Source organism: Microtus oregoni, unplaced genomic scaffold, assembly GCF_018167655.1.
Source record: "Microtus oregoni isolate MIOR12 unplaced genomic scaffold, Mior012 000032F_ref0000030, whole genome shotgun sequence".
NCBI classification, from domain to species: domain Eukaryota; kingdom Metazoa; phylum Chordata; class Mammalia; order Rodentia; family Cricetidae; genus Microtus; species Microtus oregoni.
Genome location: NW_024543091.1, coordinates 24,674,668 through 24,818,846, shown reverse-complemented (window position 1 = coordinate 24,818,846; position 144,179 = coordinate 24,674,668). Strand labels below are relative to the sequence as shown.

Here is a 144,179-nt window from a genome sequence, read left to right as displayed (position 1 = left end):
TGCCTCAGCCTCCCGAATGCTGGGATTAAAGGTGTGCGCCACCACTGCCCGGCTAAAATAAGTAAATCTTGTTGTTTGGTTTTTTTTGTTTTGTTTTGTTTTTCGAGACAGGGTTTCTCTGTGGTTTTGGAGCCTGTCCTGGAACTAGCTCTGTAGACCAGGCTGGTCTCGAACTCACAGAGATCCGCCTGCCTCTGCCTCCCAAGTGCTGGGATTAAAGGCGTGCGCCACCACCGCCTGGCTTAAAATAAGTAAATCTTAAAACAACCGAATAATAACAAAACATACTTGACATTAGTATGAGTCTCTTTTCTTTCTTTCTTTCTTTCTTTCTTTCTTTCTTTCTTTCTGTCTTCCCTCCCTCCCTCCCTCCCTCCCTCTTTCCTTCCTTTCTTTTTTGAGACAGGGTCTTGTGTTGCCTAGGCTGACCTTGAACTCATTATATTAACAAGAATGACTTTGAAATTCTGATTCTCTTCCTTCTCCCACCCAAGGGCTAGGATTACAAGAGTGTGCCACCTACCCTGCCTAGTTTAGGGTTGAAACCCAAAGCTTCCTGTGTGTGGGATACTCTATCCTCAGCCCTAGCATGGATCTCCTAATGGCTCTGGGATCCATTCGCTGCTAGTCCTGAGTCCTGGGAGTGCAGTGAACTCGAGTCTCTGATAGCTGCTGATGGTGCAGGCCTTTAAATGTCTTTAGACAGAGATAGATTCCAGACATCTGCTGCTTGTGCTGGAGCAGCTCCCCAGAGCATCTTTATCAGAGGCTGGTCACACACACACACACACACACACACACACACACACTCTCCCATGATGCATCAGGCTGGCATGCTGATCTCCCAGCTCTTGTAACATTGAATAGAACTGGAAGGCAACACATCATGTCCTTTGGGGGAAGTGATAGCAAAGGATCTTTGCAAGCCAAACGCTTATTGAAAATGGACATTTTATATTTTTTTTTTCTGGAAACTGAAAGAGATTTGGGATTCCTAAATTTACTCAGTGCCATAGCTGGAATAAAGTAGGTACTGCCCAAACTGCAACCCTTTTGGATGGGATGGCAATTGGAGGGGGTGGGATGGAGCTAGAGCTCAAACGGCAGAGTGCTTGCTTTCCTGGCACTCAGGAGCCATGGGTTTCATCCTCAGAAAAGAATAAGCTGGGTGTGGTGGTGCATGCTTATAATCCTAGCATTCGGGAGCTGGAAGCAGCCTGGGCTACTTGAGATCTAGTGTTCCCACCACCACCACCAAAAGCCTGGTGGGATCGCTCAATGGGCAAGGGAGCTTGATACCCCAAATAATAAACCCGAGTTTGATCTCTGGAGCCACACAAAGATGAAAGGGCAGAATACAGTGTGCATAGTTATCCTCTGACCTTGTGCCCATGTTTGCACAACACACACACACACAAACACACACACACACATCTTTAAAAATTGGGGAAGAAAGATATTGTTTTGATTCTCAATATTTAAGCAGTTCAGACCCCGTGACTCATGAAGAAGAGAATGTCAGAGAGTCAACCGCTCTGAATCTGTTGGGAGACGAAGGACTTAAAAGGCAAATCCCCATGCCAACACAGCTGGCGTCCACGCTGCCACTCTCGGAGGGGAGCGGTTTTCCTTGCTGCTTAGCCATGGTGCTGCCCTTCTGTTGGCTTGATCTGGGGGACCCACGTGTGAGGTCATGCCATGGGATTGAAGCCTTGAAATCATGGCATGTGTGGTCAGGCTTAAGGGAAGCATTCATCTGTTGCCCCTCGATACTTCAAAATAACAAGATAAAACCTGTCAGAGGCTTACAAGATAAATATCAGAATAACAAAACAGCAAATGGCTCCAGGAGCCTTATTGACTCTTAGAAGGCTTCTCTTACAACAGTGGTTTGCTCATTTGAAGCAAAGTTAAAATACTTGTTTGATTTAGTTTCAAACTGGTAATGTATTCACACGGACCCCAAATCAAATGCCATAAAAATGGTACAGAATAAAGTTTTCCATTCCCATTATGCACCCTATCCACTCTATTCCCAGTCCCACACTACCCTTCAAGCAATACACGAGCACCAGTTTCTTTTTATCCTTCTAAATTTATTTTAAAATTCAATTTTACAAATACAAATTATCATCATTTTTATTATTAGTTTGAAACAGGGTCTCATGTAGCCCAGGCTGGGCTCAAACTTGCTATGCGTCTGAGGATGACTTTGAACTCATCATCTTACCTCCACTTTGCTAGTGCTTTGGTTACGGGCATCACTGTTTCTCTTTACCATTGGCACAATGGCTGTGCCTTAAGCTACTGCTGTTCCAGCCAGCAACCGTATCTCCGAAGAACCAGGCCTGCTTCTCTGACAGCTGCCCCGTCACTGAGGCCTCAGCCTGGTGGGAATTGTGGTCCCAGCCCCCAGCTCCCAGCCCCTGGCCTTCATTCCCTGGCAATGTCTCTGTTGCTGCCACCTAAGATAGCTTTAACTAAATCTCTATTATTCAATTTATAAGTGAGACTCAAGATTCAAAGGCTAGGGGAAAACCTTCGAGCTCAGAGAGTTTGAGTAGCAACTAGCTAATTTTCTCTCCTTGCCAGAGTCCCTGAAAGATGATGTCCTTCTGCTCTGAACCAACCTCAAACAAACAAACAAACAAACCTCAGTCCCTCCCTGCTACTTCCTGGGCATCTTTCTAGCGCTACCAGATGCCCTCAGCTGTTCTATGATTACTTCCTGTCAACTAGTTACTAGCTCAGCCTCTTTGAGTCAAGGTAAACGCTAACTCAGGGTTCACAGTGTGATCAACTATCCCACTACAATTCACCTTCATTCCCTGTTTATGTGGGGACAGAATCCAGGGGCTTCCTACTTGCCCGGTGTGATGGCTTATATTGATTATTAACTCGATACAATATAGCAGTGGCTTGGAGACCAATTTCTGGGCATGTTTGTGAGTGGTTGTCTAGAGTAGGCTAATCGCAGTGTGAAGACTTGCCTGATCTGTGGGCAGTGTCCTAACCTCTCAATGCTTTGTTTCTTCATCCTCACATACATGAGAGATGTTCTTGTCGCCCTCATTATATGCTAATTAAGAACTAAGTGAACTAATACAGGAAGCGAGGAAGCATCAATGACAGGCCTGGCACCCAGAGATCCCTCTATATGATGTGGAATGTCCTTCTGTATATGTGTTGCTTTTATTGGTTGATGAATAAAGCTGTTTCAGTCAATGGTTTAGCGAGAAAAGCCAGGTGGGAAATCAGAACAGAGATAGAGAGAGAAAGCAAGCAGAGTCAAGAAGACATCATATAGTTGCTGAAGGAGAAAGATGCCAGAAGAGAACCTTACCCGGTAAGCCACAGCCTCATGTGATACATGAATGAATAGAAATGGATTAATTTAAAATGTAAGAGTTAGTTAATAAGAAGCCTGAGCTAATAGGTCAAACAATGTTGTAATTTCTGTAGTTTCTGTGTGATTATTCAGGTCTGGGTGGCGGGGAAATGAAAGAGCAGTCTCTGTCTCCATCTATATGTGACATTGCCGTTATCAGTAGCTTTGGCTCCTGAGCCTAAGAGCATCCACTCTGGAAATCTAGATAGTACCTAAAGTCAATCTGACCTATAGAACGTAGACAGCCTACTGAGTGTTGTGATGGGGGGGGGGGGCTGAGAGATAACTTAGTAAAAATGCTTGCTGCCAGGTCCAATGACTGAATTTGATTCCAAGACTTAGACAGTAGAAGGAGAGAACCAAGTCCTGTTGGCTCCCTGTCCTCTCATCTACACACATGGGCTTGTGTGCCTGAGCAGATAAGCACTCTCTTGTACTCGCTCCAATGCGCACACATACTCACATACTAATGAAGTAAATGTAATAAAAAGAAAAAATCTATATGTAATATCTACACATTGCTTGACAATGCCTTGAACTTGGTAAATGCTATTGACTTTCATAAATTTCCAGATACTATAGATTGTAAAACACGGCATTATTTTATATACTAAGAGTGAAACCCATTCCAATTGAATTATGGCAGGCCTTTGATGATAATCTATCTTCATTTCAACTATATTACGGAGTGAAGAAGCGCATGTCTCTGGCTCAGTGAAGGGAGGGATCTGGGTGCTGGTGATTTCACTCTTGAATTTTCATTGAAAATTACATCTTGAGTCTTGTTTTCCTTTCTATCTTAAATGGCTATCTAGTAATCCACTGTGTGGGTAAGCAGTGAATTATTTAACCAGTCCCCTGTTGCTTTCCAGGCTGTCACTGTTACAAAAGAAGCCATGATGAGTCCTCTGTCGCCATATTGTCTTGCCATCACTGCATCAGTGACATCAGCTAGGATGTCTGGAGGACTCGTTTCCAGATCTGGCACCTTGAGGTCAACAAGTACATGAACTTGAAACTTTTGCAGCTCTGTTAAACCCAAGTTTTAAAATACAAGGTTGCTTCTAACTGTGGATCAAGGATGTTTAAATGTAACCCAGGCTAACCTCAAATTTACCATATAGTCAAGGATGCCCTTGAACATCTGATCTTTCTTTCTCCGCTTACCAGTGATGGGATTACAGGTGAGCCACTGTGGCTTGTTTATGCAGTGTTGGGGACTGAACTCAAGGCTTTGTGTATACCAGACAAGCACTCTACCAACTTAGCCACATCCCCAGCCCGGGAATGTTTAAAAAGAAGTATTTAAAAGGCTGAACCTAATGGAAGAAGAGTAAGTATATGGCAGAGGGACATCTTAGATACTACTGGTGGCTGTGGAAGCTGGAAACAGGCACTTTCCCTATCTCCTCCCTCTCTCCCTCCCTCCCTCCCTGCCTCCCTCCCTCCCTCCCTCCCTCCCTCCTTCCTATCCTTCCTTCCTTCCTTCTGTCCTTCCTTCCGTCCTTCCTTCTTTCTTTCTATCCTTCCTTCCTTTCTTCCTCCCATTCCTTCTCTCTTTTTTCCTTAGTTTTTTTTTTTTTTAAATATAGGTTGTAGTTCTGAAGCCGAGCTGTATAACCCAGGTTAACTCTGAGTTTGCAATCTTCTTGCCTCAGCTTCCCGAGTTCTAAGATTTGATACTTAGAACCACAAAGCTACATAAATAACTTTTTTAAAGACAGAGTCTCACTTTGCAGCTTTGGCTGCAACTGACTACGTGGACCGCCTCCCAAGTGCTGGCTTTTTTTTTTAAATATTTATTTATTATATATACAATATTCTGTCTGTGTGTATGCCTGCAGGCCAGAAGAGGGCACCAGACCTCATTACAGAAGGCTGTGAGCCACCATGTGGTTGCTGGGAATTGAACTCAGGACCTTTGGAAGAGCAGGCAATGCTCTTAACCTCTGAGCCATCTCTCCAGCCCCCCCAAGTGCTGGCTTTTAAAGGCGTGGATCACCAGGTCTGACTCAAACATCAGTGTGAAAGGAGGCTGTAGCACAGCTTGAATCCTTTCCTCCTTGACCCCTCCCTCCCATCTCAGCCAGTCTTGGGAGGGAAGAGGCACTTTTTGGCTGTGAAGCTCTAGACACAGGGCAAAGCTCAGCATTCAACTAAGGGCTCAACACAATGTTATGCCACAGCTTCTGACAGAAAAGGAGTTTACTGATTCAGGGAGCCCTCTTAAAAAGCTGTGAATACCATAACAGGCCGCAGCTGTTCTTGCTGACCAAAGTGTGTCAACCAGGATGTGGGTTTTCTGTATAAAAGGAAGGCAAAGATTGGCTTGGGCTGCATGATTTGGGCAAGTTCCCCTGAAGCACCTGGCCAGCAATACAGACCTTCCATTCCACTTTAAGAGTGTCCTTGGGGTCTCTGGTAGAATTGCCTCACAACAGTAAAATAGCTATTGATATTTTTCTTTGTTGAACCCCTTTTCTGTCGTTTGTTTGAGACAGAGTCACATCACCTAGGCTGCCTAGGACTGGTTACAAAACCCAGATAAGCTGCTGTGGGATAATGCTCTTGTACACTATAAAGATTTGTCACTTGTATTGGTTTAATAAAACACTGATTGGCCAGGAGACAGGCAGAAAGTATAGGTGAAGCAACCAGATAAGACAATTCTGGGAAGAGGAAAGGCAGAGAGTCAGTCACTAGCCAGATGCAGAGGAAGCAAGATGAGAATGCCTCACTGAAAGAAGGTATGAAGCCTTGTGACTAAACATAGATAAAAATTATGAGTTGAGGGGCTGGAGAGATGGCGCAGTGGTTAAGAGCATTGCCTGCTCTTCCAAAGGTCCTGAGTTCATTTCCCAGCAACCACATGGTGGCTCACAACCATCTGTAATGGGGTCTGGTGCCCTCTTCTGGCCTTCGGCATACACACAGATAGACTATTGTATACATAATGAATAATAAATAAAATATTAAAAAAAATTATGAGTTGATTTAAGTTGTAAGAGCTAGTTAATAATAAGCCTGAACTAATAAACCAGTTTATAATTAATATAAGCCTCTGTATATTTCTTTGGGACTGAATGGCTGTGGGACCAGGTGGGACAGAAATTTCCATCAACAAATGGTGCTTAAATGTTTAGCAAGAATTTCCACAAAAAGCTTGAGAAAGCTTTTTAAAAAAAGGATTTTACAGAGAACAGAGTCAAATGTAGCTGCTTGGTAACTGTTTTTACTCCACTAGGCTCTGTTTGCCAGAGGCAGGCAGAGGTGGGGCTCCTTTCAGCGAGACTTCCTGATTCAGTCTTAGAGGCAAAAACCTTGCAGCTCTTTTAAAGAGGCCTTGCTACCAGACACTTAAATGGTGTTTATGAGCAGCTAGCGGCTGCTTCTGCGTGGTTTCATGGACCTAGAAACTCCATAGAATTGTGGCAATAAATGTGGTTCTTGCCTTTACCTCAGTCATGAAGCTAGACTCTCAGAAAGCTAAGGAATGGGGTGGAGACAGCCACCAAAGCCACAGCTTCAACCCTAGCCACGCCATTTAGCAGATTAAACACTCATGTGCTCAGAAAAAGATAGGTTTATACAGTAAGGACAGATTCAGATGGAAAAAAAGAAACTCTAAACAGTTTACAGTATGTTTAAAAATATATGTAGCATTGGGAGAGAACAGAAAAAGAATAAAGTCCTTAAAACAAAAAAGAAATAGAGTAGCTGGGTTTGGGGGCACACACTTTTAAACCCAGCACTTGGGAGGCAGAGGCGTGTGGATCTCTGTGAGTTTGAGGTCAGCCAGGTCTACAGAGTGAGGTCCAGGACGGCCAAAGATACACAGAGAAACCCTACCTCAAAAAAACCACAAAGATTAAAAATAAAAATAAAAGAAACAGAGTAAAAAAAAAAACCTACATAAAGATAGAAAACACCCAGAGAATCTGGATACTGTATATTATTGTGTTGTCTTTGAATTGTTTGACTGCTGAGGAAGGAGTAACAGTCACTAAAAGACATTTGATTATAAGTGTTGCTGGATTAATATAACCTATATATTTTGAAAATCTCTTGACTTCAAAATTTAAGTCAAAAGATGTTATTTTGGAGAAAAGATTTTGCTTTTGTTTCCATGGGAAATGAAAGGCTGTGGATTCATTCTGGGCTAAGGAAAATAAAGTTTGATCAAGGAAGACCCCCTGAAAAATCTCTAATGGGAACAGATGGCCCCAATTATCTAACTTTTCAGAGCCCCTCTGTGGCAGTTTCCTCTGAGTTTTGCATTCAGAACTGCTTCAAGACTGCTGGTTGAGATGATCCGGCCTCACAGAATACTCAGTCAGGACTTTACTATAATTATTAGATCCCCATAAGATTATCAGCATCCTGATCAGCAGGAAGTAGCCTAGAAAACTATGCCCATATTCCCAAAAAATTGACTATGGATGTTTGACTTTGTCTAGAGTTTTGGTTATAAGTTGTTATGGATAACGGTCAGGAAAAAAGCTAAACAAAAGAGATTAGATTCAGTTTTTGTTTTAAAAATAAAAATGGGGAAATGCTGTGGAATAATGCTTTTGTACACTGTAAAGATTTGTCATTCATAGCCAGGCAGTGGTGGCGCACGCCTTTAATCCCCGCACTCAGGAGGCAGAGGCAGGTGGATCTCTGTGAGTTTGAGACCAGCCTGGTCTAAAAAAAAAAAATTGTCATTTATATTGGTTTAATAAAACACTGATTGGCCAGTAACCAGGCAGAAAGTATAGGCAGGGTGACCAGACTAAGAGAATTCTGAGAGGAAGACAGAGACACAGTCACCAGTCAGACACAGAGGAAGCAAGATGCCTCACTGGGAAAAGGTACCAAGTCATGTGGCTAAACATAGACAAGAATTATGGGTTAACTTAAGTTGTAAGATGTAGTTAATAATAAGGCTGAGCTAATTATTTATAAACAGCTTATAATTAATATAAGCCTCTGAATTTTTCCTTGGGACTGAGTAGCTGTGGAACCATGTGGGATAGAAATTTCCAACCACAACAAGTCTTTAATTTGAGATCCTACTTTCAACCTCCCTAGGACTGGGATCATAAGAGTGTCTCAGAACACATGGTTTACACACCATTTACCACAGTTAGAGTGTTCCTTCTCCTTTAGTTTAATAAGAGTTTTTAAACTGTGGGCGGAAGAGATGGCTCAAAATGGTTAGGAGGATTTGCTGCTCTTCCAGACGATCTGAGTTTGGTTGCCAGCCCTATATCCAGCTTCTCACACAGGTCTGTAACTCCACCTTTGGCTTCCATTGGCATGTGAACTATTGTGTATTTACCTAAATGCAGACCTATACACATTTAAAATACTAAAAACAGTCTTTAAAGGAATTTGTTATATTTTGTGAACTGCCTTTTCTCCACATGTTGAAATGGCTCTAGGGATTTCATCCTTTATCCTGTCAAATTAGCCTTGAAATCTAGAAATGAAGTTTGCTTAGTCATGGCATATTATACCTTGGGATTTAAATTTTTGTTTGTTTGTTTTCAAGACAGGGTTTTGCTGTGGGATAATTCTCTTGTACACTGTAAAGATTTGCTACTCGAATTGGCTTAATAAAACACTGATTGGCTGTTGAAGGGAGTGGGGCCCCTTGTTTTATCCCACCTGGCTAGCTTACGCCTGAAATAATCACACAGAAACTATATTCATTTAAACACTGCCCGGCCCATTAGTTCTAGCCTCTTATTGACTAACTCTCACATTTTGATTCAACCCATTTCTAATAATCTGTATGTTGCCACAAGGTTGTGGCTTACCGGGAAAGATTCAGCATGTCTGACCTGGAATCTCCATGACGGCTCTCTCTCTCTGACTCTGCTTTCTTCCTCCTAGTATTCAGTTCTGTCTCCCCTCCTACCTAAGTTCTGCCCTATCACCAGGCCCAAAAGCAGTTATTTTATTAACCAATGAAAGCAACACAAATACAGAAAGAAGGACCTCCTACACCAATTGGCCAGTAGCCAGATAAGAAGTATAGGTGGGCCACCAAACTAAGGATGATGGGAAGGAGAAGGGTGGAGTCAGGAGGTGCCAGCCAGACACAGACAGAGCAGGAGAGGAACATGCCATGCTAATAAAGATACGTGGCAGAACATAAATAAGGAATATGGATTAACTTAAAAATGTAAGAACTAGTTAGTAATAAGCCTAAGCTATCAACTGAGCATTTATAATTCAATAAACCTCTGTATGATAATTTGAGAAGTAGCTGCTGGGTCTTTGGGAACAAGCAGTCAGGACAAGAAATGTCTTGTTTACACAAGACTTCTTTGTGTTGCCATGGCTGACCTGGAACTAGCTCTGTAGAGCAGGATGGCCTCAAATTCACAGGGCTCCTCCTGCTCCTCCCTCCCGAGTGTTGGGATTAAAGGCATGTGCCACTACAGCCTGGCTGATTTAAAATATTTCTTATCAAGGCCAACTTGGTCTACAGAGCTAGTTCTAGGACAGCTAGGACTACACAGAGAAACTCTGTTTTGAAAAAAAAATGAAACAAATTTTTTAAATTAAAATGTAATTACATCATTTCCTTCTTTCCTTTCCTTTCTCCAACTCCTCCTGTGTCCCTACCCCATCTCTCTCTCTCTCTCTCTCTCTCTCTCTCTCCATATATATAGTCTTACAGTCTTTCTGTCTCCTCTTCCAAGATGTTCCCTGAGCCTTAGGTGCTGGCATTGTGTTGTATATGTATCAACTGCAGTTGTTCTCTGTATTTTAACTTTCTTTCTTTTTATTTTGTGATAGGGCCTGATGTGGAGTGTCCTTCTGTATGTGTGTTGCTTTTATTGGTTGATAAATAAAGCTATTTGGGCCAATGGCTTAGCAGAGTAAAGCCAGGTAGGATATCAGAACAGAGATAGATAGAGATAGAGAGAGTAGACAGAGTCAGAGAGACGCCATGTAGCTGCTGAAGGAGCACATGCTGGAACTTTACCCGTTAAGCTACAGTCTGTGGCAATACACAAAATAATAGTAATGGGTTAATTTAAGATGTAAGAGTTAGTTAATAAGAAGCCTGAGCTAATAGGCCAAACAGTGTTGTAATTAGTATAGTTTCTGTGTGATTATTTTGGTCTCGGCCACTGGGAAACTAACAAGCAGTCTCCATTTACAAGGGCCTCCTGTAATTATTTGGACATAACCAAAATCCAAAACTCCTTTATTTTGTTTCTGCTTTTGTTTGGGACAGGGTCTTACTATGCAGCTCTTGCTGGCCTGAAATTTGTGGGTGATCTTCAAGTGCCTGCTTCCTGGGGGATCACACCTGGCAACTCATGAATTTGTTAATACCTTTGTGTGTGTGTTCATGTGTGTACACATCTGTGTGTGCATGTGAAGGCCAGAGGACTACTTCAGGTGTTATTATTCCTCAGGAAATAGCCACCTTGCTGTTTTTTTTTTTTTTAAAGATAATTACTTTATGTTTTAAATTGTATGTGTGATCCTCTGGGAGGTCCAAAGTGGTGCTGGATCCCTGGAGTTGAAGGCAGTGGTGAGCTGCCTAAAGTGATTGTCACTGAATGCTCTCTCTAGCCCCACCATCTTGTGTTTTGACACAAAGTTTCTCTTTGTAGTACAGTTTGCAGATTTGGCCAGACTGAACAGCCAAAGGAATTTTTCTGTTTGCCTCCCCAGCTCTGGGGTTACAAGTACATGCATGCTTCCATGCCTGGTTTTGTTTTGTTTCTTTTTGGTTTTTCAAGACAGGGTTTCTCTGTGTAATGGCCATAGCTGTCCTGGAACTAGCTCTTATAGACCAGGCTGGCCTCAAACTCAGAGAGGTCCCCTACTCCTGCCTCCCGAAGTGCTGGGATTAAACGCGTGGGCCACCATGGCTTGGTTTTTATTTTTGTTTTAACAAGGGTTCTTGGAATGTAACTCAAGCTCTTTCTCATGCCTATGTAACAAGCACTTTGCCAACTAAGTCTCTTGGTATCTTTTCCACACTTAGAACTTTCTCTCAGTTTTGTGTTGATTGAAGCTCTTTCAAACTGATTTACATAGACTATTTTTCTTTTACCATACACCTCTCTCTCTCAAAAAAAAAAAAAAATTTAACCAAATTGGTTGGTGATAGCATCCCTAAGACTTCCCCCTCTTGCAATCTGGTTCTTCTTCCGTGTTGCTGTGGTTCCGCATCAGTGGCAGCCATGTTTCTGGACACGGAGCTGTGCTCCGTCAGCAAGAAGCTGGGGGAGCATCATTCTTACAAGGTCACTTGTAACTCTTGGCTGGCCCTGAAGTGCATGCCCTCAATGGTGCTGCCTGGCTGCGTGGGTGGTGTCAAAGAAAGGACATGAGGGTCGGGACACAATTGCACGAGGTTCGTCTAAAGTGGAGGAAGCCCTGGACCCCATCCCCAGTACTGTGCTAACCGGGAAAAGGGGACACACATGTAATCCCAGCGCTGAGGAGGTGCAGGCAGGAGAATCAAAAGCTCAAGCTTTGAATACATGAAACTGCACCCCTGCCCTCAGGGGGGAAAAAAACTGAAGAAATGAGGCTCCTGGGATCAGACAGAGTATCAGACGCATTTTTTCGCCCGCGTGCTGTGACATAGCTCACTGCATCCCTGTAGGTCTTTGCAATACAGATCGAATTTTCTTCTCTCTTTCAGTCTGGAAACGAAGGCTCAGAAGAGTGAAGTAACTTGTGCAACCCACTGAGGGGGAAGGACTGACATCCTGCTGTGGCAGGCACCGTGCCATCTCTTTCTGTTTCCCTTCTCACCGTACCAGTTCCTCTTTCCTGACCCTTTGAAACCTCCTAAGCTGCCCCAGAGTAACAGCTTGGGGTCCTGTTTCTCCAGCCACCCTAGTGGGGGTGCCGGATATGATTACATCACTGAATAAACGTATGTTTCTGTGACTCGTCCTCTCCCACAGAACAGCAGGAAGCTGAGGCTCTCCATCCCTTACTGGTCCTCCTGTAAGTCTAGAGACACCAGCCATAAGGGCCTCCCGTAAGGCACTCCGTGTTCTCTGAGTGCCCTCCACCAACGCTGGACACCCGGCCTGTTTCCTGATCCACATGGGTCCTCACAACATGCTGTGGGATAGGTCTTTCTTTTGCTCGTCTGTTTTAGAGACAGAGTCTCACCTGTGTCAGGCTAGCTTCAAACTTGTATGTAGCCAAGGATGATCTTCAGCTTCTGATCCTCCTGCCTCCGTCTTCGGGGGCTTAAGTTTCTGAGGGTATACTTCCCTGGTAGGGCTATGGGGTGCTGGGGGTTGAATGTTAGGCAGGTGCTCTGCCAATAGCATTCAAGTGTTCTCTCTTTTCTCTCTTGCTCTCTCTCTCTCTGTCTCTCTCTCTCTGTCTCTCTTTCTGGCTTTTTGAGGTAGGTTTCTCTGTGTAGCCTTGGTTGTCCTGAAATTCACTCTGTAGGCCAGGCTGGCATTAAAGGAATATACCACCATGCTAAGTTTGTACAATGCTGGTGATTGAACCCAGGGCTTAGCAAGCATTACTTCAGCTGGGCTACATTCCCAGCCTCTTATCCTACCCATTTAAAAATAATTATTTATTTATTTACTTACTTATTTATGCTGGGGTTGAACCCAGGGCATGCTAGGCAACATACATTAAAGAATAATTTTATGTGCATGGGTATTTTGCTTGTTTGTTTGTGTGTTTATGCACCCTGCATGCCTGTAGAAGGCATCAGTTCCTTTGGGACTAAAGTTGTAGACGGTTGTGAGCTGCCATGTGGGCACTAGGAATCAAACCCAGGTCCTCTGGAAGAAGAGCCACTGAACCATCTCTTCAGCCCAACACTCATTTAAAAAAAATAATTTATTTTATTTTTATTCCAGGTGCATTGGTGTCTTTTGCCTGCATGTTTGTCTGTGTAAGGGTGTCAGATCCCCTGGAACTGGAGTTACAGACAGCTGTGAGCAGCCATGTGGGTGCTGGGAGTTGAATCTGGGCCCTCTGGAAGAACATCCAGTGTTTTTGAACGCTGAGCTATCTCACCAACCGCTACAACACACATTTTTAAAAATTATTTTTTTCCTGATGAAACAGAGTCTTGCCATGTTTTCCTGGCTGGCCCGAAACTAGTAAGCCCAGGCTGGCCCCCAACCTGCAGAGACCTTCCTGCTTATGCTCCCCTAGTGCTGGGATTGTGGGTGCGTGTCACCCCGCTAGGCTTCTCATCTCACAGTCGTGTGGAGGAAAAAACCAGTTTCAGCTGGGTCCTTAGGAGACTGGAATCAAATCTTCAGCAGCGCTGAGCTCTTGTCCAGAGGCTCTTGGGGAGAACCCACCCACGAACTCACTTGGGGTGCTAGCAGAATCTGGCGGCTTGGGTGTCTGCAGACTGCCTGTCTTGGCATTCTTTGCCTTTGTTCTTTGCCTCTCTACTTCTTTCTCGCCTTTTCATGCCCTCATCCGTGCCAGAGCAGTGAGCTGAATCCCACCCGTGCTCAAACCTCTGACTTCCCCTTACTCATCCCTGAGAAACCAGTTACAGAAACTATCATTCTGGCTTTATACAGTGCTGCAGGTTGAACCCAGGGCTTTGTGCATGTAAGTGAGCACTCTGCTGACTTTGTTATATCCCCAGACTGAACAATGTCTTACTTGCTTTTTATTTACATAATTGTATGTTTGGTATGTTTTACACACACGCACACGCACACACACACATTGGTAAGGGAAGCAGGTGTACCTATGCCACAGTCACCTGTGGAAGTCCGAGGACAACTTTCAAGAATCAGCAGTGGTGACACACACGTTTAATTCCAGCATTCAAAAGACAGAGGCAGGAGGATCTCTGTGAATTTGAGGCCAGCCTGGTCTACAGAGTGAGTTCCAGGCCAGTTGGGGCTACACAGTGAAACTCTATCTCTACCCCCCATCAAAGCAATCAGTTTTCCTTCCACTATTGGCTCCAAGGTTCAAACTCAGATTACCAGGGTTTATTCAGCAAGCGTTTGACCCACTTAAACCATTTCATAGGCCTTGGATTTTTTTTAAAGACAGGGTTTCATGTAGCCCAGGCTGGCCTCCAAACTTACTAGATTTCTGAGAATGGCCTTGAACTCCTGATCCTCCACAGCTGCGTCTAGATTTCTGGGATTATAGACACATACCTCCAAGCCTAGCTACATATTTTTGTATTTCTTTAATGGTAAGAATATTTTTGTTCTGTTTCTTCAGAGTTTGTATCTCATGCCTAATCCACACTCCAGTTCGGAGCCTTTGCAATTCCTGTCTCCTCACGACCTTTCTGCTCTTCTGCGTTTCTGACCGTCCAGGATGCAACAAGATAAGAGGTGGGGAGGCTTCACCTGCTAACAGGTACAGTAGATTGTTATCTCTAAGGGCTCCCAGTGCAGCTGCAGCAGATAAGCATTGCCCAGAGCCTGTAGCAGCCCCAGGCAGTCAGAAAAGGGAAGCCAGAAGCTAATGTTGTCTCTTATCTGGTTGATTCCAAAGTCAGGGCTGAAGTTCAGCCAGAACAGTCAACAGAACTGACCTCAGCCGGAGAGGAACCTAGAGAAAATGTTTACCCTGACAGCAGACAAGAACTGTGGCCCAGACACTTTCAGCTGTCTCCTGGGCTGATCTTAACACAGTGACTCCAGGGGACCATGCAAGTTCCATGCCACAAAGTAGGCAAAGTGTCACATACTCCCACCAGCTCTGAGAATTCCCCAGCTCGGGTTTCTAAAGTTCCCTCTTAGCTGTCCTATGGGCACACCTTCATCTGTACCCCAGAATTGCCCCCACAGTAAACACAGACCATTCTCCTCTAATACCCGCTCATTTGCTGCTGGGTGTGGGGAGTGTTGGTATAGCATTTATTGGCAATTTGAAGATGTGTATTAATATTGGAGAAAAAGGTTAGATTAAATCTTACTACTGTTCTTAAAGAGCGTCCCTGGCTGGAGAGGTGGTTCAGTGGTTAAGGGCACTTGTTGTTCTTCCAGAGGCCTGGGTGGGGGTCCTAGCATATACATGGTGGTTTACAACCATGCTTAACTACAGTTCCAGGTGATGCAGAGCCCTCGTCTGGCCTCTGTGGGAGCCAGGTACATACATGGAACATACATCCAGGCAAAATACTCATACACATGAAATAAACAAATCACAAATCAAAAAGCGCTTCCACAATGTAGAAAGTTTCCACAAGCCTTTTTTAACTAGTAGTTTTTAACTTATCAGTTTATGTGCATGTGTATTTGCTTACACGAGCTTATGTGTACTACATGTGTGTAATGCCCAGGAAGTCAGAAGAGGGGCCTCAGACTCCCTGGATTTAAAGTTACAAGTGGTTGTGAGCAATCGTGTGGGTGCTGGGTCCTCTGTAAGAGCTGCGAGGACCTAAACAACTGGGCCACCCCTCCAGCCTCCAGTGAGTTTATTGTTGTTTTGGTTTTTTTTAATTTAATTCTTTTTTTAAAGATTTATTTATTTATTATGTATATGACATTCCTTCCATATATGCTTACATGCCAGAAGAGGGCACCAGATCTCATTATAGATGGCTGTGAGTCACCATGTGGTTGCTGGGAATTGAACTCAGGACCTCTGGAAGAGCAGACAGGGCTCTTAACCTCTGAGCCATCTCTCCAGCCCCTTGAATTTAATTCTTATTGTTTGGGTGGAAGCCTCACCCCAGCCCCAGGTATCTGTATATCCAAAGAGTCTGGAATGTTCTATCCCAAGCCCCCTCCCTTGGAAGTTGCTTCAGTCCAGACTCTACCCCCAAGAAAGTCCACTAAATGATGAACCCTTTCCAGAAATGCTCAAGACCACTCCCACAGGGTATTTAAACTGTCCCTCCAGAGAACAGACACATTCTTTTTCTGGTCTTCCTTTTCCGTCTCCACTCTGGGGAGCTGGAAAGTCATCCCGGAGCGTTGGTATCCATTAAACCTGATTTTTCTAATTTGGTTTGATCTGGTCTGATTCAGATTATTGCGTTGGTGGAGAGGCTTATGGGGTGCAGAAACTTTTCACTTACTGTATAGCCCAGACTGGCCTCTAACTGCCAATCCTCCTGCCCCCGCCTCTCAGCGCTGAAGCCATGGTGTCTGCCTTTGTGGACTTCAGCTTCAGGTTCCTTCTCTTTTGTTCTTCCTCATCCCAGATTCCTGCTCACTCCTAAGACAGGAGAGACTTTGGCTCTCTGCTGTTTTTCCTCCCAACCCGTCCTCATCCTTACCCATCACAGCATTTTTCCTAAACAAAGAGACTTCCTTCCCTTAAAGGAACTCTGGTGTCAGCTGATAAAGTAGTAACTAATCTCTCCCATCTGCCACAAGATTGCCAAGTTGTAATTGTTGTAATTACTCTTTGGCCTCTGACTTTCCTGGGACTTCTGGCCAATGGTTAGGATGTCATTCCTGGTGGCTTTGTTGAGCAGCCACCGTCTCAGTGGAACTGGCTGGGTAGCTCCAGTTAACACATTTTGTTTTATTATTTGTTTTTTAGTCTCCTGGCTGCACTTGCATTCATGGTAATACACTTGCCTTGGCCTCTCCAATGCTGCAATTTCAGGACCCTTTACTGTTTTGTTGTTGTTTCTGTTGTTGTTTGTCCTTCCTTCCTTCCCTCCCCCTCTCCTCCTTCCTTCCTTTCTCTTTTACTTTCTTTTCTTTTCTCTTCTTCCCTTCCCTTCCCCTCCCTTCCCTTCTCTATTTCCCTCCATCCCTTCCTTCCTTTCTTCTTTTCTTTTGTTTTTGAGACAGGATTTCAAGTAGCCCAAATAGGCCTCAAACTCAATCTGTTTCTGAAGCTGACCTTGAATTCCTAATCTTCCCGCCTCTGCCTCCCAAGTGCTGGGATCAGTATGCTGAGCCACCAAGTCTAGTTATGCAACACTGTAGCCTATTTTATGAAGGAAGAGCTAGAGCCTAAACCTATTCAGTTGGTTCACTTGGAGAGTTTCTAGGAAAATGGAAAATATTCCTTGCTAGTCAAGTGAGTAGCTTTTGAGGGTAAACTTGCCGTCTGTTTCTGTGAGGAGGGTCCAGGGAAAGAGGAGCCATTTGGTAGACAGGTGGTAGGGAACCGCACAAGGAAAAGACAGGGCTGTCAGCAGAGCCTGCTTCTTTTTGTCACAAAGTTTGGAATGTCATTTCCCTAAATTAGTCATCTTGGGCTGCGAGGAAGGGATGGTTTGTTGTGGGGTATTTGCATACTATGGGAAGATGTATTGCTGGGACTGGTGTAATAAAAAGCTAGACAGTCAATAGCTAGGCAGGAGAGATAGTCAGGACTTCTGGGCAGATAGAGGACTATGGGAAGAAGAAAGGCAGAGCTGTCATCCGGGCACTGAGGAAGCAGGATGGGCAGTGCAGAGTAAAGGTAACCGAGCCCCGTAAAAGAACAGATTAAGGGATATGAGTTAATTTAAGTTATAAGAACTAGTTAGGAACAAGCTAAGGCCAAGCTTTCATAATTAATAATATGTCTCTGTGTTGTTATTTGTGAGCTGGGGACCCAAAGGAAAATCTAACTACACTGGCTGGGGGTGACTTTGTACACCCCAGTCCTGGAATCAGTGCCACTGGCTCCCAAGACTTCCTTTCAGACTTCCTTCCCCGTCTTGCTTCTCAACCAGCTCCATTCACAGCTGAGCCTCTTCAAGGCTTAGTTCCTATTAGCAACTATTCCCTCGGAAGTCATCCCTGATGTCGGGCATGGTGTCATTCTCCTGGGAGCCTTGATAGCCATTCCTCCCTGCTTGGCACTACTAGCCTCTTCTAGGTGAGCTTTTGAAGTGTATCTTCACTTACCTCCCGCTTCTGTCTATCTGAAGACACACACTATAAAAAGTGTTCTGATCTCATTTGCTCATGTGGACGCCTGGAAACCTCCCAGGGGTGGACCTGAAGGATGGTTCAGTGGGTGAAAGTGCTTGTGGGGTGAGCCTGAGGACCTGAGTCTGGATCCATAGAAGCCATGTAAGAACTGGTCACAGTGGCAAGTGCCCGTAATCCCTGCAGGACTTTGGCTGGGTTGGGCCTGAATAAGAGAATCCTGGAAGCTTTCCAGACAGCAAGCCTAGATCAAAACTACTGAAGGTTCTCCAGGCCTGAAGACTAGTTTCTAAGCAGCCTGCCAGACTTCCCCTTGTCTTTGACCATCCCAGGCTCACTTGGCGCCAGCGGCTGTCCTTCCCATTTCTCCAAGGCCTCTCTCTCTCTCTCTTTGGGGCATAGTTTTCCTTTGCCCTCTGCAATGTGGCTGCTCTGGTGCCTACTCAATGAACCAAATGTACTTCCTGAAACCATACCTGCATCTCTCACTAAACAAGTGATGTGTCTCAGTGTCTTCTGTTCCCCTCTTGGGATAGGATCTCATGTATCCCAGGTTGGTCTCAAAGCCACTAAGTAGCTGAGGGTGACCTTAATCTGTTGATCCATACATGCCTGCCACATTAACCCTGGCTTTTCAGTCTGATCTCCCTCACCGGTACCTACTTCAAAACAGAAAAAAAAATGCTCTCTTGTTTTGTATTCTCATTTGTCTTAGTTTGAGTTTCTTCTATTGTTATGAAGAGACACCACTACCACAGCAAATCTTTGTTTGTTTTGTTGTTGTTTGCCTTTTTGAGACAGGGTTTTACTGATTAGCTCTAGCTGTGACTAGGCTGACCTCACACTCACAGAGTGCTGAGGTTAAAGGTGTGTGCCACCACTGCTCAGCTTGATCACAGCAAATCTTATATAGGAGAACATTTAATTGGGACTGTCTTACAGTTCAGAGGTTTAGTCCATTGATATCACCATGGGAAGCATGGCGGCATGCATCCAGATCTTCAGGCAGTAGGAAGAGAGAGCAAGTCACTGGGCCTGGCTTGAGCTTCTGAAACCTCAAAACCCACCCTCAGGGACACACTTCCTCCAAGGCTGCACCTTTTTCAGCGAGGCCTTATGTCCTAACCCTTTCAAATAATGCTACTCCCTATATTAAAATGACCTATGGGAGCCATTTTATTCAAACTGCTACATTATTAATTAACACCCCCATGCATTTTATATGGTTGTAATCTCTTTGGCCATTTTAATGATCCAGTTGTGTATGTATGGTGGGAGAAGGTAGTGAATTATTTCTAAAGGTAGCTTTGGAAATGATCACAACTGTTGATTCTATGTTCCTGAGGCACCCTCCTCCCAGTGAAGTCAGCACGCCTCCCCACCTCCCCTGTCCCTCTTTCTTTCTTTACTTCTTTTTTTTTTAAAGACAGGTGAGCATTACCGTCCAGCTTATGCAGTGCTGGGGATTGAACCCAGGCCCTTATGCTGCTGGGGAAGCACTCTACCTGCTGAGCTACACCCCACCAAGCCTGATAATCACATTTTTGGTAGTTGGAAGGCATAGACAGATAAATAGTCAATATTCGACCTTTAGTTCTCTGAACAGATTTCAGAAGTTCATGGCTGACAGCTGGGGATGGGAACAAGCCTGGCCTTAGCACTCACTCAAAGGGGAGAGGCAGCTGTTGGTGGTAGTGTTTCCTTTGCCTTACTACCAGCCCTGGGGGGCCGAGGTAGGCAGATCTCTGAGTTCAAGGCCAGACTGGTCTATAGAATGAGCTCCACGGCCACACAGAGAAACCCTGTCTTGAAAAACAAAACAAACCTATAAAAAGGTGGAGGCCAAAGGGCCAGGAGTTTCATCTTTGACTCTGCAGTGAACTTGAGGCTAGCTGGAGATAGTCTCCTAAGAGAAAAACAAAAGCAAAGGTCACAGCTGGGACAATATGCAATAGACTGGAAGGCAAGGCCATTGACTTGAAGAAAAGGGCCCATTGCCAGGGAAAGGAGGTCATAGGGTTTTATGCTACATGCAGTAGGCTAGGGAGTGGGTGGATGCAGTCAGTGCTCCATTCTCTAAAGGCGAGAGAGGGAAAGGATCAGTGGGCAGAACGGGCTGTGACTATCAAGCAATATACATCAAGAAGACCTGGGGAGGGATTGGAGGATGTCTGCTCTTTCAGAGGACTTGGGTTTAGTTCCCAGTATCCACTTGTGTTGGAGGAGGGCTCGCTTGTTTATCCCGGCTGCCTGGCTAGCTTAGCTCCGAGATAACCACACAGAAACTGTAATTTAAATCACTGCTTGGCCCATTAGCTCTAGTTTCTTATTGGCTAATTCTTACATCTTAATTTAACCCATTTCTATTAATCTGTGTATTGCCACGTGGCAGTAGCTTACCAGGCAAAATGCCCAGCGTCTGTCTCCGGCGGATCCATGGCATCTTTCTGATTCTGTCCCTCTTCCTCCCAGAATTCAGTCCCCCCCCACCACCACCACCTACCTAAGTTCTGCCCTATCAACAGGCCACTGCAGTTTCTTTATTCATTAATGGTAATGACAGCACACAGAGGGGACTCCCACATCACACTTGGTAGCTCACAACTATCTGTAACCCCAGTTCCAGAGGGTCTGACACTATCTTCTGGCCTTCTTGGGCACTGTAGGCTTGAGGTGCATAGCCATGCATCCAGGCAAACACTCACTAAAAAACAATCCAGGTAACCCCAGGACACTTGGGCTCTGACAAAGGAGGCTGAGGATGGAGGATCATGAGTTTAGGACTAGCCTGGGCTACTTAGTAAGATCTTGTCTCAAAAATCCAAGGACTGAGAGTTAGGCCTGGCAGGTGGTGGTAGGAGGATCAAGAGGAGCCCAGGCTATACTGCAAATTCAAGGTCAATCTGGGCTACAGGGGACACTGTCTTAAATAACAGCAAAACCAATCAAAACCCACCTCCTCTGGAAAACAATTGTGAGCTGTAGAAAAAAATGTAGATTTTTGTTTAAAAAATGTGTGTGTGTGCGTGTGTGTGTGTGCGTGTGTGTGTGTGTGCGTGTGTGTGTGTGCATGTGTGTGTGTGTGCGTGTGTGTGTGTGCGTGTGTGTGTGTGTGTGTGTGCGTGCGTGCGTGTGTGTGCGTGTGTGTGTGCGTGTGTGTGTGCGTGTGTGTGCATGTGTGTGTGTGCGTGTGTGTGCGTGTGTGTGTGCGTGTGTGTGTGTGTGCATGTGTGTGTGTGCGTGTGTGTGTGTGTGTGCGTGTGTGTGTGTGTGTGTGTGCGTGTGCCCTTGGTGCTGGAGTTACAGCCAGTTGTGAGCCAGGGGACAGGGGTGCTAGAAGGGAACTGGAATCCTTCCCAAGAGCATTCGCCTCTGAGCCATCTCTTCAGCCTCCTGGGCTCAATCTGTTCACCCTCCCTCGTGTTGAGATATCCCCTGCTATCTTAGTCCTTGCACACATGTTCTGCATATGCACTTAAGTTATATGCCATACTGCATCTCTGTCTGAATTACGCACTTTAGTGCACTCTCTCTGAGACCAACAATGGAGTCTTCCTAATTCGTTAGTTTCAGCATCCAGGAGAGTTTAGGGTGCAGAGGGACATTCGAGGAGGAAGCATCTGACTAAATAAATTATTTTTAATGAGAATTATCCAAAATCCAGAGGGCACAAAAAATGGGAACTTACAATTTTTGCAAATGATTTGTAGGGAAATGTGAATTTCAGGCATCATAAGAAGTCGATGGGAGATGATGTTAGGGAAGGAGACCCATGAGGTATGAGGGAACTTTCTAATCTTATTGCTAGTAGTCCCGGTGTTTCAGTGATAAAAGTTGCCAGCAGGGTTAGAATGTAGCTTGGTTGGTAGGGTGCTTGTCTAGAATACAAGAAGCCCTGGGGTAGCTCTCCAACCCCATAGGTCGGGTGTGGTTGCTCAAGTCAATGAACTCAGCACTAGGAAGGTGGAAGTCAAGGGACCAGGAGTTCGAAGTCGTCTAAATCGTCTTCAGCTACCTTTTGAGTTCAAGGGCACTTTGACCTCCAAGACCCTGCCCCCGTCTCTCAAAAAAAAAAAAAAAAGTACTTGGCAAATATTTTACATCTGATCTGAAAAGCAGAGAGAAGCAGTCTGCATTTTTTCTAAGACTCTCTCCTTCTCCTTTGTGTATCTCTAGGGACATTTTCTAAGCTCCATGCTGTGTCCCCTTTCATAGTAGGGGTCCTCTCATTTCATTTTAGTTCCACTCCCAAGCATTCTCCTAAAGTGTCCCTGTGCCCTCTGTCTCCCTCAATCAAGGTCAATGCCTTAGCTTTCACCCTTATCCAGGCCACTAGCTCCCCCGCCCCCCCGCCCCCGCCCCCCAAGCTGGACTGGTGTTACTGCTGCTTCACTGATGCCCTTTAATCCCCTCCGGTCGACTAGTATCATTTCACTCCCCTCCCTTCCCTTCCTCCGCTTCTCACCGGAGAGGGGTGCAGCCAGATATCTGGCTGGCTCCACCTCATCTCTGGTCCCGGACATTTTTTGTTTTCCAGGGCGGAAGGCAGGAGCTGGGGAGGACAGCTTCTGTTTCTCTCACCAGAAGCTTCCTGGAGATTGCGTACGTTGGAACTGGCGAGCCCCAGGAATGGGCTGGGCGGTGACCCCCGGCTGCCAGGGTCTGCCCTGGACCCCTGTCCCCTCCCACCAGCTCCTTTCAGCCCTCCCCTTCTATTTACCCTTAAACCGCTCGCGGAGTCTCTAGGCAGAAAGGGCCCCTCCCAGTTACTGTCCTTGTGGGAACCTTGCTCAAGGTCACCGAGCAGGTCAGACCCCTGCTGCGACTGGGAAGACAGCCCTAGCCTCCTTCCAGCTCCCAAGCGAGTAGGCGCACAGCCCGCTGTGACAGCAGAATCTGCGGAAGGGGGAGGTGAGCGCCCTCCTCTGGCCGCTCTCTTTACGCCGTCTTCCTGGGTTTAGTAGCCTGCGGATCCCTAGAAAGCCTCCCTCCCTCATGCGTGGTTAGTTCAGATCTGAATGCCTGCTTCGCCGGGAGAATGGGTGGTCTATGCTTGAGTCATTCATTCGGAAGTGAGATGGGAGAGATGGCAGAAGGCACCCAGTTCAGAACAGACTCACAGAAAAGCTGTAATCTGCCACCTGCTGTCTAGGTTCAAGTTTTTAGCAAATTCTTCCTGGTCCTTGACTCTTGCTAGGTGAGCACTATGACCTTGAAACCTAAGCTCTGTACCCTCAGCTCTCAGTCCCCTTTTCTTCCCCATTTAGGCCCCATCGTTTAACCTGTTCACACCAGCGTGTGTGGTGTGGTAGGGTGTGTGTGTGGGGGGGGGGTGCAGTGCTCTAGAAAGTCAATGGCTAACCTTAAGGGATAGAACTGCAGGACAGTGACCTCCTAGGGACTCAGGTGTCAGCGAAGGGGTCAGAATAAAGCTAACACCGTCCTTGTTACTGAATTGAAATAGCAAACTTCAGGTTATTTCAAAATAGAAAACATTCCTCAGAATTGGAATCCCAGCAGGAGCCTGTGTGTGTGTGCGCGCGCGCGAGCGTGTGTGTGTGTGTGTGTGTGTGTGTGTGTGTGTCTTCCTTCCTCTCTCTTCACCACAGGTCCACAGACTCCAGGGCATCTAGTAATTCTTCCTGTGGCCAAGGTTAAGTGTCTGCCATTGCTACGTGCAGCCCCTGCTCTGGCATCTTAGTTCTTCCAAGCTGGAAGGCAGGGCAGGGCTGGGGGTTGTTTTCAGTATGAAATCATTTCCCACAGTGAAGAAGCAGTCAGGTTCCGCACGGGTCCTCTGACAGTCTTGGATGGCTGCCCAGTGCTAGGAGTCTAAAAATGCCTGAACCCATCTTGAGGTCTCAGGAGACTGGCTGGAAGACAGGTTTCAGGGAAGGACAGGAGTTCTAGTCATGCCTAAGAGAGGTACCTTGCCTGTAGAGACATAAAGTCCTATTCAAAGAAGAGAAGGACCTGGAATTTAGCCCAACGCATCCTTACCTGGGGAAAAAACAGGAGCAGCATTTGGTGGGAAGCATGTCAGTGGAGATGGTGCAAAGAGCTGTGAAGGGCCCCCTCCCCTCTCCATCTTTAAGTAATTAAAGCTGTGTGATGGGTTGAGTCATCACTGGCAGAGATACCAGCAAAACAGACTAGGTGTAGAAGACACCATGACAGAAGACATTTTTTTAAAAAGACAGGGTCTCATGTAACTCAGGCTGGCCTCAAACTCACTATATAGTAAAAAATGTTTTCAAACTTTTGGACCTCATGCCTTTACCTCCCAAGTGCTGAGAATACAGGGATATGCTATTGTGCCTGATTTATGCAGTGATGGGGACCAAACTCAGGGTTTTCAGCATTCTAAGAAAGTGCTCCACTGAGCTACAGCCCCAGCACAGCATGGGAACCAATGGGAAGCTAATTATACAACAAACAGAGTTTGGAAAAATGGGCCGCTGAGGCGGAGGAGGCACAGGTGATACTGACCTTAGCTAGTTTACTATTATAAGCAATGATTAAAGAGTTCTGCTGTGCTCAGAATGGGTGGGCTGGAGGAGCAAACAGATCATCCTGTTCACTCACTTACATGTTCCCCTGGGCCCAGGCAGGGTAGTCTCAGCCGGGTGACAGCTCTGTCTTCCTTCCCTGACATCTGATGAGAAGGAGATTATGTGGCCCATTCTCTGAATGGACTCAGGGTTCCTTAAAATCTAGGCTTGGAGAATTGATCTAGAAGCAGAAACTCCAGGAGTATCTTTGCTCAAACTCATGTTTGGCAATGTCGCCTTTGGCCCTTCCAGGAGACCCTACTGCTTCTCCTTTCCCTGGCGAGCTTGTTTGTATCACTTGTGCCAGGCAATGGGTAGTCTTGGGAATTTGTCCATCCTCTCAGCAGCTGGCATCGTGGAAACCCCAGGTGTTCCATCAGGAAGTGACCCTGGGAATTGCTCCCACTCCTTATTGTACCGATAGGGAAAATACAGCCCAGTGCAGAAAAGTGGTGTGCAGGATTTTCCACAATGGGGCCAGAATGAGAACTAAACCCTCACCTGCTCAGTGTCCTGTGCACAGTTCCCCTACACTCCTCCGATGCTCCCCACTTAAGCTTGTGCTAGTTCCTCTGGCTCCAAGTTACTTGTGGCATCCCCTTGGCAAACTGATACCCCTCATCTCAGAGAGACAGGCTTGGTGAGGGAGTACTTATGTCCACCATCTCTGATCTCATGATGGACCCCAGCATCCTCCTAGAGCAGACTCCACTTAGCTCCTCTGTCTGTCTGTAGATCCAGAAAATCCCCACCTTTTGGCTTTCCTACAACAATGGCTCAGTGACCTTGGGCACATCACTGTTCCACCAGCACAGTAAGAGAACCTAAGGAGTCAAACACATGGACCAATATCTTGCGCTGTGAAGTGTCATTCCAATGTGAGACACCAGTTTCCCCAGCCCCCAACACAGGATTTGAAGCTGAGCAGACAGGGTCTTATATAGCCCAGACTGGCCTTGAATTCCCTTTGTAGCTAAGGTTACCTTTGAACCTCTGATCTTCCTCCACCTCCCAGGGGCTAGGATTACACATATGTGCTACTGTCCCCAGTTTATGTAGTATGACCACATCCAGGGCTTTGTGTATTTTGGGTAAACACCCTACCAACTGAACTACTCCCTAGAGTAGACCTCTTCTCAGATAGGGTCTTGCTGTGTATCTCAGTTTGGGATGGAACTCTTGATAATCCTCCTGCCTCAGCCTTTGAGTGGTAGAATCATAGGTATGAGACCCTATATAGAAAATACCTTTTGAGTAACTGTAGGAAGTAGTTCATTAAAAATTGTAATATTTGTGTGTGTGTGTGTGTGTGTGTGTGTGTGTGCAAGTGCACAGGAGTGCCATGTCAAATGTGTGGTGGTCAGAGGACAATTATAGGGAGTCAGTTCTCTCCTCCTACCAACTCAGGTTGTCAGGTTTGGTGGCAGGTCCCTTTTCCTGTTGAGCCACCTCACCAACCCCAGAACAGTAGTTTTGAATTGGGGTGATTCCGATATTCACAGAGGTACTAAGTGGAGATTGCTATGACATCTAATGTGTTAGGTCAGGGACACTGACCAGCACTCATACAGTGTACAGGGCAGGCCCTACAGCAAAGCACCGTTGGGCCCACAATAACAAAAGTGCCAGATGAACAGAATATGGTGGAATAGCTGTATAGAACGTGGCGGGAGAGCAATACAGATGTAGAGATGTGGCGGGAGAGCTGTACAGGTAGCTGTCATTTCAGAAAGACAAAGGAGCCGTGAGTGTGTGGCTAGCCATAGGGACAATGTGGTGACCAAAGTAGGATCTCCCTGGGGTTAAATGACATGGCCATGCCTTAGCTTAATAAGTGAAAACATTTTATTTCAATTCTATCCTTGGGAGGCAGCATAAATAATCACAGAAGACCACAAAGGTCGATGGAAAGAAAGTTCCAGAAGTGTGGAGGAGGTGATGAGAGCAGGAAGACTAGCTGTGGTAGTGTGAGAGGAGAAGCTACTTCAGCAGGCTGGGAGCAGGAAACATCATTGGTTGAAGAGGAGAGGCCCCAAGACTGGGGAATCTCATTTCCCAGCTCCCCAGCAGGGCCTCTGTGGTTGGGAAGTTTTGCAGGGTGGCCACAGAAAGGGCAGGCAAGGAGTGTCTTGTGTGTAGCAGACCCCCGGCAACGACAGAGATACCCACATCTCCTCTGCCCAGACGGCAGTGACTGCCATAGTGCTTTTGAGTTCCGTGTGGTAGGCGGAGAATGGGAAGAGAGAGTAAAGCAAGCCTGTAGCAGACCAAAGGAGATGTAGCATCTCAGAGCTGTGCACCCGAGGGCCACGTCCCCGTTTCCGTCACTGTAAAGTAGGGCAGATGCTATGTGTGAGATCTATGTGTCAAAAATATGGGAGACTTAAAAGTGCTGTGTGGATGGAGTGGCTGTGGTCATCCTGCGTGTGTAAGGCTGAAAGTGGGAAGGGGAAGGCAGCAGGAGACACAGGCAGAACATCCCTGGAAGCTACCAGACCCTTGCTCTGCATGCCCTAGGGCCAAGCTCTGCCCTTCTCAGCCTCAACTTCCAGGAAGAGGCCTCATCTCAGATGGAGCCCCCTGAGGGTGATGAGGGCAAAGAGTTCAGGTCAGGAGAACCCAGGGGCACTGAGTGTGAGGGGCCTCAACCGGGCAGTATGGCATGTTGGCACTACTGGTGTTGGGCAGACAGTAGATAGAAGTGGCTTCCAGGCCTCATTCTGGGGGAGTCCACAAAGGGATTGGCGTCTTAATACACTGGGAAAGGCCCTGGCCAGGGGGTCTGGATGCCAAGGGTACTTTGTCTGCTGCTGCCCCTTTGGATGATTTCTTAAGTTGAAACCTGATTGCAACCCTCAGTTCCGTCATTTGACAAATGGGGACACGAATCCCTACCCTGCCTGGATCACAAAGTCAATGGAAAAGGGGTGTAAGAGCTTTGAAGAGAACCACGGGGGAAGGCGAGGGGTCATTATGGCCTTGGAGAGTGTCCTCTTCGTTCCCTGAAGACAAGCGGGTGGGGGAGAGTTCAGAAAGAAAAGGGCAGGCTGCCAGGTGCTCGCCACTGGGTGAGATGAACTTGGCTTGCAGGGCAGCTGGGAGCAGAATGAGGCGGGAGGTGGGTAGAGCACTCTACCCTCAACCCAGACCTCACTGTGCTTCAGAAGTGACGCTGGGACCGGGAGCAACTAATCCCTGTGTAGACAGGTCCTGGGAGCCCCTCTGCAGGGGACAGATTCAAGTTCTAAATCAGGTTGTAATCCTGCTCTCTCCATCCCTTGGAGGGCATCCTGCAGGGAGCCAAGGGGAAGCCTGGCTCATGGGGTTGCAGGGAAAGGGGCTGCCAGTCAGGGGTGGGCTCTCCAGGAGAGGCAGAGGGACTGGTTAATGAAGTCAGGAGGTCAAAGGTCAGCTTCCAGTTCTTGAGGTGGTAGATGGGGGTCTACCGACTGGTCCCCAGCTCCAGTTCAGGCCCTGTCTCTGGGCTCCATAGATAAGGGGCAGTTTAGGGACCAGTAGAAACAACGGAGAGATTGGCTTGGAAAACAGCCCGCGGAGGGGCTAACAGTTCTTGGGGTTGTTGCGCAGGTTTTTCAGTTCCAGCTGGAGCTGACGGAGCCGTATGTCCTTCTGTGTCAGCTCTTCCTTCAGCCTCCGGATCTCATCCTGCTGCCTGAAGAACATCCTGAGGAGCTGGGGTGCAGCAAGGGGTGCAGGGAGAAAGCTGGTACGGAGGACTCTGGAGGACCAGGGCTCTCAGACATACCACCCCACCCAGGCATGCCCTGTCTCTTCACCTTCCCCATGCCTCCTGCCACCCTGGGACAGCCAATCATGCTCCCTGCAATTATTCTCCAGGCTCACCCCTCCAGGGCTCCTAGCTACCCGTGAGGAGAGAACAGAAAGCCTGCTGGCCAAGCAGACCTGCCCGAGAGAGGCCAGTTCCTAGCATCCCAAGCTTTCCCCTTCTTAGGTCTGAACCTACAGCCTTTGTTTGAGATAGGGTTTCATGTGTAGCCCAATCTGTCATATAACTGAGGCTGGCTTTGAACACCTGATTCTCCTGCCTCTACTTCTTTTCTTTCTTCTCTCTTTTCCCTCCCTCCCTTCTCGCCTTCGTTTTCTCCTTTCTTGTAGTTCAAGTTGGCTACATCGGAATTTGCTACGAGGTAGAGGATGGCTTGAATGCCATCTGCTTCTGCTTCTGTCTCCCGAGAATGAGTGCTGGGGAACAGAGAGAGGTATATACCACCCTGCCAAGCTCCTAATGACTTTTTTGTTTGTTTTGTTCTTCAAGACAGAGAACCTGTGAATGTTCCCATCCTCAGGTCCATCCAGATGGACATCTCTGTAGCTGGATGTCACTCCACTTAATCCCCTCCAGCCCTTCCTCTCCACCCTCAGGCCTGAGACAGAGTTCCAACCCTCGCTATTTCTCACCTGGGCTATTTCAACAACCCACATCTCTACACTCAAAAGGCAGAGTACTTTAAAAATGTGTAAAAGACTGAATATTAAATATAAACAAAACTAGGAAACAGTACCAGAAACTCCATAGTGCCTACATTCACCCCTGCTCCGATTCTCCCACCACTACCCTGTGCTGCCCTCCTCCTGGCTATTTTGAAAAGAATCCTGTTTATCACAAGATTTCATCCATTCTAGAAATATTCTACATCTACATAACCCCACATTTATTTCTCTTCCTTCCCCCTCCTTCTCCCAGGTCTCTAGCTCAGGCTATTCTATCTCAAAAGGGCAGGGATTACAGGTGTCTATCACCATGCCCAATTTATATGGTCCCGGGTATCGAACCCAGGTCCTTGAGCATGCTAGACAAGGATTTTACCCACTGAGCCACATCCCCAGCCCACATACACACATTTCATGCCAGTGATCAAGTTGCCTGTGAAGTTCTCTTTTAAGGCGATTCCTGAGGTCGAGTGCAGTCTGATCTTTATTAATGATGGCAAGAGCCTACGTTTGTGGACCAGCAGCCTAGTCTAAGATGGCACTGTGTTATTCTTCCCCCTTTGAGATTGAACTAGACCTAAGAGCTTGTGTTTGCTAACTGGGTATGACAGGAACAATGATGTGTCTTCTCCAGATTAGATTTACAGAACTATTTTGGCTCCATCTTGGGCTCCTCTCGTGCTCAATTGGAAGCTGGCTGCCAAGGTTAAAGCTAGCACGTGAAATCCATTTGGCGTAGACAGGACTGAGGCCCTCAGTGTGACAGCAGCCATGTGAGTGAGTATCCAAGCAGGTCCTTCCTTACCTAGGGCCTGGGATGTTATTGCAGCCCTAGCTGACATAACGGCAGCTTCCTGAGAGACTTGAACCACAGGAACCCATAGACTCCATGAGCTGACAAACCTTTGTGAGGTGTTGTGCTTTAAGTGAGTGTTGAATGCACCCCAGAGGCTCATGTGTTTCATACTTGGTTTCCAATGGGTGGTGCTATTTGGGGAAGTTGTGGAGCCTTTAAGGAGGCAATGTCTCCCCAGATGAAGTAGGTCACTAGGGTGACAGCAGAGGTTTTATAACTGCTGAACTTTCTGTTCACTCTCTGCTTCCTGACTGTGGAGGTGATGTGACCAGATGTCTCCTACTAATGCTGCCATGATTTCCCTTACCATAATGGACCGTATCCCCTTGAACTGTAAGCCCAAATAAACCCTTTCTGCTGGCTCCTTCAGGTATTTTGGTCACAACAATGAGACAAGTAGCTAATACATGGGGTGAAGTTAATATTCTCTGGGGGAATTTATCACACAGAAATACAGACCTAGCACAGCTGGCCTCTTTGAGCACTTAGCATGAGCTGCAAAGACTATTGGGTATTCATGCCCTGTCTCTTAAATGTCACAGCAGTTGGAAAAGTCAGGAAACTCACTCTGTCCCAGCCAGGAAATGGCAGAGCCAGTATCCACACACAGATGGGCTCATTCAGCCAATCACTCTTCCAGCTGCAGCAGGCCAAGGGCCTGGCACAGAGTAGGCAATTTGTAGCCTCCAGCTGAGCTGAGCTGAGCTGTGTTGGCATGTGGGCCTGGCCGTACAAACTGAATAGGGATAATTTCAGAGGACATGGTCAAGAATGGCTCCACTCTAGCTCTCCCAGAATGGGCCTGCACCCCATCTAGGTGGTACAAAAAAACCTTTTAAAGACATTCAGCCTCTTCCACTGAGGCAGGAAGCGTGACAGACCATCAAACAAGAAGGCTAGTGGGCTCTGATGATGAGGCCTGGCTGGATCCTGTTCGTTGGTAATTTATAATCCCCACGGCAACACCTGACAGTAAGGCTCCGTGGTGGATTCATGAGGAGATGCTCAACCCCTGTGTCAGTGAATCTGAGGTTGGAGGGGGCAGATCTTTCTGACTTCCCAGCCTCTAGTCATTGAGGTCAGAGGCAAAGGAAGCCAACCACATGCTACTTCCAGAATTTGTCACTGAAAGAAAAATGTCCCAGAATAGAGCTGGCCTCTAAGCCTGAAGCTCATAGTAGTTCCATAAAGGTCTGGCTCTTCCCGAGCCATGGGAGAGACCCTACACCTTACCTCATTCTCTGTCCTGGGTGGGACATTTTCTAACAGATCTATGCCGTTCACGACAACAGTCTTCTTTTCTCGGATGGGGGCTTTAAACACCACTTTTGAAGACTTCTTATAGCCTTCCTTCAAAGACATCAGCACAGGATCTAGAAAGGCAAAGGAGACAATGTCAACTAACAGGGAGCGCCGTAGAGTAAGGGGTCCTCATTGCAGCAAGCTGGCTGTGTGGGAAGGAAGCGACATCTGGACAGGGGATCATGCAGAGGAAGCAGGGTGAACTAGGGACAGGCAGAGCCTGTAGCCTCTTGGGCCCTTCTGTGGCGCCTGCCTGCTGAGGTACCTCGGTTGATGCCTCCCAGCCATTCATCTGGGGTTAGAGCCGGCTCCGTGCCTGGTGTCATGGGATAAATGTCTTCTTGGTAGGAATCTGACTGCATGAAGGAGGGAGAAGAGAAGGATCTCTGGGGACTGCTGAGCCAGCCTTGGCCATCCAGCCAGGCACATTCCTGCATTGTCATTGCCCTCCCCGTGCCTCCCTTCTAGAACTGTCCCCTTTCATGCAAATCAACCATCCCCCACCCGAGAGTATTCTCCACCCTCTGCCCCAGGTGGAGCCTGAATATTCTAGTCCATGACACCTTTCATCTGGCTCTTTCTTGGCTTCTGGTTTGTACAGTCCAGCACGGGGCCCTTTGCAGCCCAGCCCCACTCACCCTCCGGGGCACAATCATAGAGATAGGTTCAATCAGGCCCTTGAGTGTCACCAGCTTGTAGAAGCGGAACACTTCACAGGCGGACACATCCAACCCATGCTTGGGCATGACACCTACGAAGAGAGGCATGGCTTTATGGGGACTCTCTCTGTCCCCGCTCACTGCCTAATGTTCTTATTTGGGGGCAAAATCCATCCAGAGGACCGAGGGGTGACCATGATGTCTTGAGTCAGTCTCTGACTTTAGATGGTCACTTCCTTGAGGCGGGAGGGCAGAGGCAAAGCCACGTATTTCAGGCTGGCCTCAAACGCAGCATGTAAAGTTATAGCACGGCTGCAGGGCCCAGCACCTTCTGGGATGAACCGTCCTTCCCTAAACTCTGAGTCTCAGTCTGTGGAGAAGAAAATGGAGGGCAAAGCCCATCCCCCACTCATTCAGAGGCTTCAATACAGCCCAAGAGAGGACTTCCGTTGTTTATCTTCTAGAACCAACAGTACGTGTGAGTCTTGTCTGTGTGTCACTAGCCATGATGTCCCTAGTAGAATGGCTTCTCCAAGGACGCAGGGTACTAAGAGCTCAGCCAGTGGTTCCACAAACTGAGTTGGAAGTGGGACTCTGTCTTTTTCCACACAGAAGTCCTCAGAGGAATCGCTAACTCTGAACTTTTGGTTGTTTGAGCAGAAACGGCCCCGTGTGGTGAGGCCACTGGAGAATGAAGCACAAAGACATCTGCCTGGCAGCATGCCAAGCGCAGGCAGGTACCTGTGTCTCTCTCGTACTGTGAATGTGAGTGAGGGCTCTTGGTGTTTCCCACTGGAATGGACGCTACTCTTCCAAAGAGAATTATAGCATGCCCTCCCTTCCACCTAGCTCTCCTCCTCTCTTTTTCTTCACTGCGACAGAGTCTCACTTCACAGCCCCCGGTCTGACCTTGAACTCACAATCTTCCATTCCCCTCTTTGGGAGCTGGAATCTTAGGGTAATGGTGGAACTTTTGTCTGCTCTGCTGGGCCAGACCAGGGCTGTAGCTTGGGGCTGGAGTCCTGGCTTCAGAGCCGATAGTCAACCATGAACCATGTAAGACCCACTCTGGAGTGAGTCTCTTTATCTACAGAGAGCTGGGGAAGAAGACCCAGCGGCCATGCCCTGCACGCTGCTGCTGGACAGAGATGGCCAAGTAGTGCCATGAGTGATGGGCCTGGTTCTAGGGACAGCTGCGGGCTGAAATAGCACCTGTGGGTCCCATTCCCACCTGCCCATTGAGTGTGGCTTTGGAGTCTGACTACTGTGTCAAGGGAGTGAGGCACATGCCAACGCCATCTAGTCCGCAGAATGCTGAGATCCTAGGGATCTCGGGATCCTTACCTAGGCCTTTCTGTGGGGCTGGGGAGCGGAACTCCATGAGGTAGCTCAGGTAGGGCTTCTCCGTGCTGATCTCATAGTACCGGATGTTGCCATCCCCCTGAGGGTAGCAGAGAGGGAGTGAGGATGGAGGGCAGGGTCCAGCAAACCCAGCCCCAGGGGGCTATAGAAGAGAGCTGCTCTTGGGCCTCAGAAGTGGCCAGGAGACCAAGGAGACCTGTAGTTTAGACCTTGGTAGCTCTACTGGAGGCAGGGGTGGAGATGGGATGGTGTACAGGTAATATATGTGTATCACAATTGTGTGCTCACAGTGTGTGTCTGTGGTGTGTGAGATCTGGATGATATGTGTGCAGTGTGTTTGTGTGTGAGCCGTGTGCAGCATGGTATGTTTGTACAGTGTGTATATGCTGTAATGTATATGGTGTGATGTGGCATGTGTGTGATATGGCAAGTATGTAGGGTATGGTATGTGTATATGTATGGTGTGGTGTGTGGTTTGTATGCATTGTGGTATGTATGTATAGTCTGACATGTATGTATGTAGAGTCGTGTGACGTGCTGTGTAACATATATTGTGGTATGTATGTATAGTGCAGTCAGTCTGTATGGAATGTATGTGGTATGTACACTATATGTGCAGTGTGGTGTGTGGTGTGATGTATGTGGTGTAGTTGGTTTTTATCATGTATGCAGAGCCTTTCCATATTCAAAGATCTCTTGATGGATGTTTCTTCTTCTGCCATTCATCACTGTCTACACGTCAGGGTTAGATCTTTATTCCTCCGCCCCAGCTTGTCCTGTAAGGAGTTCTCAGTGACTGATGCTGAACAAGCGGGGTGCAGCTGGAAGTGGTGACAGCCAGGGGCTGGGCTCTCGTGGGTAGCCACAAGGTTAAGTCGGTTTTCTGAGGGGCAGAGCAAGAGTGGAGATCTAACAGGGACTGGAGTCTCCCTCTAATTGGCCGTCCTCCCTCACCCCACTACCTTTCCAGCCAGGTAGAGCATGTGGGTGTCCGCATCATAGAATGGGAATAGGAGGCCTGAGAGCCCATCAATCTCTTCCTCAATCATTGGCATGGACAGATCCTCCTGCAGGGAGGGGGTAGGGGTCAGTCCGCATTTAGGAGAGCACACCCCTCCCACTTCCCATACAGCCACCAGAGCTACCGCCCCTTCTCTGAAGACTCCCCAGGACGCTGGATTGACGGGGGTTGGAAGAAAGGCTGCAAGTATCTCGCAGGTGGGCCAGGCATGGTCTGGAAGCCTTTCTGGTCCCAGGATCCATCTTCTGAGGTCTCTGTCTGATCCTTGCTGGTGATGCCGTCAGAGGCTGTGCCAGCAGGGACCTGGCTTTCCCAGGAAGTGCCTCCTTTAACCCAAACCCAGATGGCTGCTCCTGCTTCTCACCGCATGGCCTTCTAGGCCATTCTCGTTTCTACCTGTCTGAGCCATGGGCAGCTCTCCTCAGAACACAGCCAGCATGAAACCGGATGGACCTGAGGAATGGCTTTCTGTCCTCTGTGTTAGCTGAGAACAGAAAATGGGCCTGTCTTCAAGCCACACAAGGGGGTTGGCATTCACTTCGGTCATCACTGCTGACCTCCAGGCCTGGTTGCTGGCCCATTATACCAGCTTTGGTGGGGCGAGGGGAGGTGAGTGAGAGGACAGGGAAGAAGACTGCAGAAGGGTGGCCACCACCCTACAAATCCAGGAGACCAGGCAGGCCTGCTGGAGGGTGGCACAGATACATGCCAATGGGCATGGAGCTGGGGCAGTGCAGCCAAGCCGAGCTCCTGCTGATTTGTAAAAACGACTCAGTGGCTTGGGGACCCTAAGGGCCCCAGATGTACGCCATGTCCAGGTGGGTTTGTGAGTACCATCTAAGCTCCACCTGAGGCAGCCCTGTCCTGGCCATTCTCCGCACAGAATAGGCCGATGTTAAGACCTCTGGAAGCAGCGCTTCTTGGTCCCTCCTCCACACAAGCCTTGTTCCAGCCCTTTTCTTTTCTAGTGTATTTTTCTTCCACCTGCATGGAGGCCCCAGGCACCCAGACCACAGACCTCACTCTGCTCTTGCCCCATCTGGAAATCAGAGGTCCCAGAAGCTCAGATCTAGGCTGCCTGCCTCTCCTTGCCCTCCTGCTGGCATCCCTGTGGCTGACCTGGTCCCAGAGGGCGATCTGTCTCGTGTTCCACCTGGAGACCCCTGTTGTGAGGAGCCGCTTCATGTTGCCCAGGAACACTACCCGATTCACTCTGTGGTTTTTGCAGTTTGCCTCCTGGTGGGGACAGAGACAATAGGTGAGCCAGGACCCTCAACACGTGGTTCTGTACAGAGTTGAAAGGAATGACAGTACCCCAAGAACCCCCTGGAATCAGGAAGCAAGAGCCCTGCATTACCCAGAGCAGCGGAAATAGGAAAGGCTAGGTTAACGTTTTAATCCACACATTTCCTGGAAAGAATCATTCCCCATCTTCCTGCCTCTGTCTTCAAGTTCTGGGATCCCAGGCATGGACCACACATACAGTTTCAGACAGTGCTGGGATCAAAGCCAGGGCTTTGTGCACAGTAGGCACAAACCTATCAACCTCTTCTTCTTAACCAAGCACTTCCTATCCCCTGTCCTGCCCATCCATATTTTCCATCCTCCAGAGCTGTATGGTTGCCATGTGGTAAGAGCTCAAGAAACCACCCTTGGTAATTCCCAAATAGCACTCAGACCTCTTAATCTGAAACTCGGGGACTGACCTCACCACCAGGCTCCCCATGTGGACCCATCTGTGGAGCTGGAGTCGTGTGTCACTTGCCCCAGGATCATCCTGCGCAGGTGGCTGGGTGGTGAATTCAAAGTCCCCTCCCTCTTTACCCATGATGGGACTTGGTTAACCCCTGGGACTCTGGGACTGAAGGTTTACTGCAGGAGGCTGAAGAACCCCATTTAGAGGAGATGTCACTATGACAGGAAAGAGTCTTCTAGTCCTCTGGTTCCTTCCTGCCCAGAACAAGTCAGCATTCCTACAGGCTGAAAATGACCCTAAGCCAACAAGCTGAGCCGCAGGTGTGGGAGAGGAGTGCAAACGGGGCCCCGGCACAACCCCCTTTGCCTCTACAGCCTCTTAACACCTCCTTCATGTCAACAAAATGCTCTACCTGCAGCACGCGGCCAGAGCGGGGTTCAATCACACGAAGCTTCTTGTCCTTGCACGTGGTGGTGAGCAGGCTGCCATCTGTGTTGAAGGACATGCAGAGGATCACGTCTGTGTGGCAGTCAATCATTTTCACTGGCTCGCCTATGTCCAGGTTCCAGATGAGGACCTGTGAAGGCAGACACGCAGGAGGTAAAGTTAGCAGCTGCCATGGCCCTGGGTGCCTGTCCTCCATCCACACCAACAGACCTGGCAGGAGCTGTCTGCACAAGGCCTGGGCTATGGTGGGATACAGGCACACTGTCAAGGGCTCTGTATAGAGAGGCAGATGCATCTCAACTACACTCCAATGTTTATGATCATCACCCTGACAGGATCTGAAGATTGTCTAGAAGACAATGCTCTGGGCGTATCTGTGAGGTGTTTTTGGACCGGATTAGCTGATGTGGGAAGATCTACCTCGTGTGGACAGTACTGCTCTGTGGGCTGCAGTTGAATGAAAAGGAGAAAGCCCGCTAAGCACGAGCATTCCTCTCTGCTTCCTGACCACAGATGCTGTGTGACCAGCTACCTCATGCTCCTGCCATCATGGAAGAATAAACCCTCCAACTGTGAGCCAAAACAATGTCTTCCTGAAATGGTTTCTTGTTAGGTATTTGGTCACAACAGACAGAAAAGTAACCAACATATATCCACTGAGCTTCCCCAACAGGTCCCAGTACCAGTCTTGACTTGGTTCCTTCAAGAAACAAAGAGAGACATCCCAGGACTGGGCCCAGATGGCAGGCATGATAGGGTTTGGGGCTGCAACATGCCCTGTACCCCTGCAGCTTGGGTTGCTTACTTTTCCTACCAGGATGTATGGCCATCTCTTGGTTAGGAAGTTACCAGGCAAAGGATATGGGCATTCTCTTCTAGTCCACAAAACTCCAGAGAAGACAGGAAAAAAGATGCCTTAAGGCCCCAGGTTCCCCAGGAAAAAAAGTGTGCACAAGAGATGCTCAGTCTCACACAGAGTGAATAAGCGACTGGATGAATGACTGAGCAAATGGACCACGCCAGTCAACAAGCTTAGGCTATGATCCATTCCCTCTGCCCCCCGCCCCCAGCTCTAGCCGGGCTGCCCCACACCCGGGCCCCACACCTTGTAGTCATAGCCAGCGCTGAAGAGAATGTTGTTGGTCGTGGGGTGCCACTCAACCAGCCCCACACGCCGGCTGTGCCCATGGAGCTCCAAGAGTGCCTCAGTCATGTTCCGCTTCAGCCCGCCCTCAGGGATCTCCCAGATCCGCACCTGCAGAAGACAGTCTGGGCATTGGTTGAATGAGCAGGGGCAGGGAGTGCCACAGAGGGCCCTGTTCCTAGGTGGTGCTGAGGGAAGTGCCTGCTGGCTTAGAGTGGTAGACAGAGACCTTGAGGGAGGCCATAGTACTAGAGGCAGCAAAGAGCATCCCTAGTTGACCTCATCTTTGACCTCAGGTGTTCTCAGACAATAAACTTTGTCTTCACTTTTTTTTTTCTTTTCGAATCTAATGTAGCTCAGGCTGGTCTCACTATGTAGCTCAAAATGACCTGAAACTTCTGATCCTGCTACTACCTCCAGAGTACTGAGATTACAGGAGCATGCTACCATGCCTACTTTTACCATATCTATTTTATGGGCTGCTGGAGGTTGAACTCAGGGTTTCATGCATGCCAGACAAATACTCTACCAACTGAGCCACATCTCCAGTCCCGGACAGCATGCTGTTCTCCTCCTGCCAAGCTCAGACTGTCACAGCAGTTTTTCAGCAAATACCAAGTTAAAAATCTGCCTTTGTTCCTCCCCACCCAGAAACCTCCTAAGAAAATCTGCCTCTCCTTCTTATGCCCCAGCATCTCTGTGTGTCCCCTACTCTGTCCCTGACCCTGGATGGACATCTGGGCAGAGGGAGGCTCTGGTCTATGCTAGGAGACAATGGACTCAAGGGCAGAGTATTGGTCTAGAGGTGGGGCCTGAGCCTGGATGATGGAGCTGCTGTTTGCGTCTTGTGGATGCGAAGAAGCTGAAAAGGATGGTCTGTGGAGAGAAGGATGGCCAAGACTGGTCCAGGTGGAGAGCTACAGAGAAGAACACACACAGTTCCAGAGAGGGGCACTGAGCCACAGACAGACCTTGGTTGCTGATACTCACTCCAGTGGACTTCGGTGGCTCTGTCCAAACATGCTTCTCAATTTTTGCTATTATTTTTATATCCCAGCTGCAGTTTCCCCTTCCTCCTCTCCTCCCAGTCCCTTCCCCACACCATCCTCTGTTTCCATCTCCAATCTACTCCTCCTCCATTTCTGTTTAGGAAAGGGCAGGTCTCCCACGAGTATCAACAAAACATGGCATATCAAGTTGCAGTAAGACTAAGTCCCTCCCCATGTATTAAGGCTGGACAAGGCAATCCAGTATGAGGACAAACATTTTATTTTAAAAATATTCATTTTAAATTGTCTACCTGTCTGTCTTTCCTCTCTTTCTCTATGTCTGTGTATGTATATCTGTGTCAGCGTAAGTACGTGCACTTGACTGCAGTGCTCAAGAAGGCCAAAAGAGGGCGTTGGATCACCTGGAGCTGAACTTGTAGCACCTGATATGGGTACTAGGAACCAAACTTGGATCCTCTGGAAGAGAAGTAGGCACACTTAATTAACCATTGAGTCATTTCTCCAGTCCCTTGTGATACTCTGTGATCTAGTGAGTTGGTTTGAATGAGAATGTCCCCCATGGCTCTGTGAACCCTCCATCTCCAGCGGTGATGCCATTGGGGGAAGCTTAGGAGGTGTGGCCTTGTTGGGGGGGGGACGTATGTTATTAGAGGAGGGTTTTGAGTGTCTAAAGACTCTTCTTTCAGTTGACTCTTTGCTTCATGCTTGTGGTCAAGGACATGAGCCCTCAGCTTCCTGCTGCCGCCACCATGCCTCCTCACTATGATGGACTCTGGGTCCTCTGGACTCCTAAGCCCAAATAAACTCTTCTCTAAGTTGTCTTGGTTGTGGTGCTTTCTCAGAGCAACAGAAAAGTAACTAATAGACCTAGGAAGGCATGCAGATATTCCCTGTGACATCTTCTAGACAGAACACAGTGACTAACATTAGTGTAATAATGTTATGTCAATATGTCATGTCAACCACTTATTATAACCCCGGAGCCTAGACCATCACAGAAAGCATTTTAAAGGGAACCACAGGCAGACCTCAGTCCCAGGAGCAAGGCTGGAATTGAGGCTCTTGACGGGAACTCCTTTGTCAAGTTTCCTGAGCTCCTTCAGACTGTGGAAACAAGCCCCCCCTTAAAGCACCTAGAACTCATCTATCAAGTTGGTAAGAAAGCAAGCTTTCCCAGGGAGGACTTGAGGCCACCGTCCTCAGTTCTGAGAATAAGGTTCCCCATGGGCACCCCTTGGTGGCTCTTCATAAATCCAGTGCCTACCACCACCTGCCAGTGTGCAGGAGCGACTGAAGAGGAACTTGCCATCATGACCGACTGTCTTCCGACAGGCCTGTATAAAGACTTTGCAATGGGGACTAGTTTGGAAATAATGGGGACAGTGGAGTCAGGGTGATGACCAGGAAGGCACACATTCCTTTGCTCCCCAAAATGTATTACAAGAAGGCGACTCTGGGGTTGAGAAGACTAATGCTTGGAAGACATGTGTAACACACAGACACACACACACACACACACACACACTTTCTTCCTTAGTCCCCAAAGGCTATTATTATTCATACTATATTCATACTACATAGTCATCAACTTATTTTTTTCATGTGACTTCAGGTAGTGTTTTTGTATACACAGACATACCATATATATACACATACATGTATCAGCATATATATCATATACATTTATATGTGTTTGTGTGTGTTTAATGTGAATACATATGTATATACATGTTCTTTTGTGTATGTTCATGTGTATTGAGGTTGAAAGTTGACCCATGGCCTCTAGCTAGGGTCCAACCCCACTCACTAGCTGGGTGACACTGGATGAGCCATTAACCCTTCAGAGGTTCTGACTCTTAGTCTAGAAAATAAAGAGAGTCAGGTGCCTTGCAGGGGCTTGTGGGTTCAGAGTCATGTGAACTGATCTGTTAGTGTGGCAGCTGGGCTGTGCCCAGGGAATGTAAGGGAGGTGGGACCCCAGCTCCAGCCCCTGGGAAGGATTTAAGCCAGAGAGAGAGAGAAAGAGAGAGAGAGAGAGAGAGAGAGAGAGAGAGAGAGAGAGAGAGAGAGGGCGCGCTACAGGTGGATGCCAGTGATTGTTAAATGTAGGATCCCAAGCAGGGTTTGGGGGACCAGGGAGAATCAATACCCCAATGAGAGGTGTCAAATTTTATCTGATACCTGGCGATTCTCTCCCTGAGCCCAGCTTTCTCACCTATGGGGAGACAGGCGTGGGAAGCTGTGCTCACACCTCTACACATTACGCTGAGTTAGTTGATCTCCCAGACTTCTCCGACACCACTGAGTGAATGCCTGGGGGAAGGAACCACTCAGCTTGACCCACAGCAAAAAGTTGGCACCGGATACTCTGAAAAGCTCAAGAGGAGCTGCTGGACAGAGTGGGCTTAAAACCCCCAGAAGGGAACTCTAGTCCCTTAGAATGCATGGAATTTGCTGGAAACAAAGTGCATCTGGGACACAGGAGGAACACTGTGGTTCTGCTGAGAGGGTGTGCTGAGAGCTTACTTCAATAAAACAGGAAACAAGAGTCTGCCAAACAGGATTTGGGGAAGGAAGGGGTGGAGAGAAGTGTGGAGAGTGCTTCTCCAGCAAGCCAGCTGTGCCCGACTGTCCCCTTCCAGTCCAGACCCAGAATCTAGTCACACTCAGTCACATTTAATCCATTAGCCAAGGTGTAGGGGGGTGGCTTCCAGGAGCACAGACATGCGCAGACAACTGAGTGCAAGATGGTGCACTACGGACAGTAGAGGAAGCCTCAAAACAAGTGTGTGCATGGATGGACAGGGCAGCTAGCTAACAAAGCTGGGCCGTGAGCTCGCACAAGCTCCCTGCAATTTCAGGCTCTGACCTCAGCCACGGTGTCTATGGCCAGATTTCTTAGATCTTATGAACACCTTTTCCCAGCTAAAGGGTAGCTCTACCTGCTTCTCATGACGTTTCTCACCCACACAATGGCCAGGAAAACTGAAGAAAAACTGAATGTGTACCCTTCCCCCAGGAAGATGACTACTGGGTAATTTTATGTCGGCTTGACACAAGCTAGGCTCATTTTGGAAGAGGGCACTGCTGCTGAGAAAACACCTCCATCTGATCGGCCCGTGGTGCATTTTCTTGATTGATGTTTGATGTGAGAGGGCCCGCCGTGGGTGGCACCTCCTCTGGCCTGGTGGTCTTGGGTGCTATAAGAAGGCAGGCTGAGCAAGCCTTGGAGAACAGCAGCACTACTCCACGGCATCTGAGTCAGTCCCTGCCTCCAGGTTCCTGCCCTGAGTTCCTGTCCTGACTGCCGTGGATGATGGAGTGTGATGTGGAAGTGCAATAGAAATAAATCCTTTCCTCCCCAAATTTCCTGCAGTAACGGTGTTTTACTACAGCAAGAAAAACCCTAACTAAGCCAATGACCATGGGCTGATAATGCATACTTAAGTAATGCTTATATAAAATTAAAAATCATAGGCAACTACCCTATGGTTTATTTTTATTTTATGTGTTTTGGTGTGTCTGCTTGCATAGATGTCTGTATGAGGGTGTAGACTCCCTGGAACTGGAGTTACAAACAGGTGTGAGCTGCTATGTAGGTGCTGAGAGTTGAACCTGGGACCTCTGGAAGACTAGCCAGTGCTCCTAACCCCTGAGTCATCTCTCCAGTCCCCTATAGACAACTTCTCTATAGATCAAACTTTAGATGTGACTCTTTTTTCTTTTCTTTCTTTTATTTTTTAAGCTTTATTTATTTATTAATTATGTATTCAATGTTCTGCCTGAATATATGCCTACTGGTCAGAAGAGGGTATCAGATCTCATTAAGGATGGTTGTGAGCCACCATGTGGTTGGTAGGAATTGAACTCAGGACCTTTGGAAGAACAGTCAGTGCTCTTAAATGCTGAGCCATCTCTCCAGCCCTCCTTTTTATTTTTTAAAATAATTACATTATATGTATGTATATATATGCACGAATATATATCTGTACGTATGTGTCTGTGGATACAGATGCATGTAGAGACAGAAGAGAGTGTTGGATCCCTGGAACTGGAATTACAGGCAATTGTGAGCCACCTGACAAGGGTGCAGAGTGCAAGAGCAACAGCACTCTTAGTCACTGGGCCATCTCTCCAATGCTGTTGCTGCTACTCCTCCTCCTCCTTCTCCTCCTCCTCCTCCTTCTTCCTCCTCCTTCTTCTTCTTCCTCCTCCTTCTTCTTCCTCCTCCTCCTTCTTCTTCCTCTCTCTCTCTCTCTTTCTCTCATTTTTGAATCGGTGTTTTGAGACAGGGTCTCATATGGCCCAGGCTTCCCTTGAACTCACCATGTACCTGGGAATGACCTTGAACTCTGTTCTCCTTCTCAATGCTGGGATTATAGGTATAATCTGCTATTCCTGCCTTTTTATTGTCAAAACTAAGGCACAATACCCACACCAGCCTAGCCTACAGGGTCTGTCTTTGGCCTCTGCATCTTTTGTCCCTGCAGTGTCTAGGTCTTGAGAAAAGTGAAGACATGTAGCCACGGCCTCCTATAACAATAGCACCTCTCTCCTGAAGGCCTGCCCGAGGCTGTTCCACAGTTAACTTTGATTTTTAAAAGTAGGGGTACACTCTCAAATAACAACTAAAATTATGCACAAGCACAGAAACCAGGAACAAGGTGGTTTATATCACTGCCAAGTGTCACGGGCTGATGGCATTATGTGTTGTGTTTTTATTTTTAAAGTTGATTTTGTTTCCTATGTGTGTGTGTACATGTGTGTGTGTGTGTGTGTGTGTGTGTGTGTGTGGTTTTTAGTGGACCCTAAGAATTCGCACTCAGGTCCTCATGCTTGCACAGTTAGGGTTACTGCCCAGTGACACATCTCCTAGTTACCCTCATCTATCTGTCTGTCTGTCCATCCGTCTGTCTGTCCATCCATCCACCCATCCATCCATCCATCCATCCATCCATCTATCTTGTTTATCGAGACAGAATTTCTCTGTGTAACAGTCATGGCTGTCCTGGAACTTACTTTGTAGACCAGGCTGGCCTCAAACTCATAGAGATCTGCCTACCTTTGCCTCCCAAGTGTTGGGCTTAAAGACCATGCTGGGTTTTGTACTTGCTCTTCTTCACAGGAAAGGCAGTACAGCAAGTCTGTCGACATCAGCATCAACACACACTGTCCTGTGGCGTTATGGCGGTTACAGAGCCACCAGGCCACAGCAAGTTCCTGCAGGCACGTCAGCTGCATTGTCCATGCTTAGTGGATATGCCACTATGTACTCTCTTTTTTGGGGGTACAGAGACCACCCACTTACAGCCAGCTCCATTGTGCAGGCCACTCTCCCTGCCTCCCCAGGAGGAGGATCGTTGCCTGGCACAGAATGGGCACCCAGAATATATTTTCCTTCCTTCCTCCCTTGTATGCAGGGAATTGAATGCAGGGCCTTGAGTCTGCTAGGCAAGTGCTCTACCACTGAGCCCCTCAGATAGGGCATTAGCTTTGGGTTGTAGACAGCAGATTCAATGGAGGAGCTTGAATAGAAGGTAAAAGAAAGATGCTGAGCTTGGCCCACCAGCAAGAGGGACCTCGCTCACTGTCCCTGTTTTCCCTTGGCAATCTTCTCCCCACTCCATGAACACAATCTCTCTCTCTCTCTCTCTCTCTCTCCCTCCCTCCCTCCCTCCCTCCCTCCCTCCCTCCTTCCCTCTCATACTCTACCATCTCCCTCTGAGTAGGGGGCTACCCTGTGAAGGTCTGGGAGCTTGAGCCTTAGAAAGAAAGCTGCTCTTCCCTGCCTGCCAGCCAGCTGCCCTCCCTAGCTGCAGCAGAAGCTATAAAAAGTACAGCCCTTCAACAATAGGTGACATCACCCAGCAGGCTGGTGAAAAAAAAAAAAAACACTGGATTCTCTGCCAGATGCCAGGCAGAGTTATGGTCCCTTCCCTCCCCCAGGATGAGGCCTCTGGGGAAGAAGCTTGGGCAGGCTCTCTGAATCCTGCAGGGATGGAGGCGGATAGACTACAAAAGACTCTCAAGCCTTGGAGGAGGGGAATTGATCCCTAGGGACACAGCAATCTTGTCTGTGCTGAAGATGTCCCTGGGGCAAAGGATGGGGAGGAGCTGCTGGAGTCTCCCTGTCTCCCTTCAGCATCCTCTGAATGTTTTGGGACCAGAGAACAATGGGCTCAGTGAGGGATGGGCGCATACTTCCAGGGAAAAGGGCCAGCCAGACCGCAGCAAAGGCTTCTTTCCGGGGTGGGGCTACTGTGCCTGGCATACCTGTGGTCCTCCAGACCCACCTCTGCACAGTAAGATGCCCATCAGGCTGGAATGGGTTGTCGGAGGAAGTCCAGGAGATCTGAGAGCGGGAAGGCCTGTCAGAGACTCCTCAACTTCTGGTTTCAGGCCCAAGGGGAGAAGGTTCTCTCTCATGAGTGTTCAATGCCCAGCACGGGCCACAGAGAGAGGACATAAAGATGGCGTGTGCCATGGCTCCAGACTGTCAGCCTGGCATGGTTCTGAGCTCAGTTTCCTCTCCTGTGGAAACAGAGCCTTGGCGAGGTAGCAGGGCAGGAGTCTGGGGAGCTGCTCGAGCTCAGACTCCCCATGTAGCCTTGGCTTCAGAGTTCAGTTCTCCAGGAGCAGGTGAGCTTCACCCTAGGGTCCGTGGCTCGAAGGCTAAGGTCCTAAGCACTGGACAGGTGTGGGAAGAAACCTGAGGGCTAAGGTGGGGCTCTGAGCCTGGCTTCTGGAGCAGCTTGTCTGGCAGCTGCAAAGCTTAGTTCCTCCCTGATGTCAGCCTTAATCTCCTGTCTAGATCAGCAGCCTGGGGTGGGGGGAGGGGGGGCGCAGGGGGCTCTTCCCATTCTCTGCAGTGCCTAGCTTGCCTTTTCTCTCCCCTCCTTCTACCTTAGGGCCTCTCTCTCTCTCTCTCTCTCTCTCTCTCTCTCTCTGTGTGTGTGTGTGTGTCTGCCGTCTGTCTGTCTGTCTGTCTGTCTGTCTGTCTGCCTGTCCCTTTTCCATGCTCATCCATGCTGTATGCAACCTCCATCCAGATGGTCGGAGTCTCATGTCCTCCAAAAATGTGGCTGTGGCCCCCTCAGGTTCCTCCCCGTACCCGTGGATCCCAGAGGATGCTCAGATGGCCTGGGAAGCTCAGGTGTCTCATCCTGCCTTCATGCCTTGTCTATCCTAATCCTCACTTTGCAGCCTTCTCTCCTGCTCATTCCCCTAGTGACATCACCCACAGTTCCAGCCATGCCAGAGGACTCCCTTTTCTTAGACATATGTGTTCTTTCTTCAGGCTTTGGCCTGGGCCAGGGCTCTTCCTGGGGTTACTTTAACCCTTTCTCTTCAGGTGAAAGTGTAATCATACTGGCAGGAATGAAGATACCCTAAAGAAACTTGTACCCTCCTCTTTATTATTAGATTGTTGAGACAATGGCTCCCAATAAATTGGAATTCCCACAGGAATCTCATGCTGAGAGAGACAAAAGACTGAATCCTGCTACCAGCCAGAGGCAAAGCTTATCACAAGGAAAGAGATTTCATACAGTCTGGAAAGCTTGTTGGCTATCTTGAAGAGACTGGAGCCCATCACTGATGGGTCAGTGACTGGAAAGACCGTACCCCACCAGGAGTGCCTACTGAATAAATAATTCACCAAATAAATCTCATTTCTCTGTGTTTCACTATTACTTTGTTGAATTAGCCTATTGTGGATGGGTGGCCCAGGCTCTCGCCCTAACAAACAAATCCTGAGTCTTCCAAGTCCACCCCTCCCAAGTCCTCTCTTTCTGTATCTGGGTCATCATGAGTCCCTCTCTCTTTTTTGTGCTCACAGTTTGTGTGACTCCAGAGTAGCTCTGACTCGTCTCTACTATGTCTTCTATCTAGCTGGTGGGCCCTGCCTCCTTGCTGGGCTGTTTGCAGAGCAGGACCGAGACGGTGGCGTCTGTGAGGTGCCAGGCACAGGACTAGGCATGGGTTTCCTCACACCCCTTCACCGATGCTGACAAGAGTACTGTGATTATTGCCTCTGACCTGAGCAAGTCAAGGCCCAGAGAGGTGAAGCCATATGCCCTTAGGCACCCTGCTAAGCAGTGGTCCTGAGGTCTCCTCCCAAGGCCACCAGATTCTGCTATTGAGTTCTCTTTGAACCTCAGGTGCCCATCAGGCCCAGTTTGTCAATCAGTGGGTACCAACTGTTTGGTCCCCAGCTCAGGGATGAGCCTTGAGTTGATCTGGCCACACATCGTGGATGTCTTATGCATTGGCTACATTCAGGATGAAGCTGCAGTGGATGGAAGAGAAGGCTGAGCTAGCAGCATCTATCTATCTATCTATCTATCTATCTATCTATCTATCTATCTATCTATCTATCATCCAACCATATACCCATCCATTCTACCATCTCTGCCAGTCCATGATCCAGATTCCAACTATCCATCCATGTGTGTATCCTATGCACATCTATCCATGCATACATTTATGTACAAGTTCTTCCATTGGTGCATTTAACTGCTCATCCAATCCACGGCAGGTATTGTTTTTAGATATGAGGTCCTGTGTTAGACGCCAGGGAAGCAGAGCCAAACAGGTCATATTCTCTTCCCTCTGGAGTTCACAGTCCAGCCTGGGAAGACAGGGACACAGCTCTGAAGCTGTTTTCAGTTTCAGTACCCTGGACCCATGGCCTGTCCTCAGACTATGCCAGTGCACACTAGGTAGCCCCAGTGGCCTGGCTGAAAAGTAGAGTCAGTCACCTTCACTTGGGAACAAAGGGACTCCTGTACCAGCGTGGCTAACACTTTGAATCCTTTTCTGTTCCACTGCCCCTCTGAGACAGCCCACACCTGAGATAGAGAGGGTACAAAGCTGTGTTGATGCCAAAGTCTCTGGATTTCTCAGCCCCCTTCCCACCTCCATCTCTGGGGACAAAACTCATGCTTGCACAACAAACACTTGACCACCTGGAGCAGGGTCTCCAGCTCCTCCTCTTCCCTCCCATTGGTGTGGCCACCTGCTCTCCACCCATCCCTCTCCTCCTCTCTCCACCCATCCCTCTCCTCCTCTCTCCTCCTCTCTCCACCCATCCCTCTCCTCCTCTCTCCTCCTCTCTCTACCCATCCCTCTCCTCCTCTCTCCACCCATCCCTCTCCTCCTCTCTCCTCCTCTCTCCACCCATCCCTCTCCTCCTCTCTCCTCCTCTCTCCACCCATCCCTCTCCTCCTCTCTCCACCCATCCCTCTCCTCCTCTCTCCACCCATCCCTCTCCTCCTCTCTCCACCCATCCCTCTCCTCCTCTCTCCACCCATCCCTCTCCTCCTCTCTCCTCCTCTCTCCACCCATCCCTCTCCTCCTCTCTCCTCCTCTCTCCACCCATCCCTCTCCTCCTCTCTCCACCCATCCCTCTCTTCCTCTGTCCACCCATCCCTCTCCTCTTCTCTCCTCCTCTCTCCACCCATCCCGTCTCAAGGGGTAGGGTGTAGAAAGCTGGAATTCTATGCCCTTAGGACAACCCTCCCAGCACTGTCCTTGAAGCCACAGCTCCAGAGGACAAAGGAGCCCTCTTCCCTTTGCCTCACCCCTCCCTTCTCCTCTGCACTTCCCTCTCACTCCTGCCCTGCATCATAGAGCACAGGGAGAGGCTGAATCGCACCTCATTTTTGGGTTCTAATTCTCACCTACAAAGCAGCACTTCCACACACAGTCAGCCACTGAAGCACGGGTGTGCCCAGCAAAGATCCTCTCCCTCGGCCCCTCCCTGACCCCTGTCCTCCCTATCCTGGGACTGGCTGAAGGAGGGACAGGGCTGAGAGGAGAAAGAGGGTAATGTATGGACAGAGGTTCTGGGGGGGGGAAGGAGTAGGGAGGTGTGGGCTCAAGGTCATTCCTGGGGACCGTCCATTGATCAGCTCACCGAAGTGTCCTCGGAGCAGGAGGCGATGATGTTGTCAATGAAGGGGTTCCATTTAATGTCCAGCACATTGCCTTGATGCCCGCACACCTTGGGGTAGTTTGGCTCGATTCTGCCTGTCTGAAAGGGAGAGAGAAAAAAAGCATCAGTTTTGTGCCCCTATTCAAAGTGGCTCAGAAAGGAAAGATCTTTGCCAGGGCTCTGGGGTGGACTCCTGTGCTGGGGTGGACTCCTCTGTTGGGGTGGACTCCTTGCTGGGGTGGGACCCTTACTGGGGTGGGTTCCCCTACTGGGGTGGGCTCCTTGCTGGGGTGGGCTCCTATACTGGGGTGGGTTCCTCTGCTGGGGTGGGCTCCTTGCTGGGGTGGGCTCCTATACTGAGGTGGGTTCCTCTGCTGGGGTGGGCTCCTTGCTGGGGTGGGACCCTTACTGGGGTGGGCTCCTTGCTGGGGTGGGCTCCTATACTGGGGTGGGTTCCTCTGCTGGGGTGGGCTCCTATACTGGGGTGGGTTCCTCTGCTGGGGTGGGGTCCCTTACTGTGGTGGCTCCTGTACTGGGATGGGCTCCCATACTGGAGTGGGTTCCCTTGCTGGGGTGTGCTCCTATACTGGGGTGGGCTCTCTTACTGAGGTGGGTTCCTCTGCTAGGGTGGCCCCCTTACTGAGGTGTGCTCCTCTACTGGGGTGGGCTCCTCTGCTGGGGTGGCCCCCCTACTGGGATGGGTTCCTTCACTGGGGAGGCCCCTCAGCCCCTTTACTCCCAGTGTCCTGATGGAAAGTCATAGGCTGTTTTGACCTCTGTGACCCAGCCAGCTGCTGGTTTCTCGCAGCAGGCTAGAGCCACAGCCAGGGCCTTGAACATTCCTAAGCTCTGATAAAGGTGACAAGGCTATTTCCCCAAATAGGGAGGTAAGAAACCCTGCCTCCTCTATTCCCCAGCCCAAATTCCTTAAACCCTCACGTAAACTCCACCCAGCCCCTTCACTGCAGTGGGGGGGGGGGGGGCACTCCAAGGTCAGCTACAGCCCTCAGGAAGTCAACCTGAACCCTGACATTTGCAGTGTTTCTTTTCTTAGAATCTTGGGTGTCTGGGGACACCTTGGGGATGCTCTCTTGTGAGAATTATGCTATGTTTTCAGAGTATGTATTGCGTGTGTGTGTGTGTGTGTGTGTGTGTGTGTGTGTATGGGTGTGTGTGTGTGTGTGTATGTGTGTAGGCTGGAAGTCAGAGGCTAACCTCTGGGGTTCTTCAGAAGCCATCCACCTGATTTTTAGACACAGGATCTCTCACTGTGACATGGAGCACACAAATGAACTAGACTGGCCGGCCAGCCAGCGCCAGGGATCCTGTGATATCGTTTTCCCCAATCACTGGGGTTGTAAGCATGTGCTATCGGGCCCCCATCTTTGATGTGGGCTCTGGGGATTAAACTCAGATTCCCATGCTCGCACAGGGGACCACTTTTTACCGAACTGAGCCATCTCAGTAGCCCCATTAATGTTATCTTTTGTTTAATATGGGTGTCTGTATACCACATGTGAACCCTCTGAGGCCAGAAGAGTGCGCCAGATCCCCGAGACCTAGGTTTAGAGACAGCTGTGAACCACCATATAGGTTCTGGGAGTCAAACCCGAGTTCTTTGGAAGAGCAGCCAGTGCTCTTAACCACTGAGCCGTCCCTCCAATGACATTTTTTTGTTTTATTGAGGCAAGTTCTCGCTCTTAACAGAACTCAGTCTGTAGTCCCAGCTGGCCAGAATTCCTGGCTCTCCTTCTAACAGCCTTTCAAGGGCTGGGATTACAGGCATGCACCACCATATCCGGCTTGTTAGGTGGGGTTGGGACCCCAGTGCTTTATGCGATTCAGGCAAACGCTCTACCAACCAATCCACAGCCGCAGCCCTAGACTATATTTTTTTGTTACAAGACTTAAGCGGAGGCTGAGCCCTCTGTGACTCCAGGGTCTACTAAGGCGGTGTCTTTAACTCTAGCAGCAAACCTCTGAATTAGAGGGGAAGAAATGAAGGCCCAGAGAGGCTAATTAAGGCTCCCAGATCAAGCAGCTGAAACTGAGGCTGGGATTTCCAAACAGTATGATTCCGCAGGGCACGCCCTTTGAACCCTGTCGCTCTTAGCCAGTGCCCCCTCCCAGTGCCCCTCAGCGTGGCAGCCAGCCTTGCTAGCGCCCCACTCTCTCCCACAGCCACGCCTTCGTCTCATCTCACAGCTGCACGTGAGTGTCTGCTGAGCAAAGCTGTCTGCAGCAAGCTGCTGGCACCCAGCCCAGTCCAGGCCACTCTGAGAGGCACCAGGGCTGGCAGTCAGTCAATAGCTGGCCATCAGGAGCACCGATCTAGGAGCCCATGGGGATGCATTGGCAGTGGAGAGGCAGGTCTGCCACGTTCCCGGACCCTGCGAGAAGAGACAGACGGGAGCTGTGCTCTAGGAATGGAACGACTTTGCTTATTTTTAAAATATGTGTGTGTGTGTGTGTGTGTGTGTGTGTGTGTGTGTTTGGGTGTGCACCCCAGAAGGTGTGTGGAGATCAGAGGACAGCTCTGTAGATTTTTACCTTGACATGAATTCTGGGGCTAGAGCCAGACTTGTGCTGTGCGCAAGCACCTTTCCCTGAGACATTTTTCCGTTTTGTAAGACTTATTTGTCTTAAAGCCCAGGCTGGTTTTGAACTCGATACTCATGGTTAACCTTGGACTTCTGTTCCTTGTGCTTCCAGCTCCTGAGTGCTAGGACTGCAGGTGTGCACCACCACGTGCGGAGACAGAAGCGGAACCTAGGGCTTTGTGCCAGGACTAGGCAAATGCCCTACCAACTGAGCCACATCCTCAATCCCAAAGACTCTTTGGGCAGATGTAATAGACGTGAAAAGCCTCGTGAACAGAGTGAAACAGTTAAGATGTGATGAATTTTTAATACTCTGTGCTTTGGCTTTTATTATAATTTACTTAATTGTAAGTTAATGTAATTTAATTTTTAATAAAGGCCATACTTAACAATCGGCTTTAAAAAATTTCTAGAAACTTAGCCGTAGGCTCTGGCAAGATGACAGACACTGACACAACGCTCCTCCTCCTCCTAAGACTTCTGCATGGTTGCTACGTTGACATAAAGATGAAATAACAAGTCAAATGCCTTGCCAGACATTCCAAAATTACATACATATACATATAAATACACATCTATATAATCATACATATGATACTATGTATGTATATCAGTGACAGGAGGATCTGAATTTAAGGCTAGACTGGGCTAGACAGACTGCCTCATAAATAAATAAATGAATACACAAACAAATAAATAAAGTAGCTAATCCATTCCCCTTAGGGGCTGTGAATAAAGTAGACCCTCATCTGTCTGTCTCCAAACCCGGCTGCAAGCTGCTATCTGATCCCGGCTTCTAATACTTAATGCCAGCCCCCACTAACACTCACTCTGACACTAGTGTGGAGAGATACTATTAATATATATTAGTATAATCAAATCTGGGGCTAGAGAGATAGCTTAGCTGGGACAGTGCTTGTAGACCTGAGGACCTGAGCCTGCATCTGTGGCACCAGGTAAAAGCCGGCTACAGTGGCATTCATCTATAAACTTGGGGTACAGAGACAGGCAGATCCCTGGGGTTTGCTGGACAGCTAGTCATCCTGAATTGGCAAGCTCCAGGTTCAGTGAGGGATCTCCTCTCAAAAACTCAAGGTGAAGAAGGGCTGAGGAAGCCATTCAATACTGACCTCTGGCCTATACACACACAACACATATACAACACACGCACAACACAGACACACAACACACACGTATGCACACAGACACGCACACCACACTAACACATATACATAAACACAGACACACACAGACATATACACACACCACACAGACATACACACACAAAAACACACACACAGACACATGCACACACAGACAGACACACAGACAGAACACACACCACACAGACACATATAAATACACACAGACACATACACACACAGACACACACACACACTCAAAGGAGAGAGTGACTAGCCCAGTCTCTGTAGGGTCTGTGAACAGAGCGCCCTCTCACCTGTCAGTCTTCAAAGCGGCTCCTAGCTGCTGTCCAGTGCCGGCTTCTCATACTTAATACATGCTTCCCACCAATACTGCTGCTGACTCTAACACAGACTGATGTTATTAATATATCTTACCAAACACTATCAGATTCAAACCTCATGACAGTTCCGTTTTACAGCCGAGAAAACAAGTTTGGATTCCTTTGGAGTGTGCTCAGGGCCTTCCACTGTGACACATCGGAATTACTTGCAGGCTTGTATTTGCTGTGGCCTGTGGGCTGCCAGTATCCCAGAAGAGCTATGAATGGGTCCCAACTGTATTTGTAGATACAATGTTATATTGTAGTGTCAAAAAGTTGGACAGCCTTGATAGACGGTCAGTGCTGTTCCTATGGTAGGCTCCTTGGGGGTTGGAGTGTAAGGTCCCTGAGCCTCTGAGGGCTTTAACTTCCACAGAGTCAGGCAGGGACTTAGCATAGGATGGATGGGAGGGGATCATGGGAAGGAAGGAATATAGATGAGGATTAAGTTACATGGGAATCCATTCTACCTGTCAATATTCCAAGATTGGGCAGTGGCTTTTCTGGAGACCCCTGGGCAATATCATTCCAATACTTTTATTTTGCTAAATTTTTAAAGTACATTTATTTATTTATTTATTTATTTATTTATTTATTTATTTATTTATTTAGTGTGTGAGGAAGGGCACACATATGCACACACGTACATGTACGAGAGTAAGCACGTTGTGGTGTCCATGTGGAGGCCATGGGAAAACGTTCGGGAGCCAGTTCTCTCTTTCCATTACATCGGTCCTGGATCAAACTGAGGACCCAGGCTTGGTGGCAAGTGCCTCTTCCCACTGACCCAACCATCTCACTGGTTCTATGGTTTATTTTCCAGACCGCATCTCATGCAACCTAAAAGGTCAGCCTCTAACTCATTTTGTAGCCAATGCTGAACTTATCTTCCTGCCTCCAAATCCTGAGTTCTGGGGCTCCAGGCATGAGCCACTACGTCCAGTTTCTGTGGTACTAGGGCTGGAGATGGGCTTTGTGTTTGTAGGATAACACTGAACCACAGTGTCCCAAACTCTCTGTCGCACTTCTAACAGGCTCGTGGCCTTTGGGTAACGGGTCCACATTGAGAATTTACTCCAGGGGAGCACACGCAGACATCCTGGCTGAGTTAGTTCTCCCCTGCAGAGAGGAGTCGAAGCATGTCAGTTTAACAGCACTGTATTTGAGGAACCCTTATCAACACGAATTGCTAAAGATCTAACATTTAGTAATTTAGAATTGTGTTCTACACACGAAATGATCATCATTACTAGAAACCACACAATCTGTAAGAAAACATACATTCATCGTGAGTATTCCTAACTAGTTGAATATTATAACAACTTCTGATTCTTTTATAATTGTGCTGGCTAGGTATTTGGTTTTTTTTTTCCAACTTGATATAAGCCAGAGTCATCTGAGAGGAGGGAGCCTCAACTGAGAAAATGCCTCCATAAGATGAGGCTGTAGGCAAGCCTGTAGGGCATTTTCTTAATTAGTGACTGATGTTGGTGATGCTACCCTAGTCTGGTGGTTCTATAAGGAAACAGGCCCAGTAAGTCATAGGAAGCAAGCCAGTAAGCAGCACCCCTCTGTGGCTTCTGCACGCATCAGCTCCTGCCTCTAGGTTCCTGCCCTGCTTGAGTTCCTGCCCTCACTGCTTTTGGTGATGGACTGTTATATGGGACTGGGCGAGAAATAAACGCCTTTCTCCCCAAGTTGGTTTTGGTCATGGTGCTTCACAACAGCAATAATAACCCCAAATAAGACAAAGACAAACATTTAATTTTAAAACTCTTTAAAAAGATTTATTTTTAAGCTGGTTGGTGGCAGTGCATGACTTTAATCCCAGCACTTGGGAGACAGAGGTAGGCAGATCTCTGTGAGTTCAAGGCCAGCTTGGTCTACACAGATCGAGTTCCAGGACAGCCAAGGGATACACAGAGAAACCCTGTCTTGAAAAACAAAACAATTACTTTTATTTATGTGCCTCTGGCTGTCCGTGTGTCTGCCACATGTGTGTGCTCACTTGCAAAGGCCAGAAGAGGGTCTTGGATCCTCTGCAGCAGAAGGAATAGATGGTGAGCCACCTAGCTGGGCTCTGGGGGCCGAACTGGGTGGATCCTCGGGAAGAGAAGTTACCTCTTTTAGCCACTGAGCCATTTTTCTAGCCCCTACCTTAAAATTAAAATCTTCAAAGTAAAGATATTGTTTTCCATTTTGGTGAAAGATATGGGTATGTTAGGTAAATGCTATCTTGTTGAGATGAGGTACACCCTTGACTCTAATATTTAACATTTAAATTTAAGTAATAAAGATAGATTTTTTTTCAAATTTAAAACATTTTTTATGTGGTGTCGGGGATTGAATTCAGGACCTGATGTATGCCAAGCAAGCTAAAGAACATCCCTAGCTCCATGGATATTGTATTAAAAAATAAACAGCTAGGGCTGAAAGGTAGCTCAGAGGCTCTTCCAGAGGACATTTGTTTGGTTTCCAGCACCCACATGGCAGCTCACAACAACCTGTAGCTCTGGTTCCAGCAAATCAGATGCTTGTTTCTTTTTTTTCTTAATTTATTTGTGTGTGGGGACTACTTATGTCTCATGGCTCACATGTAGAGGACACAGGTCAACTTGTGGGAGAAGTCAGTTGTCTCCTTCTACCATGTGGGGCCTGGAGATGGAACTTAGGTCATTAGGCTTGGTTGTAGGTAGTTACCTGCTGAACCATTTCGCCAGACCCCTGGTTTAACCATCATTATCATCATCATCATCACTATTATTATTATTATTATTATTATTATTAGTAGTAGTAGTAGTAGTAATATATAATGTGAATGTGTGGTGGTCAGAGGACACCTCTGGAGCCAGTTCTCTCCTTCCACTGTTATGTGGACCCTGGGGATTGAACTCAGGTCAAGGTCGCTGTTACCTCATAGGCACCTCTGCTGCTATGGCTGGAGGTGCGGCATCAGCGAAAGGTACCAAACAGACGAACAAACGTCAGTAGAACTTCCATCCTTCTCCCTTCTCACCTTGTGCCCCCCTTGTGCTTCTGACCCCTTTCTACACTTTAGAATCACCTGGAAGTTTCCAAAATCCTCACACCCCAGCTCCAGAGCTTAGCATGTGCTATCCTTATGTCTAAGAGGGAGGCTGTGTCTTTTCAAAGGTTTCCATTATTGCCATGGGTGGCCATGTTTGGGAACCACTACTGTGATGCCCTGTGTTCTTTTGCGAGCCCAGATTCCTCACACAGGAATGCATCTGAGACTTTGCTACAGATAGACAGGGCCGATGCTGCAGGCAGCCTTCTCCATGGGGGAGGAGTGGGGTAGGGGATGAGGTAGGAGGTGGTGGCATGCAACCCGAAAGCATAATGGAACATCAGCATACCTGAAACTCAATACCACACATGGACAGACCAAAGCCATGTTGGTGATGGGCCACACAAGGAAGGACCCTGTGAGTCCTAAGGCTCATTTGAGTGACGTCTGTAGGCACTGCTTTTCCCAAGGCCTTGGATGGACTGTTGGTATTCTTCCTTCTCCTCTGGAGGGAGGCTAGTATTAATGAGGCTGTTATCACCTAGGGGCCGCCATCCATTTCCCTAAAGCCTGCAGGAAAGGTCAGGTGTCCTATGCCTTAGGCCCTGCGCTCTTTGGCGTCTTTGCCCCAATTTGGGTTCCTATGTCCTCCACACATCTCATCTCTATGAATTTCACCTAGACAAGGTGATTTGAGAGGTGAGGACACTTGTCCCTAGCCCACCTGACAGTGACAGAGCAGGGATGAGTTTGTACAGGTTGAGAGCAGTAAGCAACACTGTGGAATGAAAGGGCACGTCATGTTCCCTCACACAGATCCTTCATCCAAGGAGCCGGTTACAGGTCCACCCCAGTTGGCCCAGCATTAGCTCCCAAGGACATATCCTCTTCTCCTGGCTCCAGGGAGGAGAGGTACTGGGGACCCCTCTGTCCTTGGTTCTGGGAAGTGACTGCTCATAGTCCTCAGAGTGGACATGCGGGTCCTCGAGACTGGAAGGCGCTGAGTAGCGGTGTGTGTATGAATGTGTGGTGGGAGGAGGCTGGCTCTCGGGGCTGGGGATTCCTGCCTCTGCAAGTCTCAGAGCACGTGCTTGTCTTCGCTGTGTGCTGGTTACCGGCCTCTTTTCATGAACCCTGTGCTAAAACCCAAAGATATAGGAACTCCCTTCACCGCCGAGCCTGGTAGACCTGTGGAGAAGAGGAAAGCATGCTTTTGGGGACAACCTGGCAGGGTGTCTGAGTCCCTTCCCCTGGCTGTTCTCTGCCTCTCAGGTGAGGAAGGCAAAGAGCCAGAGTGTGCTACAGGGGACTGTGTTGCTGAGAGAAGGGTTTGTGTAGAGGGCGGGGAGCAGGGAGACTGAGGACAGCAAGATCTAAAGAGGGAAGCAGGGGGATACCTAAGCTGCAGGACGCCCTATACCTGCAGATGTCTGGATCTGCTTTGAAGAGCTGAAAATATTGAGAAAGACCAGAGCAGAGAGAAAAGCCTGGCTCAGACGGCTGAGGGTCTTGGGCCCTGCGAAGCACTCTGGGCTTTACAAGCAGTGGGTGCCATGGGTCATCCTAAGCAGGAGGAATGCTCTGGTGGAGGGCCCAGAAGCATTCCGTGTTACCAGTGTTCTTGGAGAGCCCAGGGATCTAAGAAAGAGCAGGGGACATAAACCCCACGAGCCTTGCCTGACATCAACACCTTCACATCCTGTGCCGTTGAGGTTCCCTCCCCATCCCTTCAACTAGCCATTTCCAGGATGTTCTTCTCCAGGAGTAGGCAGACAGGCAGCTAAGGTCTGCAGCAGCCAGCCTACCTGGAGGCCCCTCTACACACCTGGCGGAGCTGAGCTAATCCCCAGGAAGGGTCCTCTGTACCTGGTTCTCCAGCAGGACACATGGGCAGCTGAGGCCTGTGGGCACACCTCTCAGTTGACAGATGAGAGAAACCAGAGGCTCAGAGCCAACAAAGCACCTTATTCAAGGTTATACAACACCACAGAGCGGGCCGCACTGTTACCAGACCCCTCCTGGGACTTGCTCTCAGGGGAATAAGCTGTCTATGAAGAGCCTCGTGCCCTGAGCTGATGAAACCATACTCTTCTGGCATTCAATGCCTTATGTGTGATGGGGGTGGGAAGGCAGGGGAGGAAGGCAAGATGCCAGCATTCTAACCCCAGCACCAAGTCTCTACCATGAAGTGGTCTGTGGCACACAGAGCACTGTAGCTGTTGGGAATATTTAAGAAGTAGCTGCAAACATCTGGAAGCCTTTGTATTGCTTGAGCTGCAGTGAGGAGAAAGGTACTTTTTGGTTTAGGCAAGAGACAGAGAAGGATACCGGGGCTCCAGCCCTGGGCTGTCATCACCAGCTGTAGATTCATGCTTCACAGGAGGGCATGGAAGCTGGAGACAGGGTTCAGACCACCATGGTGTGAGCTCAGCGACTTCTTGATTCTTGTCCTGAACAGACTGTCATCTGGGAAGAGGGAACCTCGACTGAGAAAATGCCTTCTCCAGACTGGCCTATGGGGCATTTTCTTAATTAGTGACCGATCTGGGAGGGCCCAGAACTGCGGGTGGTGCCACTCTTGGGCAAGTGGTTCTGGGTGAATAAGAATGCAGGCTGAGTAAGCTAGGGGAAGCAGGCCAATAAGCAGCATTCCTCCATGGCCTCTGCTTCAGTTCCTGCCCTGCCTTCCCTCAGTGACCTGACCTGAGGGTTGTAAGATGAAATAACCCTTTCCTTTCCAAGCTGCTCTTGGACATGGTGGTTCTATCACATCAACAGAAACTCGAAAAGAGGCACAGGCCTTAGTCATCCTGGCTTTTGCCTGGACACCATGCCTGCTCCAGAGGAAGCCTTGTCGGGGGAGAGGCCGAGACAGAGATGCTGCACAGATGGCCCCAGACAGGAGAACCAGAGGTCACACCCTAGATAAGTCTTAGGTGAGGTCTGCTATCCATGGTACAGAGGTATCTCAGAGCGCATCTTAGAGGGCCTACCAGGCCTGTGTTATTGCCTGTCTAGAGATCTCTCCTTCCACAGCTCATCAGAGCCAGGAAAAGCAGAGAAGAGGCATTGGTGGCCGGAAGCCCTTCCTGTCACCCCCATCAGCTCTTCTAGTGTAGTTGTTGGGTAGCCCCCAAGCCACGGTCACAGTTTGGACAACAGCAGGACCCTTCATCTCACCCCTGTGGCTCCATGGCTGTTATTACTGCTTGAATTTTTGCCTTTTCGGTCTCAGAGTGAAAAGTGAAAGTTTAGAGAAAGGGCAGTTGGACTGGGTGAAACTGCCACCCTGGTCCTCCTGCCCCCTGGCAGGCACTCCTAGTCATGGAATCCTGTCCAAACCTAATATTCAGAGAGTCATGGGCAGGAGACCTAAGTGGGTGTATGAGATGGAGTTTCAGTCAGCCTGGCGACATGGGGTCCAGAGAGCTCTGATGGCCGTTAGCTTCTGAGCCATCACTAAGTCCCACAGAGGCCTATTCCTCCCCAGAGCCTTGATGAGTTAATCCCCACCAAGGCTGAACATCAGCCTTTCCTTCCTTCCTCCCTTCCTTCCTTCCTTCCTTCCTTCCTTCCTTCCTTCCTTCCTGGGCCACCCCATCCTCAAGAGAACTTTAGTTGACATATGTGTGTGTGCATGCATATGAATATTTTATTTATAGGCATATAATATATAAATATATAAATATTTTATTTAGTGAGCATAGGGTGCACATGTAGACATCAAAAGACAACTTTCAGGAGTCGTTTTTTTTTTTTCCTTCCATCAAGTTTGCTCCAGGGCTCGAACTCAGGTCTTCAGACTTGGCAGCAAGCTCTCATTCACCCTCTTCAGCACTCCCACTGGCTTCTAAACTAGGCTGCATGGATCCCATGTGGGTCCTGCTGTAATTATGACTTTCCCCATGCACTGTACCCAGCAACATCTGTGGACTACATGGCCACCTGTATGACACGTGGGGAGCCAGGAATCTCCCACTTCCTGATTTAGAGGATACTTTCATTCTTCAGCTGCGTTAACCCCTGCCCCAAGCGCCGGTGGCCACCTTGGGGGTTCTGTACAGGTGTGCACCACCACACCCAGTGTTTATGTGGTGCTGGGCATTGATCCCAGGGCTTTGTGCTTGCAAAGCAGTTTTTCTATCGGCCGAGCTATGTCTCCATCTCCCAAACAAGTTTTGGCTCTCCAGGCAAATCTCTGGAGCTCTGGAATCTGGCCTCTGCAGCTTTCCTGGTGCCCCAGGGCCTCTGCTTTTGCTGAGGCCTGAGCTGCCGCTGCACTGTCTGAAGAAAGGCTGGGTGCTGGGTGACTTCTGAGGTTGTCATTCTCAGCTATGATCTCTGTTGAGGCTTACAGGGTTCAGGGTACCTTGAGGGGCTCCTGGGAGTAAGGGGAGCTGTGCCTTCAGAAAAGGTAAGGAAGGCAAGATATGCAATACAGTCCAGGGAGAGAGGATTTGATGACAGACAGAAGTCCTGCCAAGTCACGGCCCTGCCGATACAGATATATAAAGCATCCTGGGCCACCTCCATGCCTACTGACTGTGGGTCTCAGGGCAGGAGCAATTGAAACCCATCTCCAGGGTTCCTCTGTATCGACCTCCTCAGAGCCAGCCGCAGGCACTGGGGTGATAGATTGCAACCCTGTCTCTGATGGGTGGAGTATAGCCAGTAACAGCAGAGTCAGCTAGAAGCAGGCAGACTGGAGGCAGCCGCACTGCAGGGCTCCTGGATGATGGCTATCCCAGCTACTGGAGCTAGCCCTTACCCTCCTACCTCACAACTGCCTTTAGTCCGTGTCCTGGGGACTGCAGGCGAAGGTGGAAAGGGAGCAGAGGAAGAGGAGGAGGGAGGGGGTGGGAGGGGGGAGCACTGGTTCAGCTCCATGCTAGATGCTGAGACTAGCAGCTGTGCTCAGCCTGTGAGTCTGGACGACCCTCGGCATGCTCACACACGTATGCACCAAGCAAATTGGACCAGAGCGAGCCTCCAATTAAAGCTGAGCCAATCATATCTCTTGATCTCTTGTCTCCTACTTGCTCACCCATACACACCGCTGACTGGATCAGGATGAATATTTAATTTAAACAGAGCCAATCAGGTTCCCTTCACCCTATTCAAAGTTTTAACCCCTCCCACACCCTTGTGCTTGTCCCTAATTATTTCTCCTCCTAGCCTTATTTCTCTTCTCTTGGGCTCTGTGAGTGCCTTACTTTATTATATGTCCCCCTCCCCCGCAACCCATTCAAATGTAGGCCCCAGAAAGGCTGAACTTTTTCTTCCCTTTCCTTCTTTCTTTCTTTCTTTCTTTCTTCCCTCCACCCTATTTTTGTCACTGCAGGGTCCCCAGCACTTTCCGTGGAGCCTTGTACACAATACCAACCGGTATTCCCAGAGCATCTAATAAGTGTTAGGACTCTCTGAGCCTTAATCCGTTACTATCCCTATTTTATTTATTTAACTTTATTTTATTTCTATTTTTGTGTGTGTGTGTGTGTGTGTGTGTGTGTGTGTGTGTGTGAGAGAGAGAGAGAGAGAGAGAGAGAGAGAGAGAAAGAGAGAGAGAGAGAAAGAGAGATCAGTGTCATTAGTGCAGGTGTGCACAGAGGCCAGAGAGGACATCAGATTCCTGGAGCTGGAGTCACAGGCCACTGGGAGTCACCTCCTGTTGGTGTTGGAAATTAACTCCACCCCCTGCAGCAGCTCCGCACTGTGAAGTGCCAAGCTGTTTCTCTAGCCTTTATCTGTTTTATATGTGACTGGTCCAAGGTGACAGGAGAGAGGCAGAATTCAAAGTGAGATGTTTGGGGGCTAGAATTCTGCACTAGCCATCTTGCATTTAAGGTTTACAAACATGCTTGCATAAACACATCTTATTGAAGTCTTATACCCTTGGGGGAGGAGCCATCTCCCTAACTTTAGGGATAGGAGACCTAAGACTCCAAAGGGTGACAGGACCTGCTCAAGGCCACCCTGTAAGTAAATGACTGAGCTAAAACTAGAACCCATGACTTCACTTCCTCTCAGTCCCCAGTCCTTCCTGATCTCAGGATACCCAGTACTGTCGGGGAGGAGCTTGAGGAAGTGAAGGCGATCTGGTGGCCTCCCCAAGGAAGGTGGAGGGGGCACAGGTTTGTTCAAGTCACAAAGGTCCAAGATTGGCTGACAATCTAGGAGGAGTGACTAGAAGGGGCCTTCGGAGCACATTGCAGGGGGAGGGCTACAAATTCCCCAGGCCCTGCTGGATTAGCAGCATTCCGTCAGGATGGCTGCCTTCTCTACAGAACCTTCTGCTCTATTTCCCAATTACAGCACGGCTCAGAGAGTTGAGAGTCGCGGCACTCCACCCCCGGGGCAGGCTAGAATAAATGGGAGGGGCGAGATCGCCTCTGTTCCTAACCCTGCTGCTTTGTAAACGGGACTCCCTTCGGCTGAGAGCAGATTCGTTTCTTTTAGCGCATTCTTTAGTGCTCTGCCTTGCTGCTCCACACTTAGTGGTTGCTAAGGCGGCACAATGGGAGGAGCCATCTTGAGTGACAGCGCCTACGTGCCAGAGTGCACGTGTAGAGGTCAGAGGTCTTCACCTTCCTTGTTATTTGGGACCGGGGTGGAAAGGGTGGGGGTGAGATGCGGGGGATCTTTTTTATTGGTTTGTTTGTTGTTTTTTGAGACAAAGTCTTACTGTGTATGTACATTAGGTTCGGTTTCTATTGCTGTGATGAAGCACCATGACGAAGGCAGCTTAAAAAAAGCATTTAATTGGGCTTATAGCTTCAGAATTAGAATCCATGGGGGTGGAGCCAAGTCTGATGGCTGGAACAGTTGAGAGAGCCCATGTCTTCTGAAAGCAGGGTTCAGAGAAAATGAACACGGAATGGCAAAGGCCAAGAGTCCTTTAAAGCCTGAAGCCTGCCCTCAGCGACATCCTTCCTCTGGCAAAACCGCATCTCCTAATCCTCCCGAAACAACCACCAACTGGAGACCAAATGATTTAAATGTTCAAGACTTTTTTGGGTCATCTTATTCCACCACCACGATGCTACATAACTTGGGCTGGCCTGGAACTCACGCAGACATGCTTGCTTTAAGAGTGTATGCCACAATATCTAGTGCTCTTGTTTGCTAAGACCTATTTTTATGTATGTGTCTGTGGGCCTGTGGAGGCCAGAAGAGGGTGTCAGATGCCCAGGAGTTGGAGATAAGAGTGGCTGTGGTTTGCCCGACCTGGGCGTCAGGAACCAAAATCGGGTCCTTCACAGAAGCAGCAAGTAGTGCTCTTAACCATTGGGCCAACTGCCCATCTTTCCCACTGAGGCATCTTTCCAGCCCCTTCTTGTTCTTCAGTGTGAAAGTCAAGCTCGCCCACCTGCAGGTGTCCAGGCTAGCCCACCTGCAGGTGTCTAGGGATTCTCCTGCCTGCTATAGGGGCACTGGGATTACAGATATGCTGTCACCTCTAGTTTTACATGGATGCTGTGGAACCAAACTCGGATCCTTATAGTTATACAGCAAGTAATTCATCTCTTGAGCTATCTCCTCAGCCCCTCTCTCCCAGGCTGGTCTAGAACATGAGATTCTCCTATCTCTGCCTTCTACATGCTGCTATTACTCCCCAGGTTGGTACTAACAGGACTGATAGCCTGCAGCATCTGGCCACAGGAGAGGCGAGGTAGCCCCCCGATTGACAGAGGCACACATTCAACACCTAGAGGCAAGTACTGGTGTTATTCGCCCATTACAGGTGACACATAGGAGTCCTTACCAGGGAGGGGCACAGTTCTAACAAGGATGTTGTACTATTGCAACTTCACCAGCAGAGGGCGACAGCTGCACGGCTCTAGGTTTCAGACAGGCGGCCGCTCAACCTTTTCCAAAACAGAGGCTCAAAAGATGATTTTTCAGAGTGGGGTCTTTCCTTCTACTTTGTGAGTCCCAAGGATCAAACTCAGGCTTGTCAGACTTGGTGGCAGGGAGGCAGCCTTTACCTGCTGAACAATCTTGGTGGCTCTAAACGAAGTCTTTATTACCTGGAAACTGTGAGGGATTTCTCCAGTGAGCCCAAACCTGCCCTAAGAATGCTCTCTCCAGGAAACTCGGGTTTCTTCTTCAAGTTCAGAGGCACACATCACAGCTAACCCAGAGGGAGCCTCGCACGCTGCTCTTCAAGAAACTAGGGCTAGGGTCAAGTCAGTCACAGACATGGAGTCACCTTGTTGGTGGCTGGTGGCCCAGCGTGTGTTTATGCAAAGTACTGCCTTTCTCTCAGAGGGGATAGCGCTGTGTCTCCCCTCTTCAATAGACCCACCATACTCCTGCCTCCTACATATTTCTGAATCTGCCTGGGCCAGAGTGGGTGCATGTGGTTCCCATTAGGAACTTGACCGTTTTCAGGGAAGCAAAGAGGCCTCCGTCACACTGAGGTGTGACATAGCTCTTTTGCACTCATGAAGCCCTGGGTGTGGTGACATATGCTTATAACCCCAGCTCTAGGAAGGTGAGGCAAGAGGATTAGATGTTTAAGGTCACCTTTGGCTGTAGAGGAGTTCAAGGCCACTACTCTCAACAGGTAAGACCGGAGAGACAAAGGGCATGGGTCCACGAAGGAACAGGCAGACCCACCTCAAGACCTGAGAGATGTATTATTTATTACATGGTTTTAATTGTTTAACTCAAACAAGAAGCCGACTTGGACTTGAAACCCTCCAGTGACTTCTCATAGCTCCTAAAAGAAAACCCAAAGCCAACTCTAACCGCTGCCTGCCCCATGCACTGCGCATGCTCACCCTTGGGGCTCCAATTCTATGGCACTTTCTCAGTTCCTGCGTCGGTTCTTGTCTCTCTTGCTTGTGCTGCTGCAGGCCCAGCACCTTTGCATCACAAGTATCTGGAGGCCTCCCTGATCCACTTGCCTCCTAGCCCCTCCCCGCCTCCTGTTTCTACCGTCTCATTATGGTTAGAAACAGTCATAGCGTATGTTTTCTTCCTTGTTTATCTCTTGACTGACTTGCCAAGACCCAGAAGGTTCTCTGATCTCTTGGAGTTCCCTGGCCTCTCCCCACCGCCAGACCTGTGTCTGCAGATGGACACTGGGAGTGGCAGATGGCCCAGGCCACCTCTCAGGTGGGAGCACACTGAGTGCCAGGTACTATGTACACTAGCTGGCTCACGTTTCCCATTCTATTCTGGCCTTGTCACTTTCTGGCTGGGTGACTTTGGATAAGTGGCCCAAGTCTCAGTGTCTGGGTTTTCTCACCTGTGAAATAGGAGCCCTTGTGAGGGTCACTGTGGATATCTGGGGAGAGTCATCCAGACTTCACCAGCCCCGAGCCCGTGAGAATCCTCAACAGGTGCATGCTGGTCATCCCCCAAAGCGCTGCAAGGTAGGATTTAGTGGCTTCTGGTTTGTAAATAAGAAGACAAGCTAGCCACTCCTGGTGGTGTATGTTCGTACCCTGGCACTCGGAGGCAGAGGCAGGAAAACCAGTACACTTAAAGTCAGGCAGGGTACACAGTGAGACCCAGTCTCTGACAGACAGAAGAGGAGAGGCGGGATTGAAGAGAGGGCTCAGTCAGTAATGTGCTTGCTATCCAAGCATTATGACCTGAATTCAATCCCCCAGAACCCATAAAAAATCCAGGCAGAATCTATCTGTAATCCTAGCTCTTGGAGATGGAGACAGGTGGATCCCCAGAGCCTAATGTCCAGCCAGTTTACCTGAACTGGGAAGCCCTATATTCATTTAGTAAATAAGGGGGGCATACTAGATGTCCATTTATGGCACACACACACACACACACACACACACACTTAGACACACATGCATGCACACATGCACATACACATAGACATATACACACTTGCACACACACGCACACACATGTACATATACACACATGTACACACATACAAGGGAAGCTAAGGCTGATGTGGGAGTGTCATATATCAATCTGTTGATTTCATTGGTTAAGCAATAAAGAAACTGCTTGGCCCTGATAGGTTAAAACATAGGTGGGAGGAGTAAACAGAACAGAATGCTGGGAGGAAGAGGAAGTGAGCTCAGAGAGACGCCATGCTCCCCTCTTCCGGACAGACGCGATGAAGCTCCGACCCAGGATGGAAGTAGTCTAGAATCTTTCCCAGTAAGACTGATGCTACATAGATTATTAGAAATGGGTTAAGAGGCTGAAACTAATGGGCCAAGCAGTGTTTAAAAGAATACAGTGTCCGTGTAATTATTTTGGAGTATAAGCTAGCCAGGCGGCCGGGGTGCTGGGGACGCAGCCCCGCCACTCCTATTACAACATAAGGCTTTGGTTCTAACTGGGCCAGGAAGTGGCTGAGTCAGCATTCTAAGATTCCCCCCCCCCCCCACCAATGTCCTTTATGGCCACACATGCTATTTACTGCTCTGTCGCCCCTCCCTCCCATTCTGACAGCTTCTTCTTTCTGCACAGCCCCAAACCAGCTCCTGTGTTCTTTTACCAACTGTCTCTAGTGCATGTTCCCATGCCATAGATGAGGCACAATGAGGCTGAGAGGGAGCAAGGAAGCAAGCCCAGTGCAAACCTGGCTTCCAGACTTCATGTTGCCAACCCCCAAAGAGGCTGTTTGTCCGTGAGGAGCGCTTGTGTGTGGAGTGGGATCTGCAGGAAACTCCACCCTGCTCCCAAAGCTTGCTGATCTCCTCACTGACCTGGGGTCTGAAGCCTAAACCCCTACCACCAGGCAGACCTAGACCATAGCCAGGAGTCCTGAGCACACTAAGCCACTAAAGGTCTCCTTCTACAGGACTCTGCCTGGGATCCCCAGCCCAGCCTGGCTAGTGGGGAGGAAGGATGGCCTGGTGTAGTGCCAGCCCCAAAGAATTAGAACCTTTGGCTCAGTGGGACTGAGCATAGCAGGACAAGGGTGGGGGTAGGCGGAGCTCGACATTCCTGACATGAAGGGGACACAATGAGAAGAATCAAGTGTTAGAAATAATTCTTAAGAGAAGCCTCTCCAGGTCTAGTAAGGTGAGCATCCAAACTGCCTAGGCTCCCACAAAGCCAGTACGTGCAGTAGGATCAAAAACCCATTGCCATTGTTCTTGAGTTCTCAGTAGTCCTCATTGTCCGCTGTGTTCAGCGAGTCCGGTTTTATCCCATGCTTTTTCAGACTTGGGCCAGCTGGCCTTGGTGAGTTCCCGATAGAACATCCCCATTGTCTCAGTGTGTGGGTGTACCCCTCGCAGTCCTGAGTTCCTTGCTCATGCTCTCTCTCCTTCTGCTCCTGATTTGGACCTTGAGATTTCTGTCCGGTGCTCCAATGTGGGTCTCTGTCTCTGTCTCCTGGATGGAGGTGGGTGGTCCTTGGACTTCCCACAGGGCAGGGAACCCTGATCGCTCTTTGGGCTGACGAGGGAAGGGGACTTGACTGGGGGAGGAGGGAAATGGGAGGCGGCGGCGGGGAAGAGACAGAAATCTTTAATAAATAAATAAATTTAAAAAAAAAGAGAGAAGCCTCTCCACCTATGCGAATAATTTCAATCAGACCAGATTAGACCAAATCAAAGATACCCACAGTTAATAAACGCAGTGCTCCCGGGTGGTCGGGAGCATGGCGAGGGAGAGACCATGTAAAACCCGCGACCACGTGTTTCTTTTTCTGTAGAGAGCCTAAATAGCCTGTGGGAGTGGTCCTGACCCTCCCTGGGGAGGGGTCAGTGTTTGGCGGGCTTTCCTGGAGGTTTGGTCAAAAGTGAGACCCCAGCCCTCTAACACCCCACATCTAAGGAGTCTGTGATGATTGGAAGCATCACCCCAGTTCCTTGGCCAATGGAGCAGAACGCTCCATTCAAGCCCCCTCCCACAATTGCCTGCATAGCCAAAAATGCTGTCTCATTTTTGCTCATTTATCCCTGTCAGGTCTGTCTAATGGCATCTGATAATTTAAGGTACTGCTAACTTATAACTTCATCCATGACATTTAATGAAATTTCCTGCATATACAAATACACCTGTTTGCAAATACAGCCAGGTGTGCCTCTTTAACAGCCTTCATAGTTCAGCATTATTAGGTTTCAGGTGTATCCTAAAAGCAATAGCCTTTTGCTATGACACCAAGATATAAATCTGTTCCAGTTCTCTTACAGATACTACACAGGTTCCTGGAAAAGTTCTACTGCTGTATCAAAAATCAGGTCTGGTAAAAACTAACAGTCTCCAGAGCCCATTTTAACCCCAGCCCGTTTCAAGCATATTTTACAGGTCGCTCCTGCTGCCTGGGCCAAGACCAACTTACAAAGCTGTCTTCAGACAATGCCAACATCTACAGCAGCTCCTGGGACTTCACCATTGGTACCATCTCTCCTGGATCAAGGACACCTGCCAACTAGAATCTGGTCTTATCGGCTATTGTGTCCCATCCCATGGCTAGCCCCATGTCATAGGGCCAATAATAACGATATTTTTTTCTCCTAGCCACCTGCCTTCTCATCTCCCTCAAAGAGCAGCTGCTCCAGGATGACAGCAAACCACATGCCGCTCCAGCCACACCTCTCTCTGAGCGTGAGCGCACCAACTCCCAGCTCTCCCCTCTCCCACATCACCCCATGCCTGCAGGAAGTAGCCAGACTTGAGCTGATGTCTCTATATTCAAGAACTCTGGGATGTTTGATGGAAAAGGAAACCCCAGCCCTCTATGTCCAAGGAGTCTGGGATGAGTGATTGAAAGTGTCACCCCAACCTCTCACAGTCATCCTTGGGGCACCAATGGAGTACTAAAGGAGCAAACTTTAGCAAATCCATTTCAAGCCCCCTCCCCCTGGGAGTTGCCTTCATCCAGACTCCACCTCTGGGAAAGGCCATCAAATGCTAACCCCTCCCCAGGGAGGGTCAGGACCACTCCCACAGGCTAGTTAGGCTATTTAGGCTCAGGCAGGAAAAAGGAACGTGTGGTCGCAGGTTTTACATGGTCTAACCCTCTCCCCCATCCTGCCATGCTCCCAATCACCCTGGAGCGCTGCATTTATTAAACATGGGCATCTTTGATTTGGTCTGATCTGGTCTGATTGAAATTATTTTGCATCGGCGGAGAGGCTCCTCTTACAATTATACCTAACAGCAAGTTGGCCTGGAAAAGGCAGGGGAGGACATGGAAGTGGGGGAAGCCCAGGAGAGCTCAGTCTCTGGGCTGGAGTCCAGGACAAGAGAGGCAGGAGGTGAAGCCAAGAGGGGCTTGGTTTGGAAGTAGGGAGCCTTGGGGACTTCAAAATAATGAGTGACCCTGGACCAGAAATTGTTGTCTGAGGTTTTCTGTCCTGCCTAGTTCCCACAGTGGTTAGGTCCCAAAGAAATCACACAGAAGTCTACATTAGATATAAACTGATTGGCCCATTAGCTCAGGCCTCCCATCAACTCCTATAACTTACCCATTATTCTCGTATATGTTAGCCACATGGCTCAGTACCTTCCTAGGCGGGGTAGGTCACATCTTGCCTCTTCGGTGTCTGGACAGGACTGGGGAGGAATGGGCTTCCTCCTTCCCAGAATTCTCCTCTTCTCATTGACCTGCCTCTCTACTTCCTGTTTGGTTATTCTGCTTATACTTCCTGCCTGGCTACTGGCCAATCAGCATTTATTTAAAATGTAATTGACAGATACAGAATTGTCCCACACCAAGAAAGGGGCTGTTTGTATGGGCTATGCTGGGGACAGGGAGCCAAGCAAGACTCCCCCAACAAGGGCAGTGTTTGCCCAAGCAGAGACCCATCATCTTCCTCTGGGGAGCAATGAGAGTCATCAGTTTAGCTACAGTGATGCTGTAGTTTCTGGCAGCATGGCCACCAAACCCACATCCTGACTAAAATGCATGTGTGTTTTTATCCATTCATCCACCCATTCATCTACCCTTCTATCTACATACCTATCTATCAATCATCTTCCCTGTCTATCCAGTCATCCATCCATCTACCTACTTATACTGTGTGCATATGTGTGTATGTGGGTGTATTTAGTGGATGTGCGTGTGTGTGTGTGTTATATGTGCACATGCATGTGATGATGCACACATGGAGGCCAGAAGAGGATGTCGGGCATCTTCCTCTATCACTCTCCATTTATCCCCATGAAACAGGGTCTCTAACTGAACCTGGATCTAGGTTGGCAGACAGCAAGGCCTAGCAATCCCGTCTCCAGCCCTCAAAGTGCAAGTGCCAGGGTTATAGGTGACCATGCTATTCCTGGCTTTTTTATGCAGGTGCTGGTGATTCGAACCCAGGTCCCAATGCTTGCACCCCAAACCTTTTACCCATAGAGCCATCTCCCCAGCACTGTGCTTTCTTTACTAACTTTTCTGAGTAATTTTACGCAGGATAATTGCAGTGGTCTATCAGGTATGTCCAAACTGGAGCCCCAGGGAGCCAAGGATGACTCTGAATGCAGACAAAACATTATGAAGGTATCTTTTGTGATTTAATTTTTATGCAACTCAACTGGGCAACTCTGTGCACTTTTTTAGATGACCACATTGAGTCTCAGTGTCAAGAGGTGGGAACAACTGTGAGGCCCTTGTCCATCACAGGGCTGCCATCCTCCAACACCAGCACCCTCCCTCCATGCCCGCACCCTCCCTTTCCTCACAAGCCATCAGGAGTTCACTCAGGGAAGCTAGATGGACCTTCTCAGGCCACTCCCCTGCCGTTGGGATTCTGCCAAGAGAATCCACTGGGGAGGAACTGAGGAAGGGACATGAACGAAGCAAAGGAAGTTCCCACCAGTTGCCAGGAGAGAGCTGATCTTCTGGAATATCCTCCTGCCTCTTCCCCTCCCTTCCCCCTCAAGCTGTGCAGAAGCTTAGAACACTTCAGGGAGGGGGACGGCTGTTTCATCTCCTGTCACCCCATCTTGTCCTAAATCCAGGCTCTCTTCTACTTCTGATACCATAGCCTGATGACTCACAGTGGGCCAGGTCTCGTGGCAACCACAGGAAATGTCCTCAAGGAAATGCTCTGTCTTGAAGACTCTCCCTCTGGGAAGGGGTCAAGGTTCATCCATGTAGGGGATGGAGAGAACTGGCTCCCACACGCTGACCTCTGACCTCTTCATGCATACAGCGACACACACACACACACACACACACACACACACACACACACACAGTCACACAAACTCATGCAAGTAAATAAACACGTGTAATAATAATTATTGAAAAAAAAGACTCTGCCTCACTTTGAACACATGGCTGTCTAGCACTGCCAAGCATAGAAAGTTGTTCATGGTCGAATTTAGGTGGTGCTTACTATAAAATCACTCAGATATTGCAGTGTGTGCGTGAAATGTCAATGGTAAAATGTTGGGATGCAAATCAATTTTTCTCACTCCAAACTGCCTAAAGGGTAGATAAAGTATTGTGATCAAAGTTGGGAACAGGTTATCACCCATATTGCAAGACTTTGCTGGAAGTGCCGGCCAGTGCAATTAGAAAAGAAAAAAGATAATGAAAGTTATGAGAAGAAGCAGAGCTGCCCCTACCTGCAAATGCCTGTATCCCTTGAAAACTTGAAGGAAACCACAGAAAATCATTATAAACAATTGGTATATCCGGTGACATGATAACATTAGTGCATTTCCACCCATGGCTTTCAAAGATGCAGTCATCAGTGAGTAGATATATCAATGAAAGACAGCAACATGGCAAATGCAGGGAACAAGGAATGTGTAAGACTTACATGGGGCTAAGAGTATGAGGACCTAAGTTCAAATCCCCAGAACCCATAAAGAAGGCCAGATGTGGCCACATGCAAGTTCCAGATTTACTGAGAGACCCTATCTCAAGAGAATAAAAGGAGCCAGGCAGTGGTGGTGCATGCCTTGAATCCCAGCACTTGGGAGGCAGAGGCAGGTGGGTCTCTGTGAGTTCCAGGCCAACCTGCTTCAGGACAGCGAGGACTACATAGAGAGACCCTGCCTCAATATATATAATCTTTCTTTGCTTACTACAGTAGTGTTAGAAATACATTGCTCTCTGTGTACTTCCTGGGAGAAAGCACATAAACCTGGCACTATCAACACAACAGTAAAGATCCAGTCTCAGGCTAGAGAGATGTCTCAGCTGTTAAAAGTCCTTGCTCTTACAGAGGACCTGGGTTCAATTCCCAGCACTCACATGGCAGCTTACAACTGTCTCAAGTCCCAAAGTATCCAGAGCCTTCTTTTGACCTCCGCAGGCACCAGGCACATCTGTGGTGCACAGACACACATGCAATAAGTAAATCTAAAATGAGAAGAAAGATCTAGTTTCCACATCCATCTCTATACCTGCAGAAAGAGCATGCCCACAATTACTCTCTGCCATGCCATGATGGCAAAGACTGGCAAATGGTCTAATCACCCATCAGTATGCCAGTGTGGCTGCCACATGATATACATGTAGGCAAGGGAGTCTCCCACTCAGAAGAAAACAGAAGGGGAAGCTATTGCTATTTGGTGAAGTCCAAGGTATACAATCTAGAAAGAAGGCAAGATGCAGAGAGGACAAGATGTCTGCAGGAGCTCCTTCACACCAGGCAGCCACATATCCCAATAAACCCAGCGCAAGCTGTACATGTGATAGGCTCTGCTGCATGCTACACTTCAGTCTCTTTGGTGGTCACATGGTGCAGGCTGCTGCAGCTGTTGACCTGCTTCACCAGGGAGTGCTGTGTGCAACTGTGAACAAAATTCCAAGCATGAACTAGAATTCACATTGAGCACGTGAGTTAAAAAAAACTTACCCCCGCCCCCCAACTTATTTGTTTATTTTGAGTGGTGTGGGCATCCATGCCATAGTATGAGGGCAGAGGACAGCTCCCAGGAATCACATTTCTCTCCTTCTACCATCCGGGTTCCAGGGGTTGAATTCAAGTTGTCAGGTTTGGGAGAAAAGCCCCTTTACCTTCCGAGCCTTCTTGTCAGCCCATACATGAAAAAGCTTGAGTTGAGTTTCTATAAGAAGGAAACTCTACATGTGTCTGTGACCTTGTCTCTCTCTCTCTCTCTCTCTCTCTCTCTCTCTCTCTCTCTCTCTCGTGTGTGTGTGTGTGTGTGTGTGTGTGTGTGTGTGTGTGTGTAAATCTTGGGGAAGACACTAATCATGCCGGTTGTCCCCATGAAGGTCTTGAGTAGCTTCGCTTTTGAGGTTTCAGCTGCATGAAGGATCAGTGTCTGGAGACCAGGGCTTGTATGTGAGCAGACAGGGTTCCGGGCGGTGGAACTCCTGAAAGTGGATCCTCGTGGGGAAGGCAGTGCAAAGAGAGGGAAGATCCAGAGCGGGCACAAGAAGTGCCTGCAGCCGAGACTGCAGACTTGAGTTAGGATCCTGATACCCACACAATGGAAGGAGAGAACCAATTCCTGCGAGTCTGACCAAGTGGGCTAACCGGACCTGGTACTGTGGGTCCTTTCCTCTCTTGTATGAGACCTGGATGAGAAAGGGCAGGAGATAGAGCTAACATGCAGGAGCCAGCAGACTGGCACTCCCCTCCTCCAGGCTGGAGTCTAGCCCTGGCTTGGTCCACACCCCCACTGCCCCAAGGGAAGGCAGGAAGGAGGCCCAGATGGCAGGCGTGGCCCAGGCCCCCAGCCAGACTCACCCAGCTGTCGCTTTGGAGAGGCCCCTAACCAGCCCTCCTCCACTCCCTTGAACAATTGGGAACCAGCCAGCCTGGCCCCAGCTGTTCTTACTCAGCGGTCCAGGGTGCCCACACACCCACACTTCTGGGCTTTGTCTCTCTCAGGAGGAGGAACACAGATTCCTGGATGTCAGAGACTGCAAGACCTTGGAGGACAATCACTCAACAGCTCACTCTTCAGATGAGGGGTCCTGAAGCCCGGAAGGGACAAAGGACTTGCCCAAGGCTCCAAAGAACCTGACAGAGGAGGCAAGCTTCCTGACTACCACTCAAGCTTTGGATCTTGGGACATTGCCAGGATATGGGGCCCTTGCCCGCCATGCTGCCTTTCCACAAGACTTCATCTAGGCAGTTCTGCTTGTCCTTGGGTTATTGAGTGATGTCCTATCTGAGATTCTGTTTCGGGAGCCTTTAACCCAGGTGGGTCCACACACTCCTCACTGAGGCCCTTGAGATTTCTGAGGAAAACTGAAGTTATATTTTCTTAAACCTGGCCCTTAAATCTCACAATTCTTCGTTTATAAATATAAGGAACAAGCCCCCATGGGATTGGCAGGCCCAGTAATCCAGTAATACTTTCTTTAATAGACAGCATGAGATGGCCAGGTCATAGTCTGCTATGGCCTCAAAATACTGCTTATGCTACCTACTATTATCCTTCCTTCCTTCCTTCCTTCCTTCCCTCCCTCCCTCCCTCCCTCCCTCCTTCCCTCCCTCCCTTCCTTCTTCTTGTTAGCAGAGGCAGGGATTGGACTCACAAACACTAAGCAAACACTTTACTACTGAGCTATGCCCCTGCCTCTTTTTTTTTTTAAGATTTATTTATTATGTTCTGCCTGCATGTTTGCCAGAAGAGGACACCAGATCTCACTATAGATGGTTGTAAGCCAACATGTGGTTGCTGGGAAATTGAACTTAGGACCTCTGGAAGAGCAGGTAGTGAGTGCTCTTAACCTGAGCTATCTCTCCAGCCCCCAGTTTGAAGCAGTACAGGGCTGGTACACACGTAACAGCTGTTGTAATGGAACCTGTTTCTTCTCTTTATCTGATTTATGCCCTTATCAAGTTTGCTCTATGGAGGGATCTATAACTTTTTTAGAATGCCCGAGGGTCTATGCCTGATTCCCACTGGACGAGGATGGCACCTCATACGGCAGGTCCCTGGAATGCTCATGTCACCTGGGTGCCTCTCTTAGTAAAGGTCAGGAGACATGAGTGAGTTCATAAAGCATTAGGACTTGAGTTCAAGCCCCATTGCCCACATGATCCCACGTGATCACTAGGTGTGGTGCTGTGATCCTATGATCCCAGGGCTGGAGAGGCATAAATAGGAGACTCCTTGTGTCTTGCGACCTAGACAGTTGAGCCTGAGCATCAGCGTAAGATTCAATGAGAGATCCTGTCTCAAAAAACAACAACGACGACAACAAAGGATGGAAAGCAGTCGAGTAAGATGCCTGATATCAACCTCTGACATACATGTGTGGGTGTACTCACGTGAGCGTCAGTGCAACCTCTACCAAGTTTCTCACCCTCTCAGGCCCCTTGCTGTTTCCACACGTAGATTGCAGTTTTAAACACACCCTCCTCCCCCGTGCTCCCATCTTCCTCCTCCTGTGTTCACCTGAAGACTTACTTGGAAATTTAGGCACAGGTTGCTTAGCAACTAAAATCAAGGTCTTTGATGAGTACAACTTGGGTAAGGGTGGGGGGGGGGGAGAGAGGAAGCAGAAACCCTCTGGGAGCTGATGCCGCAAGAGCCAGCATTTATTCTGAGACTGTGGACGCAGTGACCCATTCTTCTCCCCCACAAGTCAAGACAACTTTAAAAGCCCTGGGATCGAAATGGGGGCAGGGATGAGGAGGGACATCCAGAAATGGAAAGTGCCCCAGGGCTAGCCCAGGCCCCAGGGGTTTTCAGGGGGAGGCACACAGGCAGCCATTGTTCACTGACAGAGAAGGAACAGTGTTTTGCTGAGGCCTCTGGATCCCACTGGACCCTGAGAAGATGTTTCGTCCCCTCCTCTCCCTACTCTTGCACATCCTAAGTTGCTTTTGTTCCTCTCTGGGAGGCGGAACTGAAACCGCAGAGGCTCAGGTGGAGGGGAGCTGTGTGTGCATGCACGTTCTCGGTCCCCCTCGCCCAGGGGCCTTGGGAATGGATACCCCACATGGCCCATTTCACTGCCATCTGGAATTTTATCAGCAGCTCCTTTGGGGCTCTTGACCTTGTCCCAGTGGAAGAAGCTGTTGTCATCTCTGACACCTTCGTTCTAAGATCTCTTGAGAAGTGACCAAGGGGAGCATTCCTGGGAAGGGGCCAGAGGGTGTCCAGGCACACCACGCACATTTGGTCACAACCCATCTCTTAGGGGTCAGAATTTTTCCCAGCTGTGAGGGCCCTAGACAGATGACCATCAGGTCCCCCTCTGACTTTTGTATCTGCCTCAACCTAGGATTGAGACTCTGAGGTGCACGGGGAGGACCCTCACCGTGGCATCAGGCCAGCTCAGAACACAGAATTTCCAACTCAGGTCAGTTTCAGGGAGGGTTGGTCTCCATCTGCACCAGCTAGGCTCTGAGGGGCCCTGGCCCCACCCCTTTTCCTCCCACCCACCTGGAGTTTATCTTACAATACAACTGAAGCTCTGGTCTGACAACTGCGCATCCAGAAGCTGTGGTAAAATTAAAGCTAGCACTTCTGTGCCTTATCCCACGTATGCAGGCAGGGGTACCAGTAGGCCCCCCAGAGTCTTCATCTCCGGCACCCAGCTACAGCAGCCGTGACCCTGAGGCCGTCATACCCTCCCTGCAATTCCCCTTTAGACTTGTGTGTGTGCTTCTCCTCTGGACAGGTGAGCGCTCACAGACAGGGGTCCTAGGGAACTGTCTCAGGAAGACAGGCCTCCCCTTTGCTGGCTGCAGGCTTTAGAGGCCATTGCTGGAGAGAGGTGGGGGGCAGTCAGCAGGAGCCCTTTACATCACTGTAGCTCCTGGCCACTGAGTGCATGCTGTGTGGCAGACTACGTGCCAGGCATCTTATGTAACACCGTATTCAGTCATCACAACACCCCGAGAGACAAGGACTGTTAGAGTTTCACACACAGGGAAACTGAGGTAAAGCGGCTAGGGTTGTACAACTAGAGGTTGGGACTATGATCCCCAAATGCCTCAGAAAGTGGGGTGGGGGAGCAGATCAGACTAACAAGGGGAGTTGTGGTGCAGACCTGAGGCCTGGGCAGAGGGAGCACCCATTCACAGCCTGATTCAGTACAGCAGGTTCACCGCCCAGGAAACCCAGTGCTATCGTTTCTAGATGCTGGCTTTGTGGGGAATGGAAGCCCCTATTGGACCAGGGGCCAGCTCTGCAGACTGGACTCCCCTGAAAATCCACCAGCTGTGTTGCATCCCTGGCTTAGAGACCCCCAAATCCAGAGAGTACCATATCTCATAACTTTGAAAGAAAATGAATTGGAGACATTTCCATTTCCAAGCAAGGGCTTATCTTCTTCACCCCCCCCCCACTTTTTTTTTTCCAAAAATAAGCATATATTCTTCCAAAAAAGGAAAAACCACAAAGCAAGACTGTCAATCTCAGGTCTCAGACAAATGGAATGAAGTTGGGACTTCTGGTACATTCTCTTTCTCTCTCCCCCTCCCCCCCAAAACTCCCCTTTCCCAAAGTCATCTACTGTACTCAGTCTGTCACAGGCTTTGAGATGCAAATTGCACCAAGTGGAAGGCGGTTTGCAGAACAAAGATGACTGAGGAAAGATGGGAAAAATAGATTTGGAAAAGCTCTCTGAATTCCCTAGGAGAAGGGGGAGGGGGGGAGAGGGATGTCTAAGTGGGAAGGAGTTCAGAGCTGATTTCAGGGGAGGGTGGAGCAGCAGGAAGGCTGATCTCACTGTAGTCCTCTAGGCTGGGCATCCCAGCATGCTATGAGCTGTGAAGCTGCCTGGCTCAGTGATTTTTGGACCGAACTCCATAGTATAGGCTGCTGCTAGGTCAGCAGGCTCCTGTAAGGGAAGAAAGGGACCATGCATCTAGGACAAGTCTCGGGTCAGCCCAAGGTGCCAGGTGTGAACCCATCCAGAGCTGGTCTCTTGCCACTGTGCAAACTAGACATACCCTCACCACCAAGGCAGCCAACGAGACTGTGAACTCATGAGGATAAGGGCTTGGTCTTGTTTACTTCCATCCCTGGTGTGGGAATTAGTTTTTTCTTTGTTTTTGGCAGGGTCTTATTATGTAGACTTGGCTGGTCTGGAGCTCACTTCGTAGACCAGGTTGGCCCCAGATTCACAGAGATCTGCCTGCCTTAACTCCTGGGATTAAAATCCCACGCTACCATCCCCTGGGCAGGAGCTGTGACTGAAAGAGAGTGGGTGCTGCATCAACATTTGTTGGTGGTTCTTAGATGGAGGGATGAATGAGTGTGTCGAAAGATGGGTGGGTGGATAGATGGGTGGGTGGATAGATGGGTGGATGGGTGGGTGGATGGGTGGGTGGATGGGTGGGTGGATGAATGGATAGATGGTATAACCATATGGTGAATGGAGAAGCAGGTAAGTACTCTAGGAGGGGAGACATAGACTATCTGTAGCTAGGTTTTGGGCTGGCAAAGGTCTCACAAGAGTTGGCATTTGAGATGGGTCTTGAGAGGGAGCAGCTGTCTTTGTCTGCTGTCCAGCAACACTGGCGAGGACAAGTTTGAATAGAGCAGTGTTTGTTAGGAGGGGACAGAAGGTGAGAGCTACAGAGAATTCTATAGAACATGGAGTCCATCCTGATCAGTTTGTGGATAGAAAACCCAGGGCGTCAGAAAGGTAAGTGACTCCAGAGATCACACAGCAGCTGAATAGCATGTCAGAGATTGGGACAGGGTCCCAGTCACCATCCTGAACAACTTCTCCAGAGCTCTGCTGTTCTCAGACTGCCTGGTGGATTTGTGCTTCCTCCAGAGATCAGAGACAAACACAAGGTAAGAGATGGCCATGGAGCCAGGCACAGTGTGCTATGTCTGTAATCTCAGCACTTGGGAGGTAGAGAGAGATAGGAGTATCAGGTTACAGAGCTGGCTCTAACCTAACTCTGGCTAGTGAGACCCAGGTCACAGGCCGTGGGATGTGTTTCCCCGATACCCAAGACCAGAAGGAAGCAACTTCTCTGCAGGCTGAGCCATGGCAGGATGGGAAGGAGGCAGGGAAGCTGTGAGTTTGACCCCACCCAGGGGTGAATAGCAGCTGAGAATGCGACAGTCAGAGGCTCCAGTGTACGGAGGATGCAATCACACCTCATCACTTTTCTCCACTAGTGGGAGCACTAGATACTCGAACTCAAATGCTCATCTACCTGATAAGAGGTGATGCTGAGCCAGATGCATGACCCACACGGTCATACCCACCCCCCAGATCCACCTGTGGGATACCCATTGGGCCTTTCGAAGATCAGACCTGGTGGCACCTGGATCCAAGATCCCCAGCATGGTACTGAGGCCCCAGGCCTTGCACTGTGGCTAAAGGAATGAAGTTAACTTGTCTGGCTTCCTCTTCAGGACCCCTTCCCCGTCTCTCTTTGACCAGTGGCGCCTTCGCGTCATTCCTCCACCTGGTCTCCTCGCCTCTGGCCAGGACATGGTAAAGTCTCCCCAGAGTAAGAGTGACAGGGACATTTATATTCTGTAGAGAGGCTCAGAGACAAGGCTAACAACAGGCCCAGAGGGACACCACCAAATTTTGGAATGCGTGACCAACTGCCTCTGTTCTGGTATAGAATATACAAGCTGGTGATGTCATGGAAAGGTGTATTGAGATTTGGGAACCAGCGTCGTCTGGCTTCCCCAACCGCTGGCTCTCAGGATAGACAGCAGTTTAAAGAGTCACTTCCTGTTTCTGATCAGTGGCTTCTGTAGAGTCAGGCAGCGTGAGCTCTGTATTCCAGTCACGGGAACAGATGCGCCTGCAGAAGTGTCCCTTTCTGATCCTCTGTGAAGTACCCAGCCGTGCATCCGGGAGAGCTGGGGCTTTAGCTTCTAGCTGTGCTACTCATGTGCTGCAGCCTGGGGGAAACGGGTCCCTTGGTGCTTCTGTCTCCTTCTCTGTAAAATGGGGAAACAATTGCATTTTCCCAGGGCCTAACACTCTCAAAAAGTTCCCAGGTGACAACTGCACAGCTCCCTCTTGGCCATGGGAAGGAGCTAGACACTTGACGTCCAGGCTAGGAACCACTTAGTGTTTGGCAAGGACCTGTGCTTCCAGCCCTGGTCTTCTCTGGGTTTGGTTCAGCCCTGGGGAGAGCAGCAAGAAAGGGGAAGGGCACTGGGTGGCCGGATAGCTAATGAGGTTCTGGGCACAGTGCCTAGGTTCTGCAATATTCATAAGGCCACTGGCAGCTGTGCCAGGCAATCAGGGCGCTGACTGCTTGCCCATCTGCAACTTAACATTCCGCTCCTTAGAGGCGGGAGCTGGTAGCTGCATGTTAATTAGGAAAACATCAGGCGCTGGTCACCACAGCAGAGGCTGAGCAAGAACCCAGGAAGACTGGCCACTCCTCCAAACCCACCCAGAGCCAAAAGGACCTGGACATCAGTATCACAGCACTGCCGGGCGTGGATGCAGAACTGGGAGAGCTGGCTTTAGTCAACTTGTGCCCTGGCCTGGAAGCTGACCTCAGGCCTAGCTCCTGTGGTCTCTACAGCCTCAGTTTCCCCATATGGAAGATGGAGGTGGCTCTCCGAATCTCTAAGTATTAAGTGAGATTGAGTTCATTCCTGCCATTACAGCTGTCTGCAGATTTTGTGGACAGGGCCTGTCTTTGTCCTTTGTGAAGGTCTCCTGTAGTCCAGGGTGGCCTCAAACCTGCTACGTAGCCAAGGATGACCTTGAACTTCTCCTTCTCCAAAGTGCTAGGATTAGAGAAGTGCACACCCGGGGATGGACCAGGGCCTCCTACATATTTCTGAACCTGCCTCTTGTAAACAAACACTCTCCCAGCTGATTTGTATTCTCCGCCCTCCATGTTGTCCCTGCCCCCACTTTGATGCTTTTTCTACACAGAATGCGTTAAATCCTCATCATAAAACAAAATCATGGAGAAAGAAGAAATTTAAAATGTAGAACTAATCACCTTTAACACTGACTAATGTTCCTTTGGCCTTCTCTAGATACATAAGGGTTGTAAATGAGATCAAGTATGCATTTCCTCTCAAAACAGGACATGACACATAGTTTTCTCTCATTAATGTCCATCTGCATGTGTGATTTCCAAATGTGACCTGGGGTCTGTGGGGGCTCTTCAAGACCTTTGGGGGCTCTTTAAGACCTTTCCAGAGACCGATCAGATGTCTTAGCTGGTTAGGGCACTGGCTGTCAAACCTGATATCCCCAGTTTGATTCCTGTGCCCACATGGTGTCAGGAGAGAACCAACTGTGGTAGGTTGTCCTCCGACCTCCTCATACACGCCACGGCACTTGTTGGCACCTCTTGTGGTGGTTTGAATAGGCTTGACCCCCATGGACTCGTGTGTGTGAATGCTTGGCCCGTAGGGAGTGGCACTATTAGGATGTGTGGCCTTGATGGAGTAGGTGTGTCTTGTGTAAGGAAGTGTGTCATTGTGGAAGCGGGCTTTGAGGTATCATATAGGCTCAAGTCATGTTCAATGTGGCAGTCTTCTTCTGCTGCCTGTGGATCTGTATATAGAACTCTCAGCTCCTTCTCCAGCATCATGGCAGCTGCCATGTCCCACCATGACGATATTAGACTGAATCTCTGAACTGTAAACCAGTTCCAATTAAAGGTTTTCCTTTATAAGAGCTGCTGTGGTCATGATGTCTCTTCACAGCAATAGAAACCCTACAAAAGACACCTTCCATAAATAAATAAAACATTAAGTAAAACTCAAGACCTTTTGAGGGGACCCATGGGGCCAAAACCACTTTGGGCACAGCACTCACGTTCCATCCTGCTTGTCCAGTCTCATGAGTATATGGGATTTTTAAACTGATTTTATTGAGCTCCACATTTTTCTCTGCCCCCCCCATCTTCCTCTCCCCTCCCCTTCAACCCTCTCCCATGGTCCCCATGCTCCCAATTTACTCAGGAGATCTTGTCTTTTTCTACTTGTATATGGGATTTTTAAAGCAACTTCTCTTGTGATACTGCCACAGGCTGACTACAGAAGCAGATATGAAAATCTAGCCCCTCCATCAGGCCAGAGGAATATTAAAAGGGATTTTGAAAAGTAGAAAATGTTTTTCTCATTCATTTTTTAAAATTTATTTATTATGTATACAATATTCTGTCTGCGTGCATGCCTGAAGAGGGCACCAGACCTCATTACAGATAGCTGTGAGCCACCATGTGGTTGCTGGGAATTGAACTTGGGACCTTTAGAAGAGCAGGCAATGCTCTTAACCGCTGAGCCATCTCTCCACCCCTTTCTCAATCATTTTTTTTTTCAGTGCTGGGAACCTAACCAAGAGCCACCCATGCTAGGTGGACCCTCTACCACCCGGACCTGTCCTTAAACCCTCATTAACTTTTGGGGCTCTAGAAAATACTATTTCTCACTAAAATATTATTTTTCATAAAATATCTATGTTTTCCAGGGGTATGTGAAATGAGTTTCCTATTACTTTAGCTCACTGATACATATTTTAAAGATTTTATTTTTAAAGACAGGGCCTCCTATAGCCCAGGATAGCCTCAAACTCACTATGTAGCAGGGAATAACCTTGCTCTTCTGATCCTCCTGCCTCCTCCTCCTGAGACCTGGGAGAATCACAAGCCTGAGCCACCATATTTGGTCTACGCAGCACTGGATCTTGAGAGCAAGGCTTCGTGCATGCTAGGCAAGCTCCCTACCAAGTGAGCTGCCTCCCCAGTCCAAGATGACGTCATGTTTGTGATGAACACTCTGTGATGATAGATGTAACCCAGGTAAACGAAAACCCTTCAGGATTCCTCACCACCGAGAGATGTGGAAAATGACCTGGAGACTGCAGAACAGGGCCTGTCTGCGTGACCACAGAAGAGAAGGGAGCAGTGCCACCTGCTTCCTCCGTGATGGGCCTGCAGGGATTAGGCAAATTTTTCACTATTACAGCACACCTGTGAATCAGGGTACCCACTGCATGGGGGAGCCTCAGGAATGTGAACAAATGAGGTTGAGAGGGTGTGTGTGCGTGTGTGCCTGTGTGCCACTGCTTCCAGGGAGGGCTACTTCTCTAATTAGAACACAGAATTTAGAAGCTTTTAAGCAATTTGTGATCATTGGAATAAGAATGGCCCCCATAAACTCGTATCTTGGGGTGGAACTCTCTGGTAGGAGTAGAAGGATTAGGTGTAGCCAGACTGGAGGAAGTGTGTCAGTGGGGATGTTTTTTGAGGTTTCATTAGCTCGTACTAAGTCCAGTTCTCTCACTTCACTTGTGGATCAGGATGGAGCTCTCTGCTCTGCTCCAGCACCACGCTGCCTGCCAATCACGCTCCCTGCCATGATGATCACGGACTAAGCCTCTGGAACTATCAGCAAGCCCCCAATTATGCTTTCTTTTATAGGAGTTGCCCTGTGTTTCTTCACGGCAATAAAACAGTAACTAAGACAACTTTCCAGAGAAGTTTTTTTTTTTCTACTGATGAAAATAATAACTACAATAAACTGGAGGTTAAAAATGCTGCAGACGGGCTGGGCATGGGGTGCACACATTTAATCCCAATGCTCAGGAAGCAGAGGCAGGTGGATCAACATGAGTTCAAGGTCAGCCTGGTCCCCATAGCACGTTCCTGCCCAGCCATAGCTATATGTAGTAAGACCCTGTTTCAAAAAAATATTTTTTTTTAAAGTTGCAAACATTTGAGTGTGTGCATCTGTTAGAGACAGAGTCCCGGTGTAGTTCAAGTAGGCCTTGGACATGTGATCCTCCTGCCTCTACCACCTAGTACTGGGATTCCAGATATGTGCCACCATATCTGATATTTTCTTTCATTTTTCTTTTTTAAAAGACAGGGTCTTGTCACAGTCCTGGCTGGCTGGAACTTGGTACATAACCCAAAGGCAATCATGGGATAACTCTGCGTCCTCAGTCCTGAGACCATAAGCTTCTTCCACCACACCATCTGCTAACATTTTAAATACACCTGAAGACAATTTGCCCGAACAGCATCCTGAGGTGGAGCGCTGGCAGCTGTAGAGGTGAATAGGTATCTCCCAGCCACCTCACTCACTCTATCTCGCCAAGAGCCCTGCACACCTGTTCCCCACATCCCGCAGTCCTGGGCACTCTCTGTTAAACGTGTATCCTCTGTGAATTGCTTGTGCACGTCTTTTGTACACTTTTCTTCTGTACTGTGCTTTCTGGACTCCCTATGTTCCAGAACACACACCTTTCATTTGTTATGCACTGAAAATGTTCTGCTCAAACACGTGGTTTCCTTTTCATTTTGTTCAGGCATCTCATTGTGGTATAGGAGTTTAGTTGTTTGCAAATCTATCTATTGTATCAATCATTTCCCGGTGGGTTTGGGGAGACGCTTTGACAAACCATGCCTTTCCACACAGCATGGTGCTCTCCTGGTGCCAGCAAGACGGCTCAGTGGATAAAGGTGCTGTGACGACCCGAGTTCCATTCCTGGGACCCAGATGGCAGAGGGAAGGGACTGACTTCTGATCCTACGCATGCATCACGGCAATATCCTACCCCCCACCATACACATATGTACGCATGCAAACACACGCATATAAACATACCATACACACATTACACATATACATGCACACCACATACATACACATGTATACACACATACTGCATATACCACATACACACAGTACACACATCACATTCATACACTACATACACCACATACATAAACACATACACCATACACACTACATACATACACATACACCAAACACTACACACACACCACAACACACCAAATACTACACACACCACACACACACTGCATACACATATCACATAAATACACACATACACATATACCATTTACATACACAAACACACTACATATACCACATACATACACACATACCACACACATTGCATGCATACCACACACACACTACACACACATCACACATACACACACCACATACATACACATACTACACACACCAAACATTACTCACCACAAATACACATACTCATACCACATACTCATTCACACATATACACACTCACCAAACACTACATACATACCACACACACATATACAACACACACATACATATAAACCACACACATATACACAGACCACATACACTCACACATATACACACTATTCACACACACATACACCATATACACTTATACATATTCACCACACACACACATACCACATACATACACACATATAATACACCACACAATACACATATACCACATATATACACATGCCAAACACTATACACACACCACATACATCACATATACGTAATATACACACCACACACACAAACACACCCGTAACACCACTCACACATCACACACACCACAAACACACACCATACATACAACACATACACATACCACAGACCACATGCATACACACGCCAATCACTATACACACTACACACACATATACAACACACATATGCATATACCACATACACACACCAAACACTACACACACCACACACACATGCACACACCATATACATACAATACACAAATACACATACACACATACACTCACACACATACCACACACACATACACACATACACACCACACACACATATACACACAACTAACACATCACAATACACACATACACATGCACCACACACACAACACACGTTACACATACACACACCACTCACACATATACCTATATACACCACTCACACATACACACGCACTACATATAGAGCACACACATTTACATATATATTACACATACATGCACACACACAAAATAAATATAATTAAAAAATTATTAATTATGTATACAATATTCTGTCTGTATGTCTGCAGGCCAGAAGAGGGCACCAGACCTCATTACAGATGGTTGTAAGCCACCATGTGGTTGCTGGGAATTGACCCCAGGACCTTTGGAAGAGCAGTCAATGCTCTTAACCACTGAGCCATCTCTCCAGCCCAATAAATATAATTTTAAAATTACTATAAAAACCTTTTTAAATGCCTTCCATTCTTTCCTGCTACCTGGCACTCTTTCACTCCGTCTCTTTTTTCCTTCCTTTGATAAAAACCTCACTCCTGTACCTGCTCCAACCTCCCAAGAGCTGGGATTAAGGATGTGTACCTCCTACCAGGTTCTCTCCCCGCTCTCTTCCTCTCTGCTTTCTCTTGCCTCTGCCCCATTTAAACATTTATATCTTGATTCCATCTAGAACTTCTGCTGTACAAGAAGGCACCGAGTGTTGGCTTTCGTAAGTCATGAAGTAGAACATGACGTGGCGCATCAGTGGGCTTGTTCCACCCATCCCAGGGGCCCAAAAGTCTGCACAGCTGCCTGGAGCTGAGCTAGCTCCCATGGCAGAGAACTGAGGCCATCTGGTTTGGAAAGAAAGGCAAGCTGTGTTTCAGAGGTCCATAAGCAAAGCTGTCAACGTCACCAAGGAAACAACAACCCATCCCTACTGCGTGGCTCACCAATGACTGTCACCAAGACACCCCTGCGGGGCAGTTCCTAGGCAGCACTCAAGTCTGTTGCCACTTGAGGCCCATGTGGCCAGTGCAGGGAGAGGAGTTACAACCCTGATTTAGCAATACAGGGAAGCAAGAGAGACACACGTAAGGAAGGCCTCCTGGCTGGCAGATGTGAAAGCCCATACCTTCAGCCTCTACATCCCTGCTCCTTAGGTCCTTCTGAGGTCTAGTGCTGTCCTCATGACCACTGTAGCTGACCCTATAGTGGGAAAGAGGATGTGTTCTATGCAGTCCCCAAAGCTGTGCCCCCTCTGTGGGAAGAAAGCCTGGAAATTGTCCCCCCTACCAGCTGACTGCATTTCTCAAACCAGTGTTGCTTCTATGAGCACCTCCTCCTGGAGCCGGGATGAGTCAGGCCAGGAACAGGAGCTCAGGCATGAAAAAGTAAAACTGACAGCAAGCCCTTTGCCTGGGGCTCGTGACCTCCCACAGGCCTCCTGGGACTGTGCCTGAATGGCTACAGTGTCAAAATCGCAGCCATAAGCTTTGTGGGTTTTAACCTGCTGCAGTCACGTAAGCAGCCCCCGTGGTGAAAGCCTCCAGGCAGGGAGTGGGCATCAGGACCCAGCAGATGGTGGCCAGCCTCCCAGCAGAGGGTGGTTCCGAAGTGTACAATATTTTTTTGCATATCCCAAACTACCCATAGATGTCTCGGCTTTCCTCCCCATCTGTACCAAAAGGACTCAGACAGAACGGCAGAAGTCAGGCTAGTCCCAGATACAGTGTTCCAGTCCTCCAAGCCCATCTGGATGCAGATCTTAGGACTCCCAGGGTCCAGGCCTGCCCTCCTTCAGAGTCTCAGGGGAACCAGGGTCACCTACCTGCTCCAGGGGGATGACAAGAAAGGAGCCACCTCCTGCACTCTCGGTGACTATGGCCAGGAAACGGGCATTGACTGCGCAGAAGTGGTTGTCGTGGACGTTCTTGGTGATGGGGATCCCATCAAAGCAGTGCTCCCGGTTGGCCACCTTCCCGTACACGTTCCGGAACTTGGAACTGCGATACTGCGGTCGCCAGGACATCTGCAAGGGACCGACAGAGGCAAGTTTAGGCTGACTATTCATGAAGCAGCTGGCCAGGGCACTGGAGAGTCAGAGATGCGGCGAGCAAATGGTCCCTCAGGCTCACCTTCATGGGGGATGAGAGGTGACAGAGCTGCCAAGAGCGTGGGGCCTATGGTGTGCTGGCTGCTTACTGAGAGGGTCTCTCTGACACAGCAGGAGGATGTTCACAACTTTCCTGTTTACTGTCCACGTGCCCAACACTATTCTGGAAAGAGTACTGGGTCCTCTCACTACCAGTGACAATGACATGGGACACAGTGAGCCAGCCACGCACACGTGATGGTGTCCTGACTGCCCAAACTCATTTCACTCAGCACTGGATGTTAGGTAGACTGAATGTCCACAAAGACAGAAGACAATGCCAGCAGCAGGGGTGGGGGCGCCACATTATGCTCAAGGAAGGAAGTCACTACATTTCCTCATGGCCACCATCACCACCAGCATTGTTACCATCCACAGAGAGGTGAAATGACTGGCACAAGACCACACGACTGAGTGTGTATATGGGAAGGCACTGAGCATTGAGCCTTTTGAGTCCGGAATGAAGCCCTCAATGTGTGACCCAAAGATCACCTATATCAGAATCACTGAAGATGGGGGCGGTCTCTGAATTCCTGTGTCATTTCTTGAAGATACAGTTCCCGGGTCCCAGGCTGGGTCTAGCAATCCAGTGCAGTATTTTATGAGTCGGGTCCAACACTCAGTATGCTGACCCAGTTTCCCTGCCTACCCCTAAACGACACAGAAGCTCCCTGAAGCTTGAGAGTCTTGTTCTAGTAGGATCTCCTCAGTCCACCCTGCCCACTGTCCACGGTCTAGCCTCTGATTAGTCAGCAGACTTTACTGTTGATACATGCGGAGGGTGAGTGGAGGAGCCATGGCATCTATGAGATGGTGCCTCTTGCAGGGAAGCCCTACCAATGTAGGCATGAGCCCAGCCAAGGCACACACGGTAGGCACTCGGCAATGGTCCTGTGTAGTGACCACAGACCTGGCTCACAAACTCTGTACTTTATCTTAGCCAAAATGTCAAGAAAGAATCTTCATACTTTTTTTTTTTTTGAACAGGGTCTCATATAGCCCTGGCTACCCAGTTAGGAGACAAAAGGATCTTAACGTGTACCTCTCCTCGCTGTCCTGGAACTAGCTCTTGTAGACCAGGCTGTCCTCGAACTCACAGAGATCCGCCTGCCTCTGCCTCCCGAGTGCTGGAATTAAGTGCCTGGGCCACCACACTTGACTAGGAGATGAAGTTTTTAAATTTAACTGTTGTATGTTTGTTTTAATTTACATTAGAAAAAAATAACACATATTCCAGACTCTGGATGTCACTGATACTTTGTGAATGAGTGCTAATGAGACTAAAAATAAGAAGAAAAGAAAAGAAAGATCAGTTAAAAAATAAACATGGTGTGAAAAATATACTATGGGTCTGTCACCTGCTTAGCCACCTGAGTGGGAATGTCCTGCCAGATAGGACATTCCAGGTTCCACAGTTCCATAGGGAGGTGCTGTGTTTACCCATTCTAGCTTCGTCCAGTGCCATTCTGGTTGGGCACGCTCTTTTTTTTCCTGCCCAGCCACAGTTCAACCTCAGGGTAGCCTCATAGCTGGCCTCAGACCCCTTCTTGCTGCTGATACAGCCCTCAGCCCAGGGGGCCAGATTCCTCTTGGCCACAGCAGGAAGAGGGACCAAGGCCTTCTGATCAGAGCTGAGTTCCAGCAGTTCTTCCTGGCCTGCCCAGCAGGGTTCCACACTCAGGAAGCCCTGTCAGGTCCCTGGGATGATGGAGACCCAGCCCCTCCCACATCCTCAAGGGCACCCAACCCAGTACAAGTGAGAGAACCCAGAAAACCTCCATCTCCAGTGCCTCCTGTGGCTGGGTCCCGGGACCTGCTCATTTCCTGTGAGGAGCACATTGTGAGACCTCCTACGGCTTCAAGGGAAGGGCAACAAGCCTAGGCTGGAAGCTACGCAGACCTAGGTTCCAGTCCCATCCTTCTGCAGATCAGCTGTGTGACTTGGACAAGACTCTGAATTTCTGTGCCCCCTCCACCTGCTCTTAGAGAAGGGAGGCTAATAGCCCCTCACCTCCAAGGACATAGGCAATCAGCGCTGAGCTGCCCAGCTCATACCCAACACAAAGCATATGCACCTCAGGCTCTCCCGAGTCTCCCACATCTAAATTTAACCCCCAGCTACTCCAGGGGAGCCCTCAGCGGCATCATCTCAGCTGACATCACCACCGACACCTCCCCACTTCTCATTCCCCCTTCCCCGTTCTCTCCCACTCTCTGTCCTTTCTCTCTCTACTGCCCCAGCTCTCAGCTCTCAGGTGCAGTGATAGATAAGAAGTCTATGTGATTGGCTCTTGATAGGCATGCTAACATGCTGCCTCTTTCTCCTCTTTCTAGAACATGTAGCCCAGGCTGGCCTCAATTTGATATATAGCTCAAGATAACTTTGAATGTCTGGTCCTCCTGCCTATATCTCAAATGTGCTGGGATTACAAGTGTAGGATACCTTCCCCAGTTTCTGCAGTGCTGGGGATCAAATCTCGAGCTTCATGCATGCTAGGCAAGCACTCTACCACCTGAGCTACAAACCAAGACTCTACCGTTGTATTTCTTCATTTTCTGATATGGCCTCTCTATGTAGCTTTGGCTGGTCTTGAATTCTCCATGTTTGGCCAAACAGAGTCACTTTATAAACAAGGCTAGTTCACAGCTGAGGCTAAAAGCTGAGCTAGGCAGATCTAAAATGTGGTCCTTGCTCTCTGTAGGGTTTGGGACTCTGTGTTCAGACATCCTCCAGGGTAGGGGTCCTTCCTCTTGAAGGGTGATAATCTCTGGGAGTCTCTGAGCCAGGGCACAGCAAGGCTATGTGGTTATGGTCATGCAGACCTAGGCAGGAAAACTTTCCAAATGATGGAGATGCCATATGTGCACGCAGGAGAGGGACATCTGTGCTGCCCAGGGGACAGAGGAACAATGCTATCTCTCTGGCCCTATGGTCTCACACTAGTCTATCCTTTGGTCCCTAGGGCCAGTGGGGCTTCAAGCTGCTGCCCCAACAATGAAGGGCTTGGCTCCCTGTCACTTGGTAGTGGAAAGAAAAGGAGGGGAGCTGATAAGGTGTCCCTGAGGAACTTGGTGACAGGGCTTCACTGCCCCTTCCCCTCCCCAGGAGATGACCTCTTTGGATCACCACTAAGAGGGGATGGGGAGGCTTGCTGGTGGGAGCTGTGACATCTCTGTAAAAGGAGAGAGGAAGCATACCTCAGCACTCTAGATAATACGAACGCTTTAGTACTGTCAATCATAAGGAGGAAAGTAGGCACTGCATCACCCTGCCACAGAGAAGCAGGCGCCAAGCCACGTGCCCAGAGCATGTTCCTGCATGCATATGCGTGTGTGTGTGTGTGCATGCGCACATGCTCATGTGAGTCACATCTCCTCCTGAGCCTTAGAAACCCTTCAAGGGGCCTCCCCAGCTGAAGGCTTTGAAACCGGAGCAGCAACTTTCTGATTGAACTTCATGTTGCTGAGAAAAGAAAAGGGCTTTGTGTGAACACCCCTCTGGTAGCCCTCGGTGTTCCCTGCTTGGCTCTCACTGCCTAGCAGGGATACTCTGAGCTAGCAAGGAGGGGGGGGGGCATCTTTATGATCCTTGGCCAACAATTCCTGGGTAAGAGCCGCTGCTCTCCCAACTCACAAGGGGCACAGCCTTATCCTAGGTGACTATGGTGTGATCCACACAGCCTTGCAGCTCAGAGTGCCACTCGGAGAGAGTGACTTACTCTGGGAATAGCAGGGTAGTCAGCAGCTCCCCTTGAAGGGCACACTGAGCCAGGGCTGGCAGCAGAGGCAGGAGATGCAGCTGAGGGAAGAGGGTGGAGGAGAGAGGGGAAGGGACTATGGAGGGGAACTGAAAACTTTGTGTCTTCATCTTTGCTTGTTTGTGTGAGTGCATGTGTGAATGTGTTAGCCTCTGGTATCATTGCTCAGGAGCCATTCACCTTGCTTTAACACACACACACACATATATAATATAAATATATATATTTCCATCACATATATATAATATAAATATATATTTATATTCCCATTTTCATGGTGTGTGTGTGTGTGTGTGTGTACACCTGTAGAGGCCCAAGGTAAAATCATCCTTCATGGCTCTTTCACCTTATTTAATGAGACAGGATCTCTAAATCAAACTCAGAGCTCACCAATATGGCTTGCTTCCCTGGCCAACTTTCTCTAGGGATCTTCTGTTTCTGTCTTCCAAGTCTAGAATTACAGGAGCGCCCCCCCCCCCCATCCACCTGGTATCTACATAGGTACCTGGGATGCAAACTCTGACCCACACACATTCGCAGTGATGGCTGCACCGTTCCCTGAGCGAGAGGTCCTGGGCTGTGTAAGGAAGCTAACTAAGCAAGAGTGGAATGGGCCAGAGAGCGGCGTCCTCCTTCTGCTATACTCCTGTGTGAATCAAATTCCTTTGTCGGGGGTAATGTGTGTGGAATAGCAAGCAGGCCTGACTTCAGGCTCCTGCCCTGCCTGCCTTCCTTCCCGATGGCCTGTAACCCAGTAGCTGAGGGAAACCCTTCTCTCCTCTAAGCTGCTTCTGGTCACACTGCTGGTCACGCAACAGAATGGAACTGGAGCACTGCCCTTCTGAGAACTAGTGTCCCCTCACCCTGAGAAGCAATGTTCAAGCACGCCCAGCTCTGACGCCCCAATTGGGGGTGTGCAGCAATGCAGCAGCCCAGAGGCAACAAGGTTTTAGTGCAAGAAGGCCTGGCTACATCATTGAATAAATGGGACCTCCTGAGACTGAGAAGCTTCTGTAAAGCGAAAGACACTGTCACTAAGACAAAAAGGCAACCCACTGGATCTTCACCAACCCCGCAACTGACGAAGGTCTGATCTCCAAAATATATAAAGAACTCAAGAAACCAGACTGTAAAAGGCTAATCAACCCAATTATAAAATGGGGCACTGAGCTGAACAGAGAATTCTCAACAGAAGAAGTTCAAATTGTCAAAAGACACTTAAGATCATGCTCAACTTCCTTAGCGATCAGGGAAATGCAAATCAAGACAACTTTAAGATACCATCTTACACCTGTCAGAATGGCTAAAATAAAAAACACCAATGATAGCCTTTTTTGGAGAGGTTGTGGAGAAAGGGGTACACTCATCCATTGCTGGTGGGAATGCAAACTTGTGCAGCCACTTTGGAAAGCAGTGTGGCGGTTTCTCAGGAAATTCGGGATCAACCTACCCCAGGACCCAGCAATACCACTCTTGGGAATATACCCAAGAGAGGCCTTATCATACAACAAAAGTATATGCTCTACTATGTTCATAGCAGCATTGTTTGTAATAGCCAGAACCTGGAAGCAACCTAGATGCCCTTCAGTGGAAGAATGGATGAAGAAAGTATGGAATATATACATATTAGAGTACTACTCAGCAGTAAAAAACAATGACTTCTTGAATTTTGCATACAAATGGACGGAAATAGAAAACACTATCCTGAGTGAGGTAAGCCAGACCCACAAAGAGGAACATGGGATGTTCTCACTCATATTTGGTTTCTAGCCATAAATAAAGGACATTGAGCCTATAATTCGTGATCCTAGAGAAGCTAAATAAGAAGGTGAACCCAAAGAAAAACATATAGGCATCCTCCTGAATATTAACCTTCATCAGGCGATGAAAGGAGACTGAGACAGAGACCCACATTGGAGCACCGGACTGAAATCTCAAGGTCCAAATCAGGAACAGATGGAGAGAGAGCACGAGCAAGGAACTCAGGACCGCGAGGGGTGCACCCACACACTGAGACAATGGGGATGTTCCATCGGGAACTCACCAAGGCCAGCTGGCCCAGGTCTGAAAAAGCATGGGATAAAACCGGACTCGCTGAAAACAGCGGACAATGAGGACTACTGAGAACTCAAGAACAATGGCAATGGGTTTTTGATCCTACTGCACGTACTGGCTTTGTGGGAGCCTAGGCAGTTTGGATGCTCACCTTACTAGACCTGGATGGAGGTGGGTGGTCCTTGGACTTCCCACAGGGCAGGAAACCCTGATTGCTCTTTGGGCTGACAAGGGAGAGGGACTTGATTGGGGGAGGGGGAGGGAAATGGGAGACAGTGGCGGGGAGGAGGCAGAAATCTTTAATAAATAATTAAAAATAAATAAATAAAATTTCTAGTTTAGCGGAATATAAATTTTGAACGCCTGCCTGAATGTCTTGGTATCTGTTGTAATAGTGCACTTTCTATTTCTAATATTATTAATTTGTATCTTCTCTTTTGTCTTTGGGTTAATTTTACTAAGTTTTTGCTCCAATTTTTTACTAAGTTTTTGCCTTGGGGTATATCATCAGATTGTTTATTTGAGAACTATTTATCTTTTTAATGATTCATTTTACTAATTTTATTATTTGTGTGTATGAAGAGTGCCCATAGAGGTCAGAAGAGGGCACTCTATCTCCTGGAATGGGAATTATATATAGTTGTAACCTGCTAGAAACCAAAGTTTGGTCCTCTGAAGAACAACAAGCACTCTTAACTATGAACCAGGCATTTGATTGTACTTAAAACCAGAGATGTCTCTCTTAGGACTGCCTTCATTAGCATACTGCATTTTTATTTTCATTTAGTGCTTGGATTTTTAATACCATCTATATTTCTTCAATGATTTATCCATCATTTAACAAGGTGCTATTTAGTCCCATGAATCTGTGTATTTCTACAGTTTTTCTTGCTATTGATTTCTAGCCTTACTCCACTATGGTCTGATAACAGATATCCTAGCTCTTCTATATTTGTTGAAATTAGAATTGTGTCTAATATGTAATATACTCTAGAGAAACTTCTGTGTATTCCTGAGAAGAATGTGAATTCTTTAGAGTTTTGGTACTCTTCTGTAGATGCCTGTAAGGTATGTTTGATCTGTGATGTGATGTTATTTAATATTTCTGTTTGTTTGGCTGGGTTTTTTGTCTGTTGTTTGGGACGGAGGCTGACTGATCTAACGGTGATGGAGAGTATTAATTAGGTCACTATTACTATATATGAATTAATTCATGTCTTAATATTTAGGAGAAGGTATTTTATGAAACTGGATGAGGCTGTGCTTGGTGTGTTTATGTTTAGAATTATATTGACAGATTGTTCCTTATCAATACGAAGGGACTTTCTTTATTTATGCTGACGAGTTCTGGGTTAAATTCAATTTTATGAGGTATTAGGATAGCACTGTCCATGTGCTCTTTGGTCTCATTTCCTTGGAAGACCTGTTTTTGTCCCATCCCTTTACCGTAAGATGTGTGTGACTTGGAGACAGCAAAAATAAAGAGTTTGCTTTCTAATCCAAAAAAAAAAGGGGGGGGGCCTGGTTAGCTTGGCCTCCACATGAGGGCACAGGGAGACCACCCTAACCTAGAGCTGTCCTGATCACACCCAGAAGAGTGAAAAGTCACCACTAGATGCCTGCGATCTCATGGGTAAGAAGGAATACAGGCTGGGTGCATGTGCGATTGCTGGCACACTGGGCCACTGTCTCACAGCTTAATGTGCTGTGTGGGTTGGAGGTGGTGGGAGGGCACAGGAGACTCGGGACTTCCGGGCTGGGATCTGGAAGGGAACAGCTGACTGAGTAAAAGATGGCTTAGGTAAATCAGGATGGCTGGGTGCGGGGCACAGCCAGGGCAGCCTAGCATGCACCCCTGGCTCTATACCTCTGATGGGTGTGAAGGTCTGAGAGTCACAGGCCACCAGGAAGATGCCATGTGAGGGAACAAGTCACTAGCATTAGAGGGCGTGAAGAGCCAGCCTGGGCCTGGATAAGATGGTCATTGAGACTAGGGCTCAGCAAGGCCAGCAAAGGGTTTGTTGAGAAATGACTTTTACTAACAGAAGTGGAAGGAAAATGAAACAGGAGTTAGCCAACTGCAGCTGCCCAAGAACACCCAGGATAGAACGGAATGGTTACTTTAGTGGCCACCTGCCAGGACATGTTAAGGATGGGATAGCCAGGTGCCATCGTTCCCCTGCCCTTTTCAGGCTTCCAGGCAAAACTCAAATCACCCCAAAGAGCCCGGAGCCTTCACATGACAATGTGGACTCAGGCTGGCTCCACTCAAGGCACACGTATTTATCCTGGGCATCTGCAGGCAGAGCTCATCTGTATCTCTGCACAATGCAATTGGGAGGGATCGTATGGGGCATGAAGGCTGCACCCTGCTAAAGGGACAGTGTGAATGGTGTCCCTGGAGTCATGCAGAAGAGGCCCCAGGCACCGGAGGCCAGGGCAGGGCCAGCATGGTTACCCCAGAGGTTCAACTGAGCAGATAAGACCACCGGGAAGTTCTGAGCAAGTGCTGGCTCTGCAGCAGAGGACCCGGCTCTCAGGGGCAGGAGGGTGGCTGCCAGCTACTCTCATTACTCCTAACTGAAGATGGGCATAGTGTGTTCCCAGCAGACTGTAGAGGTCCTGAGGGATGGTTCCGAGCCGGTCCAGCGGCCTGCCCACATTAGGCTAGCAGAGGCAGCTCATTCCTAGAAACTCCTGGGAGACCTCTCCCTCCCAGGGATGTTGGAACTTCTTAAGGTTAGAGCTTTGTAAACTGGTTCCACTGGGGCTTTGCCACTCACCACCTGCAGGGCATCTGGACCGCCACCTGTCTGGCACTCCGTATGTGCCATGAGGTTTGGCAATGTTCTGAGGTTGGTAGAACTTAACTTCTGTATAAACCGTCAGTTGTAACCTGTTAGCATTGAGGGTACACAGGGATGCTAAAGCCAGACAGAGCTGGTTCAAACCCCAGCACTGTCTGTAAGCCTTGTACTTGTTCATTTGCTTGTGGGGTTGTGTTCTCATCTGTGAAAATGCTTGCCGGACAAGTATGAGGCTCTTTGTTCAACCTCTAGAACCACTGTAAAAAACAAACATAAACAAACAAACAAACAAAAATGTACGACCCAACTGTGGGTATGGTGGTATGTGCTTCTAATTCTAGTGCTAGTGAATGGAGACAAGTGGATTTATGGGGTTTGGAGGCCAGCCTGATTGGTGATCCCCAAGTTCTAGTGAGAGAGCTTGTCTCAAATGACAAGGCAGACAGCTCCTGATGCATGCACTCACCTGCATTCACACACTTGCGCATACACACGTACATACATACATGCATACACATCTGCACATACTTGCACACACATGTACACATATACTTATAATCATGCACACACTTGCACACACAGAGCTCATATCTTCATATATATGCATGTACACATGAACACGCACACACATGCACACAGAGGAAATCTGCTGGGGAGGGGGTGGGAAAGATCTTATTTTTTAATTAACAATAGAAAAGAGACAAACAAGGAAAGTTTTCTCAGCACATTATCTAAGGCATGGCTTCCTGTCTTTGTTTGCATCTGACAATGTAAAGTCTGGAGACGGAGCAGCCATCTTGAGGCCAGGAGGTAATAAGCATAAACCTAAAAAGCAAGCACAAGGATAAGGGAGACCAAAAGGATTAAAAAAAAAAAAAGCCTTACCCAAGCCAACAGGTGCTTCCCCTGCTAGGGGCACAGGAAACCAAGGGCTTCCCCACGTTCCTCCCACCCCTCTGAAGAGGCCCTCTGAACTAATTCAACAGCCTGTGCCTGGCACACACGTTACATAGCATAGGGGTCAGAACCAGGATGGTGGGGAAAACAATAGATGACCTTCCCCTTCCTCCTCCTTGCCCACAGAGCCTCGCCCTCTCTTTTTCTTCCTCCTGACACTAACTATGGAAGCCTGGAGGAAGAAAGGCGAGACGGAACACAGTAAAAGCTGACACCCAAGAGCAAAGCTGGTGACTGGCACACCTGCCCACGGGCACCTCTAACCCTGATGGAGTTGCTGCCTCTGCACTGTCTCCTCCAGGCTTTTTGATGTCTTCTCTTTTCCCTCCGGGTCTGTCTGACTTTCCATCACTGCCATGAGAGACTGCCATTTACAAAGTTAAAAAAAAAAAAGAAAAAATCATAAAATAGCTCATGATGTTTTATGTAAGCTTAGGATTTGTATTGGGTTGCATTCATGGCCGCTTTGGGTTTCATGAGATCTGTGACCTGCAGGTTAGACACACAGACCAGACGCGGTGCCAGCACCTATGAGCATGCACGGCATCTTTCCTCTGTGAGATGGGGTCATGGTTATCAAGTCAGAATTCTCAGTTTGCTTCTTCCAGACCCTCCTGACCTGACCCTTCCTGGGATCCTCGACCCTTCTGTAAGCACTAGGAATCCCCAGGGATCATTCACCACACTTTGTGGTGGTTTGAATGAGAACGGCCCCCATAGGCTGATATATTTGAATGCTTCGTCCCCAGTTGGTGGAACAGTTTGGGAAGGATTAGGAGGTATGGCCTTGTTGGAGGAGGCATGTTGGAGGATGGGGCAGGCTTTGAGATTTCAGAAGCCCATGTCATTCCCATCACCAGCGCTCTCTCTCTCTCTCTCTCTCTCTCTCTCTCTCTCTCTCTCTCTCTCTTCTGCTTGTGGATCAAGATGAGAATGTTCAGCACTGCTCCAGCGCCATGCCTGCCTTCCTGCTGTCATGATCCCCCCTGATGGTTATGGACTCTAACCCTCTGGAACTGAGAGCCCAGATAAAAGCAAAGGCAGTTAAGACACATGCCTTCGCGCCATCTCTGCCCACCCCGCTTCTGAAGAGGTAACTACTGCCTCTCTTCCTCCTTCCCTTCCCCTCTTCTTCTTCTCTCTCCTTTTTCTGTTCCCCCTTCTCTCTCTCCTCTTCTCCCCTCCCCTCCATAACCCCTTACTCTTATACCATTTCCTATACTCACTAAATAAACTCTATACTCCCCTCCAAAAAAAAAAAAAAGACACATGCCTTCTCCTCTCTATCCTGGCCCCAGGCTATTCTCTCTGGTCATCTCAAACCCAAGGTGTGGTCACTTGAGAGCCACACTGTTGACACTCTACAGACTGGCTTCTGCCGCTAAAATCCATACTGACCGAGTGCATGCATTGGGACCCCAGCTCCCAGGGAACAAGGAAGTGTGTGTGTCTACCTGTGACAGTGGTGGTGACAGTTTACAGCGCACAGTCTGGAGTCTGGGTTGGAGTTCCTGCCAGGTGCTTTGCTGCTGGGTAGAGCCCACAGTTGTACAGGGCAGACCAATGAGGAGCTTCCCAACCTTAGTGCCATTCTCAGGCCTTAAGAGTGCCCATTGTGGAGCTCTGTGACCAGCTCAGGGCTGCCCTACCCAGCTCCTGCATGCACTCTGGAGCTCCCTGGCATCTTCTCAGTGGCCTCGTCACCCAGGGGCTTCTCCACTAACCCTGACCAATCCTCACCATTCTTCTGTGCCCTGTGATGCTCCTCCCCCTCCCTCTTCTGCAGTCCTGTCTCCACACCCCCACAGGAAACAGAGTCTTCCTGGGAGCAATAACCTCCAGACAAGACGGGAATGGCAGAGAGATCCCAAGAGTGGAGAAGTGCCACCTGAGGCAGTGGACACTGGCCAGGGAAACACCCCTGTCTGCCACTAGCCAGCTATTGGCATGGAGGCACTTGCTCCACTGATGGGCTGGGTGCTTTTCAGGGAGGGCCCTTGGGGGTGTGGGTGTTACTACAAACGTCCATACACACCAAAACACCTACAGAGAACGAAGCCTGCCTTTCTATCTCTTCTCCCTCTAGCATTGACCCTATAGGCTATTGGTGCTGCTAAGAGGGACTTCACCCTCCGCAGAAGTTTCATGGGGGGCTGGTGACATGGCTCAGTAGGGGTCGGTGTTGTTGACAAGCCTGTAAAGCCAAGCGCAACCCCTGGTTTGGGGTTTTTATATCATTTTGCTTTTTTATTACTTTAAATAATTCATTTTATGTGTATGAGTGCTCTATCTGCTGCATGCCTGCAGGCCAGAAGAGGGCATCAGATCCCATTATAGATGATTATGTGGTTGCTGGGAATTGAACTCAGGACCTCTGGAAGAAGAGTCAGTGTTCTTAACTGCTGGGCCATCTCTCCAGCTCTTGTTTTTATTTTTTATTTGTTTTTTAAATTGTTGAAGATTGAGCCTTTTCTCTTTTTTCTTTTCTTCTTTCTTCCTTCTTTTTTTTTTTAAACATGCATTGGTGTTTTGCCTCTATGTACGTCTGTTTGAGGGTGTCGGAGTCCCTGGAGCTGGAGCTACAATAGTTATGAGCTGCCACATGGTTGCTGGGAATTAAACCCAGGTCCTCTGCAAGAGCAGCCAGTGCTTTTAACCACTGGACAATCTCCCCAGACCTGCCTTTTGGCTTTTGAAGAAGCCAATGTGGAAGAATCTATGTGCGAGTCAAACATCATATTTCTGGCTACAAGGTGTTGTTTGGGTGAAAGCTGACCTGGGAAAGATAATCTGGGGCTTACTCATGCAGAAACATGGCTGGGAAATACAAGGCCCAAGTCACCAATCCCCACCAGCTCCTGGGTGAGTCCCAACCACACTTGGCTGAACCAGGTGAGCAGAACCAAGAGCTCCAAGCTGAACAATTCCATTTCTGGGTTATCCTGGTGAAGCCCGGATATAAATAAAGCACAGGTGAGCTGTGGCAGGTCTAGGAAGGAGGAGGACTGACCACAGGACAGGTGGGCACCTATCATAAGAATGATAGTTCAATAGGGGATGCTTCTTATCCTAAGACGGTTTCATAGTTTCATGCATTTGTGACAAGCATAGCATGAGATCCCGAGGGGATGGGGACCCCGAAATGGGATGGTTTTAATTTCATGCAAATTAGATCCCAATAAAGCTGACTTTAAGAAACTTCCTGAGTTATGAATGTGGACAGTGGGAGAGAACTGGCCTTGTATGTGCAAAACCATGGGTTTAAAACCTAGGACTACAGGGGCTCAAACATGTCCACTTCCCACTTCATCCTGACTTTTCTTGTTGCTACAACAAAATACCTGACAAAAATCAACCTAAGGCACATGAGGGATATTTGGGTTCTGCCTTAGGGTTTCTATAGCTGCAACAAAACACCATGACCAAAAAGCAAGGGCTTATTTGGCTTATGCTTCCACATTGTTGTTCATCACTTAAGGAAGTCAGAACAGGAATGAACACAAGCAGGCAGGAGCCTGGAGGCAGGAGCTGATGCAGAGTCCATGGAGGGGTCTGCTTATGGGCTTACTCAGCCTGCTTCCTTATATAGTCCAGGACCACCAGCCTAGGGATGGCACCGCCCACCATGGGCTGAACCCTCCCCATTGGTCACTGTCTTAGTTAAGGTTTCTATTGCTGAGAAGAGACACCATCACTATGGCAACTCATAAAGGAAAACATTTAATGGGGTGGCTCCCTTACAGTTCAATCCATTATCATCATGGTGGGACATGGCGGCATACAGGCAGACATGGAGCTGAAGAAGCAGCTGAGCGTTGGCTCACAGGCAACAGGAAGTGGTCTGTCTTACTGGGTGTAGCTTGAGCATATATAAGACTTCTAAGCCCGCCTCCACAGTGACACACTTCCTTCAACGAGGCCACACTTCCTAATAGTGCCATTCCCTTTGGGGGCCCTTTTCTTTCAAACCATCACAATCACTAATTGAGAAAACGCCTTACAGCTGGATCTCACAGGGGCATCGCCTTACCTGAGGCTCCTTCCTCTCTGACGCCTCTAGCTTGTGTCAAGCTGACACACAAAACCAGCCATCATAGGTTCACGGGAAGTCACAGCAGCAGAAACATGAGGCAGCTGGTGAACCCACACTGCCAGGAAGCAGAGAGAGGTGTAGGCTGGAGTTTAGCTTGCTTTCTCCTTTTTATTTAATCCAAGGTCTACAGCATCAGCGTGGCACACACAAATGGAGTGGGCCTCCTCAACTCAGTGAACCCAGTCTAGAAACTCCCTCATAGATGTGCCCAGAGATGAGTCTCTTGGGTGTTTCCAGACGCTGTCAAGTTGACAGTATTAACTATCACACAGGGCTTTCTGGGACCTGGGATTTAGCATGCAGTGTGCCCCGCCCCCAAGCCCACAGTCAGCTTTCTTGCCACTGTCATTCCCAGGCGACCAGGCCCAGGACACCACGATGAAGCTCCCAGTAGGGTTTCTGGACAGACAGAAGGCTTCCCTGGGCTTCTCCCAAAAATCCAAAAATCCACACCACTGGCCCGAGCTGCCTCCCAGTCCTCCTGATTGGCCTTAGCTCACATGGTGGGTGGGAGGGCTGACCTCACCCACTGCTCTCCCCTGGGATGGGTGGGGCGGGGTAAGGAGGTGGACAGAGCACAGCTGTGGGCGGGGTGGACTGGAGGTCACGCATGTCAAGTTTTCTCACATGTGCCCACTGTTAGGATTCCAGCATGACCTCTGCTGGGGAGGAAAGGGTGAGAAAGGACACAGGACCTGCACTGGTAGCAGGCTTGGCTTCTGCTTGGCTGCCTTAGCGAGTCTAGGTGTCCTGAGTATAGGGAGGGATATGTGAGAGATGGGGGCTGCTTCCTTGCAGTGCTGGCCCAAGCAGGCGCCACTCTGAGCCTCCTTCTTCATCTGAAAATCATGAAAAGTGGACATGGTGCCTATTCCTACAATCCCAGATCTGGGGAAGCTAAGGCAGGAGAATAGTGCGTGTGTGGTCAGCCTAGGCTACACAGTAAGACTGCACAAACTGAGCCAATACATTGAAGTGGTGGTGCTGAGGAGATGGCGATGGTGCCATTGACATTGTACTTGTACACACATATCTGAGTTCAGACCCCCAGCACCCATGTGAAAACCAGGTATGGCAGCATAGAAATGAAACTCCTCAAGGATAGAGCTCATGCCTGCTCTTTCCTCGGCAGCATCCTGGACTTTGGGCAGCTTGCCTATGGAGGCACTCCCAACATGCCCACGAGTGAATGGACATGGGGTGCCTCTCCTGAAGCTTCCTGGGTGAGCTACTTTAGTCTCTAATGGAGTTGGTGATGGCCAATGGCAGGATGGGCTGAGCTGGGAAGAGGTGAGCTCCTCATCACCGAAGGTATTCAAGGAATGGGAGGGCTAGGGAGAGGCTCCGTGAGGAAAGTGGGTGGCGTGCGAGCATGAGTGAATGGATTCCTAGCACCCACAGAAAAATCTGGGGGTAGTGGTACATGCTTGTAATCCCGGTGCTGCGGAGTGGAGACAGGGGGATGTGTAGAGCTCACTGGTCAGTCGGCTGAGCCTTATCAGTGCACTTCATGTTCCTCAAGAAAACCCTGCTTTAAAAAATAGGTAGAGAGTGACTGGGGAAGATTCCCAACATTGACCTCTGGACTTTACACACATGCACACACCTGCATGAAGATGTATAACGCATACACACTAACACAAACACACACACAACAAGATGCATAACACACACCTAAAAATATGTAACACATATACCAAAATGTATAATACATACACACATACACCAAGATGTATAACACACACATGAAGATGTATAACACATACACTAACATACACATCAAGATGTATGACACACACATACAAAAATGTATAGCACACACACTAACATACACACCCACATGAAGATGTAAAACACACACACGAAAAAGAAAAGAAGACAGAAGTAGAGAGCCCCTTGGTGAAGGTATTAGAGCTGGGACTCAACAGCAAGTTCTGGTTGAACTGGGGGATACCATGAGACCTTTCTGACTCAGAATGAATGACAGACTGAACTGACTTTACCTCCCAGCCACTGGCAGCTCCCAGGCACATCTGGCCCAGCAGTCCACACTCAAGTGAACGTCACCTTTATGCATGCTGTGTCACAAACCCTCCCCAGATGACACTGAGTACACATCCACACACACCCCACATTGCCCCTACAGCCACCCAATGGCCACCATTGTCATCATTAATTTCCTGAGCACCCAAGGTCAGTCAGCCTTTGGGTTTTGTCCTCTCTCATCTTGTGTCATTCTTGCTCCCATTGACCACATCCCCATGTAAAGATTCAAAAGTAAGATAGCCAGGAGAGCCCTATACGCAGGCTGTAGAATGAGTTGGAGAGGGAAGCCCTTCTTCACTCCATGACTTGAAACAACTGGCAAGACTCACAGCCACATGATGTCCTTCTGGGGACTCAATTTAGTCATCCATCCGACTATGGTAGAATGGGGGTAGAATTTTCCAAATGTCACTATGTGGGTGGCACAACCATCAACTACCACCATTTTTTGTTTTGTTTTGTCTTTTTGAGACACAGTTTCTCTGTGCAACAGCCCTAGCTGTCCTAGAACTTGCCGTGTTGATGTGGGATACCCCTCTATATGCTGTGGATATGTTTTATTACCATTGGTTAATAAAGAAGCTGCTTTGGACTATGGCAGAGCAGAATATAGCTAGGTGGGAAAGTCAAACTGAATACAGGGAGAAAGAAGGTAGAGTTGAGGGAAATGATAGCAGCTGCTAGAGAATTAAAATGTGAGGTAACAAGCCACAAGCCTTGTGGTAAAATATAGAACAATAGAAATGGGTTAAGTTGTAAGAGCAAGTTAATAATAAGCCTGAGCTAATAGGCCAAACAGCTTGTGATTAATATTAGGCCTCAGAGTGTTTATTTGGAAACTGGATGGTGGGAAAGAAACCTCCAGTTACACTGTATAGTCTAGGCTGGTCTTGAACTAACAGAGATGATCCATGTACCTCTGCCTCCTGAGTACTGGGATTAAAAGCGGGAATCACAACCACCCAGCTTGTGCCGCCACCACTGACAACCTTCACAATTTCTACCAACGTTATAAATAACATTTTGTTTGGACATTGTGAGCGTGTGTGTGTGTGTGTGTGTGTGTGTGTGTGTGTGTCTGTGCACGCGCGCAGGCAAGAGGTCATTTTCAGCTATCTTCCTCAGTTGCTATTCTCATTGAACCTGGAGCTCACTGTTTGGCTGGACCAGTGAGTCCCAGAGATCCTCCTATTTCCACCTCTCCAGCTCTGGGATTACAAGAGCGTGCCACAACATCTTGGGTTCTGGGTCTTGAACCATGTTTGCATGGTAAGTGCCAGTCTGGCTACTGTCCCGGCCCCCAAGTCATGTTTGTTTCGGCTTTTTGTTTGTTTTTCTGCAATGCTGGGATGTGCTGGGAAAATATTCTACACTGCACCACAGCTCTTCGACCTTTCTTTTAATTGTCTCATTCTGAAACTTAAGCATCTGCCTGAGCCTCCTTCTCAGCAAGTTTAGACTTGGTATCACTGATATAGACTAAATACATACATGGCAATTAAACCAAAGCACGTTCATGGGCCTCTGAATCTATCTTCATGGTGCTGGTGGTCCCTGGTCATTCCTCAAGAAGCAAGGAGAAGGAGGACCCTTCAAGATAAAGACCACATCTGTCAATCACCTGGTACTTGGACGGATGCCCAGAAGTCCCCCCTCCTCCTAATTTCTCCTGAGAAGAAACAAACTCCTGTTACTTCCACGTGGTTTAGACAAAGCTTACTCTTCTTATGTGTAGGGGAGGTTGAGGCAGGATTTCTCTGTGTAGCCCTGGCTGTCCTGGAACGCGCTCTGTAGGCAGGCTGGCCTTGAACTCACAGAGATCCACCTACTGTGCCTCCCGAGTGCTGGGATTAGAGGTGTGCACCACTACCATTGCCAGGTTTAGATAAAGTCTACTCTTAAGACCCTGCACTAAAATGACATCTTACAGAGCATGAAAAGGGAGATGATGAAATTAAGGCTAAAGGACGATGAGGCTAGAGAACCAAGGCAAAGCAAAATGAGTCCACAGAGGGACTACAGCTCTCAAGGGCTCCCTGGAACCAACAGTACCATAGACCGGGGTTCCGAGCTTCCCAGCAGTCAAAGCAAAAAAAGGAAACATGAATTGTTTCCGTTTTATTCTCATCAGCATGTGACGAGGAGCAATGTCATCACTGATGTCCCTAAAGCAGCAGTGCTCAACCAGTAGGTTGTGATCCCTTTCTTTTTGGGTGTGTGTGTGTGTTCACGTATAAGATATCCTGTATATCAGATATTTACATTAGAATTTGTAACCGTGGCAGAATTACAGTTATAAAGTAGTGATGAAATAATTTTATGGTTAGGGGGTCACCACAACATGAGGGACTGTATTATTAAAGGGTCGTAGCATTAGGAAGGTTGAGAACCACTACAAAGTGAAGATGGTTGTTGGTCTCTGAAGCTGCTGACCTGGCAGCAAAATGATGGCTGCCCTGGTCTCCATCACCTATACATATATGACTCCCCCAAAGAAAGCCCATCTCTATTATACATATGTGATCATATGTGACGCCTCCAAAGAAAGCCCATCTCTATTATACATATGTGATCATATGTGACGCCCCCAAAGAAAGCCCATCTCTATTATACATATGTGATCATATGTGACGCCCCCAAAGAAAGCCCATCTCCTGCTGTACATTTGTGATTCTCCCGAAAAACAATTTTCGATCAGGTTATTTTTCTTTCTCAAAAAAAAAAAAAAATAGGATGTCCTCCTCTTACCTACAGAATGACACTGAAAAAAAAAATCGCAGCTTGTGTTCCAGCATTTCTTTGAATTAAGCCCAAAGTAAATGCCCGAATCCAAATTCGGCCCTCCTACCATGCCCCTGGGCAGGACACACAGCCACTCTGAGTCTCCACAGCCTTATTTCATTTCATAAAGACGCAAAGAGGCCTCGTGTCCATGCCCAGGATGGCAGCGCACTGAGCCTAATGACTAGAAGCTGGTGCCCGCGTCACGCGCATCTGGCGCTGCAAGCCTATGTTCCTGCGGGAGCTTCCGGCTGGCCGCAGCCTCCCTTTCTGTCTACTGAATTCCCAGCACACTTCTGGATCAGGTTCAAGTGCCACTTGAACTGGGGATAGCCTCTGATTTCTCAATCAAAACAACTCATTCCTTGCTCTCTTTTCCCACAGCACAGAATTAAACACAATACAACCCACCAACACAGGAAATACTGGCTGGTGTCTCACGCTGGAGGCCTGCCTCCTACTAGGAGCTTATCCAATTAGAAAGATGCTTTTTGATCAGTAATTTTTTAAAAAGTACATCTAAAGATTTTTAATTACAATTTTATTTATTTTATGTGCACGCACGTGTACACACACACACACACACACACAAGCTGGTGTTTGTGCATCTACCATGGTGTGCTTATGGAGGTAAGAGAAGAATTTGTGAAGATCGGTTCTCTTGGATTTGATGCCCAGGTCTCACGTGAGCTGTCAGGTTTAGAGGTCAGTACCTTTACTTGATGGGCCATCGTGACACCCCAGGGTGGTTTTCTTTTTCCTTCTTTAGTGAAGCGGAGCAGAAGCATAGTGTGCATGGTGTGCATGACATGGCTTTTGATTTAGTTTTTGTATATATAACACACAGTATGTTTACCCTTCACCCCTTCTGCTTTCCTTGCTTCTTTCTTTTTTTGTGTGATGCAACTACTGAGCCCACAGCCTAGATTGTGCTAGGCAATTGCTGTACCAACTGACCTCCACACCCAGTCCATGAATTTTCTTCCTGGGCTTTGTAGCTCCACAAGTCTGAATGTCACAGCACTCAGCCTGGGCTCCTGGAGGGTGAGGACTTACCCTGGGTCGCCTCTGTCGCCACTGTTTAATGCAGATCTTGACACATTAGCTGCTCAATTAGTGCTTCTTCAAGGGAGCCAGAAAGTTTGGAAATCAGAGGAGGACGCTCATAAGCGTAGTGCAGGTGCTTGCTTAGGGGTAAACCCCGCATTCTGCCATAACTTCCCAGGGACCCTCTAGACATAGCGGCATGGCAAGCCTTCAATGGAGCCTTGAGATTGAGGCTACTGGATATGAACAGGAGAAAGTGCCTTAGTCCCTGCTTACCTAAGACTCACCATGAAGCTTAGAGAGTGGGAGTGAGGGGGAGGGGGAGTGAGGAGAAGAGCCAATGTCCATCTGATGCAGCTCTCCTCGCTGAGCGTGCTGACAGTGAACCCACACACTCTCAAGTTCTCCTGACACACACTTGTGTTTACATGCCGGCCCATTTCTCATCTCCTGGGTGGGAATGCAGAGGCCCAGCATGGAATTGAGGCCTGGAACAGATTTTCTGAGTAAGCTGAGGTAGATCTAGGTCTCTCGAGGGACACAACAGATCGCAACAGATCATAAACAGAGACTGTCTGGAAAGCAGGTTAGACCCTCTGAGGAGGAGACTGGAGCCAGTGGCCAGCTCCAGGGTTTGCAGATATGCAGGGGAGGGCAGTGGCCAACATACCTATCCCTTGCTCTTCTATCTCTGGGTTCCAGGGTCCCTAGCTGCAACTCTCCAGTCCTGCCATGCAGTGGCAGGTGAAGACTGAGAGACTGGCAGGCCTAGGCTGCATCTGTGCCCTGACAATCCCTCAACCATTTTGAACCTCTCTGACCCGGGTGGCCCTTTTGGCAGCTAGATTATAACACCCCACTTCTTGCCTTTGACTGGGAGGATTGAATGAGGCAAGATGAACACCTAGGAAGTATTCATGATGTGTGCCTGATGGAGGAAGGTCATTGGCTAATAAAGTAACTGTCTTGGCCCATTTTATAGGTTAGAACATAGGTGGGTGGAGTAAACAGAACAGAATGCTGGGAGGAAGAGGAAGTGAGCTCAGACTCGATAGCTCTGCTCTCTGGAGCAGATGCAATGAAGCTCTGACCCAGGATGGACGTAGGCTAGAATATTCTCGGTAAGCGCACCTCAGTGCTACACACATTAATAGAAATGGGCCAGGCAGTGTTTAAATGAATACAGTTTGTGTGTTGTTATTTCGGGGTATAAGCTAGCCAGGCGGCCAGGAGCCGGGCTGTGGGAAGAGGCCCACAGCTCCTACTACATGTGCCCTTCCTTCTCTCCTCCACCTTCCCACAAATCCTTTCCTTCCACCTCAGGGATTTCTCCCAGATAAAAAATAGAACCCCTCAGTCCATATCTTCTTCTCAGACACCTGCAGCGTCCAAACTTCCCCCAATTTTTTTGTAAATTGGATGACTTTATTTCAGTAAGTTTTTTGTCCATCTAAGTCCCTTGTCACCTCAGATTCCAGTTGACTGAGGGCACGTGTGTATGGACACATATGAACATTCATGCTCTCTCTTCAGCCATGGCTTCCACACATCCTCCTGATAAACCCCCAGCTCCAAATCCCCTCACAGATCTGCACAGTTGGAAGCATTAGTTCTGTACCCAGTGTCCCAGTTCTTGCCTGTCTCCCCACAGACCTGTCTGACTCTGGCATATAATGACAGTGCTCCATACACAAGAGCCAGCTCCCGACTCTCAGTAAACCAGGTCTTCATGTGCATACGCTGTGGATGGCTCTGGCCAGAATCGGCTGAGCATGTTGTGTTCCATAAGCTGGCATGGCACACTCATGGCCTGTCACACAGTGGACCTTACCTAGAAGATTCTTAAAATGGCCCACAGCATCCAGGAGAATTTTTAAATCTGGGTCCGTTAGACAATTGAGGGAGTGTTATAAGACCAAGACAGGCAGGCCAGGCAATGAGGGACAAGGGCTGGATGACCTTGAGTGAGGCCTTTCTCTTCAGTGGGAGTCACAGTAAAATTCTGAAGTCTATAAATATGACTTTTAAAAAGCTAACTCTCTCTCTGAAAAGAAAACTAGGGCAAGAGGAGCTTTTTCAAGCAATGCCCATCCTGCCTGAGGGTTTTTTTTTGTGTGTGTGCTGACAGTTGAACCCAAGACCCCCCCCCCCCACTTGCAAGGTACCTCCTTTACACAGTGATACCCAGCCCCTGATATGCTTAGCTCTCCCTGCCCCGTTAAATATGGTAACTTGTAGGTAGAGAAGGGGCAAAGGCCCTGGTTTACACAGGAATCTAAGGTCGTTTGATGAGAGGTCCCCAGCTGTGACCTACTTAAGCCTCTCATTATGCTCTTCTTAGCACAGCTGTAGACCAGGCCTGGGAATTCATCTAACTAAACTGAGCAAGGATTTCTCTATCAGGGCAGGTTTTTTCCAAGGACAGGAGACTTCAAGTGGACAGGGCCACTTGAGGAGGGAGGAGCTGTGTTGACAAACTGCCTTGCATTCCATGCCAAATTGTCCCACATCCTATCACAAACTGCCCCGTATCCTGTCACAAACATCCTGCATCCTATCACAAACTGCCCTGCATCCAATCACAAACTGTCCTGCATCCCATCACAAACTGCCCTTCATCCCATCACAAACACCCTGCACCCCATCACAAACACCCTGCATCCCATCCCAAACTGTCCTGCATCCCATCCCAAACTGCCCTGCATCCCATCCCAAACTGCCTTTCATCCAATCACAAACTGCCCTTCATCCCATCACAAACTGCCCTTCATCCCATCACAAACTGCCCTTCATCCCATCACAAACTGCCCTGCATCCCATCCCAAACTGCCTTGCATCCCATCACAAACTGCCCTGCATCCCATCCCAAACTGCCTTGCATCCCATCACAAACTGCCCTGCATCCCATCCCAAACTGCTTTTCATCCAATCACAAACTGCCCTTCATCCCATCACAAACTGCCCTTCATTCCATCACAAACTGCCCTTCATCCCATCACAAACTGCCCTTCATCCCATCACAAACACCCTGCATCCCATCCCAAACTGTCCTGCATCCCATCCCAAACTGCCCTGCATCCCATCCCAAACTGCCTTTCATCCAATCACAAACACCCTGCTTCCAATCTCCCAGGGCCGGCTCTCCCACGACTACTCCCTCCACTCTCCTTGTTTGGAGAATCATTGCATCGCTCATCAGTAGTCGGCATCAGGCACTGGGGCTGCAGAGTCTCTCTCTTGGCTCAGCCCATTCTGGTTGTTCTAGACTGGGTGGCTTATACACAAGGGGAACTCTGAGGCCCAGGTGCCAACAGTTTCGGTATCTGGTGAAGGCCCACTCTCTGGCACATGGACGGAAACTTCTAGTTGTGTTCTCACATGGTGGAATGGGTAAAGGCCTGGCAGTCTTTATTTAATTAAAATTTGAGACTCTCATATATCTCCAGTTGCCCTTAAACTCTATATGTGGTCAAGGGTGGCCTTGAACTTCTGATCTTCCTGACTCTACTTCCTAACTGCTGGGATTACATGTGTGTACCTCCCTACATTACTTATTTAGTGCTGGGTATTGAACCCAGGGCCTCATGCATGCTAGACAAGCACTCAACCAAGCATTCATGAAAGGTTCTGCCCTTGTGATGTAAAAATCACCACCTAAAATCCCTACCTCCTAATATCACCACTTGGGGAATGAAAACCTCAACATAAGAAATTTAGGAGAGACAGGGATGGTAGGATAAACCTGTCACCACAGCTACTTAAGCAACTGGGGAGGAGGATTGCAAGTTCAAGTCTGGCCTGGGCTATCTGTGAGTTCAGGGCCAGCCTGGGCAACTTACAATGATCCCATTTCAGAAAAAGGACTGGGCAAGTAGCTCAAGTGGCAGAGCGTTTTCTCAGCATACACAAGGCTCCGAGTTTAGTTCCCGGTACCGCACGGCAACAGCAACAGTAATCGTCAAGGTCCGGGGAGGATGTAAACTCCCAGAGTGCATCGCATCTGCTTGTCCAAGCTGCGGGCACACAGCAGTGGAACAGTAACTCTTCCGCATTCCACACTCGCCATGGAGATGCCCTGTACCAGGCTCTGGATTAGGGTGTTTAGAGAAGCAAGACCTGACTATCCACTCAAGAAGTTCCTTGACCTTGGGGAATGATTAAGTTTGCTCTGATCAGGGGATCACCCCAAGTCTTCTCTCTTGGGTGTCCAAGACCCTCAGGACACCCTGTAGGCATCCCAGGGAATGACTGGCTGGCTAGGGTCAGAGTCAGTCGCAGAGGCCCTGTCAACGGCCAAGAAAGTCTGGGTGTTCCAGGAAGCAGAGGGACAATTTCTCTCCTAACTATTTGGTCAACCAGCAAGATCTACATCCACGCCCCTCTCCTCTCGGGGACCCCCTCTGAGAAGCCTGTTTTTAACACTCAGTACCCCATGCCCCCCTCTCGCCTCCCAGTGCCTGGTAAACAGGTCTGCGTGGGGAAACCGCCTCCACCCCAGCCAGCTCCCACACACTGCAGCTTTGTTCCAGTTATTACTGCATAATACATGGGCGCAGGCCTGGACCAGCCTCGGGCGCATCTTGGACAACAGGCCTGTCACTAAGAGGCTGTGAGGGACATAGTCAGGACACAATGATTTCTAGTCACGGCTGAAGACTGGACAAAGGGCCCCTCCCCCCAGGGCACAGGATAGAAATGGAAAAAACGGCCATTCTCCCAAAGACTCTGCAGAGTCCTGAAATCTCCCCAGTGACCCTCCATCCACATCCTTGACCTTCAGGCTTAGCTGCTCTCCCCTGTAACTGCCTGTGGGGGTGGTAGGCACTCTTCCTGTCTCAAGAGGTTCTGGGATGCTCCTTTCGGTCTTAGGTCATGGTTTCTGATCGTTTGCCTCACAGGTTTCTCAGGCTCCTCTCCCCTACCTGTGCCCACACATGCGTGGGGAAACCATACAGGGACAAGGAACAAGAACAATGTCACGAATCAGCCGCTACATGATTCCAAAAAATTTTTAAGAAGCTGTTCACAGTTTTGCATGATGACAGCCTTTCTGTCGACAGATATTTGAGTAGCATGAAGCTGCACACAGTCTGTCCCTCCACGGGTGGCGTGGGTGTTGCACACTCAGCTGCTGTAGCAGGAGGGGTCTTTCAGCACTTGCTTTCGAATCCTTCTGCCAATACATTAAAGATGAGTTCAAGGGTTCTCCCAGGTGCAGACCCTTACTCCAGGGCAAACCAGCCAGAGTCTGTGACTCAGGAGGTCAGGAGGAGAGCCTGAGATCCACACTTTAACAAGCACCCAAGAGAACCCAATCCACACAGTTACAGACCACACCTTTAGGACACAGAGGTTAATAAGGAAATGATGCAGGTTTCAAATAGGGACCATCCATTGGAGGGTAACTAAACAAGCTACCAGAACCAAAGCTAGAAAGATGAAGCTAAACACACAGCACCCTGTGGTTGAAGAGCAGGAACAGCGGTAATTAGACTCTGGGGACACCTTAAGACCCTCTGCAGCTATAGCCATAGACACAGGCATATACACAGGATCCTGGCCGGGGGTAGGACCTAGGCAGGCATCTTAGTAGATGTCAGGTCTCAGATCCAATAACCTCTAGGATTATTCTAATCTAGGTTTCTTTCTTTTCTTTTCCTCCTCCTCCTCCTCCTCCTCCTCCTCCTCCTTCTTCTTCTTCGTCCTCGTTTGTTTTGTTTTTGTTTTTCGAGACAGGGTTTCTCTGTAGCTTTGGAGCCTGTCCTGGAACTAACTTTTGTAGACCAGGTTGGCCTCGAACTCACAGAGATCCGCTTGCCTCTGCCTCCTGAGTGCTGGGATTAAAGGCGTGCGCCACCACCACTGCCCCACTTCTAATCTAAGTTTCTAAATGCATGGTCTGATAACCCCTGTTGAAGTTAGGAGCATGTTTGAAAGTCAGCTTTGGTTGCATAATAAAACAGAAATCTATGAAATTGTGTTGTCAGTCTTGAAGAAGCCAAAGAAGGTAGGGGTGGGATTTTGTAGGACATTTGCCTAGCGAGTACAAAGCTCTGGGTTCCAGGTACAGCACCACAGAACCAGGCATGATGGGATGTGTCTGTCATCAAATCACTCACAGGAGGTGAAGGCAGGAAGATCAGAAGGCCAAGGGCATCTTAGGCTACACAGAGAGGTAAGAGACCAGCCTGGGCTACGGGAGAACCTGCCTCTAAAGGGAAAACAAATAAATAAAGAGCCTTGCTATCTGCTAGTGGATGAAAGATCAGTCCTTCAAGGTTATGAAAGACAGCTGAGAGGTCTAAGATGGGAGGGGGAGGTCTCATGTTTGATTTATTCTGACACATGTCATTTTGGTAAGCCATGCTAATGAGCGGCTGCTATCACCACACAGATGTTTGAAGCCCAGAAGCACAGTTGTTTGCAGGGTTTTCTGTTTGTTTATTTTTTTGATGAGATGGTTCATTTCCCTTCAATATCTGTCCTGGTCTCACCTAATTACAGCTTTAGTTTTTAACTGGGGATAAAAGGACTACATTTCCCAAGAACCTTTGCAATTTAGCATGCGGTCTCATGACAAAGTCTGGTCAATTAGATAATTACCATTAGCAGCACCTGGTAATATGTGGAGGAAGGGGAGTTAGTTGCTTCTGCTATCTTCACTTCACATGGAGAAAACTGTGAAGTTTCCAGGGAGTCATTTTAGATGACTGAGCAATGAGAGAGAAGGAACCTGGGCCCCTACAGCTTAGAAAAGGGGAGTCACCCTAATGGCCAACACACTTATTTCTACATTGTGAATGACAGGTAACCAGACTTCTGTCTTGGTCATATTACTTTGAGTCTCTATTAGAGCATCCCAAATCATGCCTTTGCCCTAAGCCTTGTGTCTAACTCCTCCAAACTTTCATGACACTGCATGGGTGCAGGGTGTGAATGACCTGGTTTTGAGAGTCCCAGCTTAGGTAGAAAGCATACAGCTGCAACTCAAGGCCTCTACTTTTTGCTCTCTCTGACCTAGCTGCAGGAATCTCTGGAGGGACCTGACTGTAGCTTTCTCTCTTCAGCCCAGTGCTGTGAGATAATGTTCTTTTAGCCAGTAAAGATTTTGCACTTGTATTGGTTCAATAAAATGCTGATTGGCCAGCAGCCAGGCAGGAAGTACAGGTAGGGCAACCAGACTAGGAAAATTCTGAGGAAAGGCTCAGTCTGCAGTTGTCACCCAGATGCAGAGGAATCAAGATGAGAATGCTGCACCGAGTAAGGTGCCAAGCCACGTGGCTAAACATAGGTAAGAATTATAGGTTAATTTAAGTTGCAAGAGCTAGTTAATAATAAGCTTGAGCTAATAGGCCAAACAATTTATAATTAATATAAGCCTCTGTATGTACTGAACTGCTGAGGGACCAGGCAGGACAGAAACTTCCATCTACAGCCCTAAGAGTGACCCTGATGTTCTGGAGCAGGGTAAGGGATTTAGGCAGAGAGAAACAAATGGGCAACAAAGCAGAGCGGCTGGGGTCAGTTAGAAGCCACGTTGGGAATGCCAAGTGCAGAGCTGGAAGGAGGCAGACATCATCCAATGTAGCAGATAAATAAAAACACAGAGACAGATATTGGGGTTCGTCCTGAAGGTTAGAAAAGCAAAACAGTCAGCCACTGGCTCTTACCTGTACCTAAGTCCAAAGCAGTGATCCTGCCTCCATGAATCTCAGAATGAGGCTGAGACTAAGAGCTGTCTCCTCCTGCCTTATATTCCTTTCTTTCCGTGGGTTTGAGCCCCATGTAATCCAATGACTTACAAATGGCACCCACATTTGGCAAGAATTTCCACATAAACCTGAGAATTTTTTTTTTAAAGAAAGGATTCTAGACAGACAAGAACAGAGTCAAACACAGATTCTTGGTAACCATCTTTATTCCTGTAAGCTAAGTTTGCTGACGTTGAGCAGAGAGGTGTGGCTCCTTTAAGAGAGGCTTCCTGACTCAACATTAGCAGCAAAAACCTCACAGTTCTCTTAAGAGGTTCTGCCACCAAACATTCAAATGGTGTTTATAAGCAGCCAAAATCAGGCTGCTTCGTGGTGGCATGGACTAGAAACTCCACAGAGTTGTGACAATAAATCTGGCTTCCACCAGTTTCTCTGCCATGAGGCTAGACTCACAGGAACCTAAGAAATTGGGTGGAGCCAGGCGCCAAAGCCACAGATTTAATCCTAGGCATGCCATTTAGCAGATTTAAGATGCATGTGGTCAGAAAAAGATAGAGATAGACAGTAAAGACATATTCAGATGGAAAAAAAAAACTCTAAACAGTTTACAGTGTGTTTAAGAATATGTATAGACTTGGGAGAGAAAAGAAAAAGGATAGAAAAAGTCCTTTTAAAAAGTTCTTTAAAAAGAAATAGAGTAGCCAGGTGTGGTGGCGCATGCCTTTAATTTCAGCACTTGAGAGGCAGAGGCAGGTAGATCTCTATTTGTTTGAGGCCAGCATGGTCTAGAGTGAGTTCTGGGACAGCCAAAGATAAACAGAGAAACCTTGCCTCAAAAAAAAAAAATAAAAGAAATAGTGTGCAAAAAAAAGCCACATAAAGATGGAAAATACACAGAGAGTCTGGATACCGTGTTATTGTGTTGTCTTTGAATTGTTTGACTGCTGAGGAAGGAGCAACAGTTGCTAAAAGGCATTTGATTACAAACCTATATATTTTGAAAATGCCTCGACTTCAAAACTTAAGTCAAAAGTTATGTTACTTTGGAGAAGAGGTTTTGCTTTTATTTTCACAGTAAATGAGAAGCTGTGGATTCATTCTGGGCTAAGAAAAATAGGGTTTGATCAAGGAAGACCGCTGAAAAATCTCCCATGGGAAAGGAGAGCCCAGATGATCCAATATTTCAGAGCACCTCTGGTACAGTTTCCTTTGAGTTCTACATCCAGAACAGCCTCAAAACTGCTGACTGAGATAATCCCATCTCACAGAATACTCCAGTCAGGATTTGACCATAATCCTAAATTTTCTTTAGGTCCCCATAAAGATTATCAGTGCCCTGATCAGCACGGAGTAGCCTTAAAAAACTACACCCATATTCCCCAAAAGTGGATTATGGATGTTTGTCTTTATTTAGGGTATTGATTACAAGTTGTTGATAATGGTCAGGAAAAAAACCTAAACAAAAGAGATTAGATTCAGAGTTCTTGCTTTGAAAATAAAAAAAAAAGGGAAATGCTGTTGGATAATGCTCTTGTATACTGTAAAGATTTGTCACTTATATTGGTTTAATAAAACACACTGACTGACCAGGAAGGAAGTATAGGTGGGGCAACCAGACTAGGAGAATTCTGGGAAGAGGAAAAGCAGAGAGTTAGCCACCAGCCAGATACAGAGAAAGCAAGATGAGAACGCCTTACTGAGAAAAGGTACCAAGCTACATGGCTAAACATAGATAAGAATTATGGTTTAATTTAAAGTTGCAAGAGCTATTTAATGATAAGCCTGAGCTAATAGGCCAAACAGTTTATAATTAATATAAGTTTTTGTGTGTTCCTTTGGGGACTGAACAGCTGCAGGACTAGGGGGACAGAAACATCTGTCTACAATCCAACCCTACTCTCTTCATTTACAGAGCATGCAATGAAGGTGTGAAGATCTGAGGCCACATTCAGAACTAGTGGAAGAGAAAGCAAGTCCTGGCTTGAACCCAGATGGCCCCATCCTGCCCAGTCCAGGGTACTTCTGGATTGCCTCTACTGCTGGAACAGCTCAGTCCAGAGGGACCTGGGAGTATGCCAGTCTTAACAAACACCCCGCTTCACCCCAACAGCTCTTGGTTCTCCAGCTCCACCCCAGATCCAGGACCCTCTGACTTTGTTTCCCATTATCACAGAAGCATGTGTGCTGAGAGCTGTTCCCACAAGCCATGCTCAGTGGCAGGGCCCAGTGCCTGTTCAGCTGAGTCGTCCAGAATGTGGACCGTTTCCCAGTCTCTTGCGAAGACAAACACAGCATTGTCCAAAGTGCTTCCTTTCTTTCCCCCTTGGGTTCTTTTCTCGGCTGCTTCTGTGGTGTGAAAGGGAAGGTGCCACCTGTCACCACTGGCTGTTAGTCAATGTCTCCTGAAGTTAGGGCTAAGGGCAGGTGGGATCTCTGTTCCTTTTCTGCTCTGATGTTGCCCCCATGCTGTGTTGACCCATCCCCCAAGCCTACACCTCACAGAATCTGAAATTCCTCAGCAGGACCTCAGAGTATTTTATTTGGCAAGGTGACAAACCATTTTGATAAGTGAAAAAAAAATGTTATCTCCCTGAGATACCAGAGAGACCCGGAAGTAACAGCTACTCAGGACTAGGAAGCAGACATAGGACTGGTATGTTCATCTGTTTTCCATTGCTATGATATAATACTTCAGGTTGGCAATTTTTATAAAGAAAGGAAGTTTGGAAGCCCACGGTCAGGGGATTTGTCTAACACTGGACTTTGGAGCACCTCAGGAGCTCCGCTCTAATGAAGGCAACCAATCCTGACTACTTCCCAAAGGTTCTTTCTGCCTTAAACAGCATTGCTAACTGCCTTTTAACCCCCTATTTTGGATATGGTTTTTTTGTGTGTGCACATTTGTGGTGTGTGTGTGTGTGTGTGTGCATATGTGGAGGCCAGAAGTTGACTCTTGGTATCTTCTATCACATCACCTCGTTTTTTTGAGTTGGAGTCTCTCATTGAACTGTGTGTATGGTGTGTGTGTGTGTGTGTGTGTGTGTGTGTGTGTGTGTGTGTGTATGTATGTGTGTGTATACATATACAGGAAAAACATGTCTTACTATGTAGTCTTGGCTGGGCTGAAACTATATACCTAGACTAGGCTGACCTCAAAGCCACAGAGATTTGCCTGTCTGCCTCCCAAGTGCTAGATTTAAAGGTGTGTGCTACCACTCCCAGCTTCTTGCAGATATTTTGATCTAACATCCTGAACTAGAACTGTGGAGCCCTCAATCTACTTGACCTGTCACTGAGACACCCCCCTCCCCCCGGGACATGGGGAGTCACCTTCCGCCCACCTCTAGATCCAGTCCACTGTCCCTTTGCATTTCAGCCTCAGTGTGCCTGTGATTCCTAAAGACATGGGTGTCCTCCTGACCCACGTAAACCCTATACCCCACCGTGTTCATGTAACATTTAGATTTAAACATTGTTTATGTTTGTGTGTATGCATGGTGTATGTGTGGGCACACACACCACAGCACACATACGGAGATCAGAGGACAGCAGGGTTGGTTCTCTCCTTTCACCTTCACATGGGGTGCAGATGTCTCATTCAGGTAGGCACGTGGCAGGCGCCTTTACCCCCTGAACCATCTCACCGGTCCCTACCATTGCTTCTGCTTAGCATGACCATTTCCCACACTGTCATAACAGCCTTTCAGGGTTATCAGTGTGTGTGTGTGTGTGTGTGTGTGTGTGTACGCATGCATGTGTGTGCACAGGCATGTGTGCATATATGTGTGCATGTGTCCGTGGAGGCCAGAGCTGCCATTCCTCAGACACTGTCCACTTTGTTTTTTTGAGATTGGGCCTCTCACTGACATGGACCTTGCCAAGTAGGCCAGGCTGGCCAAGGAGCCTCAGGGATCCTTCTGTTTCTTTTTCCCAGGCCTTTGACTACAAAGCACCATCATGTCTGGCTTGTGGGGGGGGGGGAAGAGGGGGTGGATGTGAGGATCAGAACTCAGGCCCTGGTGGTTGTATGGCATAAACTTTACCAGCCAAGCCGTCTCCTCAGCCCTTGGCATTGTAACTTTTAACAGCTGCAGAATGTTCCACGGATATATACTACTTAATGCACTCAGCCAGCCTCCTACTGTCAGGCCCTTTTTCGGCTTCCACTTTGGGGGCTGTATAAATAGGTCTGTGTTGAGCATTTTGATGCTCAGAGCCTTTCTCTGCATTGGATTACTTCCTTTGGACACATTCCCAGAAGTGGGATTACTAGGTCACAGGATGTGGACATTTTTATGGCTTGTGATACATGTTGCCAAATTGTGCTCCAAAGGCAGACACCTCTTTAGTTTGTGCGTCTTTGATAATGGTTTATACAGTTTTGGACCACGTTGCCCCAGAACCCAGAATGACACTGGGCAGCTGGGACTTTGGACTTATTCTTTCTTTTGAGAAACGTCTTTCAAGTTGCTTAGTAGTCTCCTGACTATCAAGATAATACATGCGTGGTAGAGAATGGTGGTCAGAGAGGCAGTAGCCAGACAGAACAAAAGCACTGTGGGCCTTCCTTTCTCTCCTTGGAGTCTCAGAAGGGGGGATTTCTGGTGTTGGAATGCTAGGCTGAAATTTGGGACTGAATTTACCAGGAAGTAAAAAGGTCGGTTTTAATCACAGCTTACACACAGGGAGGGCCTGATCCTGCCAGTGTCCCTGGGAAGGCCTGCACAGTCTAGCCACGTGGATTCCATATCTCCTTCCTTTAATAGTATGAAATCCCACTGAGGATTGGCAAGACTCCGGCAGGGATATCTTCTGAGCAGACATCTTTGCCTTCACCAGCATGATACAGACTCACTCAGACACAAGCTTGGTCCATTCACAATGGAGCGATGGTTTGGGCCTGGTCAGGCCATGAAGAGCCAGGCCTATTTCCTAACCTTAGAGGCTAGTGCTGAACAGAAATCACAAGACATTCTGAGCAATGCTGGGGGCTCTGCAGTGACAGCCTTGAGCAGACATAGGGTGAGAAGGGACGGCTCAGGACTGCAGAGCGTTCACTGGACACACTCTGTATTAGGCGCTTTGCACAAGTAAAACACACTGACTGCTCATAACACTTCTGCCTATATTCTCCCCACTTCTTGATATGGAAACAGGGGTTCAAAGCTTGTTCAGAACCTCAGGATTGGAACCCTACAACCTGGCTCTCACATCTTTCTCTTTTGAAAGACTTCTGCCGCTACCTGGAGCTGACTTTTTCTCTGTTTCTGCTCCTGCCCTGCTCTGTCTACTTCCCTTTCCTCCCAGCATTCCTCGTTGCGGTGTCTGGTGTCTGGCAGTTGCCTGGTCATCCCAGAAGCCTCACTCCCACACTGCCCTTGACTGTGACCTTGTTGACCACATTTATGTTTTCATTCCAGTGACTTACAAAAGACGATGTTTGGGGGGATACTGGAAGGATGGGGTTCGGGACAGGCGATCTGTGAGTCCCCACCACACATCAGCCCACTTTCCCACAGCCCTAAGGCCCGGGCAGTAGCATCTCCTTCAACACAGCCAGGGATGATGCAGGCTCAGAGCAGGTGGAGGGTGGATACTCAGGAGTGCTCAAGCCCTAGGGTGGTAGGGGTGTAGACCCACAGAAACCTTTGTTCTCCCCCACACCTGCATGCCACCTTGTTCCTCCTGATAGTGACACACACCCCAGGAATGCTACTGCCCCAAAGGGTAGCTGGGAGGTATCCAGTCCCTTTTAATTAAAAATCAGCCAGCCTGCATCCTCCCTACTCATTCCTCTCCCTCTCTTTCTAAAAACCCACGATCAGCAGGGCCATGAAAGGGAGGGGTGGGGCAGTGGAGAGATTGCTGGATCCGCATCTCTCTCTCCCGCCCTCCTCCCATACACCCTGCTGCAACCAGGCTGGGGAGCTCAAGGGCTATGGGCCCGAGAACCCTGCAAAATGGAGGTCATTGGGGCTCCCTTTAATGTCCCCTCCTTCTCCAGGGTTCTGATTTTAGGTCACCCTCTTCCTCTGGGGACTGTCATGACTGCCATGAGAGGCAGCAGTGTCTGTAGAGTCCCCAGGAACCGTATCAACAGTCACGCTCCAGGCTCAGGAGAAGGGGGACACTGACAAACCCTTTCACCAGCTGAACTAGCCCTCAGGGAGAGAGAAAGACCCATACTGGAGGAGCTGTCCCCCAATGGCAGAGAAATAGTGTGTCCTTTGTGAGGTGCAGGCCTGGAACTGGGCTACAAGAGGGCCCTGGGGCATGAGTTAGCCAAGGGTCATCCTAGAAGTAGGAGAGACAGTCACTCCAAGGGAGCTACCTGGCGGAGGTAGCCAAGAGTCAAGGAACAACACTCATGTTAGGAAACGAGCTGCAGAAAAAGTGGTACTTAAGCTCTTAGAGTTTGGAGTGTTGTGTGTGTATACATGCATATGGACACATGCATGCGCGTACATGCAAGCATGCATATGGGTATGCACATGTATACGTGTGGGGGTACATTACATATGTGCGCGGATATGTATGTGTATGCAAGCATACATATGTGCATGTGTGTTGTGTGTCTGTATATGCATGTGCATTTGTACTTTAGATGAAGGACTGTTTGTAGGTTGAAGAAATCTATGGCAGCAGCCATGGGATCAGCTAGAAGATTCTTCCTTCTGTGCGGTACAGGGACATACCGCCATGGGCCATTCGTGGTTTGTCTCAGTGTCCTCTCCCCAGCCCTGTGTTCCTTCTTATGGGGGTCTGTCTCGGAAGCAGAGACAGCAAAAGCAGTTCACACAAAGAGACAGGCAAGGGACCCCCAACCCCCCGCCAGTCTCCAAGGACCTAGTTCATTAGGACGCATCCTCTGTTGCCATGGAGACCTGGGGCCCCCCAGAGCCTCGCTAATAGTCTCTGAATTCACTCAGGCCTGGAGCACAATTAGACAAGATGGATTTTTGAGTTGTGGCATAATGAGACCCGGATGTCCGGAAGGCATATGGCAGTCTCCCAGGGGAGGGCTGAGCCTAAGAGTGTACTGTTGTCACGGGGTCACCAGGGCCTGCCTCTGTAGGACCGGAGAACTGAGCTGCCCCGGGGAACACTTCTCCCTCAGAATTGTTCCAGAGCAGCCCTGCCTCAGTCTGGGCAAGAGGAGAGTAAAGAATAAGGCCCCTATTTATCCTACATGCTTCCTTTCCTGGGTAGGTGCTGTATTCTGTACCCTTCAGAGCAGTGGTTCTCATGGTGACCCCTTTGGGGGAGCTGTCCAACCCTTTCACAGGAGGTGCATATAAGATATTTCATATAGCAGATATTTATATAACAATTCATAACAGTAGCAATGAAAATAACCTTAAGTCGAGAGTCATCACAGCGTGAGGCTTGTCCCGAAAGGTCGCAGCACAGGAAGGATGAGAACGGCTGTTCTAATTGGGCATCGCAGGGCCAGGCATAGAGCGAACGCAGCCTGAGCATCCCTTACCCCCTGCTGCAGGCCTCAGGGCTCAGGCTAGGACAGTAAAGGTGAGACACATTCTAATACAACTATCTCACCCTGGCAATGGCATGAGGCCAGAGTTCAGAGAAGAAGCAAGCAGAAGGCTCCTTTGGAGCAGGTCATAAAAGACGAGATTAGGCGGCATCTCCAGTAGAAAGGGAGCAGAGAACGGTCTGACTGAGTTTGAGGCCAGCAGGAACAGAAGTTAAGGGGTGGCATGACCAGAGACGGGAGATATCCAATGGCCAGGTGAGTGGTCTGTGGAGAAGGATGCTGGCGGCACATCCCTGCTCTTCTTCCCGCTCCTCTAATCCAGTCAGGCCCTCCCTGGTGGACCCATGACATGGCTACTTTAATTTCAGTCCCCCCCCCCCCCCAGCTTCCCTAGAAGGAAATCCTCCCTTCAGGTTCCAGAAACCCTCCTCGGAACATGCTTCCTTCTGCAAAAGCTCCTCTTGGGCCTCACTCATCTCCACACAGACCTGTTTGTTCCCTCAGGAGCACCCAACAATGAGCCCACAGAGAGGGGAGAAAGAGCAGAAATGTCAGCTCTTGTCAAATTGGAGGACTGGGTGGAGTGGGGGGCTGTGCTCCAGAACGGGAAATGTGCGAGTCACCAGGTGCCCACCTCTCCAGGGCACTAACTGGTTAGCTTCTGGAAGGTGGAACTTTCCAGAACTTGCCTCTGGACCGTGCAGAGGGGTAGGATGGTATGCCAAACCGGCAGACTTCCAGCCCTCACGCCTCCCACCTGACCAGCTTGCACCTGGTGTGGGGCCTACCACAATGGCTCTGAAACTGGCCAGCTGCCTCTGAGAGCCGTGGGACAGGCTGTGCTGACTGGGAATGGGGAGCAGGGATGGGGACAGAAGCATAGCTGGAGTTTTTCCTGAGCCGGCTTCTCTCTACCTGGCTTTTACCACAGTCACTCTGGTGACGCCGCTTAGCTCCATGGCAACAGGATGGTTTGTTTGTGAGGGCTTTTTCTTTTCTTTCCTTCGGAGATGGGAGGGAAGCAGCAATCTGGAGATGTTATTGGCTAAAGGAAAATGTCCTAAGACATGTGACAGAATCTGGAGCCATCTCTGTCTGACCTTGGCTATGTTACCTAGCCTCTCTGAGCCTCAGAGTGCCTCTTCACATGATAGGTCGTGTTTACAGGCTGTGGGCAGGGTGCTAGGAGACCCAGGTGGAGGGCTCCAAGCAGGCTGTGGCAGGGTGAAAAATGGGGAAACCTCTTGCTTCTCACTCCACCCACCCGCACTCCCAGTGCTCCTGACAGATTTAAATTGCACAGTATCTCCACCACCTGAGTCCCCAAACCAGGCCAGCCCAGAAAGCCTGTGCCCAGAGGCCTAGCAAGCAGCAAACTCTTCCTTCCTGTCTCATCTCCTTGACCGAGAAGTTTGTGACTTAATTGCTCTTTGCGTTACTCAATTTGAACCAACCAGAGCTCCAATTCCCCACAGGGAAGAAAGAGAGATAGAGAGCTGCTTCTGTCCAAAAATACTAATGAACAGAGGCTGGGAGACAAGAGAAGGCGACCTGAGGACATCTTGAACACAGCTGGCCCAGCAGGAACACATGGCCCAGTTTGAAGAATGCTCAGGACAGGAGAGGTGACAGGCGAAGCTACTGACTAGATCAATGGGCCGCAGGTCAGCAAGTCTGGGCAAGTGCTGCCAGGATTCCAAATGTTTGGGGATACCCTGGATGTCACCTGGCGGTGTTCTTAGTCCCACTGAGTCCCCAGCATTCATGTTATCTCCTGATTGCATCTCTTTCCACAGCTGCGGCCTGACTTGTACCCTCATGGCTCACCATGGCTGCTGGGTAAACATGGTGAGCTCCAGCCTCATCTCCCCCCCACCAGTCCTCCCACAGCTCTCAGTCAGTAGCCAGAGGAGAAAGCACTTCCTCCTCAGCCTCCTTTCTGACCCAGGCTTCTGGTATTACCCCCAGGGGCCATGTTACGTCCGTGGGGGGCAGGCAGGCCCTTCCCAGCCTTCCAGCTGGCCACTCTCAGTCAGAGAGTCTTCAGATTTCCCATGCTCCACCCTTCTCTTTCTTTCCTCCACTCTCACCAAGGCTGGCCCTTGCCTGGCCACGTTTTCCTTAATGTCATTTACTTCCAACGGATGGGATGTTATTTGTGCTCAGTACAGCCTCCCCGCCCTCCTGAGCCTGTCCTTGAGGGCAGGGACCTTTTCTGTTTTGATCACAGGGTAGATAGACGCGTCCCATTTTCTAGAACATCTGCTGGTCCAACACACCCTTAGTGAGGAATGCTGCCGGCTCCAAGCTTGATTGCGTCGTTTCCCTTTCTAGACAGACCTCCACTACCGCCCACCCAGCCACCTTCCATCTTCCTGGCCACCAGGGCTCCTCGGTGCCCCCCCCCCTCCCAGAGCCTGAGCAGGCCCCCTCTACGGGTCCCCTCAGTCCTCAGGGCTCCCACTTAGTGCTCGCTCACACATCTCCTCATGTCTGTTTGGCTGCTCACTTCCCAAACAGGAGTTCTGTTTCCTTAAAAGCTGGACGGGCCTGTGTCCTCTGAGGCAGAGCAAAGGCTGGCATACAGCAGGTGCTCCCTGGGTGCAGATTTGTGTGTAGCCTTGATTGCTCTGAGGAAGGCAGCTGTGATGAACTATCCCGGGTACACAAACCACCCCGGGATCAGGGGTGGCAGGCTCCACTCATGAGACTGAGCTTCAGCCCGGGAGTGTCCCAGAGACACCTGATGCAGCACCCCAGGGCAGACAGAGAGCTCTGGGCCCCTCTCGTGAGTGGCAGCCAAGTTGACTCTGTCACACCGCCTGGCCTGGAGCCCCAGGCTTTCCCCTCTGAAGACTAGCCCAGCCCACTGTCAGGAGGAATTGCTACCTTACTTCTTGGTTTCCGCAGCTCCCTGGGTGATGTAAACCGGACAACAGATCCCCTTCCTGGGAGGAAATCCTGCCAGCATTCTCAGGGACAAGGGATGTGGAAGCCTACCTAAAGAAGGAAGAGGCCCTTTGTCCCAGCCGCTGAGGCAGGGTAGTGCCTGTGTCAAGGGGGCACACCCTCTGCCCTGACCCCATAGGCTCACCTAAGCTCTGGGCTTCCTTCAGTCCTTTTATTGGCTTTAAACCTTGCATAATGGTACTTGGCACAGCACAATAAATCTTCCGTGTGCTTGGCCACACCGGAATCCTTCTGACCCTCCAAACGCTCATAAGGAGCAGAGAGAACTGAATTGGTAACTCCCTTCTTTCAAAATTGGAAACAAAGGCCCAGAGAGGTTAAGTAAATTGCCCATGGTCACTCAACATAGTAGAGGTAGAGTTCAGAATAGAAGGCAGGCTAAGATTCCAGTTACTGTTTGAAGTCACCAGGAAAGGCTTTCTGGAGCCTGGAAGGACGAGAGGATGCTCTGGCCTCTTCAGATTTCTCACTCCTTCCTCCAAAAGCTCAGCCTCTGCTTGGCTTAAAATCCAGACCAATCATACCATCGCTTGCCGAGACACCGGAAGCCGCCTTTCCCTGTGGCTTCTGCCCTGGAGGATATGTTCAATAAACATAGCTACTTTCTCATCTTCCTGTAAACATTCAGGCAGCACAAACAAACAGACCTGCTTTTGATCTACTGCAGCTAACTCAGAAACAGGGTGTCTCTCCCACGCAGGACTCCCCACCCCCAGCACTGCAGAGCCCCCAGGGTTTTGTGGGACTGGGGACGGCAGGAAACGGGCCCTTCCTGCTGAAGCTGCTCGTGGGGGTGTGATCCACAGTGAGCTGGAGTCCAGAGTTCAATCCCTGTCAGAAGCACCCCTCCCCACGGCCCGCCAGGAGGACAGAGTCTGCCATGTCTGCTGTTGTTGGGGACACTTCAGTCACTCCTGCAGGGATGCCAGATTCCCCCACAGAAAGGCACCACCCACAGGAGAACTATGCGAAGCTCAAACTCCCCAAGGGTGCCCTGCACCAGCTCCTTTTGTTTATTTATCCCAGCTTTTGACTTTTGTAGGGCATATTATTTTTGGATCTGGAATATTCAGAGGCTCCTGTTGCCAATGCAATTCGAGTTTTCAGATGGTTATTTCCTGTGCTCCCATCCAGCCCCACCCTGCATCCCAAGCTCAGGGCTGTCTGCTCCACACTCCCTGGAAGCCAGTATCCTTCTTCCATAGCTTCCCCCTCACTCAAACCAGTCCTTTCCATTCCAACAGACTTCTGGAAGAACGTGTGTGTGTGTGTGTGTGTGTGTGTGTGTGTGTGTGTGTGTTTTCTATGTCCGCTGACCTCTGCCACTGTCACCTCCAGCAAACCTTGCTTGATCACACAGCAGTGCCTTGTTCCTCTCCCCTTCTTGTTGCTCTCAGCCACCACCATCCGGGAACTTCTCCTATGGCATTCTCCTTCATCACATTGTCCCTAGAGAGCCATCTGCAGCTCCTGTGTCACCAGCTGTCTAAGGGCCACCGCTAGGCCTGGAAGGAATCTCTAGGAAGCACACTGCCACCCAGGTCACCTCCCTGAGATCCCTGAGATGCCAGGGGACAGGGAGGATCAATGACTGAACTGTTTGCAAAACTCTAAACAACTTTGAGCTGGTCACCGGAGGACCAAGAGAGAATCAAGCAACATCCGGGTGCAGGTCCACAAGGCAGCCCCAGAGGCAGGGGTCAGACCCAGCCAAGTAAGCACCAGCTAGGGCTGAAATCATGGCCAATGATGACAGGGAGTCACTGCTGGTCCTGCACTTCTAAGGTCCCAGTGCAGACCCCACACCTGCTCCCCCCATCCCAGATTTGGGTTCTCTGGAACACAAAGCAGTGTCCTAGAGAGGGTTGGTTTCTTCTGCCTATGCGTTCCCACATTTTCTATGTAACATGTATGTAGCATGCCCTAGCGCACAAACCCTACATGTGCAGAGTGATGGAGCAGTGGATATTGGTACACATGTACACTCATGTCGCCACTATCGAACCAGAAGATTCTGTGTATGACCTCACACTCCCGGGCACCATCGAAATTGGGTTAGACTCACATCAGAGAAGAGCCCTGTTGCTGAATGAAGGAGGCAGAGGAGCACAACCAGGCAAGGCCCTGGCTGGGAAGACTCCTTCCCCATGTGTCATAGGAACCAGGGTACCTACCATACACCAGTAAACCCAGCACTCAAGAGAAGAATACCTTTTCTCAGGCCCAGGGCAGTGGGTAACTGGACTTGAACTTCGCCTCTCTGCCTGAAGCCTCCTGCGGTCCCCCCAGAAAGAGGAAGGATGAGGTGTGTGAGGTGTGTGCATTAGAGGACACGCTCCGAAAGAGATGCAGCCTTCAGGGTCTGGCAGCTCGGGGAGGAGAGGAGGGTAAGCGAGGGCCACAGTGGGACACTGTGTGTCAAGTCACTCCTGAACCCAGCCTCACCAGATAATACTACTCGAGGACAGCTGACGAACAGAGTCTTGGCAGGAGGGACTGGCCCAGGGTCACACAGGGAGTGAGGGCAGGATTCAGCAGGAGCCCCTGTACCCCACACGGCCTTGTCATGGTGGCTCTGGCTATGTCTTCCTGGAAGGAGACGGGCTTTACCCAGCTTCCTCTGCATCTACCATCTTAAGGTCTAGGGTGGAGGACAGTGTCACGGAGTGGCCTGCTCAGAGCTATCCTCAGGAAAGGGGGCAGGTGCTGGGAGTGTCTGCTTATTCTCTGTCTCCGGGGCAACACAGGAAGAGGCATGCCTTCCAGAAGTGCAACCAGGGTCATGGTCTACTTCTGTAAGCCAGGGAGTCCAGAGTCGCATGGCTCGGGCTCCTCCTTGCCTCCCTGCTCATCCCCCCACCCAGTAGCTCCCAGTTCTGGTCTGACCCACAGTGAACTAAATTTGTCCCCCTCCGACACTGCTGCTCACACCTCCCATCTGGAATGTCTTCTGCCCCTCACCTGTCCTCACCTTGAGCATCCTTGAAGGTAGAGCCAGGCTTCCTCCTCCACACACTGTTCCACCTTTCCAGTCCACTCCTAAGAGCACCGTAGTTCTGATTAGATCTCTCTGTCTCTGTTCTCTATGACCTGACTGACACCCTCTTCCCCAGCACCCCTGCAGCCATGCGTTCTTCTGAGTGGCCTGGTCTCCCTACAGAGACACAGAGCTACGGTTCAACCCTGTAGGTATTCCCAGGGCAGCCTAGTTTGCAAATCTTTGCAAGTGTGTTCTAACTGACCCCAGGCCTCTCTGTGTTTGCCGGGGGTAGGAAGGTGACCAGGTCAGAGCTGGCTAGAGAAGCTGGCTGTGTTTTCTCCTCCTCTCCCCTCCTCTTCCATTCAGAACTGACTCAGTCATGGACACTGGCGCTCACCCTGCCTGGCTTTTCTCTCAAGGATCTCTGCTGACTTTTCAGTACTTCACGCCCCTGTTCTGAAGGCCAGGCCTAGAAAATGACAGTGGTTGAAAGGTTACCTTCCAAGGGATTTACAACATCTAAAGGCCCAAAGGCGTCCAGAGATGGAGCTCATTTGACAGAGTGCTTACCTGGCATGAACAAGGCTCTGGGTTTGATCCCCAGAAATGCATTTAAACAACAACAACAAAATAAAAGCACAGCATGGTGGCGCATACCTATAATCCCAGTGCTGGGAGGTGAAGGTAGGAGGGTTAGGATTTCAAGGTTATCCTGGGGATGTATAGTAGATTCAAGGCTAACTTGGGCTTCATGAAACCCTGTCTTAAATCAACAACAAAAACTAAAAGTCCCAAAGGGACTGAACTCTAAAGTTGGTCTAAGCTGGAGGCTGGAGAAGGCACATCCAGAAAAGAAGGGCCAGGGTACCATCCATTATCTACCATCCACAGCCAGTCCGTGGTCCTTAATGCTTCTGTAGATGCCTGAGGCTATGCAGCCAGCATCCCAAAGTTTTTCCTTCTACCCCTCCCTACTACATGAGCCAGGGTGTTCACAGTTTTATGCACCTTCCTGGAGATTCAGCTGCACCAACTGAAAACTGTGGATCAGTGCAGAGTTGTGGGGTGCATGAGGTAGTGGCCCCATAGTGCACAGCAGAGGGGCAGGCCTGGGGGACCATTTCTTCCCACTCTTTTATCGAAAACCAAGGCCCACACAGTCCCAGTTCCAGGCAGCTCCAGCAAGATGGTCCTCCCTGGCCCCACAGGGGTAGCTTTGTTCACTTTGTTCCTTCCCCTCCCCCATCTTCTCTTTCTCTCGCTCAAATCAGAGTTTCAGCCATAACTTGGCTGAGAATCTCCTCAGGCTGGTGATAGGGGCTGGCCAGAGGGAAGCTCTTAGCAACCCAGGCTCCCAACCCAGGGCCTCAATGATAAAAGGAGGGAGAGCTGGCCAGAGCCCAGTGCACCAGGAAGAGGCTTCCAACAGGGACAGCAGAGGCCACAGTGACAGCCTGGCATGTAGAGCTGGCAGCTACCAGGCCTCCATAATTCCAGGCTGTTGGTAGAGAAGAGCTCCTCCTAGCTCTGCCACAACCAGAACCAGGCCTCACGACAGAGCACTCTTGACTAGTCCCCTGGGGAACCAAGCCTCTCCACTCAGGGGGCCCCCTCCAATTCAGGCCGAGTTCTCTAAGTCTCAAGATTCTGGAACTTTCCACACTCAATCAGTCCTTGAACTGTTAGCATCAGGCAAACACAAGAAGCCGAGAAACTCCTGCTTAACTGAAGCTGCTTAACTGAATCGGAGGACAGGGACCCTCATCCCCAGAGCTATATTCTCCCTAGGTCCCCTCAAGCAAAGCTTCTGGGTGGTGAGGGTGGGTAACATCCCTATCTGCCTTCAGTGTCCCTCTGGCTCCTAAAGACCTTGGCTCTCCAGGCATGAAAGTTGAGCCCCGGCAGCAGCAGTTGGTCAGTGTCTTGGGTTTCCTCCAGTCTTGTTCCAGGGACATCACACACCCTTGCTAAAGCACATGGCCCTTGGTAGATGCTGTGAGAGATGCCGAGAGGGACAAGCCTGAGACCTCAGCAGGCTCACAGTCAAGACAGAGAGCCAGAGCGAATGCTCAGAAGTCAGCATGCTGCTGGGGGTGTAGTCCAGTGTGTAGGGTACTTGCCTAGCATTCACGAAGACTTGGTTTCAGCTCCTAGCACTGTGTAAACCGGGTATGGGAGTGGATGCTGGTAATCCTAACAGTTCAAGAGGCAGAGGCAGAATCAAGAGTTCAAAGTCATCCCTAGCTATGCAGTGAGTTTGAGGTTAACCCTGAAATCATGTCTTAAAAAATTAAAGAAAGAAAGAAAAGAAAAGGGGAAATTAGCAGCACACACCACATGTGGGGCTCTACCTTCTGCCTGGGATATTGAACTCCAAGCATCTTAGACCTCCAAGGGCTGAGAAATTCACATGCTCCAGGATTCTGAAAGAAAGGGCTAGCTCAGGCCCCAAAGTAATCTCAACCCATAATAACTTGGGTTTGTTCCCAGAGACCATTATAACAGGAAAGAAGACACAGGATCTTTGGAAGACGACAATAAAGTCCTCAGATCTGCAGAAATCCCCTTCTCCACAAGCCCGACTTTCACCGGGGAGTTCATAAAAGGGACTTTTATGTGGTCAGCAGAGCAACACAAGAGGAAGACTCAGGAGCGAGGTCCTTCTGTCCCCTTTCTTCCCTGTAGCTTTCTCATGTCCCGGCAATCCCAGCAGCTTCTGGATTCCAACTCAGGTCCTCACGCTTATGCAAACACTCCACTGACCGAGCCATCTCTTCACAGACACATAACACAGTTGTCTCACAGGCATTCTGCATGCCCCAAGCATATTGAAGCAGCACAAATCGACCAAACAGGGAGAAAGAACAACAGCTTCTCGTCTGCACGGAGCAGGAACAGGGACTGTTTGGAAGAGCTTCCTTTCCGCCCACAGATTATGAATCAGTTCTGGTCAGGACTGCAGTAGGGGAGCAGAGAGTTAGCTGCGGTGTGAGATTGCTTAGCTCTGCAGACTGTGAGATACTGGCATGCGGGGAGGGGGCACAAAAAAACCCAACACACGATAGATCATCTCCTATGACATCTGCAGAGCATGTAACTTACATGTTACAGAGAGAGGATACTCAAAGAGAAAGGCACTTAGAGATGGAGGACCTAGCCCAACACCTCACAGAAGCAAAGACAAGACCTGGGTCTTCTGTCTCACGCCCTCTTCTCTCGCCATGCTCTGGGCTTGGCGCCGCCTTGCCTGACAGTAGTGATACTAAATGCCCTGGAGTCGGGCTGAGCCAAGGACTTGCTGTGTGTCCTTAGCTATCTCTCTCTCTTCACTGGTGTCAGTTTCTGCAACTATAGGAAGAAGATTAATAATAGCACAGACCTCAAAAGTTTCCATAAGGACTAATAAACTAAGAATGAAAACTGATTTCAGGTAGTGCTGGGACTGGAACCCAGGCCCTGCCACTGTTGGGCAAGTGCTCCATCAGTGAGCTATACTCTTGGTCCCTCTTAAAATACTTTTAGTGTGGGCGAGGGTGACACCTCAGTCTTGCAAACATGAAGTCTTGGGTTGGATCCCAGTGTGGTGGCACACTGTTTTAATTTAATCCCTCTGCTAGGGAGGTAGAGATGGAAGGGTCACTGGGCCTTGCTGGCCAGCTAGATGTGAATCAGTGAGCTCCAGGCCAGTCCACCATGTGCATGTTCTGTCTGTCTGTCTGTCTGTCTGTCTGTCTCTGTCTCTTTCTCTGTCTCTCTTTCACACACACACACACATGCACATGTGCACACACTAGACATATCCTAGGCACTTTGGGAGTGTTAGTTACCTCTCTTACTGTTGCTGCGTCTGTGAGTCACTTGAAAATTAGAATCTAAACCCAGAGAAAATCTGAGAGCTGTTTCCTAACACAGTAGCACTCATGAGCAAATGGAAGGGACAGACAGGACCATTCCTAACGCTCCAACATTTCTGTGGGGTCCACAGGTTCAGGGAGCTTGATCCTATGACCATGGGCTTCCCGGGAGTTAACTCTGAACCTGAGGTCTCTTGGAACCTTCCTCAGTGGGAATTTTCTTTTGCCCTTGTCTCTGTGTGGCCAGAGCCTCCCTGGGTGTGAGCCCTCGTCCTCACAGGTCCTAGTGAGGTTAAGCCTGTGGCGTGTGTGCTATGTCTAGCTCCTACCTGCTTGATACTCCAGCTGTGGGGATGCTCAGCTGCAGAGCAGTGGCCTTCGAACAGCTGCAGACATTTCCCTATAGGTCCACTTGAAAGTCGAAGGCCCAATCTGGATAATAAGAAAAGCTGAACGACCACAAACTGTCATGACTGAGCTCCCTGGAGATGGAAGGCAGGGAGTTCTCTGCCAAAGCCAACTCTCCTTTTTCCAGAGCTCATCTGGAAACAGATGATCTCACTTTGCAGCCTGAGGCCAGTGTGACCACTGCCCTCCTTGGAGTCCAAGAAGGCTCTAGGGACAGAGCCAGTGTGACTGACCATGCCATGGTCCACATGCCCTGGTCAGGCTGGGGCCACTCTCCCAGTGTCGACTCTTGGGCGGGGGAGGGAAGGAAGCCACGGCTAGGAGGCCCACATCTTGGCCGTCCTCCACTCTGCCTGACTGCAGACCACTTTGAGGGCTGGATTTGTCATCTGGAAAGCGGGGAGAAGCAGAGCATCCTGCTGCACGTCTTCCTAGATGAAACGATCTGATCCCCGTATTTCACACTCCTCCCTGCAGTGCACGCGCAAAGTCACCAGCAATATTAGAGTCCGGATCCAGACATCTGCCCATCCTGACCCTTGCGCCTCTCGCCCAGCCCTAGATGACCCCCGTTTCACCTGCTACCTTCTTTTCATTATTAACACAGTTCATGCCACTTCCTGACCCCTCCTAGAGGGTGCGGGGCAGAATGGAGGCTGCTCCAGGGCCCCCCGAAGCTGCTGATTTCATAGCCTCTGGGATGGTAGTTAACTTTCTTCCTTCCTGCTGTACTAACGCTCACTGCCAGCCATGTGGTAAGTACTTCACAAGGACAGGCTTCCTCAGGTTAGCAATAATCGTTCCTGTCACCAGTCTCAACTACTAGTGGGGAAGCATTTTCCGGGAGCTAAGGTAGCTTGCCCAGGAACGCAGAACAAGTAAAGGAGAGAGACCATCTCTCTGACCTCAGAGCCTGCATTCTTCTCCATGCCACCGGCATCCCTCATCAGCAGAAACCATCTGGAAGGGCAGGCCACCTCTGGATGGGACTCAGGCCTGAACCAAAGTCTTCAGTCTCAGTGTCAAGGGAAGGGAGATGAATGTGCAGATGACACTGGCTGTTATGACCCGGCAGGCAGCAGAGTCCAAGTAGCCTCGAGTCAGAAACCATGTGCTGACAAGATGCCCTCTGTCCTTAGAACAGACAGTACACTCACCTCCTAGCTCCACACGGTCTATACGTTCACATGTGCCCAGGCCACACACTTGGTACCACCGGGATGATGGTTAATGTTGAAGGATGGTAACTATCAAGATGAGACTGGAAAGGCTGAGCTTGCAAGCCAGATCTGGGCTTGCGGCTGCCTCTGACCCACATCAGCTCTGCGACTAGGGTGTGGTGACCTCTCCACCCTCAAGGCTCTGTTTACTCATCCTTAAACCTAGGCGACTCTCCAGTGCAGAAGGCCTAAGGATTCAGGGCTGTAGCTCATGCAAACACTCTGTAAACTGAGTCCCCAGCAAACCCCACAGCTTCCTTAATTAATTAGAATGAAGGACCAGGCCAGAAACTGATTACCAAGTCCCTCCAGGGGCCTCTTCAGGGGTGAGAGAAAGAGGGAAGGGCTAGTGGCAGCTCCCCCTCCCCCACTCTTTCGTGCCCCTGAGCAGCTGGTGCCACTCCAGATCCACAAAAGGAGGCTCATTCTAAACAGCTCCTTCTCATGTGGCAGCCACTGGCTTTGCATCTGTCCTGTCCTGGCAAGGCCTGCCTACCCTGTGCCAGCTGCTCCCAGCTGCCCTGGCTCCAGGCTGTTCTGAAGCTGGGGCCTGGGTCCCCAGAGGCCACCTAGTAAGCTCAGGGCAGTCAGTATAGCTATTCTCAGAAGGGGGAAGGAGCAGTGCTGGGCACACGGGAGCCTGCCCATTCCCTCATCTTCTGGACAGCACAGCAAGCTCTGTGGGCCAGGCAGATGCAAATCCGTCACTAGCTGCCCTGGTGCCAGGAGCCGAGACTCTACTGGCAGAGGTGGCTGCAGCGGTGCTGGCTGGGGCTGTGTCTGCTCCAGTTTGCTGGACTGCCCAAGAGCAGTGGAAAAACTCACTCCATCCCTGAGACTCCAGTCTGATGCTGCCAGGCCAGGGGCCCTGCCAGCAGCCATGCTCCTAACTGGCAAAGCTCAGGTCTGCACTGATTTCACAGCCCTTCCCTAACGTCTCCGTCTCTAAGAGTGACCACAGGTGCCAGGGGTGAAGTCTCCCATTCAAGAACACAGGGCCTCTGGACCTAGTATGAACAAAGAATCTAACAGCTTTTCTAGAGAATGTATTTTACCACCCTGAGGCAGAGAGGGGAAGGCAGAAGAAAGGAAGGAAGGAAGGAAGGAAGGAAGGAAGGAAGGAAAGAAGGAAGGAGCCTGCATTTATTGAGTGCTTACAGCATGAAGGCAGGATTGACTGCTCCTGACTGCTACCCACGCAGGCTCCAGATCTAACTTGAGACTCTGTTCCATCCCTTCTTCCAACTCTGTTCTTCTGAGGGTAGGGGCTGTGGCTGGTGTTTTCTGTGTCCCTGGTAACTAGCCATGGCCTGGTCGGTCCAGGCAGGTATTCTGAGCCTGAGGGCTGAGTGCATGCTAAATGGTTGAGCCACACACCTTCCTGCACCAAAGTACCAGATACCTGGAAGCAGGACAGGAGGCAAGAGAAGGCAGGAGGGCCTGTGGGATGGAGAGCTGGTTCCTCTCTGGCACTTCAGGGCCATTGGACTGGGTTTGTGACCTGCAGCTCACACCCCATTCCCAGTTAGAAGTAGGCAGAAGAGAGGACGTAGGGATGGGCTGTTGGGACCCAGGCCATCCTGACGGTGAGACTCCATCACTACCTTAGCACACATGCGTGCATGCACTCCCACACACTGGAGGAAGAGGAGGTGGTCCAGCAGAGAGAGATCCAGATCCCAGCAGCGCAAACATGGAATGCTGAGTGTGGAGGGTGACTAGAATCCAGCTCAACACTTCCATTCAGGCTGCCTGCGGTCCCCTTTGCAGAGTAACTCCACAAGGAGAGAGGCCATTCAGGATCTGAAAGGCCAGCTTTCAGCCCTCTAGCCCTGGGCTGCCCATGGCCGGAGCAGGTCATGACCTGTGCTCCCAGGATCTCGGATCCCTCATTTTTCAAGGAAAGCGTAGGATGTTTGACGTCTCTAACTTTTTGTTCTCCTCTGGTGATTCCACAGATGTCCAGGAGGCATCTGATGTTTGCCAAACACTGTTTCCTGGGCAGGGCCATGCCATCCTCGGCCCCTTCATTTTCAGTGGCAGCCAGGGGCTCCTGTAAACAGGCTGAGGCTACGATAAGGCAGGAGGGAAAAGGCTGGCCCACAAAGAAGGGCACGGATGTGGTGACAATCCTAACCCTTTTCCTGGAATCACCGTTCAGATAGGAGGTGGATGCCGTAGAGGGGCACCTCTGCTTACACGCTCACCTCTAGGTCCTGCTCATGGACAGCTGGTTCCTGCCACATGGGGTACATTGTGATCTCCAAGTTAGTCTCAGAGCCCCAAAACACTATACTCACAAGCCTCTAACTCCACACTGCATATAGGAAAATAGACAAGACCAGCCGGTGGAAGAAACCCTTCATAGACCTACAAACCCACCTCCACTCTTATCTCAGTCAAGAGCCAGGTAAGGGATCAGGCCAGAGGAACTGATCAGTGAGATGCCTACGTGCAGTGCACAGACTTTTCTTCCAGCCCAGGAACTTATACTTTGCACACAGTCCCGCTTTCTATGCTCTGATCTTCCATCTTACAGCAGTGCAGATGTTGCAAGGTAGGGGAGCAATACCGGCACAGCACATGTGAAGGACTGGATCGAGATCAAACACTGGGAAGGGCAGGCATGAAAACCTGAACGTGACTGTGGTCTGGAGCTCCTGTCACCAGGAAACAGCCTCTGAGCTGTCCCCCAAGGGCTTGGTTTTTTTGAGGCACAAGCAGAGGCGGGGCCTTGACCAGGTGTTTACAGGCTGGGAAGCTGCACCTGGTCCTTCCCTCTACTACACTTCTTCTTTGCCCCCCTCCCAATCCATAAAGAAATTAGTGTAGTTTGCTAAAACACACTCAGTAGAGCTGAACATCATAACAAAGATGTTCTAACATGCCACCAGCCTAGAAGGTCACAGCATGGCTGTGTCACTATTGGCACAGGTGTCAATTAGGGCAGGTATCCCTCCACAGCTCCCCAGGCTTTTGATACAGTGGCTCCCCACAAGGAAGGGGCTTGGAAACATCAAAAAGACGGAGTGGTAAGTGGGAAACTGAGGCTCAGCTCCAGTTAGGAAGTGCCACTGACAGTCTAGCGACTTACTGCCTGCTTTTGTCCTCTCTACTTGCCATGTCCTTCTGAGAGCTCAGAACCTGTGACCTCCACCAAGCACTAGCCCAGAGGACTCTGCCAGGGATATGGAGGGACACTGTGACTCTTTACCTGGATCAGGATAACCAGGGATCACCTCTAGTCACTCTCTCCCTACAGTGATCCCGTCTCCCACATTCTCTGCTGGATTCCCCTTTTCAGTCTGTGAGTAACTGGACCACCCCCAGATGACAGAATCCCAAGTGCTCCTTTCCAGCATAGAGGATGTGGCTCACTGGAACCAGCTCTTGCTAGAGGCCTGAGGAAAGAACTGATCCAAGGTTATATTGCCAGTGAGTGGTCAACCTAGAACTAGAGGCTATGCCTTCTAACTCTCGGGCAGTGTTCAGCAGGCCTCCCTGCGCTGTGTAGGGCTGGGACAGAGAGAAGACAGGGTTAAAGTGGGGATTTTATTTAATCCTCTGATCTGGCTTAAACCAAAGCCACACTGGTTTGAGCAGGAGACAAGAGAGACACAGAAGGACTTGCTGGGGGCTGGGCAGGGAGGTGTCAAGTGTTAGAAAATAATCCTTAGGCACCTAAAGGCAAGATCTGACAGTGGGCTAAGAGGTCCCCACGTTATCTTCCTGTTCCATTCCTGCCCAGGGTGCAGGCACCCAGACAGTGACCCTCTGCCATGAAAGTCTCATAGTCCCAGGAGGTTCAATAGTTCAGAGCAATAGGAAGCTCTCCAACTTGGGGACTCAGACAGACTTGAGGGTAAATCCCAACCCTGCCATATATTTGCCCTGTGACCTTAGGTGAGCCACCTCACCTCTCTGAGCCTCTGCTTCTTCCTCGGTTAAGTAGTTTTAGACACAGGGGAGTAAAGTTATCTGAACTATGTACATAGACAGGAGAGGCTGCCGAGTCAATCCTCGGTGCTATAGTTACCAGCCCAGCGCTTATGCCCCCACCCAGGCCCGTGTATTACTCTTCAGCCCCCACCTGCCTGCCACTTTGGCATGCACAACCTCAATAACAAGCCCTCGGCCTTACGGCAATTGTATTAATTTTAAAATGTCAAGCATCCTACCACTTGATACAGAAGCTTGACAGAGGCACCCCCAGTCCTTAGATTCACGTTCTCATAATGCTCCCAAGTCCCAGCACTGAGGGGTTGACTAGGTCTGACATAGGGTCCAAGCAGGGGTGAGCGTGTCACTAGGGCATGTGGCTTCTTAGAAGGATCTAGAATGGACACCCCACGTCTGACCCTGACCACAGCAGGCGACCGGTCTTGCTTGGCTTCCTCCTTTCCAGCTGGCCTGAGGTGTATGGATGGTTAAGTGCACGGCTAAAGCCAAGGGCAAGCCCACCGCCAAGATGTGAGGTCTGAACTGGGACAGAGCCTGGGAAGAGTACAGTTCATTGTCTTCACTAGTTTGTCCATCACCACCAAGGCCCATCTTATCACTCTCGGGTCGCACAAGAGGAAACCGAAGCCCAGAGAAGGCCTAACCCTCTCTGTAGAGATGAGGTCAAGTCTGTCTTAGCCTCTGGGCTCATCCCACTGACCCAACCGGCTTTCCTCTTAACTCTGTCCTTCCTATGACAAGGAAGACATTCCACAAAGTTCTTTAACAAACCCTGTTTCCCGTGACGAGCTCTAGAACTTCCTTCAAAGGGCAGGCCGGATGCCTACCTTCTCTTCCCTGATACACTCCTGCCCTCCCGCCCAGATGCAGCAGAACGTTCCCTATCCGTGGCAGCTACCCAGGGATCTTGCAGCGCCTCCACGGGGTAGCTTTGGAGTGGGGCACGGGCTCCTGGGGTACACAGCAGATGAGGGCAGGTGGGGTGCAGCTCCCCTTGCGAGCCTGGCCAGCCTATCCCTACATCATCAGCATGTGGGCCCTCAGTCCTCACGCGTGACACTGAGGGACAGACATCCAGTGCGCCCGCCAGCCCGAAGCAGTTCTCCAGGGGTTAAAACTGCAGCATCTTCCACAAGGGTTAAAAATGCAGTCCCTGGGCGCGCAGGGATGTGGTCCACACGGCCCAGGGCATCGACGAAGGAGCATCCCCTCCCAGCATCCTGCAGTTCCCCCAGGGGCTGAGCGACTCCTGGGAGCCAGAGCGTGCGCGGGATCCCTTCCTGCGCCCCTCAGCCCGGGCCACGGGGGCTGCAGCGTCCGCGGGTCCCCAGCACGGCGATGATCTGCACTGCTTACCTTTGTGACAGTCATGCAGAAAGCGGGCGGCGGGGCCGGGCGCGGGCGGTGGCGGGCGGCTGGGCCGAGCTGGGGACCGCGCGCACAGGAGGCCGCTGGCTGATGTCAGCCGCGGCCGAGCATCTATAATAGATGAGGCCGCCGCGCCGCAGGAAGGCGAGGCAGGAAGAAAGGCGGGCGGCGGGCCGCGCGGGGGGCGGGGAGGACCGACCGGGGACTCGCTACAAAGAGAAGGCGGAGGCAGAGGCGGGAGTGCAGTCCGGACGCCTGGCGGTCCCCAGCTCCGCGCGTCCAGGCGCGGCCCCCTCGGACTCCTGGCACCTGCAGCCTGGTGGGCGTGGGCGGCAACCCGGCCCTCTGTGCCGCGTTGGCTCCGGACGCTGGGTGAAGTCACACGCTGGACGGGCGAGGCGCAGGGCCGAGAAGCCTTCCCAGGTCGGGTCGCCCCCTGGAGGTTCCGAAAGTCCACCCGCTGCAACACCAGTTCAGAGTTGCTAGGAGGGTTGGTGGAAGCACTCCTTTGGATTTAAGTCCTCAGAGATGAGCTCGCCCCAAGGCCAACGTGGTCCACGTTACATAGGAAGAGACAGGACCTGAGTGGAAAGTGACTTGGTCAGGGGCGTAGGGCCAGTCTGGTCCACCAGACTCGCCTGCGGCTCTCCACTTGGTGGCAAGCTTCTTAGAAGCCCCCTTTGCAGACCCTGTGTTCTACAGTTAGGGACACCCAGGGAGCCCTCTATAGGAGGGACAGGGCCGACCCTCCTCAGAAGTGTCCACAGCACTGTTTGGGGAGACGACAGGTGCCGCTGTGCTGCGCGAATCCGGGCCAGGTCACCTGCACACTTCAGGCGCTGCAGGAATTTGAAGTACAATTGCCTGAATATGGCCACGCAACTAGGTAGGCAGAACCGGTTTAAACAGATAAGAACAGGGAGGAGGAAGCAAGTTTTTGGGGCACTTCTCTCGGGGTTCTGAAGTGTGCCACCTGCTCCCAGAGTTTTTTCTCTTCACCGGAACAGCCAGACTCAGGCCACATGTGAGCCACCACCTGCCCTGGAGGTACAGGATCAGGGAAGTGGGATGCTTGCCCCAGCCCCCAGCTGTGCTTCTAGACTAGTACTATAGTTACATAGTGACCAACATCAGGGAAGGGTTTTGCCATAGATCCTGAGTTGTTTTTATTTACATGCTTTTGGTTTTTTTGTTTTGTTGGCTTTTCTTTTCTTTTCTATTCTTTCTTTCTTTCTTTCTTTTTCTTTTGCAGCCCTAAATACAACCGTTTTGTTAAAGACTAAGCAGATTTGGGAACAACTTTCCCGGGATCACACAGTGACAGAAGAACTTGAGCCTGTGAGCCACAGGGTTCCTCCATAGCTGTTGCCATCGTCACACTCTTATGTGTCTTGGGAGGGGTATGAACTCCCGTCCAGCCTCCAGGGCTCTTGCAGCAACGTCCTAGGTCTCTAGGGAAAGTAGACACAGCCTCCAGCCTCAGGCATTGGCTCTGGGCCAGACCACTCCTAGGTGTGGTTATGTGAGACCTCAAGTCTTTACTGCCTCACGCCTGCCCCAGGAATGCCCACCTCATCCTCTGTGCTTGTCCGACTGACGCTCCAGCCATAGATCTGTGTGCTAATACACTTAGTTCAGAGGGTCTGAGTTTCTTCCATGTGCTGTGGCAGTACCTTTTCTCTTCCTGCATGTGCTGGGGCACACAATAGAGACCCTGTCTCAACAATAACAAAAATAAAGGTGCCCAAATATTAACTGGGTAGTGGTGGCATATGCCTTTAATCCCAACACTTGGGAGGTAGAGGCAGACGTATCTCTGTGAGTTCGAGGCCAGCCTGGTCCACAGAGCTAGTTCCAAGATAGGCAAGGCTACACAAAGAAACACTGTCTTGAAAAAGAAAAGAAAAGAAACAAAGAAACACAACAAAAAGATACACAATGTTAAGTTCTGGCCATCACAAACATGTACACACACACATACACACATATGAGAGAGAGAGAGAGAGAGAGAGAGAGAGAGAGAGAGAGAGAGAGAGGGGTGTATCTCAATGATAGAATGCTTGCTGAGTATGCATAAAGCTCCAGGATATTTAATGTCATCAGATACAAATCAAGGACGTTGTTGTATAGGAGCTGGGAAGACTGCCTGGTTGGTAAAGTGCTTGCCATGAGAGCATGAGGATCTGAGTTCAAATCCCCAGCTGGGAATGGCAATGCACACCTGTAACCCCTGTGTGGGGCAGTTGAAAATAAGAAGATCGGGGGCTGGAGAGATGGCTCAGTGGTTAAGAGCATTGCCTGCTCTTCCAAAGGTCCTGAGTTCAATTCCCAGCAACCACATGGTGGCTCACAACCATCTGTAATGAGGTCTGGTGCCCTCTTCTGGCCTGCAGGCATACATGTAGACAGAATATTATATACATAATAAATAAATAAAAATAAATATTTAAAAAAAAGAAAGAAAGAAAATAAGAGGATCCCAAGAGCTTGCAGGCCAGCCAGTCTAGCTAACCAAGGAGCCCTGGGCTCAGTGAGAGACCCTGTCTCAGTACCAACACTAATAAAGGCAGAGAATGAGTGAGAAAGATACCCAGTGTTGACTTCGGGCTATTCTGAACACGTGCATACACACGCAAAGACAGGGTGCATCTCAATGATAGAATACTCACCTAGGGCTCCAGGTTTTATTACTAGCAACACACACACACACACACACACACACACACACATACACACACACAATTCGAACAAAATAAATGTTCTACCAGTGGAAGAAATGTAAACTAGACCCATGAAAACATTTCCCAGCAGCCAGCTGGCCACTATCAGAAGGATTCGGATTCCATGTTGGGACAGGTAGTCTTGAGTAGGAAAGCCTTAAGGCAGGAAGATGGATTCATCCTTGCCAGGTACTCCAGGTACTAGGAACCATTGACAGACCAGCCAAGAACACCAGCAACCAACACCCATCACCGTCTCACTTCCCATCCCAGATTGTCATCCTCAGCTACCCAGCATGCCTCTTGGCACCTTCCCCGCTGTCTGCTGTTGTTGTGGGCTCTGGGAATAAGACAAATGCTTAATGTCATCTGGAGCCAAAAGTAATTAGGAGCATCAATCTGCAATCCCCAAGACCCACGTGACAGGCTCTGAAGGCAGAGAGGAGACAGTTTGGACCCTCACACACTGCTGACTCAATCCTTCTGTCATAGCTCCATCTCCTCAGAAAGAGAAGGGGTCTGGATAGACAGAATACCCCACCAAGAAGTCCAGTCCCCTGGTGCCAGGCATAGGACCAGTCTGAAGGAGGGGCCCAGAGCTGTGAGTATTCTCACCATATGCTGCCTGCACCACCAGGCCTGTCCCCAGTCACAGTGCCTGTCTTGGTTTGGTCCACTTGGAACCAAGCTTGAGAACACAGATGGACTCAGGGTTCAACTGGAAGGAGAATCCGGGAGTAGAAGAGGAGATCCAGGGCCCCTGAGGTTGCTAAAATGTGTTTCCAAGGGAACTTGCTGGATCCTGTCGGAGGAGAGTGCCTATGGAGTAACCTGGCTGCTGTTAGTCAGGGAGGACACAGTGCTCAGCCACACTCTTCCTCAGCACTGTGTGAGTCCAGGGCCCTCCATTTTGGGGCATGCCCTAGTAGGAAGTGGGGGAGTCCCTAGCTCCCACTTATGTGGTATCCACGTGGCTCCAGTCTGCTCCTGGGATCGTGCACTGAAGTGTATGTCAAACCAAGCACAGGCTAGCCCAGGTTGTGTGTCACGGATCATAGGGCAGAGAGAGAGTTCCCAGCAGCAGCAGCTCAGTTGTTTAGAGGCCTTCATGCCCCAGTGCTTTCCCACACTCCTCCCTCGCCCTCAGCACCTTCATGCCTTGTTTTTAGCCCAACAAAACTCATATATTCGTCCTCCAAAGCCCAGCTCAGATGGCATTTCTGTGCGGATCTCCTGGTGCATCCGATTCACACTGCACACTTCTATTGGAACCTGTTTACTTGTCTCTTTATGACCTGTGGCTGCCCGCCCCTTCTCTGCTTTCCTTTCTCTTTCCCACAGAGACACCTAGGAGGTTCTGGGTGGCTCCTAGCCACCCAAGAAGGCTTCAGTGGGCATCTTTAGCACCCGCTTCAGTAGCCATCCGACTCAGGATTCTGCTCCACACTGCAAGGCATCATTCTGTAGAGCCCGGAATTCTCTGGCCTTAGATACTCACTTGCCTTGGCCCAGCCCTGTACTGGCTGCCTCCAAACAAAGGGAGGGAGATTTGTTCCTGGCCTGAAGGAGGCTCCAGTTTCCCAGGAAAGACCCACAGAAATGGATACCCTCTGGGTACTAAAGAGAGGAGTTGTCCTACAGCAAGGAGCCGGTGAGGGGGGAACAGAGAGATAGAGAGGGAGAGTGCCCCGCCCAGTGAAGAGGCTAGAGAGAGGGAGGAGTTCCCCTGCCCCCCCCTCATCATGCCACATTCTAGCCTCCCTTGGCTACACAGCCTCCCAACTCTGCCGGTCTTGCTGGCCCCATGGCAGCAGCCCAGCCTCTCCCCTCCTCCCGTCTTCTCTCGAGCTCAGCATTTTCTTTTGCTTCACTTGGCCTTGGCTTCCTGCCTCCTGCGCTCACCATCTGTCCTCTAGCTAGAAGTTCCTGCACTTCTGCTCGCACACATGGGGCTGTTTGTAAAACCTTTCAGAGACTCCCGGTCATCCTCGGTGTGGGGTCTGAAAAGAGCCCTCTGGACATGGTACTTGCCTCTGCCCCTTGTCCCTTGAGGTCTGCTGTCTTGCCTAACGCTTGCCTTTCCCTGGCCTGAAGTTCTAGCTGCTTCTACTTCATCTTTTCCTTCAGCTCTGCCTCCTCCAGGAAGCCCTCCTGGATACATCCAAGGAGGTTTCAAATCCCCAGCCTCAATGCTACTTTGAACCCACTCCGTGTCCTTGATCAGGATTTCATTCTGCCTCTTCCTCTCTCTCTCTCTCTCTCTCTCTCTCTCTCTCTCTCTCTCTCTCTCGTGTGTGTCTTGTGTGTATGTGTTGTGTGTGTGTGTGTGTGTGTGTGTTGTGTCTCACTTCCTGTGAGAACAAATGAGTCTGTGGTAGGATGACAGGGGTTGGCTCTTCTGCCTGGCAAGGCCTGAACATGGCAGCTGCTCTGCTCTGTCAGCTGCTGCCCCGCCTCCTGTTTGTGATTCTCAGGGCTGCATTTTTCTTCCCCATCTCTTTGTCTTGCAGCCTCTCCCTCCATTGCTCCTGCCAGGCCCTACAACTTGGCCAGACTCCCCTTCCTGTGATTTTGATCTCCCAGGACCGAGCTTTTCCCCCGCTGAGCATCCCACCTGGGGTTCACCTGCCGCCAGGGGCTCC

General features: G+C 49.2%; 1 protein-coding gene across 1 annotated transcript; it reads right to left on the bottom strand.

The window, feature by feature from the left end:
* Window positions 1-26,583: 26,583 nt before the first annotated feature.
* Coro2b (coronin 2B) lies at window positions 26,584-139,465 on the bottom strand. Its single transcript, XM_041679562.1, has 12 exons — window positions 138,806-139,465; window positions 86,983-87,183; window positions 48,648-48,764; window positions 37,683-37,832; window positions 36,543-36,707; window positions 35,554-35,670; window positions 34,376-34,480; window positions 33,396-33,492; window positions 32,031-32,143; window positions 31,658-31,748; window positions 31,324-31,463; window positions 26,584-28,454 (listed from the first exon to the last, which is right to left on the bottom strand). The coding sequence occupies exons 1-12, from the start codon at window positions 138,818-138,820 to the stop codon at window positions 28,323-28,325; spliced, it is 1,443 nt and encodes a 480-aa protein (XP_041535496.1). The 5' UTR covers window positions 138,821-139,465; the 3' UTR covers window positions 26,584-28,322.
* Window positions 139,466-144,179: the final 4,714 nt, after the last annotated feature.

Excerpts from the sequence above, each read along its gene's own strand:
- Coro2b (XM_041679562.1), bottom strand. Across the intron at positions 36,708-37,682 it reads GCGCTGGCTATGACTACAAG|GTCCTCATCTGGAACCTGGA; the intron begins GTGTGGGGCCCG and ends CTGCCTTCACAG. Across the intron at positions 33,493-34,375 it reads TGCTCTACCTGGCTGGAAAG|GGGGATGGCAACATCCGGTA; the intron begins GTAGTGGGGTGA and ends TGCTACCCTCAG.